Consider the following 144179-nt stretch of genomic DNA (forward strand, 5'->3'; position numbering starts at 1 on the left):
TAAAGACGCCACATGATTGAACAGGCTGGCATGAAGATAGAACGGCAAGCTTGCGTGTGATTGGTATCATGGAGTCATGTGATTATTGTTGCGATGTCTCATTGGTGAAATCGGAAGAGCTCTACTCTACTCTACGCCTCTACTCTTGGCATCACTGACAAAAAAAAAAAAAAATCTAATTTGTAAAATAAAGAGGAATATGTAACATCTCTTGTGTAGCCCAAAGTAGCAGCGAAAGAGTAGCGTTTTTTCTTCACAAATCTACTCAGGTAAAAGTAAAAAGTATAGCTTAATAAAATTACTCTTAGAAGTACATTTTTCTCAAAAAGTTACTCAAGTAAATGTAACGGAGTACATGTAATGCGTTACTACCCACCTCTGCTAATAGGCTAGTTCTATTAACATGCAGTTGTTATTACTAATTGCATTGAGCGAAGTCTTACGAGTGATGCTTTTTCCACCTCTGTGTAGCATTCTAGTGGATAAACTATGTTACGGGTAAGGCGAAAATACTAGTTAGCGATAAATTATATCAAATAAATGCTAGTTCTGCATTCAGATGAAGCTTTTTTGTTATATTACACCCAAGGTAGCCGCACATTGCCAATTGTTTATAGACGAGTGACTGCACCTTTTCTATTTCCTGGGAATATTGCTTTAAAAGAGGGTTTGCTGAGTGTGCATTGGCATGAGGTGCAGCTTGGTACAGTACACTCATTAAGGCAGAATGTCCATCTTTTATCCTTACAGATAGGCACAATTTTGGGAAACCCCCATGTTTAGCATCAATTGCCGCAGAAGTGGATGAAATGAGATGCAATTTTGCAGATAACCACTTTGTAGATAGCCACTTTGCACCACATAAATCATTAATGTCACTGGTGGTGGCTGAGCCAAATGCAACGTCAGCACAAGAGTGCAGCAGTGGGCTGTCTCCTGTCCACCAACAGATGGGAAGACCGTGGACCGTTACAATAATGTGGCATGCATGAAATATGGAAAAACACAGGACCATTTTAAACCATATTTTATTGCGCAATGTCGATTGCGTCAGTGTCAATGCTTCCAAATATACACACTTTGACCATACTGCTTTCTCTTCAAGAGGTTGACAACTTGACTAGTCATACATTTAGAAAAAAGATCAAAAAGGATGAAAAGAAGGGGCATTCTAAACTATATACTAGTATATGTATATATATAAAAAGATTGTCATCAGCCAAATAGGGCATCTGCTGGCATCTGGTGGTGATACTTGTTAACTGCAAGAAAAAGAGGCATAGGCGGGGAGTGGTCAAAAAGATAATGCACTACTTTACAGTGGTTTCAATTATGTGAAACTGTTTAGAGCAGGGGTGAGCAAAAAATGGACCAGTAATTACATGCGGTCCGTTCTATTCTTTAATCCAAAACCTAACCAGAATTTAAGAAATTACCTAAGCAGTCCTGTAATTTTTAGATTCATTCATTCATTTTCTTTACTGCTTATCTTCACGAAAGTTGCGGGGTGGCTGTAGCATGTCCCAGCTAACTATGTGCAGGAGGAGGGTTACACATTCAATTAAATATGAATTCAAACTAGTTTATAAAAACTGTTTATAAACTGTTTATAAAAACTGATTACTTATTGCATTATTAATAGTTAAATCTTTTACGCTTAAAATCAAACACTTCTCTTTAAATAACAAGAAAATGTTTACATTAAGAATGTAACAGATCGATGACATAGCTAATTATGATTGTAATACTTTTGATTTAAAAATGCGTGAGTTATAAATTACCTTAAATTTGGCGAATAATAAGGATACGACATTAACTCCATCCTCCTATTTACAACAACACTTATCCTGTTCAGGGACGCAGTGTGCTGGTGCCAAATGACAGTGGCTGAGGACAGATTACACCCGGAGTGGGAACTGAACCCATGCTGCCTACACCAAAGTTAGAGAAATTTACCATCAGTGACTGGCAACTAAAGATGCACGATAATATCGGTCACCGATAATTATCGGCCGACAATGGCAATTATGACGTCACACAGATAATCCAGATATTTAAAAAAATCAACCGATAATGCAATCCAATAATTATATATTTGTTTTATCCTCCAAATGTGCGCAACCAAAGAAGTTAGCATGCCGCCTCCTCAACCCCTCCCCTCTCTGAAGCCACTGAGGAGGTTGAGGTGGCGGAGTTACACGACAAGGGGCAGTTGTAGGTAATGGCAGCTGTTACTAGCCTGGCTGGATGTATCTTGTGTGAAAAAAAAACCCGACCCTCTCGCCATCTGCGAAACATGCACTGCAGAAGTTCCATGAGGCGGAAAGAAAGCGTCCTCATTCAACACCACTAACCCAGCAGCCATTTAAAACTGCATCACAAAGATTTTTGGAACGAATAAGAGGCTGCTGCTAGCGGGAATGCTAAAGCTATTGTAAACACAAACTAAGCTAAACTACGGGCCTTGTTACGATACAGAGTCAGGTTGTTTGGGAATGAAGCCCAAAGCGGGTGGTAAACTCGCATCTAAGGCTAAACACCGGCATGACTCGAGACCGATAGTCGACAAGTAGCAAGTAGTAGTCTTCCGACGGAGCCCGCTGCTCTGGCCGGTCCGGCAGGCCGCCGCCTCGCCCTAGGTCGAGCCTGGTTCTTCGGCGGCGGGACCGCTGGCGAATACCCCGGTTTCTCGAGCGTTCCCCCATGGCGTGCGGGACGCGAGTCGTGCGCCTCCGTCCGGAGCAGAGCCAGGCCCAGAATTCGCCGCGACAAACCGGTCGGGGCAGGCGCATTATCCGGTACGAACGTAGCTGCAGCCGCCGACACGAGACACTTTTTTTTTTTTTTTTACCAAAATGACCCGAGAGCCAAAGCCCCACATAAAAAAAATAATGCAGTTTATACGACCACTATTGTTCATGAAAAACATGCCAATTTCATCAGTTTCACCACGGACATTTGGACAAGTGATGTCCAGTAAGCAAGCTTATCATGATGGCACAGTGGTTAGATGATAATTTAAACATGCAGAAAACGAAGTCAGCCAGTCGTAATGCATTCAGTATTTAAAATGACGAGCGGTCAGATGACTTTGTAACGCAGCCTTTATTTTCAGCTTAACAAAACTCAGGCACAAAACAACACGCACGGGGATGCGAGCTCCAACTCCGTCCAAATAGTACTGCCGTGTATCAGTTTAGCTGCTATAAAGCAAGTGTGCAGAATGGATACAGTACATGACATCTCGTTCTTTTGAGTTAATCATTTTCACAGAGTGCAACAAAGCATATAACATTAGCGATCACTTTTCAAATTATTTAAGTTATTTGTCGGCTCAATTACAGTCACAGTAGATAATCAAAACTTATTGGCACTTATTAACACTTATCAATTTAAATACAGTATCCACATTCCTGTTGTAATGAAATTATAATATATATATATATATATACAGTGCCTTGCAAAAGTATTCGGCCCCCTTGAATCTTGCAACCTTTCGCCACATTTCAGGCTTCAAACAAAGATATGAAATTTAATTTTTTTGTCAAGAATCAACAACAAGTGGGACACAATCGTGAAGTGGAACAACATTTATTGGATAATTTAAACTTTTTTAACAAATAAAAAACTGAAAAGTGGGGCGTGCAATATTATACGGCCCCTTTACTTTCAGTCCAGCAAACTCACTCCAGAAGTTCAGTGAGGATCTCTGAATGATCCAATGTTGTCCTAAATGACCGATGATGATAAATAGAATCCAAATGTGTGTAATCAAGTCTCCGTATAAATGCACCTGCTCTGTGATAGTCTCAGGGTTCTGTTTAAAGTGCAGAGAGCATTATGAAAACCAAGGAACACACCAGGCAGGTCCGAGATACTGTTGTGGAGAAGTTTAAAGCCGGATTTGGATACAAAAAGATTTCCCAAGCTTTAAACATCTCAAGGAGCACTGTGCAAGCCATCATATTGAAATGGAAGGAGCATCAGACCACTGCAAATCTACCAAGACCCGGCCGTCCTTCCAAACTTTCTTCTCAAACAAGGAGAAAACTGATCAGAGATGCAGCCAAGAGGCCCATGATCACTCTGGATGAACTGCAGAGATCTACAGCTGAGGTGGGAGAGTCTGTCCATAAGACAACAATCAGTCGTACACTGCACAAATCTGGCCTTTATGGAAGAATGGCAAGAAGAAAGCCATTTCTCAAAGATATCCATAAAAAGTCTCGTTTAAAGTTTGCCACAAGCCACCTGGGAGACACACCAAACATGTGGAAGAAGGTGCTCTGGTCAGATGAAACCAAAATTGAACTTTTTGGCCACAATGCAAAACGATATGTTTGGCGTAAAAGCAACACAGCTCATCACCCTGAACACACCATCCCCACTGTCAAACATGGTGGTGGCAGCATCATGGTTTGGGCCTGCTTTTCTTCAGCAGGGACAGGGAAGATGGTTAAAATTGACGGGAAGATGGATGCAGCCAAATACAGGAACATTCTGGAAGAAAACCTGTTGGTATCTGCACAAGACCTGTGACTGGGACAGAGATTTATCTTCCAACAGGACAATGATCCAAAACATAAAGCCAAATCTACAATGGAATGGTTAAAAAATAAACGTATCCAGGTGTTAGAATGGCCAAGTCAAAGTCCAGACCTGAATCCAGTCGAGAATGTGTGGAAAGAGCTGAAGACTGCTGTTCACAAACACTCTCCATCCAACCTCACTGAGCTCGAGCTGTTTTGCAAGGAAGAATGGTCAAGAATGTCAGTCTCTCGATGTGCAAAACTGATAGAAACATACCCCAAGCGACTTGCAGCTGTAATTGGAGCAAAAGGTGGCGCTACAAAATACTATTGCACGCCCCACTTTTCAGTTTTTTATTTGTTAAAAAAGTTTAAATTATCCAATAAATTTTGTTCCACTTCACGATTGTGTCCCACTTGTTGTTGATTCTTGACAAAAAATTAAAATTTTATATCTTTATGTTTGAAGCCTGAAATGTGGCGAAAGGTTGATAGGTTCAAGGGGGCCGAATACTTTTGCAAGGCACTGTATATATATATATATATATATATACATATATATATATATATATATATATATACTACATAATGAAACAATAATGTAATATAGCCATAAATATTATTTTAATATTATATAATATTTTTTTTTTTTTTTAGGATTAAGTATAATAATTTATTGCTTAAAATAAGGCTGTTAAGCTTATTTTCAGCTAGCTATTTGTCCTCCAAGAAATCTGAGAGAAATACATCTAAAGCGCTGGCAGATAATTTCACTTATTTCCAATAGATTTACACTTAAAACTTTTAAGGAGGTGTGTTTTTGCAGTCTAGTAACGTTATATATGTTAGGAATGGCTTACTTTTAAAGGCATTTTTGTGCAACTTAGGTATTTATTATTTTCTCTTGTGTATACTTTAAAATTAAAATAGAATTAATGGCTTGATATTATCGGTTATCGGTTGGAATGAGGAGGAAATTATCGGTTATCGGTATCGGTTGAAAAATCTATTATCGTGCATCAATACTTGCAACATTAGCTATTTAACATATTTTCCATGATTTTATTGTCCTAATTCTGTATTTCTTTATTAAATATAACATAATGAAATAAGGAGCTAAAATAATAAAATGCAAATGTACGTTAGTATAATACATATTTATACACAATCTAATTAATGATTTGGGAGTTACTTAAACAATGAGTTAGTTGATGTAAATATTATATAAATTAAAAAAAAAAAAAAAAAAAGTTTTATTCTATAATCCACATTTTACCCAGACAATTGTCTAATACATTAAAAAAATACAATTGACCAATCTATCAGTTTAAAAAATTAGAGGTTACCTCGGACTGTACACAAGGGCGTAGGTTTACATAGGGACGGTAGGGACAAAACACTACCAACATTTCAGGATGCTCAAATTGTCCCCATCAACTTTTAAGCAACCTTTTTTGCGTTATACAGTAAAATGACTTCAGTTATATCATTCAGTCATTCAGATTGTCTTTCCATATGTTGTAAGGATAGAATTGCGCCTACCATTATTAGGTCAATTATTTTTATCATTATCTTCAGACTTACATGAACCTATTTCTAATTGCTGAATGTGCCGGTCCATTTTTTTCCCCTCTTAAACGCATATTTGATTGGCTGATGACTTGACACCCCACCCCCCTGATATACTCACACACATTAGCAGCAGCCACTGTAAGAAATGTAAAAAGACGTCAATGTTGTGGAAGTGGGGAACACACCACTAATTTTGCCACTGAAAGTGCGACCTGCATCAGAGTCAGCATAACATTAAACTGTGTGAACTTGACCTGCAAAACTCGAGTAGGAAGCTGCTTAGAGAGAAGTGTCCTCCTGTATGTGTTTTCTACTGTTAACGTTAAATTAACTGTGAGAAATGCAGTAAACCAAGGTTTACCCCCTTCCCACAATTTTACTTTTTTATCTATGTCGTCTTAAAGCAGCTTACGAAGCTTTCATTTTTTTGTTGTAGTGCTTTTACCTAAAGGACAGCTCCATTTGTATTTATTTTTGTTATTCCCTGACAAAGAAGTTTTTTTCAGTTATATTTAATTTCTTTATTTAGACAATGTTGAGTGGTCTTAAGACACGTGTTTATTTTCTTGAATTACTGAATAGTTAAGAGATGATTAACAAGCTTGTATTTATTGTGCATGTTAATATACTTTATGTACAAATAACGCAATTTAAATTTGTTTATAAAATCCAGATATTTTTCTGGAATTTTTTTTTAGTAGTTTTTAAAAACAAAGGTTTGAATTGAACGGTGTAGGCGGAACCAGTACACATAAAAGTTAGTATAAGTCAATACAGATTTATTTTGCATTGATCATTATGAATGTCCCGTTGCCAGCAAAAAGTGTACATGCAGGTTATGCAAGTCCGTCTCTACCAATGTTCAGACCAAATCTACGCCCTTGACTGTACATATTATTTTTGCTCACCAAAGTCTTTGGGTTACTTACCAGATGATCTTTGTCTTTGGGATTACACTGTTAAAAAAACAAAAAGGTTTGATTAAACTGTTGACGAGGACAAGGCACTTCAGACTTGTTGTTATGTCACTATCAGCGGTGGGTAGTAACGCTTTACATGTACTCCGTTATATCTACTTGAGTAACTTTTTGAGAAAAATCTACTTCTAAGAGCAGTTTTACTAAACCATACTTTTTACTTGAGTAAATTTGTGAAGAAATAATGCTACTCTTACTCCGCTACTTTGGGCTACACAAAAGTTGTTATATTTTTCCTCTTTATTCTTCATATTAGATTTATTTTTTTTTTTTTGCCAGCGATGCCATTGCCAAAAGTAGTGCTACTAATTCCAAAGAGGCGTTGCAACAATAATCACATGACTCCATTACACAAATCAGACGCAAGCTTGCTGTTCGATGAACACGCCAGCCTGTTCTATCACGTGGCGTCTTTAAAGCACTGTAAGAAACGAAGTATTTGACATAGCGCGCTGCCCTCAACATGACTCAACAGCGCGGATTTAAACCTCTCTCCCAGTCTTTATTTGGCACTGATTTACCACGGAAAACTGGAGATATGATCCTTTTAATTTCATAATAGTAACTATGAAGGAATTACAGTATTTGCTATTCAAACTAGGAACTATTTTCTCCACTAGAGGGCTCTCATGCTCTTTGGGCAAATAATGCTTCATTTCAGTGTTTTATTTTCTCTCTTGCTGAAATTCAAAATTTTTTTTTTTTTGGCTTACTGTGGTTATGTAATGGGCTATTGTATAGTATCATTATAACAGCAGTTCATATAGATAAGTTTGTCCTGAGAGAAAAAAAAAGCAGTTAATTACAATGTTACTCATTACTTTGGTATTCCTCTCACTGGATAGTTTTTTAGTTGTACTTGAGTACATTTTTTGGATGACTACTTTTACTTTTGCAAAATTATTTTGAAGTAACACCACTTTTACTTGAGTAAAACTTTTGGCTACTCTACCCGCCTCTGGTTACTATACAGCAACAATAACAAAATAACCTAAGCATAAATATATTTACCCCTTGGAACTTCTGAATTCCCAGCAGAACCACGGGACCTAAGCATAATAGTTAAACGGTTAAAATAGTAAATTGGGGTCACAACTACCAACATAAATACAATAAAGTATACAGCTAGACAACAGTCTTAGACTCACCTTGACTTGTCACTCTTTTTACACACACATTTTCTGCCTGTTTGGAAAAAAAAAATAAAAGATGTTATAGTAAAACTTCTAAAACATAGTCAAGGCATAATCACATTTAACTGTCATTTGCCTGTTTAAAAAAAAATAAAATAAATAAATGTGTAATGACATTATGCATTATGGGAATTGAAATGTAAATATGAATTTTAAATAAGTTCACAGGTCTTTCCCAAAATTGTTGAAAAAAATTACTACGAGACAAGGGTCTTATGAACAAATTTTAAAAGGTAAGGAGGTCATGTTATATGATAACAACAATATATAATAATTACTCTTATTTATTACCCTCTATAATATCTGCCTTTCTGTTCAATGTACAACATGTGAGAATGAAACTTTATTCTTAGTCATATGAATGGGAAAGGTTGTTGAGGGAAATCCCAAAGCAGGCTTGTGACCTACAAGTTGTCAGGTTAAAGCATCTTGAAAGACAGCCCTCATTCTTCATTCATCTTTATTCATCCACTGGGAGGCGCCGGCGTTGTCTTCTCTTGCTACAAGTCTCTCAGGGCTCTCATTTTATAAGAGTCAAACAGTAAACTAGCACATCTCTTCTCTCTTTTATGTTCTCTTTTTATGCACTGTCTTTATGATTTGTCAGTTTTTCTGGCTGTCTTTTATGATGCTTCCCCATTGCCGACCTCATTGGGAATAACTGAGAAGCCCTCTCGCCTTCTTCAACTTGACTGCATAAAACTAAATAATAAAAACAACAACATGCGCGACTAAAAACTATTTACTGCATGCTAATTGGTTTCCAGCCGCAACAAAAGGTCCCATTTCATGTCACAGTTTTGCAGTGTAAATCCTATTTGGCAATTAACTCATTTGACAAAACAAGAAACAATAAATATGAACAAATATGACTGATTAGGCATAGACATCATCACTAGGTTATGAAGTCTATGGATTAGGCTTCAACCATTTTGGAATTATCATATTATGTATATTATATTTGACAAAGAAAAGCAATGAGAACACTGTCCACAGGTTGTATTCGCACATGTGTGGGTATTATTGGGTTGTTTTGGTCAACATACAAACACTGCTGGCCAAAAGTATTGGCACCCCTGCAATTCTGTCAGATAATTCTCAAATTCTCCCAGGAAATGAGTGTAATTACAAATTCTTGGTAGTAATATCTTTATTTGTTTTGCTTGCAATAAAAAACACAAAAGAGAATTGATTTTTTTTTAATCATTATCATTTAACACAAAAATCCACAAATGGGCCAGTCAAAAGTATAGGCACCCTTTGAAAAATCATGTGATGCTTCTATAATTTGAGTAATTAACAGCACCTGTTACTTACCTGTGGCAAGAGGTGGTGGCAATAACTAAATCATACTTGCAACCAGTTAAAATGGATTAAAGTTGACTCAACATCTGTCCTGTGTCCTTGTGTGTAACACATTGAGCTTGGAGAAAAGAAAGAAGACCAAAGAACTCACTGAAGACTTGAGAAGCAAAACTGTGAGTACTAAATTGAGCATGGAGAAAAGAAAGAAGACCAAAGAATTGTCCGTGGACTTGAGAAGCAAAATTGTGAGTACCACATTGAGCATGGAGAAAAGAAAGAAGACCAAAGAACTGTCTGAGGACTTGAGAACCAAAATTGTGAGGAAGCATGGGCAATCTCAAAGCTACAAGTCCATCTCCAAAGACTTGCATGTTCCTGTGTGTACCGTGTGCAGTGTCATCAATAAGTGTAAGCCCATGTCACTGTGGCTAACCTCCCTAGATGTGGACAGAAATGAAAAATTGACAAGATATTTCAAAGAAAGATTGGGCAGATGGTGAATAAAGAACCTCGACTAACATCCAAACAAGTTCAAGCTGTCCTGCAGTCCGAGGGTACAACAGTGTCAACCTGTCCTATCCGTGGATATAATTCCACACAGTCAAACATGGCGACGGTTCCCTGACGTTTTGGGGGGTTGCTTTCCTGCCACTGGCACTGGACTGCTTAACCGTGTGCAAGGCATTATGAAGTCTGAAAACTACCAACAAATTTTGCAGCATAATGTAGGGCCCAGTGTGCGACAGCTGGGTCTCCCTCAGAGAGACAAGATAATGACCCAGCCCTGAAGTGGCCAGCAATGAGTCCAGACCTGAACCCCAAAGAACACCTGTGGAGAGATCTGAAAATGGCAGTTTGGAGAAGGCACCCTTCAAATCTCAGAGACCTGGAGCAGTTGGCCAAAGAAGAATGGTTTAAAATTTCAGCAGAGCATTTTAAGAAAGTCATTGATGGGTACCGCAAGGGGTTGTTCGCAGTTATTTCGTCTAAAGGTTGTGCTACCAAGTATTAGCCCATTTTTGGAGTTTTGTGTAAAATGAGAATGATTAAAAAAAAAATCATTCTATTTTGTGTTTTTACATTACAAGCAAAATATATGAAGATATTACAACCAAAGCATTTGTAATTGCAATAATTTTCTGGAAGACACTGACCATTATCTTTCAGAATTACAGGGGTGCTCATACTTCTGGCCAGCAGTGTAATATGCTTCCAAGTAAGAAGCAAATGTGAGTATAGAGGGGCGTGGTGATAAGGACCAACTAGTATGAGACACGGCATGTGAGCACTGATGACATGACATGAGTAAAACCTTGTGTTGGAAAATACTCACTGACGATGAGGGCGATACCCAAGAGGAACAGCACGACAGCAAAAACCAGGCCACCAATCCTCAGGGATTCGTAGTCTCCAAAGAAAAAAAAAAAATCCAAGATTACATAAAATATCCGCGATGCATGCCAGGTTATGGACACACACTAAATTAAATATGTCAGTCAAAGCTGTCAATTCCAAAACTTTCTAACTTCAACTCCTTCGCCCCAAGCCGGGAGACTACCAAATCCTGCTGTCAACTACACTGAATAGTTTTATCCGAATAGAACTAGAATTTAAGTTATAATATGTTTTTATACCATATTTAGGGGAGGCCTAGAAAAAACACATTTTTAAAAAACAAAACAGAAAAAAATATGGCGAATTGCTTAGAAATGGCAAGAACGTACACCACACCGACAGGGTTCAATCTGAAGGCATATATAACACCAAACCATGCATTACACAAACAATTTTTTGACCATTGTGATTAGACTCCACCATTATAATGTGGTGAGGCAAAACCAGAGGTGAATTTAAAAGTCAGCCAAATTCAGACAACTTTATACATGACGTCATTATATTTTGGGAGGAATCCCAAAGCATTTTGGAAGCAGTATTTTAACGTATTCAAACCAATTTAGTGAAAACAATGTGCACATTTCCTGGTTCTCCAACAGAGCCGCAACCAAGCAACAATACACTAAATGCACAAATTGTTGTAGTGGACTACAGTATTTTGTTACTTAAAATAATTTTGTAACCTGACGTGTTACTGTCTTTATGCCCATCACTGCTGATGCCTGAGAGGGACCTCGTAGTTTGTGGTGCAATACATTGTTCTTCAGGGGCTGGTTATGGGTCTTTTTTTGGTTTTTCATATCTCTCTTTTCTCTGGACGTCTACCCCACGACATTCCCTCCATCCAGAGTTCTAATGAGCGCGAAACCCCGGCCAGGAGGAGCCTTTTTCCCCCCAGTGTCATTCCTCTCTCACACCTTCAGCCCTGAAGCCCCGTGCAAGTTAAGTCTGCAATGGATAGAGATGCAACATTAACTTTGATACTTGCTTACTTACCATATTCAAAAGCACTGTCATAATCTGCTTGAAGAAAACAGAGAAAGATTTGAGACAGAATTATGCATCAACTGCCACGCAACACTGGACTTTTGTCTGGAGAATTGTGTGTACACAAACTAAACCCACCTTTTTCGCTGTCTACTGATGAAACTGTGAAGACAAAAAGCAGGAAATGTCATCAAAAAGTGGAAAGTATTTAAAAATATACATACATGTATCGAATTAGCTCAATGTGATAAGGAATATATTTGCATGGCGTACAGGCACTGATTTGCGTGCATTGAGTGATTATGTTTGAACAATCAATCACCTCTATTTACCTCGTATAATACATACCCCTCCCACAATGTGAAAAATGACTTTTGTGGCAATTTAGCATGTTCGGCAGATGCAATCTTGGTTGTAGTAAATCAGATTCCACATCTGTTTGTGTGTTGGATTAGTTTAGTTCAAGTCAGTTCAAATCTGTGGTAGATGAGACAGTATGCAAAGTACTGGTACTCAGATGTGTGGAGCCAGAACACAAGATGACCAATACAGGGTACAAGATAACCCTAATTTCGGACTACAAGGCACACCTGACTATAAACCGCCACCTACCAAATTTGACAAGAAAACGACATTGGTTCATAGATCAGTCACACTGGACTATAAGCCGCAGCTGTCCTCACTGTATTATGGGATATTTTCACCAAAAGATATTAACCGGTAACAATTTATTTGACAGCAGCAAAATAAGACTGTCATAAGGCCATATGAACCACCATGAAGCTTTGAACCAATAGGCTGCAAAGCTTCATTTCTTCAAGAAGCTTCTTTTGGCCATCACTGCTCCCTTGGGGTAGACAGTCAACCTCTGCTACCACCTGCTGTCAACACTGTTGTCATCCAACATGCCTCCTAGCATGCACTGCAGCGCTACAAATGTAAATAACAATCAAAATCCATGTTCTATGCTAAATATTTATTCAGTTACTGTTCCAGTTGTTTCATTAATTGCTAGTAATGGTATTTGCTAACACTTTATTTGGCAGTGGTGCCATAAGACTGTCATGAGACAATCATAATTATGACCTGACACTGTCATGAGCATTAATGAATGCTTATAACAGATGTCATTTAGTGTCATTCGGCAAATTATGTCACTTTTGAATGAATGTATAAGATCCGAGCTGGACATAAAGGCGGTTATTGATATTATTTGCCGGATGACACTTAATGACATCTGTCATAAACATTCCGTAATGCTCATGATAGTGTCATGTCATCAGTCTTGTGACTCCACTGTCAAATAAAGCGTTACCTATTAACCCAAATAAATCAACAAATAAGCCGCACTGGACTATAAGCTGCAGGGTTCAAAAAGAGGGGAAAAAATAGCGGCTTATAGTCTGAAAATTACGGTACTGGCTCACAGTTTGAAGCAGTTTTTTTTTTTTTTTTTTTTTAATGTATTTATTTATTTTTTAAGTAGAGTGACTTTTTCCCCCCTCAATATGATCTTTTTTTTTTTAAATTGTTTTTCCTTACTGCAGGCAGTCCTGGGTTTGACAGTCCTGATATAGAGTACCACATGCTTGGATCACAAATGGTGCACTCTGCACTATGTCACTAACACTTGTATGACAGTTATCTAAATGAATGGCATTGACGCCGATAGACGTCCAGTCCTTTTAAAGTGGGAGGTCCGGGGAATGAATGATGACTGCCAGCCCCAACAGTTCAAATGTTTTGGATGTTTATCATCATCAGTGACAGCCAACAAGTTAAGAAGGTTAATTTGAATATAATACCCTGCACCTTTGATGTAGGTTTGACGGAAAATTTTATTGTATTTTTTTTTAGGCTCAAACTTTATTTCTATTTTAAGATTGGAAATTAAAGGTCAACCAGCATCCCGTAATTAATTGTGTTTGAATGAACATCTCTGCAGCTTATGTACAGCTTTGACATTAGGTATGCTGAGAAATTGTTTAAGATTAATTTTTTCTCAAATAAGTAAAGGTTTCAGAGGAGCAATATTCCAATCCTCAACAGAAAACCTATGTATATAAATGTTTGCAATGACAGCATGAGCCTTTCTAAATGATCCTGAATGTCTGGAAATCTGCAGAACATCAAGCACAGTTGACAGCATGCAGGAAGCACAGACGATATACACAGGAGGGGGGAAAAAATAACCCAGCGGCAGACAAGCAAGATGCCATAGTTTAAATAATAGAAGTATAGTAATAAGACTTTTAAAAGTTCTTTCCTCATTGCGAAAAAATTATTAACATAGAAACTGACGTGCAAATCACTAGAATGTTTTTGTGTTTCAAACAAGCAGCGCATGACAGGCAAGTCTGCCAAATAAATGAGCATTATAAGGTCAAAAGCGCCATGTGATCACCAGTGCGGAAACTCTGTAAAGACATCAGCGGTAGAAACGGCACAGAGGTGGCACCGAAAAGCATGCTCACCAAGAGGAAGAGTCAACGAGGAGATGAAGACCACAAACAGCAAGAGATCCATTGTAGCTGGTGATGAAAAAAATAATTGTTACAAATGTTGAATTTTCTAGTTACATGAAAGAACCAAATATACAGTATTTAATATTCAGCTCAGAATGAATTTTCTGGATGGCCACAACGTTACCCTATAATATTTCCAAGTGAACTTAATTTAAATGCACAAGTGCAATGGCTTAGCATGTTAGTGCGCTTTCACAACTTCTCCTCGAATAAGGAGAATGACCAAATAAATGGTCAGCATGCAATAAAAAGGGGAGATATAGTCATGCTGGCTGTCTTGGGTTTGGCTGAGGACTGAGCAAAAGTCAGTTAGTCAATTTTCAAGGACAAAGACTTCGAAGGAGAGCAAATGTGTTGTATAATTGTAGTTATTCATTTCAGTATTTGGTAGTAGAACGAGCATTAAAGATAAAGAACCGGCAAAGGTTCAGGTGAACCCTACTGTAACTGTTTATCTAAAATAGGTATTTAAGCAGTCCTCTATCATATCGTGCTGTTCATAATTTAACAGCATTCCTGACAAGTGATTGTCAGAGGGTCAACAGTAGGTTCCAACAGAGAGACTGAAGGCATCCCAGAAAGGTCCAAAAAAGATTATTTTGGTTGATTCATGAATGAAACATCTGTTGTGAACTTTGTATCACTTTTTTATCTAGTACGGTATATTGAATTCAATTTTAAAACACATTCATCGACAGCTATAGAGATGAAGTATTCACATTAATTGATAAAGCTGGTAGCAAATGATAAGATAATGATGATCCTGAAAACTTACTCAAGAACCTACTGTCCCAAACTTTTTTGTGAGTACGTACATGCATTTTAAATTTGGAAAAAGAACATAGAAAAACAAACTTATAAAAAAATTTTTTTTAAAAAACCCCGGGCTGATCCTACCAATGTGCCAGGAGGGGATTTGAAATTCACAGCATGCCTTATTAACCTGAAGGCAAATACCAAAGCGTGTTTATGCGGCACCAAGGGGGTCACTGCAGGTATCTAATAAACTTGCATTGCACATGCCTTTTACTTTGCTATCAAACAAGCATAAAGCTTCGGACAGAGGACGCGCAGCAATGAAAGCAAATATGATGAGCACGCTAATCGAGATGAAAAGACGAATTTAGTTGTGATCTTGTTTTGATGAACAAATCAGGATGGAAATCCGTGAACTACTTCCTTAATGAGGCCATAAAGTACATGCGATTTCATGGTTCATTTTTTTGGGGGGGGGGGGGGGGACTAATTCCCAATGCTCTTCAGTAAAGTCAAGGAAAATTGTGATTGCAAAAATACAGTGGTACGAAAAGTATCTGAAGCTTTTGGAATTTGTCACATTTCTGCATAAAATCACCATCGAATGTGATCTGATCTTTGTCAAAATCACACTGATGAAAAAAAGTGTATGCTTTAACTAAAGCCACCAAAAACATTTATAGTTTTTTTTTTTAATGAGGATAGTATGCAAACAGTGACAGAAGGTGGAAAATAAGTAGGTGAACCATCACATTTAATTTTTTGTGGCCCCCCTTTTGGCAGCAATAACTTTAACCAGACGCTTCCTGTAACTGCAGATCAGTCTGGCACATCGATCAAGACTAATCTCGGCCCATTCTTCTCTACAAAACTGCTGTAGTTCACAGTCAGATTCCTGGGATGTCTGGCATGAATCGCTGTGCTTAGGTCATGCCACAGCATCTCAATGGGGTTCAAGTATGGACTTTGACTTGGCCACTCCAGAAGGTTTATTTTGTTCTTCTGAAACCATTCTGAAGTTGATTTACTTCTGTGTTTTGGATCATTGTCTTGTTGCAGCATCCATGCTCTTTTTAGCTTCAACTGTCTGACAGATGACCTCAGGTTTTCCTGCAGATCATTCTGATAACCTTTAAAATTCATTCTTCCATTAATGACTGCAAGTTGTCCAGGACCTGAGGCAGTAAAAACAGCGGCAAATCATGATGCTCCCTCCACCATGCTTAAGAGTAGGGATGAGGTGTTGATGTCGGTCAGCTGTTCCATTTATCCTCCACACATGACATTGTGTTTTACTCCCCAAAAAATTCAACTTTGGTTTCATTAGTCCACAAAATACTTTGCCAAAACCTCTGTGGAGTGTCCAAGTGCCTTGTTGCGAACATTAAACAAGCAACAATGTTTTTTTGGACAGCAGTGGCTTCCTCCATGGAGTCCTCCCGTGAACACCATTCTTGGCCATGGTTTTACATAGAGCTGATGTGTGCACAGAGATATTGGACTGTACCAGTGATTTCTGTAAGTCTTTCGCAGACATTCTAGGGCTCTTTTTTTTACCTGTCTGAGTATTCTGCGCTGAGCTCTTGGTGTCATCTTTGGTGGATGGCCACTTTTTGGGAGAGAAGCAACAGTGCCAAACGCTCTCCATTTTTAGACAACTTCTCTGACCGTCGATTGATGAACATCCAGACTTTTTGAGATGGTTTTGTATCCTTTCCCAGCTTTATACAAATCAACAATCCTTGATCGAAGGTCTTCAGACAGCTCTTTTGACCGAGCCATGATGCATATCAGACAATGCTTCTCATCTAGACAATTCTTACCAGGTGTGTGTTTTATAGTGGGCAGGGCAGCTTTAAACCACTCATCAGTGATTGGGCACACACCTGACTTTAAATGTTTTGTAAAAATTGGTTTTAATTGCTCTTTAAGTCTCCTTAGGCAGAGGGTTCACTTATTTATTGTTCACTCCACTGTCATTGTTTGCATGCTATCTTCATTAAAATATTAAATCCTATAAAAGTTTGGGACATTTTAGTGAAAGCGGACACTTTCTTTTCATATGTGTGATTGTGACCAAGATCAGATCACATTTGATGGTGATTTTATGCAAAAATGAGAGAAATTCCAAAACGTTCAGATACGTTTTCACACCACTCTATAACTTGAGTCTTTGGTACAAATCAGTTAGTCCGAAACAACAACACGAAGGTTCCAAACAGATATTTGCTTATGTCTTGAGGTGAGGGAGGTAAAAAAAAACAAAAAAACATCAGGATCCAAGTAAGATGGTAAATTAAAGAAACATTTAAATATCTTATTTTTATTTAACTCCTAGTTTGACATCTGGTTATCACATAGTAGGTAAAATGTATTTTCTGACATAAAAAAAAAAGTATTAACTTGATTAATGTTGTAATATATTGCCTTATGGACTTATTGACCTTATTGTACTTGGGAGATCTGCAGTCACCACCTCCTGACTCAGACTGTGTGGGGTTCTATTTAAAGCGCCCCAAATTGTTTGCAGTCCAAAATCACTGGTGTTGAGTTGCACTTGCTGGAGGGTTTCAACTGTTCTATTGGTTGGCAGGAAGCCACGGGCACCGTTTCATCTACATAATTATCTAGCCTTGCAGGGTATTGTTTTTTTTGTTTTGTTTTTAATCTGACAGAAATACTTCCGTTTACCAACTCTCAGCTGGTAGGCTTACACTCAGTATACAGTAAAAGTATATCTTCTACTGTGTTCAATTTAAAAGACACTAGGCCTAAGAAAGCCCTTGGTGGGAAGCATGCACCACTATGAGAATCCCAAAATATTATGTAAAAACAAAAATCGAAACACCTAAACCCTGGAATATTGTCCACTGTAAGATTCAACTTTATTTAAAGAGGCTTTCCTGCCTCACACTGGTGAGATTTCACACATGACTGCAGTGGGGGGATTGTGACCGAGTACAGAGCTGGAGTGGAGTGGAATGAACACTTTCTTCGGGGAAAGTGAGATTACAAAAAAAAGCCTGCCAATCAAGTCTAATCAAACAAACACAGGCCGACTTATTCAAATATGCACAGGTCCAATAAGTGAATGGAGAGAGATATAATGGAAGGCAAAGAGCAGCCAGCACTTAAAAATAAATTACCTGTGGTTTAAAAGCAAGAAGGTGAACAACCAGGGTTTTAATTTGAAAATACAGTGATCCCCCACTACTTTCCACTTCAAACTATGCACCCTCAGTCCATCGCGGATTTAAAAAATGAAATAAATAAATAAATAAATACAGATGAGCTATCCTGAACCGATCGCGTAGTCTCACTCTCCCTCCCTGTCTCCCTCCCTCCCTCTCCCTGCTCTTTGTTGGTCAGGCAGTGCACTGGAGTTGCTTATTAAAGTTAACGATGATTGACGGACAGTTAAGGTTTTATCTTGCCAGAGACGCTGGTAAGCCGAGACTTCAAAGTGCCGCATGCGTCAACATCGTTTAATTTGTTAAACAGTTGCTTGGGCAACTCATTGTGTGTAAGTGAGCAGCTTGAGCAGATTTGAGCGGACTAAAATCAATGAAACATTTAGTAAAGAAAAACATTTTTCAACTTTTTTTAAAAAATGGATTGGATTTTTTCCTTGTTTAAAAATAATTTGGTGGGACATTAACATAGCATAGCCCCTCCTGTTGGCCGATAATATCATTGAATGTAATTGACTTTCCTATGTATGAATTTAAAACTAAGACTTTGCCGGTAAAATGTTGTCTATAAAAGCTGTTAAGCAAGTTAAAAAAAAAACGAATGAAATGAAATGAACCCCAAAAAAATTATAATAGGTCAAAATTAGTTTACCATAGATCATGTGACTAGCACCTTAGAGACGATCATTTGCTTTGGTTAGCCAAAACCACCTGAGGACAGAAGAGGCAAGATGGATATACATAATTTTTTCAAACCTAAGCTTTCAAAAGCGACAACTACTGAGCGAGAAGCAAGGATTGAAGATGTGAACCATGAAACACCGGAGAGCACTGCACAAACGGCGAGCGCAGTTTCAGTTTGCCCCACTAAAGGCGTTCATTGTACAACAGAGCCACCATCGGGCATACCATATTCAATGGACGACGATCTTGGCCAAAAGCATAGCTTTCCTAAGCAGCCTGATTTAGAAATCTCAACCGCACCATTCTCTGTGTGGTACGTTCAGGTACAGCACGCAAAACACATCCGCCACATTAGAACCCGATTTGTTACATTGTTACAGGAATTATTATTATTTTGTTATTCCGTTTTTTTATTAATAATTTATTTGTTTTGCTTTGTGTAATTGCCATTTGTAATAGCACCAGCAGTATTTATTAAGAATTTAGTGTAGGTTTTCGGGCTGTGGAATGAATTAATGGAATCATAATGTATTCTACGTAGAGTAGATATGTGCCAATTACCTTTTTCAAGGTATACCGTGGTATGAAAACGTCATGGTTTCAAGACCACAAAAATTTTCCGTCCTACAGTCCCTGCGGTATTGGCTATTTTTTATGTCCCAAAAATGCAGGGAGAAAACCCTTGTTCGCAGCTACAATGTTCAACTCTCCCCCACCAGTTGTTGCTCAGTGTCAGTGAGTCAGCTGTGCTACACAATGGCTGGAGGAGGTGAAACTCCTGAACCTTTTCCCATCTAAGAAAACGAAATCACTGGTATGGGAATACTTCGGCTACAGGAAAGTTACAGACAGCCGCGGCTTAGAGGACGAGGGCCAACCGACATGTAAAACATGTTTGCAGAAGGTGGCTGTCGAGGAGGCAATACCTCCAATATGATTTCGCATTTATACAAAATTAAAGGTTAGTAAAACCTGTCTTGAACATTTTCCACCAGCAATGGGAGTTAACTCCAGCATGTTTAGTGTGTCTAGCGGTGTTAGAAATTGGTGTTTTTTTCTCTCCGGCAACTGTCTGTGTTGCGAAAGAAAGTGTAATGTAAACATGATGCAAGTCTTACACACTTGCTTTTTATGGAAAATAATTCACTTATTTTTATTCTGATGGTAATAATGTTGAGCTGTGGGTTTAGGCTCACCTAAAGGACTGCATTTATATTGATTTTATTTAGAATATTTTGTTAATTAAGTTTACATTATACATATGTCCACATTTGCTAATATGTTTTTTAAAATAAAAATCCTGTTCAATGGGAGGGGGGGGATTAAACCCAGATTTCTCAAAGTATCACATTTTAGAGCTGTAATTGGAAAACTGTTATACCTTGAAACCGTGATATTTTGGCTTAAGGTTATCATACCATCACAATCTCATACCGGCACATGCCAAATAGGGGTGTGACAAAATATCGAAACGGTGATATATCGTGATACTTTGTATTCCAAAAGGTTATCGATATGTTCCTGTCAAGAATCGAGATATCGTTTTAAAAAGGTGTCAATTAATAAAAAAATAAAAATAAAAATAAAAATAAAAAATAAAAAAAAATGGCTGCCATTGACTGTGCTCGACGCCCAATCTATTTAGACTGGGAACGTTTGTTTATTCAAAACCAGAGCATTCACAGTCATTCGGTCCGATTTTCGGGGGATTTACAGGTCACTTGCTTTTCATTTTAGGGCATTTACAGGTCATTTCCTGTTGAGTTTCAGTCACTGCCTATTCATTTGGGTGATTCCCAGGTCACTTCCTGTTCTGTAACGCAAAATAAACAGCAAGTGACTAGAGCAGGGCGGTAAACCGAAAATTTACCGTCACCGAAATTCTTAACGATGACCGACGTAATTTTGACCATGTCGGTAAATTCGGTAAATTAATAAAACAAGAAAATATAGTCTTTTCATCCCGCTTTGATTCTGTTGTTTGTCTATGTTCATTCCCCTTTAAGAAAGCAGTGAATGTGCTTACGTAGGGAGTCACGTGATCATCAGGAAGCCAATCAAACAAAAGCCCGGTAAGCTAACGCTAGCAGCTAACGCTACAAGCAAAACGTGATGGAGTGTGGCTTAAGGGAGGTTCACCAAACTTTAAACCGACATTTAGTAGACTCTTAGTGGCATCCAGACGGGCGTTCTCACGATTTCCGGAGATGGTGCTTTACTGATAGCCAGGCTAACGCTAGCTAGCGGCTAACGCTACAAATGAACGTTATGGAGTCGGATAAGAGGCTCTAACCTTGTCAAAACGGCTGAACTTAATGAGTGGATTGGGCACGGACTGCATCTAGCAATTACTATGTGGTGTTATTTTGTATCTGTCTGTGTGTGATTCCTCTGATAGCTTTTGTGATGGTAAAGAATTCCGCATAAAGTACAATCCAACGGCGAAACTTATAATGACCGAGAAATGGCCCCAGCTATTTTTATTGTGCTTGCATTTATTAAAAAATGCACTGGGGGGGGGGCTTAAACCATAAAGTAAACACTTGTATTTAATAATTATATCACAGCAGCCATTAACAATAAGTTGTCTTTTTGAAGTGTACTGTTCAAGCTGCAAGTCATTTGTGTTACAATTACATGTTTGCACAGTCATATTGATTTTGACAATGTACATTGTTTAAGGTCATACAGGCTGTTATAAATGTTCATACTTGAATTCTTATTGCTTACAATACATTTTTATAAACTTAATGTTTAGACTGCATGTACAATTATTAAATACAGTATATGAAATTGAATGCTGTTAAATAAATCAACAAGATATAGTTAATCTGTATTTCATGCGTTGATTCAGATTTTCAAATTACCGTATTTTTCGGACTACAAGTCGCTCCTGAGTATAAGTCGATCCAGCCATAAAATGCCCAACGAAGAGAAAAAAAACATGTACAAGTTGCACCGGAGTATAAGTCGAATTTTGGGGGGAAATTTACTTGATAAAATCCAACACATAGAACAGACATGTCATCTTGAAAGGCAATTTAATATAAAAATACAATAGAGAACAACATGCTAAATAAATATACAGTGTACAGTGCATGAACAACGAAATGTGAATATACTGTCCTACGCTACAGCTCGGTCCTGGCTGTACAGCGAACTCCCAAAAGACAATACTGGACGTCCGTATAATTTGCTGAATCAATTTGGTCCTCGATAGAAAACAGGTTCGGATCAACGTAAATAAATGATAATTAGGTACTATTAGTAATAAGTAACAGGTTAGCATGCGTTCGCTATCATTAGCACATCGTTCAAACAACCACACAACTGGCTCTAAGTGTCCGATCGCGGGTGGAAAACACACAACAACAACAGAAAAGATGATACACGCAGGCGTTGCCTCTGTAGAGATGATTTTAAAGCATAAACAATGAAAGTAGGCTCGCAGCCGTCTATTCTCTCTCGCTGTAACTCGCCCACTCACTCAGAGCTACGTAGCTGTCCGTCTTCTTCTGGCGTGTGAGCACTCTTCTCCACGTAAACAAGTGCGAGTGCTCCCTCACGTGGGCATGAAAGCGCCACAAACTAAATGCATCCATTTCAAGATAAAAAAGTCAATAATACAATTGAACATACACTGCCAAAGGCAGAACGCGAAAGTGGCCATAGCTATAAAGAGTTATTCAGATAACTATAGCATAAGAACATGCTAACAACTTTACAACACCATCAGTGTCACTGCAAAACACCAAAATAACATGTGAAATTATATCATAATGTGTTAATAATTCCACACATAAGTCGCTCCTGAGTATAAGTCGCACCCCCAGCCAAAATATGAAAAAAAAAACGCGACTTGTAGTCCGAAAAATACGGTATATAACAGTCCGCTTGGGCGAATTTATCGTAATTTATCGTTATCGAGATAAATCTGCTCAATTTATCGTGATACATGTTTAAGGCCATATCGCCCAGCCCTACAAGTGACCCATAAAATAACCCAAAATCAACAGGAAGTAACTGAAAATCAACAGGTAAATGACCTTAAATGACCCAAAATAACTTTGCTGCCATCCCTCCCAATTCAAATGGATTGAACATCTACTAGTGATAAACTCATTCCGATTCACAGCAGAAGCTTGTTTTTCTGTTTATTAGTTTTTTGTAGAATATCTTAGAATGATTTCCTGACCAATGTATCGAAAATCGTTGTGTCGCCATATCGTCAGATCATCGTTGTCGTGAGCTTTGTATCGAAAATCGTATCGTATCGTGAGGTACCAAGAGGTTCCCACTCCTAATGCCTAATATAGAGGTACCACTGTATAAAAATTAGTTTTTTTAAATTATACTTTGGGGGAAAAGGGAAGAAACGTGTCTTATATGTATCCATTTCCAATGATAAATCAGAAAAAATACAGCGAACACACACACACACACACACAAAATATATACTGCATATATATGTAGGTGGATGGCGAGATAGTGTAAAGCGCTTTGAGCGCCTTGAAAGGTGGAAAAGCGCTATATAAGTATAACACCATTTACCATATATAGTATATCTTTTTTTGGGGGGGGGGGGGGGGGGGGCTACTTCGCGGGTTTTCCACTTATCACAGCGGGTTCTGGTCCCCGTTAACTGCGAAAAACGAGGTATCACTGTTCTGTAATTATACGAACGTGCCAGGGCTGAAAAGTTACAATAATGCTTTAAATTCACGTTCGTGCATTAAAAACGCGATAACCACCGATGAGTCATTTTCATTGAACTGAGTGATGATGACATTGGACGAATATAGTTATAGACTGAAGAGCTAAAAACTAGATACATCGTAACAAACAAATGGGGGGAAACGAAATGGTAGCCAAGCCAGTATCGTTAGATTTGCGAGGGCAAAGCGACTCGAGGTCATTCCATAGTCACATGCTGCCACGGGCATTTGGATGCAAGTTGGGGGTTGAAACTTCAGGCAAAGGTCTCTTTGAAAAAAGAAACAAGTTTGCAGACACACATTTTCAAACTGTAGATAGCCAACTTCAGGGTGTTCCAGGCAACAGGCACATTAACTCAATGTGCGCTACTCAAATATGAAAACTTACCACGTTTTAAACTGCAGATGTTCCCTGCCCAAATTTAAGTGGACTCCTTTCCTTTACTTTCGAACCTTTTCGGTGAGCGTTGACTCCCTGTCAGAAGAGCGCGGGATTCCGCTGTGATGTTTAGTAACAGCAAAGAAAAAAAAAACAGATTACATATGAGTATTAATTGAGGGCTTGAAAAAAAGTGGAGTACCCTTCAGGGTTTGACTGCGTGTCTTGTTCGGAATGAGGGAGGAGGGGCCGCCGACTGGTGTGAAGTTACTCCCATTCTGGAATGGAAATATTACCACAGGAGGCACAAAGAGTCATCCATGCATGGCCAGTTCTGATTGACTCGGTCAGAGTAGTATTATTTTATTACGCTTACCTATTTGCTTTGAAGTAGTATTAAGCCAACACAGTCGATTTGTTTTCCCCTCACACTGATGAAAGCCCAGTGGCGTCGTTAGGCCTATTTTACGGGGGCTGAAGCCCCCCCCCCCCCCCCCCCCCCCCCCCCCAAAATACACTCAAGCCCCCCCCTAAATAATTTGTTGTTTTACTTTAAAAAAAAAAAAAAATTACAAAAAACGCTGACATATTCACTATGAAGTTACCAGAATATTAGTTTAAATCAATAATCATATAACCTATCACTATTAACTTAAATATGATCATTAATTTGTCAGTTTTCCCTCACTTCATACAGTTAGGTAGAAAGCCCCATCAGTCGGCGTCCAATCAATTCCACTTCATATAGAGCTGTGTTTTTCAACCGGTAAACTATTGTGCCGTGAGAGATCGCCAGGTGTGCCGTGAGAAATTATCTAATGTCGCATTTATATATATATATATATATATATATATATATATATATATATATATATATATATATAAATATATATACACATATGTATGGCGGAAAACACTTAGGTGACTTAAGTTCCACTCTGAGACCCCCAATTTGGCCAACTTTCAAAACTGTCTGATATTCATGTGTGATAGATCATTGGAAAGCTTAAAATCTCAATTTTCTGGGGGAAGAAAAATTTAACTGGAGGGCATTTAAAAAAAAAAAAAAAAAAGTTTTTTAAACAGCAAAACCCTATATGGTGGTGAGAGCACGCGAGAGCATAATTACAGACGCCATGATTTTAACAAGATATTATCGCATACTGACCTTGTTTTGATCCAAAAACTCCATGTAGCATGTATCACTGAGTGTCAAGACACAGCTGTGAATGGCCACAGCTGGATTTTTTGGGGATTTGATGGGTGAAACACTGTAATATAACAAGGGTCGCAATGCAGAAATCGCAGACAACAAGGAGTGGTCGAGATATTCTTTTTCATGTATTTACGCATTTAAACGTTTTTTTTTTTTTTTTTTTTCAATTTTTCTTTGGATCGATTATCACCTAACATATCGGAGAAAATGCGACAGTAACATAAAAAATACAATTAAGCGATGGGTATGGGGTAGATATCTGTGATTTTTTACAGACGCCATTTTTTCCATTGTGACATAATTTGTTTAAAAGTTTAAAATATGTGAGTGAATCATTTTTTAAAGTCGTTTTTTTTTTTTTAATGAAATATGAGACTTTAATTAATGATTCTAAGCTAAAAACGACAGACATTTTGAATAATATATATAATTATTTACCTTCATTTTATGGCTGGGTTGACACAAAAGCGGTTGCGCGACGTCTGTAAATGGGGGTTTTCAGGGTAAAACGGACAAATTAAAAATAGTTCGGGGGCTTAATGCGCAATTAATCTGCTATGGCAGCATATAGACATATGGTTCTATCAAACACAACAGTTGTTTTGGCTTAAAATACAGCAGTTTCTTTTAAAGAGGAGTGCAAGAGCAGAAACTGCTTTTTCTGCCTTGTTTGTGTTTTGCGCCATATATACCCCTCTGAGGCTCAAATTAAGTTTTTGTTACAGGAAAAATCTGATATTTGGGGAAAATTGTCATATGGGGTAGTAGTATACAATTCAGATTTTTTTTTAGCAAAAGCTTCATATTTAATGTTTTCTGAGATGTTGCAGATTTACAACGTTGTCCCGGTGTGGGAAATTAACGCCGAAAACTTAATATGGTAGGAAAACTAACTTTATTTGCATAGATAGAACATTTCAAAACAATGTTTCAAAGCATTGTACAGTGGAAGAATAACAACAAAAACAACTTGGTATAGATTAGGAACAATAACAATAACTTTTCATCCCCTACATCAAACAATATTGAGATATAAAACCAATAATACTATATCGACGTCTCAAATCCTAATTGAGAAGCCCAGGTCTGAAGGTTACTTCTTCGTGTGGTAGTCCAAGAAACAATTTTGGTCCTTTGTAAAGCACAAAAGTACTCTGCACTTCAGACAGGTCATTTGTGTGTTGCCATTTTTGCGCGCTCTGCATCGTCCACGTTTATCAGCATGGATGGGAAAATGATCGAATCGGTCTAGTCTGACCTCAACTGATGGTGCAATGATCCTCTGACCTGGCGGTGAAGATGTGGCAGCTTGACTGCGTTCTGGAGCCTCTTCCGATGACGGTCGTCCTCTTTTCCGACTGTTCAAGTTAGCCCGTTTGCCAACCTTGATGAGGGCATCTGCAACTTGAGCGCGGAAGTCAAGAAGCGGCATATACTTCTTCTGTTTCTGGGTGAGATAACGGCGGTAGAGGAGCCAGCCACTGACCAGTGATTGGTTAATCAAATAGTACAGGATGCACATATACCAACGACGTGGGCGGAGTTCAATGCGGTAGCGTGCAGCAAACGTGTCTGCCAAGTCAACTCCTCCCACGTTGTTATTGTACACCTTGACAATGTGTGGTCTGTCCTCTTCCACATATTCCATCTTCTCTTTTGACCACCTTCTGCATCTATCAACAGGATCAGGGCCAATGAAGGATGATGCCAGTAACACTGCCTTGTTATCATACCACTTCACGATTGCCATCCCACTTGTCATTTCATCTTTCACTTCATATTCACCACGCCCAGCCTTTGAAAGTTCCTTGTCACTTTTGAGGGTACATCCACGTAGACGGTTTCAACTGATGGCAGCAACTGATAGAATTCCCATTTTCTTCAGTTCCATAATGAGTTTAGGTGAAGTGAACCAGTTGTCGAAGAAGCACTTGTAGTTTAGTCCTTTCGGAACATCTGATAAAAGACGAAGCACAACTTCAAAAACCCACACAAGCACAGGGAGAACAAACTCCCTACAAACATACTTAACCATTAATTGCACTACCTTAGTTAAATAAACAGGACGACCAAGATAAACACTTCCTTGACCTGAAGTCACTCTGAGAGAAAGTTGGGTCACAAAACACAAGCCTTGAATTGAATATCATGGCCTGTTGTGTTTTACCAGGATTAAATCAGATAATACCAGGTTGTTGTTGTGCACTGTATCACTGTGTTGCTGCCCGGTTGTGTTTCAAGGTTTCCTCCACACCAAACTGACACATTCCTTCCTGTGGGATGAGCAAATATAGAGCTGGCTGGACAAACTGTACATCATGACTCATGTAGCGAAGTCAGGCTTATTGATTGAAGCCTAAATGATGTACCACGGAGGCTAATGAAATAACCTTTCTATGAATGGTTTGATGGGTGTGAAAAGGAAGGGAATGATTTCCCATGGCCTTCACAGTCAGCGGCACTTAAGGCAATGAAACATCTACAGAAGATTTTGGACTGACATGATTGACAAGACATTCACTCCACAGGGGTTTTCTTTATTGAGGTGGTGTTCAGTTGATCTAGTGTCTATAGGAAAGTTTACATGAAAAAGTCAAGCTTTTCATCCTGGAAATCTTTGACATGTTATTTGACAGCTACCATTCACACACCAACATCAACTTCAGATGCAGAAAAATCCAATACAGGAAATGACTTTACAAAGATAATGCAGTTACTTTAACTACCTGCGGCAAGCAGAATCCATTTGACATGAAGCTGTGCAATAAAACACCAAAACATATACATACACAATAAACATTGTACAGCATGGTTCACATAATGACACATATCCTGTCATGGATCCAAAGTGTACAAAACGTTGCTCTACAGTGCACAACTATAATAAGGTAATGTTTAATGAAGCAAAGATTTGGGCACCAAACAACTATTTTATATTTAATTATTTCTAAAAGAAAGTGGGAGAAGCAGATGCATTGACTAAAACAATAAGGGCTTAGGTTGTGATGTTCCACATATCCGTTCTGGCTTTGCGCCAAAGACAAGATAATATGCTTCTCCACTAGATGGAGATGTTAGTTAAGAAAGGGCTTCTTAATTAAGGCTCCAGATACCATCACATCACCAATGACTATCAATTAGCCACATGAATCTTTAGAGAGTTTTAGGAAAAGAAAAAAAAACCTCCCTACATTTTGTCATTCACTTCACTGATTTAACAAGATATACAAGTGAGATTTGCATGTGTTCAGCTCACATAGGAGACTGGGTAAAAAACAAATTTCTGTACATCATTTCCTTTTTGTGTATAATTTTTTGGGGAAAGACACATTACAATGCTAAATCTCAAAGGTATTAACAAGCCACAAAAACAGAATTTTGGGTGAAGGCTTGAATGAATATTGTACCCAGATGAGTCTTAAATGTCCTTGGATGACAAGCAGTGATTGGATTGCAAGCTTGGTAGCTTTTGATGGCCATGTCTTGTCAGCCTCACCTGCTTTTTAATCAGTAATTACCATAGGGGATTCTCTGGTATTTCTTAATTAAATTGGACCAAATGCAATTAAAACCGCACACCCCATTCCTTTAAAAGGGCTCTGTGGAGTCCTTGTTTAGTTCACACCGTTAAGAGCTTAAGCGGCTGAATGGTCATAGCACAGTTGCAGTGCTGTCTGATCTGCACTTGATTATGTGAGTGGTCAAATTAAGTTTCCCTTTGCATAATAAAACTAAATTAATGGAGTTAAAGAAGGTTAGAGTTGAACTGTTGTCCAGGTGGTAGTCTTAATACACTAGATCAGAGCTCACCAAATCTCTGAAATAGCAACTTCTTGGACTTATGTAAAGAGCTATCAGTTTGATGTACACTTTTAAATTGAATTTAAAGGTGTATGAATGAATGTTATAAATTACCTGCCACCGGCTGTTGACTTGTTCAGAGGGTACCCTGCCTACTGCCCAGTCCTCTGGGATACTCTTGTTCGCTGCGAGTCTCGGAAGTTACTACTAAATTTCATGTAGTGTGACACCAGCATCCAATAGCATACCGTACATAACACGTCACTTTTGCTCATTAATATTCATGACGTTAGCAACTGTTGCTAGGGGGGGTCAAACTTGCGTTTGCCCTCATGCTAGATGCATGTAAATAGTGTACGAACGAGATGTTTACTAAGCTAAACCTACCAATTCTGTCCGAAAAGGATGTCCCTGGTGCCAAATTCATTGGTAAAGATGTGAAAGAACATCCAAATGTTCAGTGAAAGTGATGACTTGAGTGTCGAGGACTGAAAAAGACAGGATAAAGAACAGACCTGATCCAGAGGGAGCTTTTTTAATCGACACCTTTTTCTTGTGTGCATTGCCTTACGCCACTGACAAATGACATTCTCCTGTTTCAACAAGCCATTCTTTACCACCATATGCCCTGTCTTTCTTATATATTATATCCTCTGGTTGTCTTAGGTCTCTGACCGTTCTTGGGGGTAATTTATACTGCTATTTTTGCCTAGCGATCGCAAATGTTACTCAGTGACAGCCAACAAACTTAATTTTTTGCATTAATAAATCCTAATTTATTTACACTTCCTCTTTAAGCTGTGTCTTTACAACAGAAAAGGTAGCATTGGCAGTCAGATACCATTTAAATTTTTTCAGGTCATTCATTGTCAGACAGAAGCAGCATGGCAAAACGCCACACTAAAAAAATAAAAATATCAAAATGGCTTACCTCTTGGAGGCAGCCTGTGGCAGGCAATGGATCAGCATTATCATCTGTAAGACCACTGGCCCCAACAAAATGTTTACTGCATACGAAGGTGAATGGCTTCACCTTGCTGTCGTTAAAGTGGTCTTTTGGACGTCCGCACAAGTTGATCCATTGTTCACATTTTTTTCCCCTCACAGTTGTTGGCTTCAGGAAACGTATGAAGAAAACATCCTTCATATGTCGTAATGTCTAGAGGCATTTCTAGAAATTCCAAAGCAGCGTTTACTCGGCATGTTCTTTTTGAAAGATTACCGGCAGAAAACAAGCAGTACTAACATGGGTTGTATGCGAGGGCGCTTATATGCTGACCCCGTTCTAGTTTACGATGGTGACGTCACGCAGCCTTGTCTAAAAATAACATTCGTGCGGTACGCTATTGCCGAGAAAGCCCAAATCTTAAGGGTCGAAAAATACACAATGTCGCAGGGGAAGAATATTTTGATTTGTGTTTTTGCAGTTTGCAAATCCTTTCCAATGATTACCTTAATCTTTATTCAAATGTCACTGGATGGGAAAATTAGGTCTTCAATGAAATTAGGATAAAGGCGCTGAGGTATTTTCTTACACAGGCTCATCGTATGTAATTTTTAAACACTGAAATGTACTGCCCAATCTATCCTTAAAAAAAAAAAATTTGTTTCCAATTAAGATTCTATCAAACGACTTCCAAGATTTATTTTCTCAATTTTTCTTGAAAGTGCTTTGTGAAGGTTTTAAGCTGTTGAGGTTGATACCTACAGTGGGGCAAATAAGTATTTAGTCAGCCACCAATTGTGCAGGTTCTCTACTTGAAAAGATTAGAGAGCAGGCCCGGATCTAGGTTGACCCACCAGAGTGGGCACTAAGAAAACTTGAGGGGGCACCCACAATGCAGGCTTTTTTTTTTTTTTTACCCTCTGCATTTCTCTGGGTTTGGGACCGGCGCAAGTAGGACACTGGCTTGTGTCCCGTTGAGGCTGCATTTTTTTTTTTTTCCCCTTCATCCAGGGGCGGACTGGGACTAAAAAGCAGCCCTGGACTTTGACTCAGCCCAGCCCATAAGAATCGCTATACGAAGGGAAACACAGACCCATAGGGGGGTCTGGGAACATGCCCCTCCCGGGAGAATTTTTTTTTTTTTTTTACATTTTATTGTAAAATGCACCAATTTCGGGCACTTTGAGAGAAAAATGAAGAAAATGTGTCTAGACTGTGACTGTCTGACTACGGGCACTCAAAGTACTGCAAGGCTGAACTGGAGTTGGATTCATTTTCTGTACTAGCTCTATGATCAACCTGAATAAACAAATGAAAGAATTTATTTTTCAAAGCAAGTTTTACGTATCCAATTGATTATAATATATCTCTATAGATCTCTGTCTATAAAATGACTTCATTGTTTATGCCATAATTCAGTGGTCTCCAAACTATTCCACATAGGGCTGCGGCGGGCGCAGGATTTCATTCCAACAAAACAAGACAAAACCTCTGCACCAATCTGGTGTCCTACAAGTGCAATCAGTTGATTGCAGTCAGGTGCTGCTTGTTTTAGCAGAAACTTCATTGGTTAAACTGTCGGTACTCGATCGGTTAAAACAAAAAACAGGCCCCACAGCGGCCCTTGAGGACCGGTTTGGAGACCCCTGCCATAATTAATCTTGCCATACAAATAATAAATTTCAATGAAAATACAATACACATTTCAAGACAAATCCTGTATACATAAACTTCATTGGAAAGTATTAACCAGAAAACAAAACAATATATAAATGATTAATAATGTATATAACATCAATTTAACTACCTAAACTTTAAAGTAAAACCATTCATTTTATTAATATTTTGTTATATTTCTTCTGAATTAATATTGCTATGCTGCGTGTGCATACATTGTTTTACGGCTAAAATATTTTTTCTTAGGAGAGGGATAGTAGGACTAGCATACTGTAACTTGACACGATTGCAAACGGGTACATCGACTAGCTGGCACTAACCCTTAAATTGTCATTTATTTGATTTAAAATGTAGCTACCTGATGGATAACAATTGCCAGTTTACAGAGCAAGTAACCCTCTTCATCCCAATTTACTTGCCCTGCGCTTGTCTGGGGAACTTCCAACAGTTTATCGTTGCCCCCTCCCTCTTCTTTTCTCTCTCCCAGCACCGTCTGCACGTCAGAGCGGCTGCAGCTCCCTCTCACCATCGCCGGGAGCTGAGCTGTTGTTACCCGACGTGGCCGTTGCAGCCAGACTGCTGCTTGCGAAAATATTTGTCGATTTATGACATTTTAATGCTTCACTCTCCAGTTTCTTTAATTTTTTCTCTCTAACCTTCTCCGCGCCACCCTGCTCTTTTCAGTTTTTTTGCCACCACCATCCATATTGTGCATTAACACTCGTCGCTATTTTGCTTCCACAAGGAAGGAACCAATGAAGGCTACTCTGTACTTTCGTCGTTCCTAGTCTATCAGATTGGCGGTGAAAAACCAGGCGCATTGCTGCCACCTGTCGGATTGGATGCGAACTGTAGATAATCAGAGGATAGGGGGGATAAAAACAGTGATGCATAATGAATGGCGGCCGCCGGCCGTCCAGGGCACCGGCCGTTCTGTGATCCTCCAGAACCCACAGATTACCAGTCCGCCCCTGCCTTCATCTATCAACTTATTTTCGCAGTCGGCATGATGCTATGATGACGTCATCTCGCATGGCAACGTGTCGCCATTTTGAGATGGGGGCACGCACAGGTAAACAGCCGTAGACAAACGCTGTCTAAAATTCATTTTCAGCTGTGTTTTGCGTCTTTTTTCATAAAAACATCTTAAACATGACTTATTATTACCACGAGTCACTGCGGACAGACGCGAGGAGGCAATACTACTTAAAATTAGCGTGTATTGGCCTGCAAATCTGCCCATACAAAGTCGCAGCTGATAGCTGGATAAACATTCCAAAGGAATTGTCTGCAGTGGAGTTCGGAAACATCTACCTCATAAAGAATTGTGGGATTGCCTGTGAAGACAGCTATGAGAGAGGATGTATCCGCATGTCAGTGGAAATTAAACACGCCCAAGTTTTGGCTAAAAGACAACTTATTCTCTGTCAATTCTTCCTACGAATGCAACGTTGAGCTGCAACCACCTCAACACAAAATATGCACAATATATAAAATCGCATATGTACTGCACTATCTTTAGCAAATTTTGCCGACCCTCTAACTCGTGGGTAATTAGCATATCACAAGTTTCATGCTAAGTGAATCTGTCTCACTTTTTTTGCACTGAAGTACACACAGTTCACATATTTACGTTTTTAAACACATTTAAACAATAAATACCGGCGATGCAACTTCAAATTCAAGGCAAAGTGGTCACACAGACGGTGCGAACTGACTGCGGCCGTCGTCATCTGATTCTCTACTGAACAACGTCCCTTCCGTGTTGCAGTTTCATTCAAATAAAGTGCGCATGAGATGCAGTAAATTAAGGCGTCCACTAGATGATGCTAATAAGATGTAAAAGAAACTCAGGTATTCAATCACAAAACCATCAATCTTTTATACATAACAGAACACCGTCAATATGATTGGGTGGGCACGACTCACGTCTGGGTGGGCCGTGCCCACCCTGGCCCCCCCATACATCCGGCCCCGTTAGAGAGGCCTGTAATTGTCAACATGGGTAAACCTCAACCATGAGAGACATAATGTGGGAGAAAAAAAAACAGAAAATCACATTGTTTGATTTTTAAAGAATTTATTTCCAAATTAGAGTGGAAAATAAGTATTTGGTCACCTACAAACAAGCAAGATTTCTGGCTGTCAAAGAGGTCTAACTTCTTCTAACGAGGTCTAACGAGGCTCCACTCGTTACCTGTATTAATGGCACCTGTTTTAACTCATTATTGGTATATAAGACACCTGTCCACAATCTCATTCAGTCACACACACTCCAAACTCCACTATGGCCAAGACCAGAGAGCTGTCGAAGGACACCAGCGATAAAATTGTAGACCTGCACCAGGCTGGGAAGACTGAATCTGCAATAGGTAAAACGCTTGGTGTAAAGAAATCAACTGTGGGAGCAATTATTAGAAAATGGAAGACATACAAGACCACTGATAATCTCCCTCGATCTGGGGCTCCATGCAAGATCTCACCGCGTGGCGTCAAAATGATATCAAGAACGGTGAGCAAAAACCCCAGAACCACACGGAGGGACCTAGTGAATGACTTACAGAGAGCTGGGACCACAGTAACAAAGGCGCATCAGTAACACAATGCGCCGCCAGGGACTCAAATCCTGCACTGCCAGACGTGTCCCCCTGCTGAAGAAAGTACACGTCCAGGCACGTCTGCGGTTCGCTAGAGAGCATTTGGTTGATCCAGAAGAGGACTGGGTGTTATGGTCGGATGAAACCAAAATAGAACTTTTTGGTAGAAACACAGGTTCTCGTGTTTGGAGGAGAAAGAATACTGAATTGCATCCGAAGAACACCATACCCACTGTGATGCATGGGGGTGGAAACATCATGCTTTGGAGCTGTTTTTCTGCAAAGGGACCAGGACGACTGATCCGTGGAAAGGAAAGAATGAATGGGGCCATGTATCGAGAGATTTTGAGTGAAAATCTCCTTCCATCAGCAAGGGCATTGAAGATGAGACGTGGCTGGGTCTTTCAGCATGACAATGATCCCAAATACACAGCAAGGGCAACAAAGGAGTGGCTTCATAAGAAGCATTTCAAGGTCCTGGAGTGGCCTAGCCAGTCTCCAGATCTCAACCCCATAGAAAATCTGTAGAGGGGGTTAAAAGTCCGTGTTGCCCAACGACAGCCCCAAAACATCACTGCTCTAGAGAAGATCTGCATGTAGGAATGGGCCAAAATACCAGCAACAGTGTGTGAAAAGCTTGTGAAGAGTTACAGAAAACGTTTGGCCTTCGTTATTGCCAACAAAGGGTACATAACAAAGTATTGAGATGAACTTTTGGTATTGACCAAATACTTATTTTTCACCATGATTTGTAAATACTTAAATTCTAAAAAAAGCAATGATTTTCTGTTTTTTCCACATTCTGTCTCTCATGGTTGAGGTTTACCCATGTTGACAGTTACAGGCCTCTCTAATATTTTCAAGTGGGAGAACTTGCACAATTAGTGGTTGACTAAATACTTATTTGCCCCACTGTATATGGATGGCATTAACATGACCACATGCTTACAGTTTCACTCCCCATGTGGTTCTATTCACCTTAAGCTCCAGGGAGCAGAGGATAGTGAAGCCCCCACCCCCCATTCAGTCAGTTTAAGAGGGTGTATAGACACGTTTCCGAGGTACTCGAGCTTTACTTTCGCATTCCTCCTCGCGACTTCCGTTTTACATTTTCTCCAAAACATCAGTGGAGCTGGAGTAACATTACTCATTAAAATCCCTTAAAAAAAAAAAAAAAAAAAGGAATTTGGAAATACCGGATCCATCTGCCATCATCACGACCTGGGAGGACATGTTCATGATGGCAGATGTGGAACCAAGCTCATGCCACCACAAAGACCGGGTGTTTTTGTAGCCATGTTTCCACTGTGTTATGGAAGGTATGTTCTTCCTATGCCTGCATTTTCATGTGTCCAGTGCTAAGAAAAATAAAGCTAAAATCTTGCACATGAAACGACTTGTTGCCTTTGATTTTACGATGATTGTAATTATGATCTTTATTATTTACAACTACTGTGGCTGCAACACATGCTATCGGCTGCTTGCCTGTTGCTAATCAGTACGTGTAGGATGGCACATGGCCCATGTTTCGCTCAGGAAACTTGTCTATACATCGAGACACGACAGCAGTGCAAAGATTCTGTTGCAGATTGGCCTCATGTTTAGATGGCAACTGAGAGCAAAGCCACAAGAGCTTTTGATTGAGAGAAGGGTCTGCAGGCTGCAGTTTGCAAGACATGGGTGAGCAACTTCATCACTGTGAACCACCTAAATGTTAATACATTTTAATTGAAGGTGCCTTTCTGGCACTCAAGGTCGTCATACAATCATTTAAAGAAACATTTAAAACAAATTAAAGATTGAGAACACTAAATCCGTATTGACTAATCAGATTTGTGACTCACCTTCTGGTGGTTGGCCGCCCTTACCATGGTGTTTGCACACCTATAGCAGCGCAGCGTCAGACAGTGTAAACAGTAACACGAGCTGCTGTTTGCGACGGGTGGAACACCTCAGGAACGGCGGACAGTGTACTTCCAGATTAGTCTATAGACTAAACCTTCCACACTGGCACATCGTCTATAGCAGGGTTCTCCAAACATTTCCACATAGGGCTGCAGGATTTCATTCCAACAAAACAGGACATCTTTCAACAATCTGGTGTCTTACAAGTGTAATCAGTTGATTGCAGTCAGGTGTTGCTCGTTTTAGTAGAAAACTGGTTAAATCATGTACTCAATCGGTAACAAAAAAAAAAAAAAAAAAAAAAAAAACAGGACTGGTTCAGAGTCCCCCGGTCTTCAGCCAACTCGAACCTCAACACCTCAGTCAATAAGTCATCCAGTAAAAGCTAGCTAGTTGGCCTATAATTATGAACATAGCAGATATGAGGTTTTTAAGAATGCTTTTATGTAACGACCCATGTACGTGTCGTATGCATTTCAGGAGTTTGATCGTTAGCGCTTTGTCCTGACAGTTTCCAGCCTCGCCCCGGTCTTGCAAGATGCAGACTGATGTAATTGCACTTTTGCTGTAATGACATAACCGCATCATGTTGGGCATGCAGTCGCCCCCATCTTGTGTATCCTGCAACATTGGCTCGTTTTGTTTACTCAAAAGCATGGGTTTTTGCCATTGTTTGAAGGAAACTCATGACATCCCAGATCAACTGTAAATTAAGTGCACAGTAATTTGATGCAAGGCCAAATGATGAAGTTGGCATATTTACTAGTCTAATTTTAGTAATGTTATAAATCTGCATTCCTGGTCCTTTAAACTAAACATTTTTAAACCAACAACTTTGTGCCCAATTAAACAACACAATGACTTTTTCATTTTTAATGCAATTCATTCAACAATTACAAATGGAGCTCAGCACTGCCATTTCCTAGAGTTGGGCTGTGGGAGGGGAAAAAAAAAAAAAAGTTAAAAAAAAAAAAAAAAAAGTAAAAAAACAGCATCTACAAAATAGCGTTTTACCAACCAGCCTTGAAAATGTGAGACAGCCCAGGATTTGACCAGTGTATGTGAATGAGGGTCACTAAGGTTTCCACAGATTCCACACAATTTTCCAGAGTACCAAGAAGTTGCGTTGAGTGTGACCATAGTGATGCCGATCTCCATTTCCATTTCTGATTCTAGTCCAGGATCTTTCTTTAGGACCACTACCACTTCAGACTCATCCTGGGCCACGCTTGATGACAGTGTCAGACCTGATGGCAACACGTGAGGCAGAGGTACAAGGTGTCCATTCACCTGTAGCGTAGACAGAGGACCGATTAAGACCAACAAAAGGAAAAGAATGTGCAAAATATAATTTCACCTTAACAATGCCATTCTGGATGACAATTGAGAATCCCACCAGGAAGATTTGGAACACTGTAACAGGCCTGGTGCTGCTCCTGTCACAGGGTCCATTGTAAGAAATTAGGCTAAACCACTCTGGAGTAGTCTTGTTGCAAAGGCCTATCAGCTGATAAGGTGTTTTGGGTGCCAAACTCAGCTGCTGCCCATTGAAAGTTGAGAGCTGAAGGCTGTCTTTGAGTTGACAGACCTCCTGTCCAACACATCTCCAGGAGCCATTCTTCAGGGAGCAAAATTGCCCAGTGCTGCAGGCAGTTTTCTCACACAATGCACCGGCCTGAGGGTGGCACCAGCATCTCTCTGTGCAGTCCTTACTGTACAAGTGCTCATCCATCTTTTTTTAGGAAGTTGTTAAAAAAAAACTGCAGTTACTGCAACATTATTTAACTACTAGAAAGTGTGTAGCTAATGCAATTACCTTGATATATCTACCACGAACAACACACCCACATTGGCTGACTGGTACACACTCGCTCCCATCAAATAAGTTTCCATTTTGGCACTGGCACCCTCCAGAACAGCCAGCTGCTGAGGAGCTAGGCTGCAGGAGGGCAGGACACGAGTTGGAATTGTAGTCAACACATTGACTTGGGCTGCTGCCATTCAGACACTTGAAAGCTAGTGTTACAAATGAAGAAATTCAGAGTGGGTCATATACTGTACTTCTAACTGGATTTTTTTTTTTTTTTTGTCAAAAGGTTCACTCACAGCAGGTGCCATTTTCTCTCCAGGAACGTATTGTTATTCCTGCAGCCTGGCAGGCAGCAGAGTAGGCTTCCAGCGCTAGACAAACAGCTTCAAAATATGCTACTCCACCACAAATGGCCCTGAGGCACACGTCTCTGTAAACTTCAGGTTTAACACCCCAACTCGAGCAGTGATTAAATTCAATGCTTGTGGTCAAGATGTCACACATTGTTTTGGCCTTTAAAGATAGTTTGCACTGACCACAGTACACTCCACAAGTGTCACTGCAATTCTGCCCTGGGGCAACAATAGACCAGCTATGGAAAAAATCTGCAATACTTTGGGCATGGTAACCACTTCTTAGTTCCAGGTCATCAGATTTGTCCCTATTGAAATTACCACAAAGGCCTGAAGCCGAGCGATTGTAATCTTGTGGTATGCTCAGCCTTATATACTTTGTGAAGGAGAGGTCAAGTCTTACTCCAGTCACAGAAGTAATGGTCAGCCTTCCACCATCTTCAAAAGCTTTAAGAATATCATTAGTGTAGGGCACCATGAAGTCTTCGCCATTCACCTGAAATTAAAAATGTTAATTTTTAGAAGTTTATTCAAATCAGCAGCAGAAGCGCCGTCACTTACTTGAATTTTCCATGGAGTTTGTAGATTTATTCTTATTTCTACCAGAGCAATAACAAATATAATCTTGCTGACAAAAGTCGATTCATTGTTCTTCTCAAAGCTGAGCAGTAGACTGTGGCCATGTATATCTTTGGGCGACCGTTCAGACACCAAATAGGTGCAAGCACCGTAGTGAGGCAAAACCAAACCATCAAAAGTCACAAAACCAAACCCTCCAAAAATTTCACAAGTTGCATACTGCCAGGGTCTTGAGTCAAAAAGGTGATCACTTGATGAAAGGCCCTCTTCAGGCCTACATGGTGATGGTCTGCAAGACACTTTTGCTTTATAACAGTAACAAAATTGACAGGTTTTTAAGTCAGAAAAATAACCAGCAGGATAGTGCTTTCCGTCATATAGGCAACCACAGTCTGCCTCTTGAACACAATGACCATTACTGAGGACATAACCACGGTCACACTGGCAACCCTCCTCACAGCCACCTCCGCAGTTAGTTGCAGAGGAAAGTCCAGGACAAACAGCAGGACATCGAGGTCCACACAGTTCATAGTGGCTATTCTTGGGGCATGTCATACCTTAAAGAAGCAAAAATACCAGGTAGACTAGGACAGCTCAATCAGTTGTCAACATGTTACATTAAAATTTAAAGTGATTCTTTTACCCATTTGTTTGTTTGTCTATGATGGGTAATTTGGTTTGCTACCGATTAGACTTTACATTGTGGATAAAAGTTGTCAGATTCCCCAAACCACTAAAGTTAGGAGTAAATTGTTCAACTTATCAAATCACTACACCCACTATCTCTTCCAAAGATTTTTCATTCAGTAAAATAAAAATTTGAAAAAAGGGAAAAGTCATTTTACTCACCACAGAAGGTGTCGCTTCTCCAGTTTCTCACAACCAACTGAGCTGCTTGACAGGCAGCGACATATGCAGCAATGGAACTACAAGTTGCAAAATAATGTCCTCCATAAAAACAGGTGTCTGTTAAACAATTGTGGAAGTATGACTTTGGACTCAAACCCAAAGCACACTCGGCAAAAGGACCAAGTTCATCCTTCAGTATGCCACAAAAATGACTTCCTCCATAAAGCTTCCATGAATCCCTAGGGCAATTCTTAGGTCTGGCAGTGCACCGGGAACTACAAGCCCTTGCTCCTCCAAACATCCAGCTGTGAGCAAACTCTAGTGTACTTTGAGCTTCTTCTCCATCAGGCATGATTTGGTCATCATACGGGTCAAAGTTGGCATTTCCACAGAGACCGTGAACAGATGATGCATAACTGCTAGGGAGGACTACCATCACAGTGCCAGATTTATAGACAATCACCTGCAATCCCATGTCAACATGAATAACGAGAGATGATGGTGTGTGATAGGCATTGAAATGGCCTGTATGGTGTGCGTATGGCAAAGGCTTATGCAATCCATTGACCTGAGGACAGAAAAAAAAAAAAAATCAATTACAAGAATTTGAGAGTTTTGTGGGTGTGGAGATACTCACAAGCAATTTGTCAGGGTCTTCTTTGCTAAGTACTACTTCCGAACTATAAATCGAGAGTTTTAAAGTTAGGCTATGAAACAATCTTTTGTGGCAACTTGCATCAGCGATAGTGATGTAGAATGGTTCAAGTCCATTTAGATTCTTGTTCGTTTCAACCAACACGTATTCACAATTGTCCCTGAAATCAAAGTGATTCCCATCAAAGGATGTAAAGTGAAGTCCATTAACAATGGTACAGTTCTGAGGATCTACAGCTTGACACATCCTTTTGTTAGGAAGCTGCTTGCAGGACATTCCTTTAGGGCACCCAGATGGGTTGCATTTAGTTTCTCCTGGTTTACAGGTGCAAAGTTGTCCACAGTCATCAGGGATCCAGAAGACAGAGTTAAGGCGGTGGTATTTTCCTCTGGAGTCAGCGCAACCACACTGGTTGGGTGGCACACAGCCCTCTGGACTCTGTACGAAACCGGGGTTGCAGAAGCAGCCTTGGACACAAACCAGAATACATAAAATTGGGTTTTCAAAACAGGTTTGGGGACAGGCTGAGCCACAAGTGGTGTAGTGACTGTTTGGCGGACAGCCACCAACTGGAGAGGGTGAGAGAAAAAAAAAATATTCACTTCAAAAGTCAGTAAATTTCAACATATGGACTGTGACAGGAATACTTACCAATGGTCAGGTCGGGAGGGAAGTCACTGCTCATCTCTTTACAAACAGCAGTATAGGATGTTGCCGCTTGCTCAAAAGCAACCTCTAACATTCCTTGAATAAGATCAGCTCTACAACTTTGATAAAATGAGTGTGGGTCAACGTGAATGTGACAATGTGCAAACGGTCCAGTTGGATCAATGAGATCATTACAGTGACCTATTTGAGTGGTAATGATTCCAGCTGGCCCATCTTCGAGCAAAGTAGCGTTCTCTAAATTGCTCTTCTTACAACCAGTGCAACAGCTAAGATCACCATCAAAAATGTGAAAAGACTGAGCCAACTCTACACTTGTTTTAACGGGAGGCATACCATGCAAATTTATGGCAAAGTCATCTTGAGGATCATCATTAAAATTGCCACAAAGCCCATAGACAACATCCTTATAGTTGGGGTGCAGAGTTATAAGAGTTGTATTCCAGTCAAACAGCACATGCAGCCCAAAGTCAGTCTCCAGTAAAGTTTTGTCTTCCTTGTTTGAAACTTCAATCTTACCCCGAAGCAGAGTAACAGGTATATAATTTACTTGGCCATTTACCTGAAAAGGAGGATATTAGTAAAATTAAAAAAAAATTGATAAACACTGGTTTAACAGCTACTTACATGTACACTGTCCTTGTCGGCAAACGTTAAGACAAAGCCATATGCATGTACAGTCACCAGCTGCCTGGAGGACATTTCGCAATCACTCTTCTTAGACACCATGAAAGGTGTCGCTCCACCTGGTGCTCCTTTGCTGCCAGAAAGCAGATAGGTGCAGGTGCCTTTGACATTGTAGTTGAAGCCATCAAAAGTACGATAGTACTGGTTTCCCCAGGTCCAGCAGAGACCTGAACGGTTCTCACAAACTGCTACACCATTTCTGAGGTGGCAATACTGTGATTTCTCACATTTCCCATCACATGAGTTTTGGTCTTGCGCTGGTCAAACAGTTTTAAACATTCAACATTCATCAAGCAAAAAAGGAGTGATAATAGTTTCTGGTCTAGAACTCATCTTACAGTCATTGTGACAGTTAGTCACTCCATTTAAAATCATACAACTGTGCAGTGGCGGACACTTGTGTTCCTCACAGGTAAGCGGCGGCCCACAGGTGCAGTTCAAGGTACAGTTTTGTAGAAGTTTTCTTTCGGAGACCTGCAATTACAATGACAAATATAACCATGTTTTCCAAAGCAAAGTATTAATTATAATACTGTACATTTAAATAAATCTCAACCTTAACCCTCGTTCCTTCATAAATGCAGCCACACTGCTCAGCTGGGACACATGCATGACCATCATAAAAGTATTGATCATCACACTGGCATCCTTCTTCACAGTGTGTAGGACACTGTGCCGCAAAACTAATTTCAGAACAGTAGGAGGTGCAGATGTTGGCACATGGACTGAAATGGCTAAACTGAGGACATTTCTGTGCTGGAAAAGATACACAATGAAAATTAGAAATCATGTTTGAGGGTAGGCATGTGCCGGTATGAGATTTTCACGGTACGATAACCGTGAGCAAAAATACCGTGGTTTCACGGTATTGCAATTATAGCTCCAAAATTTTGAGATGTATGGGTTTAAAAAAAAAAAAATCCATTGAACAGGATTTTTTCAAAACAAATTGGAACATGAATATAATGTGAAAATAAACAAACAAAAAATAACAAATATTATATAAAATTAAAATAAATAGAACCTAGACTATACCCACAGCCACAACTCAAGTTGCTCAATATTAGAGTAAGAACAAAATAATTACTATAAAAAGTAAAAACACTTCTAAATAAAATAAAAAATATATACTGTATGACTTTTTTTTGAGGGGGGAAGCTCAAGTAAAGTTTCGCCATTTTCAGCCACTGTGTCAACTCTAGTCTACATGATGCCATGCCTTTGTGTTAAAAAGAACAAAGAATTGATAAGTTAATAAGTTAGTTAAAAATGTATAAGTTAGTTTTATAAATTAGTTAAAATGTAAATATTGTTGAGGAAAGGTTTCATCTAAAAAAAAAAAAAAAAAAAAAAAAAAAAAAAAATCCATTGAACAGGATTTTTTCAAAACAAATTGGAACATGAATATAATGTGAAAATAAACAAACAAAAAATAACAAATATTATATAAAATTAAAATAAATAGAACCTAGACTATACCCACAGCCACAACTCAAGTTGCTCAATATTAGAGTAAGAACAAAATAATTACTATAAAAAGTAAAAACACTTCTAAATAAAATAAAAAATATATACTGTATGACTTTTTTTTGAGGGGGGAAGCTCAAGTAAAGTTTCGCCATTTTCAGCCACTGTGTCAACTCTAGTCTACATGATGCCATGCCTTTGTGTTAAAAAGAACAAAGAATTGATAAGTTAATAAGTTAGTTAAAAATGTATAAGTTAGTTTTATAAATTAGTTAAAATGTAAATATTGTTGAGGAAAGGTTTCATCTAAAAAAAATAAAAATAAAAAAAATAAAAAAAAAAATCCATTGAACAGGATTTTTTCAAAACAAATTGGAACATGAATATAATGTGAAAATAAACAAACAAAAAATAACAAATATTATATAAAATTAAAATAAATAGAACCTAGACTATACCCACAGCCACAACTCAAGTTGCTCAATATTAGAGTAAGAACAAAATAATTACTATAAAAAGTAAAAACACTAAATAAAATAAAAAATAAATACTGTATGACTTTTTTTTGAGGGGGGAAGCTCAAGTAAAGTTTCGCCATTTTCAGCCACTGTGTCAACTCTAGTCTACATGATGCCATGCCTTTGTGTTAAAAAGAACAAAGAATTGATAAGTTAATAAGTTAGTTAAAAATGTATAAGTTAGTTTTATAAATTAGTTAAAATGTAAATATTGTTGAGGAAGGTTTCATCTAAAAAAAAAAAAAAAAAAAAAAGTGAGGAGTGAGACCTCCTCTCAATTAGCGATCTTTGACGCGATTCTTTTTCTTTCCCCCTTCATTCAAGCTTTTCTCTCACTCAGCGGCTGTGAGACATAAAAGAAGCTGCTCTCCCAGTTTAGCCTAGGCTAACATTCGTCTTTGTAAGTTTTAGTTAGTTTGTATATTGAATTTGAAAGGAAAATGTGTGTTGTTTTTGGCGAACTTTTTAGTGGTGCTACTGCTATGCTGTTGAACCTAATCACACGTGGAAAAATACAATTGTACAACGTTTTAAATGTATTTATTTGTATATTTCACCACGATTTGAGAGCTCAATAAATTGAAAAGTACGCCTTGTGTTTGGAGGATTTGTTTTTGGGTTTGCTGGCTGTTTAGTTACACTCACGGCAACAAACGGGAAGGGGTGAGCGGTGCCGCACCAAGCCACTTCGGCTGCATTTTGGCACATGAAAAATAGTGAATACCGTACTAAGGTATGACGGAAAATTTTAGTGGTTTTGAAACCGCGACGTTTTCACACCACGGTAAACCGTGAAACCGGTAACCGGCACATGTCTATTTGAGGGTCCCCCCCAAATAAATTTAACATCTGTTAGACTTACCACAGCCAGTGATGTTCCTCCAAGGGTCAACAGCCACACCAGCTACTTTACATGCTGCCTCGTACAACTCTAATGGACCACATAAAGCTTGCTTGTGTCCCTTTGCACCACAAAGGTTATTCAGGCACATGGTGTAATATTTCTCAGGGCATGTTACAGTGTGACAAGAGGAGAATGGCCCATTTGGCTGTGTGACAACGCCACAGTAAAGATCAGAACTATACTCTGGCAAAGGGGATTGACAAGGTTGGCAGGTGCTATTTGCTGTTTCCCTGCAGGATTCAGAGCCCGACAACATCCATGACTGCCTAAAGACATCTGGATCAGAGACCACCGTGCCGTTGGGTAGCTGCATATCATCTGTTGACTCGTCATTGTTGTTCCCACAAAGGCCACATGTTGTCCGGTGATAAGTAATTGGTAGCTTGACCTCTATGTAGTTGTAAAGATCAGAAATAATCACTACCAAATTTGCAGTCTTGAGAGTCATCCGTCCATTTTCCTGATGCACGGTTACATTAACCCCCAAGAATGGGAGGTGCTCGTAAACTTCATTTACCTAAAGGGGCATTATGCAAATCCCTTAGATTTACTATAAAATACATGCCTTATGTGAATCATTCCTCACCTGAATTTTTTGGGGATAAGCAGATGACATCTTTAAAGTCATATTGTATACCTGCAGATCGATCTGCTTGCCTTCACTGTGGTCACTACCAATGACAGTGATTAAAAGTGGCTCAACATGCTGGTCCACAAGTGCACATGTGTCAATCAGAGTGTAGTTGTATGAACCATGAAATTCAAAGGCTTGTCCATCAAATGTGTTAAACTGGGATCCATTAACAGAGCAGCGGTCCATTTCAGTTTTGGGGTGGCAACCTTGAATGCCTCCAATAATGGTACACTCTTCATTCAGACTACATGACACATCAACACAACTCAAATTTCCACCAGGATGGCATGAACACTTTTGCTCACATGTAGACAGCTCCTGTCCTGGCAAGACGTATCTTCCATCTCCATGCAAACAGCCGCAGTTTGCTGGAAGAACACAGTTGCTTCCACTGAGGACTAAACCTGCTCCACACAGACAGTTCTCACCAACAGCAGGAATCTTAACTGTCAGATTACGGAAACCCAAGCAAATTTCGACTGGTGATTTACTCATGCTGTAGATGGTACTGGAGTGACATGAATCATCTGCAGAGATACAACAGTGACAGAACCCGAGAAAGTCATGGTTTAAGCGAATAATGATACTTTAGTACCATCTTCTGTGAGGGGTTTAGCCTTATCAAAATGCACTGCAGTTTAAACATTAGCTTATTTGTTTGTGCGTGTTGGGGTAGACATATAGTGGCTAATGGTCATGAAGTTGACAATTATCACACCCTAATTCTCATGCAGGGACAATTGATTATTAACAAAGAAATTAAATCAGGTGGCAACACTAGTGCTGAGCAGTTCAATACTTACCGCAAAATTCAGGGCTCCTCCAGGCATCAACTAAAGCCTTGTGATGAAGGCAGACATCAGCATACTCTGCCAGGGAGTGACACACTGCAAGCCGCACATCTCCATAAAGACACAGGCCACCGATGCAGCTCTTGTAAAAGCTGGAGGGGTCCACTTTGCTATGACAGTGTTTGAATGGTCCATTAACTTCCAGAATCTTTCCACATCCAGCTGGGTCAGAGAGGGGGGCCAAAGTGTCAGACGAACAATTTGGACAGCTTCCACCTAGACAGCCTTCATAACAGGAGTGATTCTGTCCACTTCTCCAAGCTTTTCCAAATTGTTCTGGAGTGAGATGCTCATGTGTGCCATTCACTGAGAGGTCGTCACTAGGGTCTGAATTGAAATTACCACACAGTCCACAAGTAGCATTGGCATATTTACTAAAGAGACTAATTACTATGATGCCTTCTTTACTAATACTTAAAAATCCAAAATCTGAGTAGAGGTAAGTGTGCAGCCCCAATGAAAGCACAACTGTTTCGTTGATGTAGAATGGCAAGCTCCTCTTGGTGCCGTTAACCTGCATGGGGGGGTCAATTATATTCAAGTCAACATCACTAATCCACAACAAGAAATCTACTTAAATATGTCAGGAACAGCATTAAAACTTACCTCTATGCTTTCTAGATTTTTTAGGTCTAGTTTCACAAATTGGTCATTTATGCTGACCAAGACATTTTGTGCCAACTGATTGTATGCATCTGTCAGTACATCTATTTTGATGACATCAAGGCCTTGCCACTGTTGACAAATGCCCAGTAACTGATACTGGCAGGCCCCAAGGAAATTGTACTCACGGTGATCGAAAGTAAGTAGACGATTACCACTATATCGGCACATCTTGTAATTATGCTGCACACAGGTTCTGATTCCATTCTGAAGATCACAATACTCATCAGAATCACAATAAGCCTCATGGCACTGTACTTGGCGGGTGTAGGGATCACATCTACACTGTCGAGTACACGACTCATCAGCCCAAAATGTCTTGTTGCTATGGTAGCGGTCTCCATTGTATGTACAGCCACACTGAGATTTGTTGACACAGGTGTCACCATCCAGAAGAAACCCAGGGTCACACTGGCATCCCTCCACACAACTTAGGTTGCAGGATGAATTGAAGTTTGCCACACAGGTAGGAGGGCAGGCTGTCCCACAGGGTTCATAATGGCTATTTACTGGGCAGACCATAGCTGAGAAAAGGGGTTGGACAATTCAAACAGCTCAATATGCCTCAAGGCAGTCAATGTATTGCATACAGTTGGCTAGTTCAACCTGAAGATAACATCCTCATTAAATAATGTAGGGTACTGTACATACATCACAACGTGTGTAGTAGAAAATAATTTAAAGTGTACTGCATAGATGTAACAATACTTGTGCTAAAATTTTCAAGCCAGGAAGGATGACTTACTTTTCTCTCCACAGTGCCAAGTTCCATTAAATTCACAGTTTTGCCACTTGAGGCAAGAAGCTGCTCTACAACACAGGGTGGCAGTGGAGCAGCAGTTACATTGCTTAGAGCAGTTTACATTCCAAAGATCTTCCCCAACCTAGAGTAATGGACAAAGAATACATTTCTGGAAAGTTCAATGAACAAGAAATTTAAGGTCAACATTTGTGTTGACCATTTTAAAAGGCAGACTGAGGGGGAAAAAAACCCTCATCTGTCATGCATATTAAAAATGCTATTTAAAAAAATGTAAAAATAAAAAAAGTTCACCTTAATCAAGAAATAAAATGCAATTGCTTGCCTCATAGTATTGCCCAAGGTAGAAACATCCACATTGCTCAGGTCTTACACAGCCATTCCCACTTTGCACATATCCAGAGTCACATTGACATCCCTCATAGCAGTGCGATGGACAAGGTACATCAGATAAAGTAGTACAGGACTCAGAACATGCACGGACACATACATTGTAGTGGGAGTGCCCAGAGCATGGAAGTTCTGTGGAAAGAATTGGAGTGGGGGAGTTGTGTGTAGCTTTACAAAAATCTCATTGTTCACAGCCTTGGCTGTGAACAATGTTATTTCAGTCGTTTCACAAAAGCAAAAGAAAGCCTACCACACTTCTGCCCCCTCCATGGTTTGACCTCAGCTCCTGCATCCTGGCATGCAAATGTATACTGTCTCAAACTGTCACAAAAAACGTCAGTGTTATTTGACCTACACAAGCCCTTCATACAGTTCTGAAAATATGGCATTGGGTCCACAATGGAATGGCAACTCCCAAATGAACCTCCAGGTGCAAGCAACATGCCACAGAAGTCATCCGATTTAAATTCTTTAGTGCCATTGCATAAAACACAGTCATGACAGCCAATGGAGCAGTTTGTTCCAGTGGGAGAAAAGCACAGTGAAGAATTATGCATGGAATTATCAGACATCAGACCTCCTTGGTCACCTGTAGCAGCATTCTGACATAAGCCACATAGCCTTTTGTATGTAGCTGGGATAGTCATTTGTATTAGCTTAGGACCGCCAAAGGTGACAATTGTTCCATTATCTGCAGCAATATGCATCAGCGAGCCAAAAAACAGTACTGCAACACCATTCATATAAAGAGGGAGGGTCTTCAAAACACCATCAACCTGCAAAAGCAACAGTATATTAAAGGGAAGTAAGCTGTTGTAAATTTGAAGCCATTTACCTCAATTCTTCCAGTATACTCTATGGGCAGTATCATGTTCATGTCATTAATTCTAAGGTGAAGCTGGCCTCTATGAATAGCAGCAGAAAGTCCAGGTTCATCACACAGCTGGAGTAAGAGATGGTGCAAATTTCCCAAGTTTACATTAAAACGGTGTCCTTGAAAGGTCTGCAAGTGTCTGCCACCCATGATGGTACATTTCATATGTGAGGCATGGCATGCACGGCGGCCTTGTTTGACAACACACTTTGTTCCAGCTGGACATGTGTGCATTTGGCACTGTACTTTATTGTGGCCCACACAGACACACATACGAAAGCAGTTTTCATCAGGATGGAAGTTTTCTTCAAGTTTGTAGTAAATGCCATTAAAACTGCAGCCACATTCAGAAATTTGTACACATTCCCCGCCACTGTGGAAAAATCCAGGCTTACAAAAACAACCTTCCTTGCATCTCACTGAAGGAGGACTTGGGTTTTGGGCACAGGCTAGCATGTGACTGGAACAGAGGTGGTATTCACTGTTAGATGGGCACGTAACAGCTGAGGAAGACAAGGGCAAAACCTATTTAATCCAATTTATAATTATAGTCTTACAAAAGGTGGTTGCTTCTCATTTACTCACAACAGAAACTGGAATTTCGCCAGTCATCCAATAGAGCACCCATTTCTTGACATACTGCAACATAGCTGGACAGCACCTGGCATTGGGTCGTCCAATCCCAATTGCAGAAGTCATGAACACAGTCGTCATAGAATTCTTGTGGATCAACCGTTTCATGACAGTTCTGGAATGGCCCTTTTTGATCAATTAATATTCCACAGAAATTCTTTCGCTGATAAACATCTTTGTCATGTAAATGGCAGCCTGAGGTGGTCATGGGAACATCCCAACATTCATGTTTCTTGCTGGTTCTCCAGTGTCTGATTGCTTGAGTGATATCAAAGTCATCTGTAACCAGGTCATCCTGTGGTTTATCATTAAAGTTTCCACACAGCCCACACAGACTACCAGCGTAGACTTTGGGCATTGTGACTGTCAAGATGTGTGGGCTGTATGTCACAATAACACCAAACTCTGTTTCTATACAATTTGACTGTCCTTTCAAGTAAAGCATTATTTTCCCTTGACCCAAAACAGAAGGAAGGTTCAGCAGCAGACCATTCACCTGGGGGGGAGGAAGAAATATACATGTATATATTAGGGCTGTCAAAATTATCGCATTAACGGGCGGTAATTTTTAAAAAATTAATCACGTTAAAATATTTGACGCATTTAATGCACATGCCCCGCTGAAACAGATTAAAATGACAGCAGTGTCATGTCCACTTGTTACTTGTGTTTTTTCGCCCTCTGCTGGCGCTTGGGTGCAACTGATTTTATGGGTTTCAGCACCATGAGCATTGTGTAATTATTAACAATGGCGAGCTCCTAGTTTATTTTTTGATTGAAAATTTTACAAATTTAGTTAAAATTAAAACATTAAGAGGGGTTTTAATATAACATTTATCTTTTAAGAACTGCAAGTCTTTCTATCCATGGATCGCTTTAACAGAATGTTAATGCCATCTTGTTGATTTATTGTCTTAACAAATACAGTACAGTATTTATGTACAGTATGTTGAATGTATATATCCGTTTTGTGTCTTATCTTTCCATTCCAACAATAATTTACAGAAAAATATGGCATATTTTATTGGTATGAATTGCAAATAATTACAATTTTTAAGCTGTGATTAACTATTAAAAATTTTAATCGTTTGACAGCCCGAGTATATATATTACATACCAATTTGTTGAGATGTGTATAACAACTTACCTTGACCTTGCTATACCACTCATATGACATCTCAATGAAATAACCAGCAACTGACATTTTGACATGCCAGAAAGAAACATTGGCTGCCTTCTTGCCAGGGTTCTGAACTTCAATACTGAAATCTTGCCGGTATCCCCATGTTGGACAGTGTGACGCGAGTAGATAACTACAGTTTCCGTGAACTTCAAACTTCTGACCATCAAATGTGGTGTAGTGAGACTCCCCTTTGGCCACACAAAGGCCAGGCTGATCAGTGTGACATCCATGGACTCCATTTAACACCTTGCAGATTTCTCCAGCGTGGCAGTGAGACTGAATGCACATAACAGTCTTAATGTAAGGCTGGCAGACACATTTCTGTTGACACTGCCCATCCATCCAAAAAGTCTTTGAGGGGAGATAATAGGAACCATTTTGAATACAACCACACTCACTGGGCAAGACGCACTTGCCGTTACTTAGAAGATATCCCCTGTTGCACTGGCATGATTCCAAACAAGGGAGGGAGCAGTTAAGGTGGGCCTCAGGGTTACCACATGTCGGCTGGCAGGCAGACCCACACACCTCATAATGGCTATTTATTGGACAAGCCAGATCTGTTAAAAAAAAACAAAACAACTTAGTACTCCTCACTGAATGAAGTAAACATGAAGTACATCAGAACTTACAGCACTTTGTGACTGCTCTCCAGTGACGGATCCTGCCCCCAAGTCTCTGGCAAATGCTGGCATAAGCTGCAAAGACCTTACACACCGAACTCATTGCTCCACTAAGACACAGGTTGTCATCACAACTACGAACAAAGGGTTCAGGATCAATATATAAGTGACAGTCACTAAAAGCTCCATATTTGTGCTTCAGTAAAGTGCATTTGTTCTCAGTGGAGTTGCCCTCTGGGCCAGGATAAGACTGCGTGGAATTGCACACTTGACATTGGCCAGTGCTACAGTCTTCCATGCATGAATCCGTATTGCTGTCTAACACCCATGGTAAAGTGAAATCTGTGGTTTCGGGCATATTTGTACCATTCCAGGCAATGGTGTCACCTGAGGTGGTTTTATTTGCATTTCCACAAAGACCACACAGAAGTCCCTGGAGCTCAGGGCCTGCTTCAACCAGGATATTATGAGACCAGTCATACTGCAATTTCAAGCCGACAGAGGTGTCCAGAACAACACCAAGACCACTTGGATATATTCTTAGGGTCCCATTACGCAGGATGATAGGCAGGTACTTTTTATGTCCGTTAACCTGTGAATTTTAAAAGGCAAAACACTTACTCCAGAAAAATGAATGCAAATAGTTATTTGTGGTGAGTTTTCTTACCCTAATTTGATTTAGCTCCCCTTTGACCATAGATATATTAAAACCGTCGATTTTTATCTCCACATTGTTAATGCTGGAGATAGTGGCACCATTCAAATAAGCCCTGGCTATATTAACCTGTAGTGGAGTTGAAGCGCTTATGTCTGGACATGCAGTCTGCACCAAGGTATAATTACAATTTCCCAGGAGGACAAAGTCTTTTCCTCCAAAGGTGCGATAATAGGAATCATCCCATGCAGAGCATATTTGAGTTTTTACGGTACATAATGGAGTTCCATTTCTGAGGGTGCACTGCTTTTTGTGACCACAGTGCAAGTCATCACAGGAGGAAATGTCTAATGGGAGAGTAGGTGGGGGACAAAGTTAAAACGCATACCATCAATGAAATAAAAATGATAAAACAGGACTCACTTTTTTCACACAATGATGGATGTGACTCTCTGTTCATGGTGCTTAGATAGTGTCCCACATCTGCATTAATAGACCGGGAAACCATATCGTTGGTCTCATGGAGGAAATTAACAGTATATTTGGTCAGATTTCTTGAGTGAAAAGTGACATCTAAAGGTGTAATATTTTTGGAATCAGACATTGGTCCAGACAGACAGATATCATCTACAGAGAGCAGAGCTGTAAGAGTTGATGCACGTTGCTCAAGGTCATGTCTGTAATAAATGAGCTGAAGTGGAACATCGCTGATGACGTGAACTTCATCAATAGCCAACACTGTGATGGTCTTCATAACTCCACCACTGACAGAAACACTCTTCTTGTCCATGCTTGTGGTGACACGCATGTTAGCGTTTATGTTACTCATAGCCAACAGGAGACTAGGACTCATTCCAGCATTTATTAGGGGAGGAACAAAATATTCATAGCTCCAGAGAGTAACTGGTTTGAGTTCAGCAAATCCATATAGGCAATCCCCTAATAGATGGTTTACACAGGTAAAACCCACCATGACACCTACAGCTTCTTGAGCATAAATCTCTGAACCAGACAGGCTGAAATTACTTTGGAGGTAGACGCTCTCAAATGATCCTAAATGCAATTTAAGAGCTTGCCCCTCAGAGTATAAAGATCCATTAAAGACAACTTCCACTGAAGGGAAGATCTCCACTGATGTCTCTCGATTGGAGTTGGTGACTACAATCTCACTGACAGATGTCAGAGTTGGGATGTTTGGGGTAACTGGATAGTAGTGCGTTCCCCAGGAAGATACATCATGAAGGAGACTATGCACACATCCAGTCCGGGTGCATAATGCCGCTAGGACTGTAACAGGCTGTACAGACGATATACTGAGGAGGGATGAGGAACGAGCACTGGCCATTCCCACAGACGAAGGCAGGAGAATAGTCTGAGATTCAGTGGCATTAAGAGAGACATTCTCTGTGAAGTCACTTTGCAGAACTTTTATAGTGACTGAAGTCCAAACACTTGCAGCTCTTATTGTTACTTGGTGGCCAGCTGTGGGGTCATTATGAGGTGGAAACATCATGAGAAAATTCCGACCAATACTTGCCCCAGAGAGCCCTGAAAAAGAACAATTTTATTGTGATTAGAAAAACTAAAAAGGATAGCCTGCATAAAGACCATATATTATTTAATTTACAACCAACACACATGCAGAAAGCTGATAACATCTTGTGTGCAAAGATATACAGGTTTCCCAGTATTTGAGCAGGGATAAGGTGTGGTGTCAGATTTCAATCAGATGAGCAGCCAATGAAATGCATGTCAAGTTCCTGACTGGGCACACCTGAATAAAATGTGCAGACCGGCTTCTGTAGTTCCCATGATAAAAAGGATTTCTGGGAGAGCAACATACCAGCAGTGCAAACAGAAACGTAAGTTAAAATGTATACATTTATGTGCATGTTCTGGCAGAACAGGGGGCTTTACCAGCATTGGAATGTCTAACATTGTTGACCAACTCAACATATGGGACTTTTTTTCTTCTTTAGGGATAAATATTTTGCATGTCAATTTAACTGTATTGGTAGTGCATGTTAAGAGCTGTAAAAGGTCAACGGTGCTACAATATTCTTAATATGTAAGTGTTTTTACATTGACTCACAAAAACATGCATTCATTTCAGTTGCTTTTTTGTCCAACATTGGCATGGCCCCAAAAACTTCAGAAAATTGCATTTTTTAGATTTGAAAGGTGCTTAAAATGTGGAGTTAAAGAATATTTTCATGTATTTTGTGTGTGTGCGGTGGGAGTACATGTAGCCCAACTAGGCAGGGAAAATGGGGCAAATTAAGCCAAAAAAAAAAAAAAAACAACAACAACTGCTGTGTCTATAATTAGTACACACCAAGGATGATTACCCAAATATTCTAAGACAATCGTGCCAAAGATTTTCAAAGTCTTTATACACGATATTACAATTTTAAAAAACGCAGCTTTTTAATGACTGTCAACCCAAATGTAGTAGCTTTTATGTAGTATAGTTACTTTTGACATTTTATACTGGATTCATTTGCGAAATTTCTCTGTAGTGACGCTTCATTCAATGCAAATGTCTTGTAACTGAACTCATCACATACGTTTTCCAAGCACTTACCTAGGCGCACCAGACACACGTAAAACAGCAGTACAAGCTGCATTTTTCCAGCACTGGAGGGAGGGGAAAAAAAGACGAATAACTATAATGAGCGTGTTCTCAAGGGATACAGCGCTCCATGGGTCACGTCGGGAACGTTCGTCAATCAGCGCACCTGCAGCTGATACGGTTTTATTAGTTTTCGCGAGAAATCCCCAGCTGGACGTCATTTTGATAAGTGCGTGTTGCCTTTTGTCTGTGAGTTAACGGTACAAAATATTACATTAAGCACAAGAACGATGCAAAATGTTCTTCACAAATCACTTTGCTTTTTTTATATGGATAAATTCCAAATGGATCAAAAAAAAAAAAAAAAAAAAAAACCCACAGACTCGATGGTTTCGCTGCCCGCAGTTTAGTGGCGTCTTTCGCCGTAAAAGCAGGAAATGGTCGCGGTTTCCACGTCGGCGACACTACCAGTGCCCAATAAAGAGGCCGTGTTTATTCCCCTTCCACGCTCCTTCCTTAGTAGGTAAGAGTAAATTTTGGCCAAGTTTGATTCACGTAGCAGTGGATTCCGGTAAGGAAGTGGGCAGTAACTTAAGGGAATGTGTCATTCTTAACAGGACCCAGGGCTATAACAAGGATGCACTTCATTCAGATAACTTTGGCGTCTCTTTTGGTATGTATAATGCAGGTATTGCTATCTCAATCTTGGCCTATTCATTGGAATTCATTTTCTTATTCATTAGTTTTTTTTCTTCGTAGTGCAGCAAGAAAAGCATGTAATTTGTAGCTAAATGTCCACTCCGTTTATAAATGTGACATTTTCAGGTTTAAAATAAATTTATAACTGCATAATATTTGTGTGCTGGGCTATAACATTTGTGAAACGTCAACATCTTTACTGTTTGAGACAGAGGCGAGAAAGGGTAACTTTTTCATCTATATGACTATAATCATTATTGTTTGAATGTCTGAAAGCAGGATTATTGACATTATTGAGAATTTTTCATTCATCTTCTGACCTTATCCTCACAAGGGTATTGAGAATGTATTTTTATGAAATCTTTAAGCATTTGGATATGGCCTCATGATCATTCTGTATCAACCCTCATTCTGGTTGATAGACTTTTAAAGCATTCAATTTTATTAAGTTCCTGGCATTTCCCCTCCCTCGAGACTCAAAAGTGTTGTAGCCATATTATTGTTTCCTATCAAATATACTAGTAGCATGCTAAACGTTATTGGTTCATGAAAGATACAGGAGAACTTGTTAGGTCAACCTGCTTCACGTCCTTACTCATCTCTGGTTTATTCACATCTACAAAAAATGGAAATGATGGAAGTGATTTTTTTTCCAACTGTTGTCATCACAAAACCTTTTCTTGTATATTCTATCGTCATGTTATTGGAATTTAACTGCACAAGTAATGTTTTAAGATGCACTTAAAAATCTTTATTTTTCCCAAAAAGTCCTAAAAAAAAGTGACAAATAATCCAATGTGCCTTATGTTTCAATTCTGGTTGTGCTTAATGACCTCAAGCCTATTTTGTTGGAGCATAACTGTACTGTACTGCTCCACTTAAGTGCTGAAGTCATACTTTAACTATTAAAACAAAACAAAAAAAAATGGAGAAAACAATAATTGCAGTGATAAAAGATAAAGAACAAGTGACAGATAAACTTTATTGACGACCTAATGCGCCTTATAATCAAGTGCGTTTCATGTGTGAAAATGAACTTGTTCATTGATGGTACGCCTTATGATTTAGGTTCCTTATAGTCTGAAATATAAAGAATATTAGAAAATATTACTGTAATGGCTATGCAAAGCAAAAACACATAACCATGCAAGTGCAAAGATAAACTAAATATTTCCCACTGGGAAATAAATCGAACACTCCACTTCATATTATGTTATGATTACAATAAAACTGCAAGCTAGTAAACTACTAACAGTTTAACTCAACACTTGTGCAGTACCACCACCCATGTCAGGTTCTGGTGTCTGATTTTGCTGTGTGTAAATGCTCTAATCGTGATGGTATCATTTATGTGCTTTAGGTAAGCACATAAGTTTAGGTAAGATGTAAGTTTTGCATCACAGCATAAAGGATTATTGCACCATGTCAAGGTTTTTAGAAATTTTTGGGCATATTCCAAACTGTAAGGTCATTGGAAAATTCAAATTTTAAATTGGTGTACAATACAAGTGCTTTTCTGCAAATTGTCTCCTTAATATGTCAAATGCTTTATACTGAAGTAAAACTTTATACTAGAATTTGTGCAACGTGGTTGGTTGAATGCTTTAGCATTTTCCAGGTAAATTATGAAAAGCTGAATCCTTGAAGTTGCTCTCGTTAGCATAGGTGTATTGGAACTTTGAGTTTTTGTTTTAGTGGAGTGAATCCAAGGTCTGCATCTCCCGATTGCTTCTATTTTGGGCAGTAAGTTAAAAAAACAGCTTGGATTTATGTGCAGCTATTGTCATGCATTTTCATTCATCCTGGTGTATGTGCAGATGTCTTACATCTGCAAGCACATGCAGGGAGGGTGGGAAGGGGGCAATACAGGATGTATGTGTATCCTCTTAGTGGCTCAACAAACTCTTATGAGTGTCCTTATCAGGCTACTTTATGAAGGTCAGTTCACGGATATGCATTGCATCAATTGACACAATGTGATTCCGCGTTTTCTTCTTCTTTGAAGTCATTGTCTTCTCTTGCCAAAAGGCAACAGCGATAGGCGCCACGCCACACGCAACCAAAATAAGAACAAGTAGTATAGAAAATACATGTACACTCAGGATACTGTATACAATATTTTAATTGTCACAATTGTTATTTCACAATACACTATAATGGGACATTTTAATAGGAATGAAAAACGAATGCTATATTGTGTGACTAAATTTAGCTTTTTCAAAGAAAATAGTATTCAGTGAAATTGTTTAAAATTATTTGTCTTAGAAAAAAATACAACTAGGTTTTTCTAAAATTTCTGGACTGATAGTATTTATAAATTAATCATGACAAAAATGAGCCTGCTTGAATGTAAATGACATTTTATTCTGACAATCGTTCCTCATTGCAATAGACCTTGGGTCTAAAAGTTAACAAAACACAACCACTGGTGCAATTTCAAATCTTTCCACTTTTGCTTGCTTGTCCATTTTTTTAGTTATTTATTTATTTTTGTAGATTTAGCTTGTATGATCTTTAAATCTATGTCCTGAAGGGAGTTGATATTTGTTCTTCGGTAACCAAGACATTGGTTCTTGTACTGTGTGTTGTAAATTAGGTCTTATATTAAAATGGAAATTTCATTTGCCATTCAATTGTACAAGAATATACTACCCAATTTGAAAATGCCGCAGGCATCAGGAACCATTATGCTTCGGAGGCAGTGGACTGGTTGATAAATGCTCCTTAAATTGGACCCGCTTATTATTTCAGGCAAAGCAACTGAGAAAATTCGGAGACAGTTTTATTCATAGATTCTTATGTTGTTTCCGTTAGGATAGCTCCTGCAACTATTCCAGAAGCTCGAACAGCCTCCACTACCCAGCCTCACAAAACAAGACCTTTTGTATGATTAACATCTTTATTTTCCAATGTGGCCAACCTAATCGTTTGTGATACTGTCCTAATTTAGCACATCATCTCAAGTTGGTATCTCCTCTGCACTCGTTATAGTTCAGCCTCTTAAGAGGGACGAATAGAATTCTGCTGATGACAACAACCATGGCAGTCAAATATTTTCAAAAACAATACTCAATTACGTCTATATCTTGTTTGATGCTCATTTTCACATTCATTCACCAGCTTTTCAGTTTGGATTAAATTTCTGCAAAAGAGTATTATCCATCAGAGTTCATCTGTAACTGCAGTCTGTATAATGGGTATAATGAGTTCTACATTGGTTCTTTACACATGGTCATTAAGTGCAAAGGAAACCAAACACAATGTGTACAGCAAACAATGGCGAGTGGGCACAAAGGTCAGTAAGAGAGCTCCTTCTGAATTACTTGCCTGAGTGGGTAATGGTTCCTGAGCCCATGCAAATGTCAATGACTAGGTCTCACCAGAGAGGCTTCATCAGGGACTTCCACTGGAAGAAAGGTTGTTCCCATGTTTTCCTTTTTTAAAAATATCAGTTGGTATTGTATTGTGCTGGAGACAGCTGGGCTTTGTTTTGCAATATGCAGAACAGCTGTGTTTTACATCGTTGTGGTGCTGAGTTACAGTTATTTTTGGGCCCTTGACATCAGGAGTTTGCTTCCAAGATATGTAATTGATATACTAGTGTATATACTGTATATATACAGTGGGGAGAACAAGTATTTGATACACAGTGAATGGGAAAACCCATTGGCAGTGTATCAAATACTTGTTCTCCCCACTGTATGTGTGTGTGTGTGTGTGTATATATATATATATATATATATACTGTATTTTTCGGACTACAAGTCGCACAAGCCATAAAATGCCCAACAAAGAGGGAAAAAAAACATATATAAGTTGCACCGGAGTATAAGTCGCATTTTGGGGGGAAATTTACTTGATAAAATCCAACACATAGAACAGATATGTCATCTTGAAAGGCAATTTAATATAAAAATACAATAGAGAACAACATGCTGAATAAATGTACAGTGTACAGTGCATGAACAACGAAATGCGAATATACTGTCCTCACCATGACGCTACCGCTCGGTCCTGGCTATATACAGCGAACTCCAAAAAGACAATGCTGGACATCCGCATAATTTGCTGAATCAATTTGGTCCTCGATAGCAAACAGGTTCGCATCAACGTAAATAAATGATAATTAGGTACTATTACAGCAATAACGTAACAGGTTAACATGCGTTCGCTAGCATTAGCACACTGTTCAAACAACCACACAACTGGCTCTAAGTGTCCGATCACGGGTGGAAAACACACAACAACAACAGAAAAGCTGATACACGCAGGCGTTGCCTCTGTAGAGATATTTTAAAAGCATAAACAATGAACGTAGGTTCGCAGCCGTCTTTCTCTCTCGCTAACTCGCCCACTCACTCACTCAGAGCTACGTAGGTGTCCGTCTTCTTCTGGCGTGCGAGCGCTCTTCTTCACGTAAACAAGTGCGAGTGCGCTCCCAAGTGGGCGTGAAAGCGCCACAAACTAAATGCATCCATTTAAATATAAAAAAGTCAATAATACAATTGAACATACATTGCCAAAGGCAAAACGCGAACGTGGCCATAGCTATTAAGAGTTATTCAGATAACTATAGCATGCTAACAAATTTACAAAACCATCAGTCCAAAACACCAAAAAAACATGTGAAATTATATAATAATGTGTTAATAATTTCACACATAAGTCGCTCCTGAGTATAAGTCGCACCCCCAACCAAAATATGAAAAAAAACGCGACTTATAGTCCGAAGAATACGGTATATATATATATATATATATATATATATATATATATATATATATATACACATAGTATTTTAACTTCTCCAAAATATGTTAAAAAAAAAAAAAACTAAAACTAAAACGCCCAATCCATTTGGTTGGAATATGATTTAAATGTTACCTAAACAACACGAAGGACGGGACAATGTCAAATAACCTCTTGTTGGCAGCTGACTGTGACGGAATTCTTTTTTTTTTTTTTTGCTGAGCAGTGTGGGAAATAAGGCTCTCCTTCTTTGTCCCTTGCACGCACTTCAAGTTGCAATGTAGCATTGCGTGCATACCCTTAGACCTGGATAAACAGCACAAGTAGGCCTTTTTAATTTTCCACTGTCTGCTTACGTGATGCAGACTCTCAGGGTGCCAAACAAGACCAATAATAGGCATCGTTGAAGCTTTCCATCGCACTCCATGTCTGAACCAAAAACACCTTAAAAAAAAAAAAAAGTTTTTTTTTTTTTTTTAACACGTCAATGGCTTGATAGCAGATATTTTTAACTTGGTTCCTTTCGCTCTCTCCAGCAGCATTGGAAGATGATGCGATTGTTGCTCGTGTGTCTGCTGCTACCAACCGCTACTGGTGAGTTCTGATCTCTGTACTGCTTGTATCCAATAAACATCTAATCAGCTGGCATGTTTTTCCTAACTTAACCAATGTACAGTACTTGATGTGTTCCTTACACAATACTGACACAACGTAAGATTAACATTAAACTCTTCTACACCCAGATTAATTGCCCATGTAATGCCAACATAAAAGATATGCACAGCACACCCCTGCTGAAATTATACTATACAGTGGGGCAAATAAGTGTTTAGTCAACCACCAATTGTGCAGGTTCTCCTACTTGTAAAGATTAGAGAGGCCTGTGATTGTCAACATTGGTAAACCTCAACCATGAGAGACAGAATGTGGAAAAAAAAAACAGAAAATCACATCGTTTGATTTTTAAAGAATTTATTTCAAATTTAGATTGGAAAATAAGTATTTGATCACCTATAAACAAGTAAGATTTCTGGCTGTCAAAGAGGTCTAATTTCTTCTAATGAGGTCTAACGAGGCTCCACTCGTTACCTCTATTAATGGCACCTGTTTTAACTCATTATCCGTATAAAAGACACCTGTCCACAAACTCAGTCACACTCCAAACTCCACTATGGCCAAGACCAAAGAGCTGTCGAAGGACACCAGAGACAAAATTGTAGACCTGAACCAGGCTGGCAAGACTGAATCTGCAATAGGTAAAACGCTTGGTGTAAAGACATCAACTGTGGGAGCAATTGTTAGAAAATGGAAGACATACAAGTCCACTAATAATCTCCCTCGATCTTGGGCTCCATGCAAGATCTCACCCCGTGGCGTCAAAATGATAACAAGAACGGTGAGCAAAAATCCCAGAACCACACAGGGGGACCTAGTGAATGACCTACAGAGAGCTTGGACCACAGTACAAAGGCTACTATCAGTAACACAAAGCGCCGCCAGGGATTCAAATCCTGCACTGCCAGACGTGTCCCCCTGCTGAAGAAAGTTCACGTCCAGGCCCGGCTGCGGTTCGCTACAGAGCATTTGGATGATCCAGAAGAGGACTGGGAGAAGGTGTTGTGGTCAGATGAAGCCAAAACAGAACTTTTTGGTAGAAACACAGGTTCTCGTGTTTGGAGGAGAAAGAATGCTGAATTGCATCCGAAGAAAAACCATACCCACTTTGAAGCTTGGGAGTGGAAAAATCATGCTTTGGGGCTGTTTTTCTGCAAGGGGACCAGGACGACAGATCTGTGTAATGGAAAGAATGAATGGGGCCATGTATCGAGAGATTTTGAGTGAAAATCTCCTTCCGTCAGCAAGGGCATTAAAGATGAGACGTGGCTGGGTCTTTCAGCATGACAATTATCCAAAACACACAGCCAGGCCAACAAAGAAGTGGCTTCATAAGAAGCATTTCAACGGCCTGGAGTTGCCTTGCCAGTCTCCAGATCTCAACCCCATAGAAAATCTGTGGAGGGAGTTAAGTCTGTGTTGCCCAATGACAACCCCAAAACATCACTGCTCTAGAGGAGATCTGCATGTAGGAATGGGCCAAAATACCAGCAACAGTGTGTGAAAAGCTTGTGAAGAGTTACAGAAAACGTTTGGCCTCCGTTATTGCCAACAAAGGGTAGATAATGAAGTATTGAGATGAACTTTTGGTATTGACCAAATACTTATTTTCCACCATGATATTTGCAAATAAATTCTTTAAAAATCAAACAATGTGATTTTCTGTTATTTTTTTTATTTTCCACATTCTGTCTCTCATGGTTGAGGTTTACCCATGTTGAAAGTTACAGGCCTCTCTAATATTTTCAAGTGGGAGAACTTGCACAATTAGTGGTTGACTAAGTACTTATTTGCCCCAATGTATTTTTCCACCAATAATGCAACATTTAAGTTGTATAAGTCAATTAAATTATAACTTGGATCTTCACTGTAGGTATTTAGTGGTATTTTTTTTAGGTTTGATGCTCTTTATGGTGATTAGCAATATTGTGTTTGCATACCCATGGCCAAAAAGTTCAAATTCGATTTCATCAGACAGTACAAAATCTTTTAAATGTATAGAAGACAGCAATACTACATGTCTTAGGTAGCATATATACTATTTAATGATGTATTATTTTTTGTTGTTGTTCATTTAGAGGGGCAACAACCTTTTTTGCACCACGAACCGGTGTGATGTGAGCCTTTTTTCACGGACCGCAAAGTGTGGCAGAAAAATACAGTTATTATATCATTACACGACGGGCTAAGAACTAACATACATTGGAGGAATAATGTAGCTCACCATACACGGAATCAACCTTTTCATAAAAGCATCCTCTCCTAAAACTTGATGGCAAATACAGTATATTTGGTCACAGACGAAATTAGTTATTCTCTAATTGTGAAAGGTTTCTTGGCTTTAGCAAATACGGTTCACCACGAAGTATTATGCTCTCAGTCCATTCGCTTTTGTTGATGTGGTGGCCCTTAGTTATTGTTTCTGTCCTTCGTGCTCGTGCTTTTTTTTTTCCAAAAAATTCCAAAGTATTCCATGGTGCTTTGTCTCTTATCTGTATCGAAGCAGCTTTGAAAGCTTCATTGCCCCGTTTGCGAGCTTTTGGCCTTTTTCGTATTTTTTGACGGTTGCGAGTTTTTCGCCACATATTATGCATCAAATTTTTCGTTTTTTTCACGGTTGTAGGCTCCTCTTCTGGCTCGTCAGGTGGCCTTTTCCCCGTATAAAAGCTGTCGAAGACGTCTGGTTTTCAGTCATCTTCGCTAGCGTGTGGGCTTATTATTTCCGGGACCAATCTGATGCACCTACGATGCACCTAGGATAAGCGCACATAGATATATAAAAAAAAAAAAAAAATCAATGACGACATCTTATCCAATTTTATTACAAAATCTATAGAGTAGATAGGCAGATTGGTGTGTCAAGAAGTACAGGCCAGAATGCGGTCATTAATAAATTATTTCTGTGTAGCCCGGTAGAAAATGCGCCATGGACCAGTACCGGTCCCTGGCCCGTTGGTTGGGGACCACTGGATTAATCGACTAGCAAATAAATTTGACAACTATTTTGATAACGGATTCATCGTTTAGGAACTTCTTCACCATAAACTTGTCTAAATGCTTGAAAGTATAACATATATACATATAACATCTCAGTTGAAACATTATCAGATTTCTTCATTATTTTTTTGTTAAGTCAAAGTAGGACATGAACAAAAATCAGCTTTTATTTTGGCAAACAACAATTCACATGTTTTTGCCAATTTCCAGACATCTTACCGTCTAAACTAGCTTATTAATAAAGCTGCAACAACTAATCGATTTAAATCGATTAATAAATTGGTTGCCAACAAATTTGATAATCTATACAGTTGAAGGAAAAAGTCATCCATTTTGTCTTCATTGCTACTTACAACATGCTGAAAATGACGTAATTGTGATGGTAATGGAAAGAAGTGACATTTATTCAACTAATCGTTAATGAAAATAATAGTTAGTTGCAACCCTAGTTCTTTTCTCTGTTCTTCTTCTGTCCCCCAAAACATTTTCCTGTCCAGCTGCTTTCTCTGAATAACTAATACAATATAAACAAACACAATGGAAGTCCAGCAAACTCCCATGTGGCACATTAAAACTGTTCAGAGAACAGAAGAAAGACTCAGATTCACATTTTCTATGTGCAAGCAGCTGAACAGGACAGGTTAAAAAAAACTCTTAAAAGTGGGAAAACGAGGTATGGTAATTCCAGAGATAGGTTTGACCACCAAAAATCTACTTATCAACAAAATAACACAAACTGTTCATACTATCCATCATGTTTTATGTGCTTTCTTCAGCCGGCACGGTCACCTTTAGTTTACATTCAACACGCAGGTCAGGATGCTAAAATAAACCAGTAAACTAATTTAAATAATCGTGACTCCAACTGAAAATGCAATAGGTACGTGAAGTGATACGCATGCGTGCCAAACAAAGTTGAATGACACTCGCCCGCACTATAAATTAAGTCATGAGAGATATTCCTCAACCCAACCACGAAAAGAAAAAATATTGTGTGATGAATTAATACTTTCTTTTATTTCAGTTTTTTCAGAAGAGTTTGAAGGATCAACTTTTGAAGGTATGTGATCCTACACGTGACATTACATAATGGAGTTATTTTCTATCTGCCTTTAAACTTGGAAGGATTGTGAAATCTATAATAAAAACTACATTTACTTAGCTAATTATTTAAACAACCCTAATAAAATATTAACGACTATCTGTTGGATATCTAATTTGTACGTGTTGTTTATTAATCTTATTTTATAGTCAGTTGATGTTCGTTTTTACTACAGTATGTGCAGTTTTTGGCAGACAGTTAAAATTCTGACAACGCGTGGTTAAAGTTGTACATTGTGTTCGTGAATATACAGTTCATTCATTTTTCTCTAATTGCTTTTTTTCTTATTACATGGATTTAAATAAATAAATAAATAAAAATAAATAAAATAAATAAATAAAATGTATTCTTTTGTTTGTAGATCATTTAATTTTAAATTTTCTCTATGAAATCCATCCCTTATTCAGGAAATCACATGGTGTACTGCACACATTCCACCCTCTTCATTAGATACCCTGGCTAAATGTAAGATGTCAAAATTACACTCTTAGAGAGGTATTAATTTTTACATAATAATAAGTAAATCAAATTCGAGTTTCAGTCTGCATTTGTAGGGAAATGAAACAGGAATACGAGTATGATACAATACAATGCAAACGATATATCAGACATACGATACTCAACACAAATACAATTCGTGATCATCATCAGCATCGTTCGGGTTTTATCCGATACCGGTTACTACTACAGTATGTACTTTTTAAAATAGTAATAGTAATATTACCCTTTAATTTTCAGTTCCAAAGACGACAGAGTCTGAGAATAAATCATTCAAAACTACAAATACAAGCAACATGATATTAATAAATAAATCACGATAACATAAAATTTACATGATTAAATTTGATATTGACATATGTATGGTATGCATAATATACAGTATATGTGAGTTGTCTGTTTATTACTTTCAAACGAGAACCAATATGCAAAATTTCTCATCGTCCTCTATTTCCTTTTTTTACGTTCTCTATTTCTTTATGCATTACCATGCATGAGCACACCTGCTGACGGATTTCCGTCACTACTTCGGAACTTCGAAAAACTCTATTGACATGCTAATACAATGATGATACCCAAGATGCATTTTGCTGTTTTTTTTTTTTTTTTTTTTTTAAATTATGTGTTTTCTTACTTTTCTTAGTAGTTATTTCTGGAGATGGAGTAAATATATGTCATGAGTTAATAATTCATTTTTTAAATATTATTTTAATTTATTATTTACTTAATTTATTTATTGTTAATATTATTTGAGCACCATGATCCCTTTCCCCATTATAATAAGTACACCACTGCAAAAGCATTGCGTCTGTTTTAATATTAAAATGAAAAAAGTTGTATATTAGTAGATCAACTCACAATAATGTAAAACTTTATTAACATTGTTTTGTTTGGAACAGAAGAAGACTTAAAGCGCATCAATTTGCCTGAATTAAAAAAAAAAAAAAAGTGTAAAAATACACTCAAGGTACATTTTTTGACCATTTGATGTTGAAAAATTTCCTTGCGCTCTTTACTGTGTGCTCGTTTGGTTAAAAAAAATACTGCGCACACTCTGAAAATGGAAGCGCCACTGCCAACCACTGAGTAGATGTGCAATTACACGTTATTCTAGTACGGTAAAAAAGTATGTTCTGCGAGGTCACATGCGCCCCAACCGGTATCACTTTGCGGCAGCCTGGGGTGGCACGCCCCACTATTCGAGATGTACTGGTTTAGAGACATATATTCCTTGTGGAGACTGGCAGCCAAAATCTAAGTTTTAGCCCAACCAGATTAAAACCGGATGACTCTTCTGAAGTCACAAAGCACAGAAAACTGATTTTTTTTTTTTGGGACTGATTGAAACCACATATGGGAGGCAGTTTCATCTCAGAAATGGATAAAATTCTTCTCAGTCTGAACAGCTCCGATGGAATTTAACGGTCTGTGACGTCACTCTATGCTGGATGATGCCTTTGCAGCAGCAAATAGCAATATAATTTGTGGCATTAAGCATCATTAGTAAATTATTAGTAATTGTATTCAGCCGTGTGTACCACTACACTCTGTGAACTATTGTAGTGTTTTGCCTCCATTGTGATTGTTTGTAACATCTGCATAACTGTTTTACCCCTATCAACAGGCTTCGATGATGAGGATGCGTTAGAGGAAAATGGTGAGTTGATTTTCAGTTCCCAAGAGTAAATACAGGAAGCAGAACTTTTTGTGGTTTGCGTCACTAATGTAAACAGTATAATGGTAGACATCCAAGGGATAGTACAGGAAGGTTGCGGACCCGGCAGTTATTGTCATTAAGCTTTGTGTGCAGGTCATTGTAGACCAATGGGACGTGTGAACAGCTTTGGCCCCTGTCATCCCAGTTCCCACATCCAATCACCCATTCAGTCCGAAATAGAATCAATTAGCTCCCTATAGGGGCCCAGAGCATTGTGCCAAAAGGCCAATGAACATTTCGACATCCCAGCCATCCTGCCCACAGGTCATCTAATCAACATTGGCATTCTCATTCCCTCGGTGCACCTCTCTTTGCCACTCTTCATTTTGGCTGTGGAAGACATGACGGAATTACAGATCTGTTCACTCAAAACTACCTTCTTGTAAATAGACACTTTTTCCTTGATTACCCTTGCCAAGCCCACTTCTATCATGGTGCCAAATTCTTATTGCGCTCTTCTTTGGAATTATTGCCAACACACATCTGTCTTGTTGACATTCTAGCCCTATTAGGTTTATTACAAATATCATGGATTGGTACTAGACAGGTGCATCTTCCTGTGCTCTCAAAACTTCTGTCTCAAATAATCTTTTCGTAAGGATACAGTCTTTTCTTGAGGTCTAAGTTGAATTCGTTCCGTGAATTATATATTATATTCAAAACATACATTTCAGATGGTCTTTTGCAATTAAAATAGATAGAAAAGCCCTGATGTGTTCCCACTTGAGCCTAAAACTATGCAATCCATGCTTCCTTGCAGCTGCAAATAATCTTGCAGAGAAGTGGTTCCATCATAAAACTAGTGGAATTCTTTCTAGTCATTCTAGTCATGCAATGCACAGGACAGGATTTTGAGTATGTCTGCCTTCGTGTTGCTGGAGAACCATTTGTGTTTTACTTTGCTTTAAAGGGGTACTAAAGTTATATTTATTATTATTATTTATCAGTTTATTTATTTTTAGGGCTGTCAAAATTATCGCGTTAACGGGCGGTAATTATTTTTTTAAATTAATCACGTTAAAATATTTGACGCAATTAACGCATATGCCCCGCTCAAACAAATTAAAATGACACCACAGTGCAATGTCCAAGTGTCCATGTGCAATGTTTTTGGAGTTTTGTCGCCCTCTGCTGGCGCTTGGGTGCGACTGCTTTTATGGGCTTAAGCACCCATTGTGTAATTATTGACATCAACAATTGCGGGCTACTAGTTTATTTTTTGATTGAAAATTTTACTAATGTTATTAAAACGAAAAAATTAAGAGGGGTTTTGATATAAAATTTCTATAACTTGTACTAACATTTATCTTTTAAGAACTACAAGTCTTTCTATCCATGGATCGCTTTAACAGAATGTTAATAATGTTAAAGCCATCTTGTTGATTTATTGTTATAATAAACAAATACTGTACAGTACTTATGTACCGTAGGTTGACTGTATATATCCATCTTGTGTCTTTCCATTCCAACAGTAATTTACAGAAAAATATGGCATATTTTATAGATGGTTTGAATTGCGATTAATTACGATTAATCAATTTGAAGCTGTAATTAACTCGATTAAAAATTGTAATCGTTTGACAGCCCTATTTATTTTACATTATTTGTCATAACATTGGATGCTATGTTACTGTGACGTCACTTTGTGACTAATTTCAAAACCCAACGTTTGCAGAACTTTTAACTTGCAAACATGATTGCCAAATTTATATACATATACTATAACTCTAACTACACAGATAGACTTGAACCAGGGCACACTCCCATTTCAACCTATCTTAAGCATAAAACAGTTTAAAATATTGCAAAATGACTTAACCTGTTTTTGAATACAGTACACAAAGTGTAACTGTTTTATGTTTAGTTTGGCTGTAGTGTAAACATAAGTGGGAATGACAGTAAAAATCTTAAAGCCTCTTTTTTTATTTGTTAACTATTAAATAATATCTGTCCGAAACATGGCCAAAATTGTTTTTTCAATTTCTTATTTTTTTCTTATTTTTTTTTTAATCAATTAATTAATTTCTAAACAACATGGCCTAAAAAGAAGAAGAAGAAAAAACTGTCGTGCTACTTCTCTCCTTTTTTTTCTTGAATTTGGGAGACTATTGGGAACATACAGTTCAGTGGCAAGGTTTTGGCACCCTCTGTTTGCTCTAACTTTGTTATACCAGTTTTATACCAGTGTAGGCTCTGACTGTCGTTTGCGAGAGCCCTAAAGCTTTAGAAATGACCATTGTAACCATTTCCCAACATGTTTTGTCTTGACTTTGTTATCTTTTGCCCGTTCTTTTTATCAGACAGGTTTTATGTGAGTGATTTTTTTGATTTAGCAGGTTTCGAAATACTAATCTTGCTAGGGTGTTTAGTAAATATGAAATCAGCTTTCTGAAAGATGTGAAAAGTCGTAGCGAATTCATGATTTAACAAGGTATTAATTACTATTTCAACATAGGGTCTGGTATATTAGTAGACTGTCTATCAGTAACATATCTCTTAATAAAAACTAAATACTGTAAATAAAAGAATGACCATTAAACAAACATTTTCTGTGTGCATGTTTTTTCCGCCTGATGATTACATTTGTTAGCTGGTGTAAAACATTAAAGTTGGGGAATTTTTTCGGAAAGCAAATGGTTTTTTCACAACACTGTATTTCAGCTTTTGCTTAATGTCTTGGATTTTAAAGCCTTAACAATTATTTCTTCTTCATTCTGTGATGGTTTTGTAATGATTTATATACTGTTTCTCCTAAATAGCAGCAAAAATATTTTACACAAGGTTGATTTCTTATGTTTGTTGAATGAATAAGATGATTCTTGTAGCCTGTAGAGCCATGACCATCCTTATTTGATAACATTTTGAGTTCTATCTTCTCTTTCAGTGATTGAAGGGGTTCTGGACACCGATGACTCAGAAATGATTATTGATAAAAGCAAAGGTCCAAATGACAAAACCGGTAAGCAAACAAGAAGCAGAGAAATAATAGTGTCAATATATTCATCAGTATTTGATAGTCTCTTAGCTCTCATTACTGGCTAATAGACAAATATCAATTTATATTCTTTTAGATCAGTTCACTCTGATTGTCATCATTGGAACCGTGAGTGTGTTGACCGTCTCAGTTACAGCCATAGTTGGTAAGTTTGTGATCTATTGAAATCTCATTGAGAGAAATGAAAAGTGTAGGTGTTTGACAAATGTACTGCTAAAACACTCTTACAATCCTTGGCTGCAATCTTGTGTGCCATATATAACTGTGAACCCTTAAGCACGTCCTGCAGCCCTGACATTTTCCGTTTCTTTCTTGCAGCTGTAATGTTGGTAAGACGCCAAATGCACAAACAACAGCAAGGGTAAGGTATTAAGTTTCATTTTATTGCTGTATTTGCAGTATATTTTCCTTTTTTAGCAGTTAAAGAGTTCCGTTATGGAAAGGCAGTTCAAATAGTGTTGGGGTGGAGAACTATGCCCCATTTTTACTTTTATGTCAACCTGTAGGTGCAGAACCAGTTTGGTGGGTAACAGTCTCCCTGCTGCCTCTGCCAAATTGACACACGTTATCTGACCTTCCAGCATTAAAGCCACTGTGATAAACACTTAGCTTATAAAATGGAACTAGCTACCACCCAACTGAGCTTGCTTGGACTTGCTGAGCAATTATCAGCACAGCCTGAGGTTGTTATGTGTCACCATTTGAACACTTACTAAGTTTTAGTTTTTTCCATCTAGCCATCAAACAATCGTTTCAAGATGGTAAACACTACTGGTCTTGTGTGACCCAATTGAACAAGACTTAACCTGTTCTACCGCTAACCTCATGTTGGATGACCTTCAAAAATTAAGTGTTTACAACAGCATCCCTGCTTTATGACCAAATGGCATTCAAGCAGCACATCAGCCCAACACAGTAGCCTACTTGCTAAGGAAAACAAGTACAAACGGTATGGAAATTTGGAACAAAACAAGTTCAAAAGAAACTACGACTGCCCAGCTTGTCCGCTAAACGTCTCATCAGCACAGAGACATTAAAGGCACATTACTTTCAGTGTTGTTAATAACGGCGTTAGAGTATAACGGCGTTACTAATGGCTTTATTTTTGTCAGAAGTGAGTAATCTATATGATTATTTTTCCATCTTTGCAACGCCGTTACCGTTAGTAAGGAAGTGTAGGCGCACATTACTACAATTTGGGTGAATGACGCGGGAGACAGGAGAGACCAGAGCGGGAGGAGGGACGGGGGTTGTGAAGCCATGGCAAATGTGATGCTAGGTGGCTCGGAGCGTTAGCATAGCGTTGGCGTTCTCGCTAGCATTAGCAATTAGCGTGGCAAGCGTCATCGAAAACTCTCGGGCAACTTTTTTTTTTTTTAACAGTTCATGGCGTTAAGGTGGGTACAATAATTGAAACTAATGGACTGTTTTCCCGTTGAATATGCATTATCATCACCAAGCTGGTGTTGTCTTTGTAGTTGCTACAATATAGTAATAATTTGGTTTTGTTTTGTATTACCAAAATTTGTCACTTGCTATTACTTTTATGTATGACATATCCTTAAACTCTTGTAATTATAAAAAACAAAAAAACAACAACAACAAAAAAACATAATAGAGCAAAGGTCGGAGAGGAAAGCGATTCAGAGCCTCACCTGCATATTGAAAAATATATCTATATAAATTAGGGGTGTCACGGTACACACAAGTCACGGTTCAGTACGTACCTCAGTATGAGGATCACAGCTCGGTGCGGGTTCAGTACAACAGGAAAAAACAAACTTTTTCTCACAGCATTTGAGTGTTTAGGTTTACAATTACACTGTTATAAGGTAAAAAGTCTGACCTCACTTTTAAGTTAATTTAGTTAGTTGAATTCAATCAGTTAATATAAACATATTTGATTTGAAAGACGTTATAGAATCATATAACGACATGTAGAAAAGTAAAAGTAACTTTGCCGAGTAACAAATTACTCTTACACTCAGATTACTGAGTTACTATTTCAATTACTTTTTGGGAGAAGTAATTTGTAACTGTAACTAATTACATTAAGTAAGATTAACAACACTGATTACTTTTTCTTTGAAAGTAACAAAGTTACAATACTGTTTACGTCGAACACTTCCCTTGACCACTTAATGACTACTGGTCTTATTAACTCCATTTTTATTGGCGCAACAACAGAAAGTATGAAAAGTTTAACTTAAACACATTTGTTTTTGATATTTTAAATTTATTTAAAAGAAAAAGTCAGCTTCACATCCTCTTAACTGTATTATTGTGGATTGTTGTTGCTTTTTGTTTGATATATCTACACTTAAATGTTTTCTATGATACTCAATAATAATGATCATGAAAAGCATCATGAAATGAACATTAACTAGGTTAAGGAGACAACATTCTGCAAGGGCTGCAGTCATCCTGGAAACAGTCTTTCACAGCCAGGGTATTCTGCATCAAAACTTCAAGTGTTGGTAATAAAGTCCCATAAGGACAGTACCATTGCAAGAGATGATCTGCTTGATTTGGTCCAAAGAACTGTGCACTTTGCTGCCTATACACAACCTTGGCTTCTGGATTAAATACCAAAAGTCTCTCTACATCAGAATTGGTGATGATGTTTCTTCTTTGGTATGAGAGGGGAGACGGCTGTCTCATTCTCATCTGTGAAGAGCTTTAACATATCGAAAAAGTGACATCGTCGTCATCAGTGGGATTGAACTTGATCTCCTTTGTTTCATTGTCGTCATCAGATGCTGTGACAGGCTGATAAATTTTAAAGCTATGAAAAAAGTTGGATCCATAATCAGTCACTGTTGCAACTACTTTATTGAGCAGTCCATATGCAGAGTGAATGTTTTCAATTTTACGACCAATAACATATTAAGTATAGCAGGAATTCTCCTGCATACCAATGATCCAGTGGAGCATCACTTTCGTATAACTCTTTATTATTTGCTGTCCAGATATCAACATTACAGTAGTTGACACAAGGTCGACCTCATTCATTGCAATCTTGATATTACATTCTGTTTAAGAATACTCCTGCTCCAATTGAATAAAAAGGATATTTTTTGAGGAAGCTTGGCATTGACAGTCATGGGATCTTTTATTTAATGGATAATGCACAACAAACCATAATATTACCGTTTGTCGGACATGAACTCAAGTGACTACATTTCCGCCGAGTGAAAGCTGAGCTCCATCCTGCTGCCATTGTTGTTGACATTCGGCGCCGTCACTGGCAGTTTGGTATGTGAGTAGTCCTCATGTGCCAAATGTGATTACCGTATTTTATGGACTATAAGTCGCACCTGAGTAAAAGTCGCACAAGCCCAAAAATGTGATATGAAAAGGGGAAAAAACATATACAAGTCGCACCAGAGTATAAGTCGCATTTTTTGGGGGAAATTTATTTGATAGAATCCAGCACCAAGAACAGACATGTCATCTTGAAAGGCACTTTAAAGTACAATAGAGAACAGGCTGAATAGGTGTACGGTATGCTAACATTACATGACGCTAGAAGTTAGATCGGGCCTAAAATTTCCAGCCTGACCCGACCGGCCCGCGGGTATTAAAGCCCGACCAGAACCACCAATCAATTAACTTGGTTTGCAGGCCCAAGCCCGAAAACCCCCCGAAATTGTGTTTTATTTGTAGGCATGAGCTCGAAAACCCCCTCGAAATTCTATGTTTTATTTGTGAGGACTCAGGAGAAGAAGGAAATGCAGGGATGCGATGTGTGGTTGCGTTTTGTGTGATCACATTTGTGACGATGCCTCTGCATATATGCATAATGATAACAAATCAAAGCCTGTCTTTTGTAACGATTTCTCCCAGTTAAACAAGACTAAGATGGATATTCAATGAACCTTTATCTTTTATGTTTGTGTGTCTGTTCTAACAGGCGGATAGTGGATTTGACATTTATTTTAATCTCTTCGAGTTGGCAGAAAAAAAAACGCAAGTTTTCTCAATGTTAAATAGTCTACATTTTTTTATGATCATTATAAATTAATTTACACAACATAATAACGCTGAAAAAGTTTAATATATTCCTCATATGAGACCAAAGCGCCACATTCGTTTACATTCAGCGAAGCAGACACAGGTTTCTGTATAGCATCTTCAACAATTTGAATCCTTTCCATACCCCACTCCTACCGCAGTAGTTTGCTTTTCAATTCCCCTGTCTTTAGTTTGTTTTTCACTTCTAGCTGCTGCATATCGAAAAGGAAATACCAGGATGTGGACTCGTGGAGGGCGCCAGGGCGGGAGGGGAAGATTAAAAAGGGAGCAGGGCCACAGCGTTCACGTGCGCAGGCATGCACAGCACCTTCTCTGTTATATCCAAATTATTTATTTGAATTAACATTCATAAATCTTTTTGGTTTAAATATATGAATATATACAGTATATTTATCTAAAAACAAGTTAGGGAGAGAGAAGTCCGGCCTGACCCGACCGTAAATAATCACACATAGGTCGCTTCAGAGTATAAGACGCACCCTGTGCCAAACTATGGGGGGGAAAAAAACAAACTGTGACTTATAGTCCGGAAAATACAGTAGTTCAGTGCGTCACTACCCGAGACAAAATTATAGCTTTCTATTAGTTCAAAAATAGAAACAGAGAGTGTCTGTGGATAAGTGACTTGAATCAGTTCACTGGCTTTGAAATAGTAATGCCCAAGATTACTCGTTCCGGGGGGGGGTGTCATAGGAGAGTACCGCGTAACGTCGTAACGCGTTATTGACAATACTGCACTCTGCATGGTCTAATAATCTTCAGGAGTTACATTCAATTGAATGCTAACACAGAATAAAGGTGTAGGGGATAGACTGTTGGAAATAAATTAATAGAAGTAAAAATGTAGGTCAGTTTCTGTCAGTTTCAGCCAAGAGAGAAGACCCTGCAGGTCCTGACTGAATGCCCCTGGAAAATATTGACAGCAATGAATCAAGACCTTTTGGTAGAAGCAGAATTTTTTTTTTTTATTCATCGGTCGCAGCGGTGCTGGAGCATATCCTAGATAACTATGGGCAGCAGACAAGGTACACCCTGTATTTGTTGCCAGCCAATCCTACGGTACAAGGAGACATGCAGCCAATCACACACACTTATAGGGACAATTTTAAATTGCCTTCAATGCATGTTTGCAGGCACTTTTTTTTGGAGGGGGGGGGTTGGTAGTAAACTGGAGCACCTTGAGGAAACCCTCGGAGACACTGTGAGAACATGTAAACAAAGGAATGGTGGAGCCCAGGATTGAACCCTTGATATCTGAGGCGAACGTGATAACCCCAATTCAGCATGCCACTCACGATTGTTATGTCATTGAAAATCTGATATAATTTTGGGCAAATACAGTATACCAGAACCTTAGTTCTACAGAATGGGTCATTGAGATATTATTTGCTGTGCCGAGTCACAAACATCACCCAAATATGACGACTTCTGAAAGTTTTTACACAATTTACAATGTACCATCATTTGTAAACTATTCTGAGAACACGTCTGCAGGCACCATGTTAGGCACTCTTTGGTTTCTTTTGTTATGGAGTGGTGTAATACTTGATCTACAACTTTTGTAAACTCGATCTTGGAGCATTTGTTGAGGGGTTAAATTACTCTTCAGGATTACTGGCTGCGTACTTGTGCTGTAATCGGTATATGTGTGTGTGTTTGCTTCCAACTGATCGCACTGCTGAGAAGACTCTTAATCTCACAGCAACCTCTGGCTTGTTGGATCAACAATCCCACCCGAGGTGATCTGTGTTTTGACTCGATGCAGCCTCTGTGCACCTGTCAGAACGGTGTTGACGGAGATAGACATGCATTTCCTAAGTTCCGACACTCGGATGTTCCATCTGCTGCTAAACGTAGAAGTAGCCTAAAAATATCTAGAAGATGGCATGTTTGCTTTTGCTCAGTCTCACCAAATCTATCTCATCGTTTGCCCCCCACCTCACACTATATTCCCTTTTATTTGTTGTTTCTAGGATATACTCTGTACCTACAGAGCAGGACCAGAAAGGGGCAGTCTAGTTCCTGAAAAAGAATTCAGTCCGGAACACACATGTATGCAAGAGCGACTCACCAGGCAATATCATCTCATCATGTGGATTAAGCTTTTTTAATAGCTATGCTTTAATTGCTCCACCAAAACATATCAATCTATAAGTAATGCTGTTATACAGTTTTTTTTCGTTGTCCCTGCTGTTTGTTCCCAACAAGAACCCAATTTATGGACATTTGGAACATATTCAAACCTTCTAATTGGATTCTATTTTAGGAATGTGATTCAAAAGGCTATAAATATGGCGAAATGCTTTTATAAAAGCGTATTTATTTGCACTGCCAGCAGTCCCCTGGTGTTTCATTAGCAGAAATAAGCTGAGCAGTGACTGAATGATGAACTTGGCACACGTGGAGTAGACCTATCCATGTGAAATGGTTGCTGACTGAGACTAAACATGCTAATCCAAACTAAGTTAGGAAAGATGTCCGCACTTGCTTCTCTGGGTCACCTGTCTGGCATTTTTTCCCCTTGCCCATTAAGACTGACAGCAGGCTGTGGAAGAGAAGACAAAAAGTACCAAAGAAAAAAAAAGGTACCATCCCCATCTTCTCATCAGCCAGCCCAAAAAAGAGAAAACTGAAGAAAACTGTCTGGTTAAACGCTCACTCTTAAAGCCGCAAATTAATTGAAGGCCGTGAATGGGGTTGTTTCATAGTTTGTTTGTTTTTTTGTTTTGGAAAATTCTCTTCAAAATCCACTGTTGTGCAGCTTGTAAATAGCCATGTGACTGCCAAGGAGGCAGGTTAATGGCTCACAGTCGTTGGAGGAGAAGCTCGGTGTGAAAATCTCATGAATCAAATAAAGCCTAATGGACAATTGGGGAACATAGCAACAATACCTCTATTCCATCTATACAGAGCATGATGTTTCCCTGTTGTCATTTTAGTGGGAATCAATCGTTCCCTGTGAAGCAAAGCTTTCATTTCAACAACAGAAGTCGTTCGTTATTTAGGGAGGGGAGACTTTGTAGCTGAGGTTGAAATGGAAGGGGCATTCCTTTTCAGTTTCCACTTGGGTAATGAGAAAGGTAACATGGAATATTTTCGAAACAAGTTTTCATCTCACATTCCCATTACTCCTTACAACAGTTTGTAGCCGTGTAAACATTTCAAGAGGAACAAAAAGTAATTGCTATACAAAAAAATTTCAGTTTATTTAGTATCTTTAAAACCTTTTCCTCTGATTGCTTGTACAGAAATCCCCGTATTAACACATCATTTGGCCAGACTCCTGCCATTCTTTCCTTTTATTTGGCAAAATCTTAACTTTGTCAAACATTGTTGCTTTGAATGTCTCATATGTGCAAATTTAGTCTATTAATCGCATTGTTTTTTGTTTTTATTCAGCACCCTTGGTTGAAAGCATTTCATTGATGTTAGTTGTAGACTAATATGATTGTAAAATATTTATCAAAAAGATAAAATCAGGACATAAGGGTGAATGTCTGTTTATATGTTTTGTTTTATTTGTGTATGAGTTATTTTGTATCAGCATTTGTTTTTTGTTTTTTTCCAACAGGTAATAAAGTACACGATCCTATAAACAAGATGTATTAAAGGATTAAGAAAAGTTATATTGTTTGTGCATCTGGAATGTGTTTTGTTCAGATATCATTTGGAACATGTCCTTAAATAGTGTTTTAAAATGTGTTCGTGCTCTTTTTGTTTTGTCCTCACCCATTTGCATCGTGTTTGACGTCACGTCACCAAGGTAATGAAGGCAATGTGCCTATCATTCATTTTTGAGCTATCATTCATGTCACACCATTAAAACAATTATGTCTGTATAAAAAAGGCGCCAGGTTTACATCCACGTGTGCTCTGGACGAAATTGCCAACTTGTCATTTGACACGGGTAAATTTGTATCATCCTGTATTTTATTGAAATGAATAAGGAAACAGAGAAAAATATAGTACCACTTTTTGGTTTGTGAACACAATTCAACACAATGTATTGTGTGTTAAACACACATCACAATGTCAATTGGGCATTTGGGACCCAGTTCCATTTTATTGGTTATACTGTACCAGTAGTCTTTTATGACAATAGTATCTCTTGGTTTCTTTGCTTCAGTCTATAAGACCTGGAAAACACAAAACACTATGACTATCTTAACAAACACAATTACTGTACCTCTGAAGAGAAAACCACGCATTTTTTTGTTGTTGTTGCAGTTAAGACTCTTATTATTAGGACCATTTAATCATCACGAACATCATTGTCAGCATTCTGTTGGCTCAAGTGATTGATTGTACGTCGTATCTCATCCAGTGGTGTGATATGAATTACTCAGCCCAGTTAACATTTTGATAAGCAGCTAGCCTTCATACATATTGGAGCTGTATTTTAAACACACACAAACACTATTGGCCAGCACTTTCTTAAACCACTCAGCAAACAGTCTATCATCACATTTTTTCCCTATCATTATAAAAAGTGAAAATGATTAAAGTTCTTACTTCGATGACCTCTTGTGACACTTGGGAAGCCGACATACCTTACCACCTACACAAGAGAGTGAGAACAAAAGTTGAACTATTAATCATTGTAATTTCAAGAAAACGTCAATATTATCTTACAGCCAAAGACCATGAGGCCGATTAGGAAGAGAGCTCCAGCGATGGACAGTCCTACTACTTGCAAAGACCAATAATCTTAAAAAAAAAAAAAAAGGGGGGGGGGTTTAGACATGAATACAGCGGTATGAAAAAGTATCTGAACCTTTTGGAATTTCTCACATTTCTGCATAAAATCATCAAATGTGATCTGATCTTTGTCAACATCCCACAGATGTAAAATAGTACCTGCTTTAACTAAAACAACCCAAACGTTTATTGGTTTTCATATTTTAATGAGAATAGTGTCTGCTAAAGACGTACAGATGTACAGAAATCACTGGCATAGTCCAATATCTCTGCACAATTCAACTATATGTAAAACGAGAATAGAACAATAGAACACAAAAAATTAAATTTGATGATTCACTTACTTATTTTTCCCCCTTCTGTCATTGTTTGCATACTATCCTCGTTAAAATATGAAAACCTATAAATGTTTGGGTGGTTTTAGTTAAAGCACTGTTTTTTCATCTGTGTGATTTTGACAAAGATCAGCGCTCATTTGATGGTGATGTTATGCAGAAATGTGAGAAATTCCAAAAGGTTCAGATACTTTTTCATACCACTTGCATGCAAGACAACATATAAAAATGGTTATGACATTTTAATCCTGTATGCAACAATGCTTAATGCAATTTTGAACACTTGTCCTCATTAGTACCACAAGCTACAAACCGTTAAACATTCATTCTTACCATATGTAAAATCTCTATCCCAAGCTGGATCTACAACAAAAGTAAATAAATATGTCAGAATGCAGGGGAGAATAAACAAGCTGAAGAGCCAGTTGGAGTTAACATCTCATAGCCTAGCTGACACATCGATGACAGTGTATCACAAACGTCTTATCTCCACTCGCAAAATGTCTAATCGAACATTAATCTGCCAGCAAGACAGGAAGTGAGGTGCTCCGTGTCTTCAGTCTGCTGTGAGTTTTGTTTGGAAGGCTAGGAATAGTAAGACTGTCAGTCTGCCATGAGATAACAATAAAAATGTACAGGCCTGGGGCATTTAATGTGTTGATGGAGTAGCAAAATGTTTGGTTACCCCAGGCAAGAGGTTGATAGGTCCCGTTTTTTGTGTTTTTCTTTGTGGTGGTAGGAGAGGATGTCACTGTGACTGTTGGGAGAAAAACGCAGTACATTTTATAAATACATAATATAAGAATGCATCATGTCATTTGAAAAATCCCTTTTACAAGAAGTCCATGTTATTATTCAAAATTCAAAATCTTAATACTGAATTCATTATAATAATGTACTTGTACTGAAATATGTCTGTGTATATACTAGTATATATGACGGAAAACAGACAAGTTTGAAAAAGTGGTTTCTGCTCTTGCATCCCTCTTTTAAACTGCTGTATTTTAAGCAAAAACAACTGTTGTGTTTGATAGAACAATGTGCCTGTATGCTGCCATAGCAGATTCATGGCGCATTATGTCATTTTTAGCTTAGAATCATTAATTGATCTTGAATATTTACCTTAAAAAAAAAAAAAAAAAAAAGTTAAAAAAATTATTCACCTGCATATTTTAAACTTTTAAACAAATTACATCACAATGAAAAAATTGGCGTCTGTAGGAAAGTCACAGATATCACCTAATAACTATCGCTTAATTGTATTTTTTTCGTTACTGTCACATTTCCCCCAATATTTTAGATGATAAATAATCGATCCAAACAAAGATAAGTTGAAAAAAAATGTTTAAAAGGTTAAGTATATGAAAATGAAAATCTCGAACACTCTTGATGTCTGCGATTTCTGCATCGCGACCCTAGTTATATTACATGAATCACCCATAAAATCCCCGAAAAATCTAACTGCGGCCATTCACATCTGTGTCATGACGCTCGATGATAAATGCTACATGGAGTTTTTGGATCGAAACAAGGTAACTACGCGATAATATCTAGTTAAAATCATGAATCATGGCGTCTTTAATTATGCTCTCGTGTGCTTTCAAATCCAGTTAGGGTTTTGCTGTTTAAAAAAAAAAAATTTTTTTTTTTTTTTTTTTAAAAATGCCCTCCTGTTGTAAATTTTTTTCCCCAGAGAATTGACATTTTAAGGTTTCCAATGTTGTATCGCACATGCATATACTAGTAGGATAGTTTCGAAATTTTGCCAAATTGGGGGTCTCAGAGCAGAACTACAAGTCACCTGAGTGTTTTCCGCCATATACTGTACATTTATATAAATACATATTCTATTCAAAATAAATTTCTGGATATTAATGACACCTGCCTAACACTTGCTTACTTTAGTTCCATAGTAATTCTCTAATACATCCGTATCCTTTTCCCACTACTACTCAATGGCTCCACTAGCTGGGTGCACTGAACACATCAGCAACTTCCTGGGTGAAAATTATTACCTGGTGCAAATGTCAGCTCCCTCTCTGTTGTCCCCTCACTGGAAACTACAAAAACACATTTATTTATAATAAGTCTCATCAGGTAAAATAAGATTGATTGATAAATATGTGTGCATTGGCAAATCCAACCTTGCATCAATACTGTAAAGCTACTTCCTTCTGGTCTGGTGGTACTGACATTCTGGGAATTGATGGTGATGATGCTTTGGTTTAAAATAGTCACAAATGGGTCAGCTATACTGGTGAACTCTGGCTCGCCACCTGTTGCACAAGTTTGTTACAACAATTCAAAATGCTGCTGACATGTTAAATCATAGTAAGTCAACATACCAGGCGTTGGAGTGTGAGGTTCTATAGCCTTTGACACTGCAGAGAGAAGACATTTATTACTAGAAATGGTGGTAGACATTTGATAACAAGTCACAATTGTAGTGGACTTCACGGCAAAAACAAAGCACAGACTGTGGCTGCCTCATACAATGTTGTGATGTGTTGTCTTAGTGACCACTTGACAATGAGTCTAGGCACGTAGGGTAGAGAGGCCTCACAGTAAGTCGAAGTAATAGTGTGAGTGGGGTGTAGTTACAGTACACAGACATGGCTCACATGAAAGCGCTAGTGACCACAGAGCTGGAATGTAGTGGGCCACTCAAAGCACAGGAAGGCCCTTGTTTACCCACTCAGGCTCTCAGCACCTTCCAATCACCACCAACGTGCGTCCCAAAACTTGGGAAGCATGGGTGAAAATGGCAATTTCAACCACTTGGCATTATCTGCAATCATCTTAATTAAATGTTGAGCTGAAACCGCTGCTGTCCAATTACTACAGCAAAGACCAAAAAACTTCCAAATACCTTCCCGGTTGGAGTCTTCATGGAAGCTGAACTGTATATTACATCCTAGTAACGTGTTTTTCGGCTAATAAGGCACATTTAAAATACTTTAATCCCCCCCCAAATTGACAGTGCACCTTATATTCCTGTGCATTTTATGTATTAATTCTGGTGGTGCTTGATGACCTCAATGTATACCGTTCCAGTAAAGTGCCCAAGACACAGATTAATCATACATCAAACCGATAAATAAAACAAATAATTTACTAAGTAAAAAAAATCACAATGTTAAAAAAAAACAAATGACAAAGGCAGTACATTGATGCACTAAAGTGCCTTATAATCACGTGTGCCTTAATTGAATAAATAAATAATAATAATAAAAAAAAAACAAATATAAAAATAAATAATAAATAATTTTGATAAAAAAAACTAGTTCGTTGGTGGTGCGCCCTATAATAAAACAAATATGGTATTATTTTCAATTTATCAAGAAAATGGTGCCACTTACCATTTAACAATGCTGACAGCAGAAAAGCAATGGAAGTCAGGTTGATCTGAAATAAAAGGAATCAAATAATTCATAGTTAATGGTTGCTATGGTTAAAATATGATTATGATAACCAACAATATAATCGTATTGAATGATGGCCAACACACAAAACAGGATTTGTGTACATAGTGCTCCCATTTTAATTGTCCAAGCCCTATCTCTATAGAGCTTCCTTTGACGAGGGAGGCAGGAAGTTTGCGTTGCGGTCGACACCATATTTGGCACCTTCCTTCCTCTTTAATGCAACATCCCCCACACTTCTGGCGCGACGTGCGACACAATTGTTCTTTACTTTAAATGTCATTTAAAAAAAAAAGTGCACATCAATGTAAACACATTTTCCCCTCTGAAAGATAAAAAAAATAAAGAATGCAGTTGTGAATCATGTTCACGATCCTCCCACACCAGTCTGAGACAAACTTTGTATCGATCAAACTTGTGTATGTGTTTCAAGTGTGGACCTGTCACCAATTAAAATGTGGAATCATAGAATGTCAACTTTTTTCTTGCAAGTTATTTGAAATCATTTACTTGCTGACCGGATGGATTTCAAAACCACCACAGATTGGTCTTGGTCTTTTTTCTAATGTATAGAAGTTTATTCCTTGGTGTTGTTTTAAATCTGCATTTTCCCCTGAAAGAAAATGAATCTCTGACCTATCCTGGTGGCAGCTCGTCCTCCAGGCTTGGAAGAGTGTGACAGGTGAGCATCAAGGCTGCCATGAGCAGTGACAGCTCACATTAGCAGGTCATGCCAATCTTCATCTTACTGCATAGCATATGTCAAAGCTAAGGCCTGTTCCCCTCAGGGCCCTATAAAGGATTCTACCCCCACATGACCCGCCTGTTTGTCACATCTCCGTCTGTCTACTCATGTTTTTTTGGTCTGTCATCCGCCATCAATCGCCCTTCACCAAAACAGGTCGTTCCAATCAGCCTTCGGAGGCTTTTGTGCCTACCTTCATGTCCATTGTGTAAGCTTGCCTGTGCCAAATCTTCATCCTCTTCACCCTCATCATCCACGAGGCTTTTTCTTCCTCATTGAGAGAGGCTGATGAGGTAACGGCCAAGCGTCCACTCCCATGTGATCCCCGTCACTACTTCCTCATTCAGACATGTCAACCCTGTCTCATTTGTTTACTCCTCCCCACTACAGATCCTTTGTCTCTGACTCTCACTCACGCTTTGTCTTTTGCCTCAGCAACACAAATCATTGTTCCCTTAAGCTTCTTCAGGGACATATTAAGCGTTTTAATCTTTGGTTCATCTTTAGTCATGCTCCTTTGATAATATCACTGTGATACAATTAAAAATAATACTCTTAGGAACACGACTAATAGCGATTTTTACACACTAACTTGCTGAAATTAGCCTAGTTTAGAGGAGAGCCTTGATTCATGCAAGTGCTTGTACTTACATGTTTTACAATAACATGACTACAGCGAGTATAGCTAGAGCAGGTGTATTTCATCTCATTTTTGTTTCCGAGCCACATTCACGGCAATTGGATGTCAAGTGAGCAGGACCAGTATACTTTTGGCCCAGTAAGTTGTAAATAACAATTCATTTTTCCCATCCATTTGTCAAATACTTCTTGAATAAATACACATAATACATACAATATTTACATAAACATTACAATTGACTAATTACGTGGTTGCAATGTTTTAAAACCAATATAACAAAATTGCCTAACAATTAGGGATGGGAATCGAAATCCGATTCCAATTCCGAACCGGTTCCGAGTGCTTTGAGGCCTCGACATCACAATGAAAAAGCCTTAACAATCCCTAAAGACGCATATTGCGTCGTGACGTGTCTTGTTGTCCAGACTCATCAAACTAGCATGGCGCCAAGAACCACTCGCTCTAAAGTTTGGCTACACGTCACCAGGAAAAAGGGTGAAAATGAAATGTTACGATAGTTTAGCACAAGCATTGCCGCCGTAAACATAACAATGACAGCACGTAGGTTCGAAAGCTCGAAAGTGTGTCTTCACTTCAGGAGGAAAAATTACAACAAAGCGACTTGCAGTCATTGCAAGGTGGAGATAACTGCATCGGGAGGGAATAGACTGCACTGTCCACTCCTCACTGAGACGCTAAGGCTCAGTCCTCGCTATACAGCTAGCTAAACTCCCAAATGACGATGCAGAAGACGTTGGTATAATTTGCTGACTTTATTCAACCATCACTTGAAACTAAAAATAGAAATGAAACAAATCAATTTCGTCCCCAATAACAACCAGGTTTGCATCAATGTAAATCAGCTATGATTAGCTGCTAACACAGTAATAACAAACAGTTAGCATGCGTTCGCTAGCATTAGCACATCGTTTAAACCACTACACAACTGGATTTAAGTGTCCGATCGCGAGTGGAAACACACATCAACAACACAGAAGATGATACATACAAGCGTTGCCTCTGTAGATATTTTACAAACATTAAAAAAAGAACGTAGGCTTGTGGCAGTGTTTCCCTTTCTCACTAACTCGCTCACTCGCTTGGATGCGGCATTTCTTCTTCTTCGCCTGTAAGCTCGCTCTTCTTCACGTGAGCGCGTTCTTCTTCGCGCGAGGAAGCGCAAGGGCGCCACCACTTGAGCGTGAAAGCACCATGAAAACTAAAAGGCATGTATTTCAATATACTGGTAAATAAAAACAGGGGTCCCCAAACTACGGCCCGCGGCTCCATATTTGGTCCGGCTCCCTGAACAATTCCAGAGAGCATTTTGAATTGTTTTTGTTTTTTGCTCCCTCAGTAATGTTATTTATTTCCTGGCCTTTTTCAGTGAATAACTCAGAGAGGGTTTTTTTTGGTTATTATCTATTTAATTAATAGTGCTATTCTTACTTATTATTATCATATTATATTATTATTTTTATTTTATTTACTTTTGTTCTGTGAAGAATCCACAGAGGGTTATTTGATTGTGGCTTTCTGAAAAACAATACTTTTTTTTACATTTACTCACTCCTGCAATCGTCACACTTTTTCTGTTACAAACAGACCCCGGCCTCTCATCAGAGAAGGGAAAAGTTATGTGGCCCTCACAGGAAAAAGTTTGGGGACCCCTGCTTTAACACATATTGCCAAAGGCAGAACAACGACCTACATGCCAATATATACCAATATTTCTTATTTCTATTAGAAAAATGTTTCAGTAAAATGTTACACATTCTTGTGCATTTGCCATTTATTGCCACAGTTAACATTGAGGCTCTGGGCCTCTTTTGACCTCGTTGTGAGTTTGTAAGGTTGTGACTTCTGATTAAACAACTCGATGCCAATCAAAATGTTTGTTCTTCTTTTTCCCAAAACTAGAATCGATAATAGAATTGAAAAAGAATCGAATCGTTAAGCAATATCGATAATGGAATTGGAATCGTAAAAATCGTATCAATTCCCATCGCTACTAACAATATGATAATGCTTTATTGGTAACACTTTACAATAAGGGTCCCTTAATTAACATCAGTTAATGCATTTTAGACAATAGTTAATGTTTAAGTGACATGACAATAATTAATATAATTGCTTACCTAACATTTATTTATATATTAATTGCCATGAGTTAATGCATTAGTTAATGCATAACCAGACAGTAACTAATGGTTTGGTAAAATTAAAAAAATATATAGGCCTATATAGTGTTAGGGTTTAGGGTTAGGATTTGTTAACTTAGCATTTATAATTTCTTAGTTAAGGGACACATGTGCTACACTTTACAATAAGGGTCGAAAAAGCATTCAGTTATGGTTAATAAAGGTTGGGGGGGGGGGGGGGGGGGGCATAAGCATTTATAAATTCTTAGTTAAGGGACACATGTGCTACACTTTACAATAAGGGTCCAAAAAACATTCAGTGATGGTTAACTAAGGTTAAGTAATACTTATGAGGTACGTTCACGTGAAGTAATACCATACTTAAGGATATGTTAGCAGCACCCAAGGACTCACAGAGCAATGTTTCTCATTTTAAAATAACATAATCACCTACTAGTACCAGTATACATTAATAACTTTTTATTAATGCACTAATGTATATGTGAATTAATTTTAAGTATATATTAGTATATGCTATTATATATTATAGTGTATATATTATATATTATAACCTAACCTTAAGTATGGTATTACGCATTAAGTAATGCATTACCTAATGCATTAAATAATGCAGTAATCCATGTTGATTAATATATTAATAAATGTTAGATAAGCAATTATATTAATCAATGTAATGTTACTTAAACATTAGTTATTGTCTTAAAATGCATTAACTAATGCATCAACTCATGTTAATTAATATATTGATAAATGTTAGATAACATAACAATAATTCATTTAATCCCTTACTTGAACATGAGTTATTGTCTAAAAATGCATTAACTAATGTTAATTAAGGGACCCTTATTGTAAAGTGTTACCGCTTTATTATATTTAAAGGTACTGCTTCTTCAGGAGCACTTAGGGCCAGTTTACATGGGGAAGCTTCAGACGAATCGATGGAAAGCACACTATTACAGCTTTAAAATCATGCTCTGTTTATGTGAATGCAATCTCTATTCGAATGACGTCGCGAGTCTGTGCAGTAAGGGGCAGTGCATTTTTACATCGCCAGTACACACACTTCCTTCACAACATCCTCCTCAAATCAGATTGTGGATGAAGACAACTGATGTTGTTTTTCAATTCAAGCAGTAAAATGCTAATGGTGGTCTGGTGTATTTTTCTGTTACACTGGAAAACAACACGTTGAAATATCAACATAACATCAATTGGGAATTGTTCCACTCTCAGTCAGATACACAGTAAGGCAGCGGTATCACTGGCTACATTGTTGTTATGGTTTCTGTCAGACCATTATGAATGTAAAAATCATATAGCGTAATTTTCGGACTATAAGGCGCACCTGACTATAATTTTGGACACAAATGGAGTTAGTGACAAAATTTGCCGGATGACACTTTATGACATCTGTCATAAACATTCATTAATGCCCATGACAGTGTCAAGTCATAATTATGACGGTCTTATGACAGTCTTATGACGCCGCTGTCAAATAAAGTGTTACCTATTGACTTAAATAAATCAAGAAATAAGCCGCACCAGACTATATACCGCAGGGATGAGGGTAAAAAGTAGCAGGCGCTAGTCCGAAAACGGTACATGTATATAGTTCGCGTTCCCTTATGACATATGCACAATTTGTCCTGATATACAGTAATGCTCAAAATCCAAATTTTCCAAGAGGTCAGTATCGTAGGTAAGATAGGCAGATTTTCTGACATAATTAAAAAAACAAACCCATTTGACAAGAAACATGAAACGGACATGTTATTTGCTTTATTGAACCAGAAAAAGTGATGTCACAGGCTAGGTATGGCCCCCAAGGGTTTCACCCTTGCTCTGCATTAAATAGAAAAATTTCGAAAAAGACATCGGAGCAGTAATTGAGCTACCTCTAATAGAGAATTGTAGATGATTTTTTTTTTTTTTTTTTTGTGATTATCCGAAGTTACATTATATTGAAAAGTCATCAGACTGTATTTACATGGCAGGATTGACATTCATGCACTGTTCTTTTGAATCACACAGTACCTTACCTTAATAATGTACAAAATTTACAGCTGTTATACAGTGTGTGTGGAGTGGAGTGCGCGTGTATTACTCGAGACAAGACAAAGCCTGCGATTCATCACATGTGCAGAGGAGTTTCAACCTTCTGTTTTTAACGGGCTTTTTTATTTTCCAGCAACAATGAACAATTCATGCAAGCATATGTCAGGTCACGGATTTGGACTCATTATGTCTATTATTACCAGAACTTTGTGTTAGAATTCATTTTATTGTATTTTTGACCTCCTCCCTCTGCTGCTGTGAGTGACTATATTTTGTTATCAGAGAAGATGACTGTTTTACTTATTCTATCAACGCCCACCTCCAAAAGTCACAATGACAAAAGTTTAAGGCATTATTTTTTTTTCTCTGACAATATGATAATCTAGAATAGATTAAACATTTAACTTTTAAAATGTTGTCTTTTATAACATCATAAAATGATTTTTAAATTGGTCATATCTGTACACAAATGTAAAATTTGTGTATATATTGTATGTACTGTACAAGTGAATTTAAACTTTGTTTTGCCCCCCCCCCACCCCCCCACCCCCCCCTTTGTATTGTCTAGAAAACCTCATGATTTACGACAACTAAAATGTATAAATGCTGGAATGGGAAAATGTTAAGGTGGGGGGGTTCCGAAAGATTCACATTAGGTCTTACTAAAGTATTTTGTGTCCACTTAATGTTGGATGGATGCTGTAACTACTAAAGAAACACTGAATTTTTTAGGCTTCACAAAACACAAAAATGTTCATATCATTGTCATGAGGATGTGGGAGGGTACTGGTTAATGTTTAAAGAAAGTTTGTTGGAGCTTTTTGTGTGACTTTGTGATTTGTTTACCTTCCTTTGGAAAATACAGTGCCACTGAATCATACACCTTGAGTCATAATTACAAGAATAAAAGAATATTGCTAGATAAAAAATCTGTTTCCAATAAATCACAGATATTTTAGGGAAATACAGTTTTAATATTTTTAACATAAATGTATGCCTGTTTTATTATAAGCACGGCTATTGATGTTGTAAAATTACACTTAGAATTAATTTTATGAACAATAAAATGCTTTTTTTGCCACATCATTAACATAAATGTGAATACCAGCTTTTATTTTTTCTGATGTTTTTGTCAGTCCCTGAGAATTAACTATACAAATTAAAATCACCTCTTTTTCTGACTATGTTCCATCATTAATTATTTTTTAATATATACAGTAGAGGCCTGAACGATATTGGAAAAAACTATTGCTGCGATTTTTTTGGGGTTGGTGATATTATATTGCGATATTAAAAAAAAAAAGTATATATTTTTTTAAAATGTCCGCTTCTTTGGCAAGATCAAAGACAACCAGCATCGTTAACTTTAATAAGCAAGTGCTGCAGCGACTGTGAGGTTCAAAGAGCTGGGAGAGGGAGGGTGTGAGGCTGTGCAGAGCAGAAAGCAAGGCGTATGTGGATTAGAAAAAATAAAAACTATCGTACGTCCTTGCGATGGGACTATTGCACACGCGCACATCGTGATCGTTCAGGCTTACAGTATGTACAATAATGATGTCACGCAATCACTATAGACAGGTGCAGCTGCTGGCCTATGACTGATTTCATGACATTTCAGTACGAGAATTTTCAGTCACTCAACTTTATTCTTGTAAGATTCATCTCTTTTCCCTTAACTTTGCAAGTTGTTTGCACCTTTAAAACTAGTTGCTAGATTTATGATTCTTTTTCTTTCCTCCTTTTTTTTTTTGGCAATACTTCACTACAAATGCAATGGCATAAATTCGATATAAAATTATATGACAGACCCTTACATTTTCACACATTGTACTATATTTTGTCCAAATAGATTGACACTGCGTCTGCCTTGCAGTTTTAAGGTTTGTATTCAAGCATTACCAACGACCTTGTGTGAATGGCACCTACTCTCCCTCATATAAAAACCTACCTAAAAATATTTCATGCTTCTCTCGCAAAAAAGAAACACCCAATAATGTGCATTTGTGAAGAATTAATCTGCTTGTCCTTCAAAACATATTAACAATTTAGTCTTCCAATGTCCAAAGAAATTTTGTTTTTTAAAATGTAAGCGGAATCTATATCTACAGTCAAATCTATTGAGACACTTTCTCCTCCTACTTAATGGGGAATTATCTCAAAACCTTTGACTGTGGCTGTAGAATACCTGGAGAAAACCCACACAAACATGAGAGGAGGATCTATAAAACTCAGCCTGAAAACCCTGGAATAGAATGGCCAATCTCAGAACTGTGATGCGGATGTGTTAACCACATCCTCCCTGTGTTATCACGGAAGTGATCCTCTTTCATAGTTGTGGGTAAAAAAAATAAATAAATAAAATCTACAACGTTTGCTTTTTTTCCCCCCACATATTCATATGAGCAACATTTTGTGATAGGCAGAACAATTAAATGTCCTATTTCCTATGAAAGGTAGTAAAATTGACCTTTGGATCCACCTGTTGCCAATCATACAACCTAATAATAGATTTGTGTTTATACATTATAAATAGGCACAAAATTCATACTGACAAACCTACATTTGTCAGTAAATTGAGACAAGATTGTAATTACCTCAGTGTGTTGTATATTTTTGAACACGTTTTCTTTTTGATAGAGTGCTGTAAAGGTTTTGGATATGTGACAGAAATTTGTGGCACAGTCTGTTAAAGCCATTGTGAGTTTTTACTCTTGGCTTAGATCAGAATCAGAAGGAGTCAGGAAAGCATAATTAAGGTGGGAATTCATGTTAAGTATTTATTCCTCTTTTTTTCTTGACTGTGTGCTTTTGGGGCATTTGTGTTCAAGTTCTCTTGGTGATTCTTTGCACAGGATCATATCAAAAAGTGCACATGACAGATTAAAACAGACACATAGTATTGAAATGTCAAGCTTTCTGACTTTTGCTGATGATGCGTCTGGTTATTGACTTTGCCACACATGTAGAACAGCTTTTGTTTTCATTGCACAACGAAAGTACAGAGGAACAAATGTCATAATGTATAATGCTTAGCAGCAAGTTGCCTTAAACTTTAAAAATTATCTGCTAAAAGCTAAAAGATTAAAAAGGCATTTTAGGACATTTTTTCAGAACAGCCTAACATTTACATGGTCGCAGAAGACGGAAAAACAAACAAACAAACAAACAAACAAACAAACAAACAAACAAACAAACAAACAATTTGCACCTTTCTTCTTCGGGTAGAATAGCTAGAAAAATAAATGGTTCATTGAGAGGTCAAAAACATCAAGTAACCTTCATAAAATTATTTGAAGGAATCATGTAGACGAGCACATTATACTCATTATGTAAATATATACTGAATAAATTTACAAAAACCTAAATCTTTTATCAACGTATCCTTTTTAGATGAAAAGTGCTTATTCAATCAGATCCCTCGCTCTCAGTAATCCGTGCAACAATTTAGTTGATATACCAGAAAACTGTGCAAAAAGAATGTTTCTTTTTTTAGAACATAACTTACGATTAAAATGCTTTTTTTTTTAATTTTTTTTTTTTAAACTTGTTAAATCTTTTGAGTTTAATTATTGTAATTTATGCTTTACACCCCTAAAATGACTTGCTTAACCATACAAAGGAAATACTGAGCTTTTCAGAAGAATGAAAAAAATAAGACAACTAACACATTTTTCCCAATGTGTTGTACAGTCTCGGTTGTCTGCATATGTTTGCTCAGACAGTATGACTGATGTGACGAATCATGCTGGAGGGAAAAGCAGAAGCTAGCAGGTAAAATATAATGGCCTTGTGTGGACAAATGTGAGCCAGAGTCTCTGTACTGTGCAAAGCCAAAGGGAGACGAAAAAACCTAGAGGAACTCAAAAAGCGACACAAATTCTAAGTGACATATGATGACTGCTTGCTCATTTGAGTGTGTTCTATCAGTATTTTAAATACGGGTCTAGTTTTACCATTTAATCGGTAAGGGACCATATGCGGTTGCTTAACATGAGTGGTGAATAGTCAGAGTCAACAAGCAAATCTAAATTTGAAAATTCCACGACGTTGCATTACTTGTTTATTTTGTAGCATATCCCTTGGCTAAATTGTTTCCAGTGGTTGATGATGATTTTTTATTTTATTTTTATTTTTTTAATACAATCAGATTTGAACCTTGATGTAATGAATTAAACGTATGGGAACCAAAGGCGGGTCCTGGCACAGTCGGGTTAGGCGGTCGCCTAGGGTGGCAAAATCGTGCATGCATGCAAGGTGCATTTTTTTTTTTTTTACTTGAATATTTGACTTAGTTGTATAATGTATATGTATTCTTTCTGTTAAGAATTCTTCAAGCCGATTAATAGTTTAGCCGTTTTAATTCATTTACTTTGTATTTAGAGCGCCACTTTTATTTTGTAAACTGCTCGTGCTTTTATTTCCAGTTCTGCGTTTTCCCTGATTATGTGTCTGCTCCTTCAATAATGATGTGAGTATGCCGTGTAAAGGGAATCGAGATGCTGCTGCACATAGATTTCGAGCATTCCTCATAATGCTAGGTGGAGGAATAGTTGTGTTAAATGTGTTTTTGTGTCCGTTTTTTTTTAATCGTTCACTCATAATTTCATAGTTGTCTGCTTGTTTTTTATAGGCTACGGCAGTTAGTATCATATAAAAAATAATCAATGTTAGCAGGGAATGTAGTGGTTTGAAGGGAGATAGCGTGCAAATGTTCACTATAGTTGGTTTATAGTTAAAATGATGTGGTTTAATAATTAATAAACCAAACACATTGACAGGTCTGTGAACGTTGACTACATACTGTAGGTATCTGCATGCCATTCACCAAAGATTAAATGTGTGTACATGTATGCTCACCTGCACATGAGCCCAAAAAAGTATTTGATTTGGATCTCCTGCGCTCTCTAACATGAGCCCCTTTAGTGGTCAACACATCAGAGATAACTAGTCACAAGTAGAATCTCTTACACTTCCTTTATTATTTTCACAATATATTATAATGTTTGTGATGTTAGATCAATATTCTCTAACACTTATTTATTGTTTTTCAACTTCAACTGGTTTGATAGTGTCAATAAATGTAATATTCTTAGCAAATATTGTGTTTTGATTGTTTGTGCTAAGTATACTTCATGCGGTGTGTTTTGTGGGTCAACTGTAGTTGGTTTTTTGGGAGATTTTGTTTTCTTTTTTTTTAGGGCTGTCAAAATTATCGCGTTAACGCGCGGTAATTAATTTTTTAAATTAATCACGTTAAAATATTTGACGCAATTAACACACATGTCCCGCTCAGACAGTATTCTGCCTTTTGGTAAGTTTTACAGCAAGGCTTTTTGTGCTGTCTAACAGCGAACTCTTGTGGTCGCTTTGCGACATGGTTTATTGTTGTCTTGCCAGTTCAATATGGCTGCAGGATGTCTCGGGCTGACGCCTACGTTGTAATGTTGTGCTTATATGATCCTTGGACAAGATTTGTCCGTAAGTATGGTTGTTGTAAATAATGCACATATTATGTTAGTAAGGGAAATGTTATATTTTTTGTATGAGACGCTTTTTGTTTATGTTTTGTGAACCTGTATAGCGTGCTAAGCTAACGTTGTTGCTAATGCAATGCTTGTTTCCTTTTTTTTTTTTTTTGTAGTTTTACGACGGTCTAAAGAGGACAATGGTTTGAGGCCATTTTATTAATAATACAGATGAAAAAGAAAGAAGTCTGATTATTATGGCGTCGTTCACTAGCTGTCTAGCTTTGGAAAAAGTAGACGCTTCGGAGTGAGGACAGCGTAGACAGATTTAAATGACAGTAGAGTGAAATGCCCACTACAGTCCTTGTGTACCGTATGTTGAATGTATATATCCATCTTGTGTCTTATCTTTCCATTCCAACAATTTATTTTACAGAATATATATACAATTTACAGAAAAATATGGCATATTTTATAAATGGTTAGAATTGCGATTAATTACGATTAATTAATTTTTAAGCTGTAATTAACTCAATTAAAAATTTTAATCGTTTGACAGCCCTACTTTTTTTTTCCTTTAAAAAAAAAAAAAATATATATATATATATATATATATATTGGGATCGTTAGCAAAGCGTCTCGTAGCCTAGGGCACCATGTAGGCTAGGAACGTCACTGATCGGGACTGTTTCTCTATCCAATCGTATTTCAAATTTGTCCTCACAGGACAAATCAGGATTATGACCTCAGCATTTTTCTTGCCCTGTGATTGATAGGTCGGATAAACTCATTATAACCCATTTTTAAAAGAAAAATATGTCATCTGCATAATGCACATCTTAATACATTGTCAGGAAAAATCTCGCCTCTATTAATGTCAGGAATCTCGCCTCCCACCCACTGGGGATTAAATCATCAGGTCAGACATCCACTCGAGTATCTACCTTTTACATGCGCATGGAAAGAAGGAGAGTAAGGCACTTAGGTGATGCATTACAAACCAAGCTCGTTTATTTTCTGGGCACATCCTCCTTTATAGCAACATGGATACATATTCATGAAACAGACTAAACATTCAAACTTGGCAATGGTCTATTGGTTGTATTCAAATCAGGTAAAAGTGAGTTGCCCTCCTCTCCAGCCGTCCTGAGTCACATGTCTCCCTCCTCCATGTGGTATGTGGTGTCAGATAACAATGTTATCTTCCCCTAAGCAGTTTAAGCAATTTAAGAAATACCTTTTGTTCAGCGAACGTCTGTTTCTCGTAAAGTTTTCCCAGGGGAGGTAATGGAATGTGACCTGTGACTCTTTCCCCTGGACACAGTTGTAGAAGAGGGCAATTTAAAAGCAAAAGTCATATACCAACTCAGACTCATAGTGAATACATGGGTTACAATTTAATAAAACCACTAAATAGGGTAAATGCAATTCCCTTTTTCTTCCTAACATACATATAATAGTTTGAATTTCTATTCAGGATGATGCATTTCATTTATATTTCTCTTTGCCTCATTATTCAGTAATTATTGATTCTGAACTTCTCTAGAAAATTGCATACAATAATATTGTATTTATGCCGAGTATAGCAGTGACAGAGATAGAGTGCAATAAAAGGCAGATTGAGACAGGTAAACCCCCACTTAAAGCTCAGGTACCAAACGCCCACCACGCCATTGCTTTACTACGCTCTTAAAATGGACCTTGAAAGCCTTAATCACATATGAAGCAGCACCACCCTATGAAATCTTCCAGGCTGGCAAAGTAATAATTTGAGGGTGTAAATTGAAGTATCCTAGATGTAAAAGCAGCAGTGTAGTGGTGTAATACTGCGAAAAGTTTGCATCGAGGGATGCTCCAGTCAGTGTTTTATGCTGCTGATTTCAATGTCAGCTTTTTGTAAGGGTGTTATATTCCCTAAAGAGAGACAGGCTTGACATAAAGATGCTATTTATTGATGTATTTGGATTGGCGCTAAAAAACATGGTTCTGTGATCACCGATCCCAAGGAAATCGGCCCATGATGATTAGTGGCTGATCGATCAGAGCATGACATGTAGAATATGTTGTTTGAGTGCTAATAATATTACCTGGTTTGACATTGATAACAGTAGGATTTTATGAAATGTGGGTCCCTGGGAGTGACCATTTGAGTCCCTTTAAACTGCTGACTGTTCAAAATAATGTAATAATCATTAATCTGATGCTGAAATGTCAATAACAAGAACAACTGGGAAAAGGGACCAAAACTCAATAATGTAGGACATTCCAAAGCTAAAGGAGCAAAATACTGTATGTCCAAATTGCTGCTTTTAGGAGTAGGTGTTAAAAGGTTAAACTGCAGCTCGGTCTGTAGATGTAACACAGGACATCTTGAGTCCATAGCGTATGCAACAATTGCTAATAGACGAACTAATTTCAACACTTACTGTACAGCTGCGGTTCCTACCATTGCTCCTCGCTATTTGTGGCTTGGACCAGCATCGCCTGTGATTTATATTCTCCCTTTGTTTCATGTAACATGAGCATTATGTAGAACATTTGTAGTATGAATATTTGATTTGTTTACATTATCAGATGCAGTTGCAGAAACGTAACTACATTTATACATTGCTTGCAAGTTGTACTTTGCTCTTCAAATTAACACTTTGTGTTTGACATTATTTCCTAGCGTAGAGAATACAAACGAAACAGTAAAGCCCATTCTTAAAAAAAAAAAAAAAAAAAAAAAGGAAAATAAAAACTATAGGTGCATTTGTGCGTTTTTTTGTCCCCCTAAATGGAAGGGGCAGGATATTTAAGGGCTGTTTACATAGTGACTCTCCGAGAAGACGAAAAATTTCATGTTTGCATCTATATGGTTCAGTCTCCATTTGACCAATGTCGCAATTTCGCATCAAAACGATGTACAGTTGGGCAAATAAGTATTTAGTCAACCACTAATTGTGCAAGTTCTCCCACTTCAAAATATTAGAGAGGCCTGTAAATGTCAACATGGGTAAACCTCAACCATGAGAGACAGAATGTGGAAAAAAAAAAACAGAAAATCACATTGTTTGATTTTTAAAGAATTTGTTTGCAAATCATGATGGAAAATAAGTATTTGCTCAATACCAAAAGTTCATCTCAATACTTTGTTATGTACCCTTTGTTGGCAATAACGGAGGCCAAACGTTTTCTGTAACTCTTCACAAGCTTTTCACACACTGTTGCTGATATTTTGGCCCATTCCTCCATGCAGATCTCCTCTCGAGCAGTGATGTTTTGGGGCTGTCGTTGGGTAACATGGACTTAACTCCCTCCACAGATTTTCTATGGAGTTGAGATCTAGAAACTGGATAGGCCACTCCAGGACCTTGAAATGCTTCTTACGAAGCCACTCCTTTGTTGCCCTGGCTGTGTGTTTGGGATCATTGTCATGCTGAAAGACCCAGCCAACTCTTATCTTCAATGCCCTTGCTGATGGAAGGAGATTTTCACTCAAAATCTCATGATACATGGCCCCATTCATTCTTTTCTTTACACCACTGGTGTCAAACTGATTCCATAAAGGGCCAAGTGGGTGCAGGTTTTCTTTCCAACCAATGAAGAGGACACCTTTTCACCAATCAGATCTCTGACATGGGTAATCAGTTAAACTTTGTCAGGTGCTGCTTGTTTCAACAGAAAATTCATTGGTTAAACTGTTTGCGTGGAATCGGTTGGAACAAAATCCAGCACCCACTTGGCCCTTTGTGGAATTGGTTTGACACCTATGCTTTACACAGTTCAGTTGTCCTGGTCCCTTTGGAGAAAAACAGCCCCAAAGCATGATGTTTCCACCCCCATGCTTCACAGTGGGTATGGTGTTCTTTGGATGCAATTCAGTATTCTTTCTCCCCCAAACACAAGAACTTATGTTTCTACCAAAAAGTTCTATTTTCGGTTTCATCTGAGCATAACATTCTCCCAGTCCTCTTCTGGATCATCCAAATGCTCTCTAGCGAACCGCAGACGGGCCTGGACGTGTACTTTCTTCAGCAGGGGGACACATCTGGCAGTGCAGGATTTGCGGCGCATTGTGTTACTGATAGTAACCTTTGTTACTGTGGTCCCAGCTCTCTGTAGTAGAGGTTAGATTTTGTGCCCGAATTTTTGGGCCCACAATTTGAGTATTGACGTTCGGGTCAGGTCGGGTCGGGCCGCCATGCCGGACTAATAAATTATTTTAAAAAAAAAAAAAAAAAAAAAAATGGAGAGCATGCTCTCTGTATTGCGCTTTTGCTTGTGCGTGTGCACCAACGCCGTGGCGCCGGCCGCTTTTTCTTCTTGTCCTCCCGCTGCACGGCCGAGGCGCCGCCCTCTCCTGTTCCCTCTCCTTGTCAGAGAGACCCGTCCATGTGAGAACAATATCCCACACACTCAGAAATATGTTTAACAAACTTTCCCAGCGTTATTTCGTTGTGTGAATGCTTTGATAATTCCAAAAAAAATATGTAGATTATTTAAACATTAAGAAAACTTGCGTTTTTTTCTGCCAACTCGAAGAAATGAAAATAAATTGCTGCTGCAGCGTTTTTTCCGCGTCATTCAAAAAAAAAAAAAAAAAAAAAAAAAAAAAATCAGGTTTTTCGGGCTCGGGCCTGCAAATCTAGTTAAGTGATCGAGCTCGGGCCGGGTCGGGCCTCAATACCAGCGGGCCGTGTCGGGTCGGGCTGGATTTTTTAGGCCCGAACTAGGCTCTACTCTGTAGGTCATTCACTAGGTCCCCCGTGTGGTTCGGGGATTTTTGCTCACCGTTCTTGTTATCATTTTAAATCCATGGGGTGAGATCTTGCATGGAGCCCCAGATCGAGGGAGATTATCAGTGGTCTTGTATGTCTTCCATTTTCTAATAATTGCTCCCACAGTTGATTTCTTTACACCAAGCGTTTTACCTATTGCAGATTCAGTCTTCCCAGCCTGGTGCTGGTCAACAATTTTGTCTCTGGTGTCCTTCGACAGCCCTTTGGTCTTGGCCATAGTGGAGTTTGGAGTGTGACTGACTGAGATGTGGACAGGTGTCTTTTATACCGATAATGAGTTAAAACAGGTGCCATTAATACAGGTAACGAGTGAAGCCTTTTTAGACCTCGTTAGAAGAAGTTAGACCTCTTTGACAGCCAGAAATCTTGCTTGTTTGTAGGTGACCGAATACTTATTTTCCACTATAATTTGGAAATAAATTCTTTAAAAATCAAGCAATGTGATTTTCTGTTTTTTTTTCCACATTCTGTCTGTCATGGTTGAAGTTTACCCATGTTGACAATTACAGGCCTCTCTAATCTTTTCAAGTAGGAGAACTTGCACAATTGGTGGTTGACTAAATACTTATTTGCCCCACTGTAGTATTCATGCCAAGCCCTAGGCGGCAGTGCAGATTTACAAGGCGACAGCGAATGATGCACTTTGACCCCAACAACCTCCTCAGCCTGGAAGACAACATGCTCGCCCGCTCCAAGCAATGGCATTTTTCTTTTGCTCCGAAAGGCAGAAAAATGGAAACATTTACATATTTCAATTTAAAAATATTATTAAAACAGTAAATTAAAGCCGACGTTCCTTCATTTGCTGTTTATTGTTTAGTAGCTCCGCTGCGTACGGCCATTGTGACATGTGCAAGTGCTGACGTTATCGGCGCGGGAGTTTTCCATTGATATGGATGCAGCGCAAGCCCCCTCAAGCCCTCGCAATCAAATCCTTCCACTTTGGAGGCAGGATTCCAAGGTTTGCGTCTTTGCCTTCCGTCTTCGCCGACACCATATGAAGCGAGGCCACCCCGCAACACAGTCATTGCGTCTTGGTGTCACAGAGTCGCCATGTAAACTGCCCCTTTGTTTAACAAAACGTTGCCATGTGCGGATGAGACTTATATTTGTAAAGCATAAAAGCTAGAGGGCTAGATCAAGCAATCACTCTGCATGCAGTTACCAAGGACACCAAGTGAAGCAGAGAGAAACAAAAGCAAACTAAAATGACTTCGACTTTCGAAATGGGAAGGTAGCCTTCACACAAGACAGACTTTCAGCCTAAGAACCATTCATCTGAAAAGAAATGGGAAAAGAGAGAAGTCCAAATTCACAAAAGAAGTGACATGTTAAAATATTTGAAATAAACAAAAGTTCTCAAGTTCACCTCTTATAACTGGCTGTGTTTTAACAATCTTAAGACAAAAATGTTTCATTGGTGCCAGTAGCCACATTTGGACTGTATCTCGGTTTGATTAAAAACACTTTGAATGATGCTAAAACTTGGATTGGGATGGATTTTCTATTCCTTGACCTTCTCCTACTTTTATATTCAGTGTGGATGAATCTGTGTGGGATGTGTATGTGTTTCTGATGATTACTGTGGTTGGAAGGTTTCATCTTAACCTTGAAGAAAACCACAAGTTCTATGTAGTGATCCGACATGACACTTTTGTTATCCCAACAAAAATTGGCTTTTTCCTGTGCCTTTTCCTTGTTCCACTGTCAATGAATAAAAGATGATGATTTTAACATGAAATATTGGACAGCGTAAGGTGAAACAAGGTCCATATGTATATGTATTGTGTCAAAGCTTGAAAGATGAAAGTTTTTCGATTGAATGCATTCAGTTCATAGAACATTGTTTCTTGGGTTAGATAAGCAAAATTTGCATTATGTTGAGGATATCAATCATTGTAGCTTTGTAAAGTGCAAGTCAACAGATTTTAAATAGAATGACTATCCAATCATATACTAGTACAGTATGTTAGCTACTAGCATAACCTTGCGGACTTCAGGCGAAATCAAGACTACACTCTAATCTGGTCGTCAATCAATCACAGGGTACTTATATTCACACACTCACTGAATGGCTTTTACCAGTCGATCAATGAAAAAGGCAACAGCTAAAGTTGAACTAAATAGGATGAAACATAAAAAAATATTTAATTGGCTTAAAAAGATTGTCTGGCAACCAGCGGAGTCTGTATCCTGGCACTGGCTCACCCGTGTTTTTAATCAGAAAAAGTGAAAAAGAAAAGAAGATGAATGGATCTCTGAATAGGTCAGTCAATTCAAAAATTGTAAGACACTTTTAATATAATTTAGATTTTGAAAAATGGTGAATTTCAGTCTTTGCCCAATAAGCTTTAACACATGTTAACCATATTGCCCTTTGTATTTTGTATTCAATCCGTCATAAACATCAAACCATTAAGGAAAACATTCATCCAGTGTTGCCGATAAGCAGTTGGTAATGAAATGTTATGACCCTGCTAGACAACATTTGAATTTATGTTACTGAATTATTAGAGAAAATATTGAAATAAACAATTTTTGTAAGCAACTAATAGAGATATGGTCCCATATTTGTTTGGTCTAACCTTTTCATTTTCAACAAACTCCCCTCGCAGCTCAAAGGAAAATCTTGCTACATGTGCCTAAGGTCTGTGAAGTCCAGTGGACCAAATTTGGTCCACAGTATAGTTATATTTGGCCAACTAAATGATATCAAATGTGTATGTAGATGATTCATCGGTATTTACATAGTATAAGTATAAAGTATAACTACCTGAAAGCTACTTTGCTGTACAAGTCTGAAAAGTGCCTTAGTCTGTCAATAGCTATTTTTCAATATGCATTGTCCCTATTTTTGTTCTTGTGGACATGTAAAACATCAGCAGTATAAGATCAAGTACTGTATTATTCAAATTTAAAAGTTCATATCTGGTCAAATACACTGGATGTGTGTTGCCCCTCATTTTACCGAACCGCCAACGCTTTATTTACTAGGATACAAGTCACCAACAGTCGATGGTCACCACACTTTCGCTACTTCAGAGTTCATACTTGTTAGAGAATCTAAAGCTGTGCTGGCCAAAAGTATCAGCACCCCTGCAATTCTGTCACAGAATGCTCAATATCTCCCAGAAAATGATTGCAATTACAAATGCTTGGGTAGTAATATTTTCATTTATTTTGCTTGCAATGGAAAAACACATAACAGAATAAAAATAAATAAATAAATAAATCATCATCATCTTACACAAAACTCCAAAAATGGGCTGGACAAAAGAATTGGCACCCTCAGCCTAATACTTGGTAGCACAACCTTTCTTCTTTGGCCAACTGCTCCAGGTCTCTGAGATTTGAAGGGTGCCTTCTCCAAACTGCCATTTTCAGATCTCTCCACTGGTGTTCTATGGGATTCAGGTCTGGACTCATTGCTGACCACTTTAGAAGTCTCCAGTGCCTTCTCTCAAACCATTTTATAGTGCTTTTTGAAGTGTGTTCTGGGTCATTGTCCTGCTGGAAGACCCATGACATCTGAGGGAGACCCAGCTTTCTCACACTGGGCCCTACATTATGCTTCAAAATTTGTTGATAGTCTTCAGACTTCATAATGCCATGCACACGGTCAAGCAGTCCAGTGCCAGAGGCAGCAAAGGAACCCTTAAAACATCAGGGAACCTTTGCTACGTTTGACTGTGGGGACCGTTTTCTTTTCTTTGAAGGCCTCGTTTTTTTCCTGTAAACTTTATGTCGATGCTTTTTCCCAAAAAACTCTACTTTTGTCTCATCTGACCAGAGAACATTCTTCCGAAACATTTTTGGCTTTCTCAGGTAAGTTTTGGCAAACTCCAGAATGCCTTTTTTATGTCTCTGAGTCAGAAGTGGGGTCTTCCTGGGTATCCTACCACAGAGTCCCTTTTCATTCAGATGCCAACGGATAGTACGGGTTGACACTGTTGTACCCTCGGACTGCAGGACAGCTTGAACTTGTTTTGATGTTAGTCGAGGTTCTTTATCCACCATCCACACAATCTTTTGTTGAAATCTCTCGTCAATTTTCTTTTCCGTCCACAGGTTAGCCACAGTGCGATGGGCTTTGCACCTATTGATGACACTGCGCACGGTAGACACAGGAACATTCAGGTCTTTGGAGATGGACTTGTAGCCTTGAGATTGCCCATGCTTCCTCACAGTTTTGCTTCTCAAGTCCTCAGACAGTTCTTTGGTCTTCTTTCTTTTCTCCATGCTCAATGTGGTACAAACAAGGACACAGGACGGAGGTTGAGTCAACTTTAATCAATTTTACTGGCTGCAAGTGTGATTTAGTTATTGCCACTACCTGTTATGTGCCACAGGTAGGGAACAGGTGCTGTTAATTACACAATTTAGAGAAGCATCACATGATTTTTGAAAGGGTGCCAATACTTTTGTCGGGCCCATTTTTGGAGTTTTGTGTAAAATAATAATGATTTAATTTTTTTCCCCATTCTCTTTTGTGTTTTTTCATTGCAAGCAAAATAAATGAAGATATTACTACCAAAACATATGTAATGTCAATCATTTTCTGGGAGAAATTGAGCATTATCTGACAGAATTGCAGGGGTGCCAATACTTTTGGCCAGTAGTGTATGGCCTGGCAAGGCAAAAATTGTGTTAATAGGGTGCTGAACGTGAACTCGTAACTCATTCAAGTTCAGATCTGACACTTGAATAGAATTGCAGTACACAGATTATCAGTAATGAAATGTACAAGTATGCAATAAATATATTGGGAAAATAATATTTTTCCCACTGTGACAATAATAAAAAAAACTGATTATTTCCTTAGGCCAAATGTCTGAAACAACTCATATTAGATCTTATTTTACACTGGTGACTGGTTTCCGTTTTATTGTCTGGCTAATTTGGTGCTTACTGGTTTTCTCAGGATGTAGACTCAGTGGGACCGTGTAGTCTCCTGTGGTGTAATAATGAAGGTGACTTCTTGAAATCAGAGAAACAAAAGCAAGAGATAGCATCACAATGTCTCTGACCGAAGACCCCCTGCTCATTCCAGGTGTCTCATAGATTTCTCCCAAAGAAGACACAGACACAGGCATGCTGTGTTTTTTCTTTTCATTTATGTCTTAGGGGTGTGTTTTTATTGATTCACCTTTCAAAAATCTTTAGTAAATTGCTTATACTCTAAACAAGTGTACAAAAAGACAAAACAAGCACAATGGCTATGCCACTGTTAGACAGATAGCTAATATCCAAGTTGTTTTATAGTCATTCTAGAATACAGAGATTTTTCAGTGTCGACATTGGTGGGAGAATTTTTGGGATTCCAAATGTCACACATCCGTTACGTGTCATAGGAGTAAATAAAAGTTGTCAAGGATATTTCACTGACTATTGCATATTTCATAAAGATTTGTAAGGGCCTACAACTACAACTCTGACCTTTACAGTTCAAACACTGGCCAAAATTAGATTTTAATTTGTAAAACCCTGTCTTTCCTTGGTTTTTACTTTTTTTTTGTATTTCACAATTGTACGAGTACAAATATGTATCGTAATTTTCGGACTATAAAGCGCTACTCTTTTCCCCCATTTTGAGTCTTGCGGCTTATCGTCCAGTGCGTTTTTTGTTGTTGTTGATTTATTTGAGTTAATAGGTAATACTCATTCGACAGCAGTGTCATAAGACTGTCATAAGAATGGCATAATTATGACATGACACTGTCATGGGCATTTATGAATGCCTATGACAGATTTCATTAAGTGTCATCCAGCAATTTTTTTCTACATTTATGTCTATCTCAGATCTTTTACATCCGTTCAAAAGTGAGATAATTTGCCGGGTGACACTAAATGACATACTGAATGTCATAAGCATTCATTAATGCTCATGACAGTGTCCTGCCAGTCTCATGACAGTCTTATGACGCCACTGTCAAATAAATGGTTACCGGTCAATATCTTTTGGTGTAAATACTACTAGTCCCCGGGTTATGACGTAATCGACTTACGCGATTTCGACATTACGATACTGGACTCTCGTCTTCCATTTTGTTTTTGTTTTTTTAGTCACATAAACAGTACCTTATTGTATTCACAATAATTTATTTTTTACTTTACTTTATTAATATGACGTGATCTCTCCTCACTAAATGTGAAGTTGTTCAGCTTTACAGACAGCAAACAAGGCAATTGTGGTTTTTGAAGGATTTGCTTCCTTCACTTTTGACAATTTGTAAAGCTGTAGTGCACATATGTACACTTGTGTTCAAAACGACACATATTTTAACAATAAAACACTTGACACAAAATAATTGGTGTTCAAGCTTCCATCTAGTCTGATTAATATGTAAATTGAGTGGATTAATTAGCCTAATTTGCCTAACAAAAGCTCACTAGCTTAAATGCTACGAATGCTAACGTATTTACAATTCTTATAGCAAATCGCTCATGCATAACTCCACAAACCGTAGCTCTAAACTTAACTACAAATGCATGCACAAACATATATTAGCTGAAACAACTTACAGCCTTATGTGGTCCAAACCAGAGCACAGTTTATGTCCATGTCAGACGTCTGAGTCTGTTCCTCAGTCATGCAAGGCGACAATTCAGCCAGACCCAGCGCTGCTACCAGAGGGCAGTGTATCCTCCATCATTAAACAAAATAAAATATTTTTGGCCTTTTTGGGTTGTTATTTTGAGATTTAGGGGTACTTAAAAGGTTAATTCTGATTTACGCAGAAATTCGGGTTACTCGCCAGCATAGGGACGGTACTCATTCATAACCCGGGGACTACCTGTATCCCATAATACAATGAAGACAGCTGCAGTTTATAGTCTGGTGCGGCTTATCTATGGAGAAATGCTGTTTTCATGTCAAATTTGGTTGGTTGCGGCTTATATTCAGGTGCGTCTTATAGTCCGAAAAGTTGGGTAAATTAACGAGCATTTTAATTTAAAACAAAAGTATTTGCTAGTGACTGTTACCAATGTGTTGCCGCATTTTCAAACTTATTTTCATGTTTGGTCTCTTAATGTATGTCTTTATCATCATTGTTTATGTAATTTTTACCTGGAAAAATGTATAATATACAGTATAAACGACACAAACAATTTTGGGGGGAAAAAATGGTATTGACTATCCTTAAGGTAGGAAAAACACATGGGCGTATAGTTAGTAGAAAATTATAAATCCTCAGAAATCAATGTGTTTTGAATGCTAACTGGACTGGAAGTTATTGATCCGTGCTCCATCAGTGTGAAGAGCTAAGGGTTTCATTAGTTTATCTATCCATTCCCCCCAGTATAGATGGATTCTCCACTGCAGGATAGCATCACACCGTCACTCCTCCACCAAACCTTTTTATCCTCTACTTATCTGTTTACTCAGCCCTTTCTGCACCTCTGCATATTTTCGAAATTGCCTCCTACTCCCATCAGTCTCCCGTTCTCTTCTCCTGCTCTTACTAGAGTAAAGTCCCATTGATGTTTCTGCCTCTTCGATACAGAGTCCAGGAGGAGGCTGCAATGGCCTGTGACGTTGAGGTTCGATGGTTTCATACTTAGTAAGCTGTCACACAGTTCAACGACTGGACCTGTGAGGAGATCCTCAGACATATCTTGATCCTAAACATTTTAGTTAAAGAGATGAAGAAGGGTAATTGGTTTCCTGAAAACATAAATGATAAGCATCATTAAGTTTGGAACTTTGTGTTGTCATGCTGTTTATTTTAGGATGAGTTCGCCTAGTACAGTGGAAGCATGTTAAGAGTAACCCAGATTTGTTCTAAGGGCATTGCATTGGAGCTTTCTTGTTATTGACTTGCGACTAGTCATGACCAGGGTGTACTATGCCATCTTTCTCCCAAAGCGAACTGTGATAGGTTTAAACTCACCATAAGAATAATAAGGATGGAAATTTCTTCTGGTGTGTTTTCCATCTCGTGTCTGAGGCCAGGCATCATTTTATGCAAGGTTTTCACATTTTATTTCATTCTTTCTTTCTTTTTTTTTTTTTTTTTAAAAACTCATATTTAATGTCATGTATCGCATCTTCATACTCAAATTACATTAACTGCACATTTTATAAAGGTTTTATGACCACAACAGTTTTAACCCAAATGAAATAAGGAAGGAAAGAAAGAAACAAAAATATAATTTAGGAAAGTGTTGAGTTTCGTTTTATTTAGTGTTTAGGTTCCTTGAACTTTGTGCCCTAGTGTGTCTTGTCCTTACCCATTGATTTCACCTGTAGTACCTGCTCCTTGAGTGTCGACCAATCCGTTGCCTCTTGTGACACTCACCTGTTCCTCAATGTCTCGTCGCCCCCTGTCTATACAAGCCCTCAGATTTTGTCTGCTCCTTGTCTGATCGTCATCCTTATTTCATCTGGTTTCCACGTCCAGTATGTCCCTGTAACAATAAGTTTCTTTTGATTATAAATTTAATTTGTTAGTTTGTCTTTTGTTTGCAGATGTTTGTCAAAGAGTGAACAAGTTTTGCCTAACAAATTCTTTGAGTTTACACCTGTTCCTTTTGCTTAGCCTGACTTGCTTCTCTGGACAATGGGACCTCCTCCGTTAGCCAGTCGGCCCAGACTTAACAGAAGATAGATGATAGGAGGGAGGGAGGTTGAGAGGGTAAGACTCCATCCATCCGTGCGTCCGTCCGTGCGTCCGTGCGTCCGTCCGTCCGTCCGTCCATCCATCCATCCATCCATCCATCCATCCATCCATCCATCGTGAGCGTGGCACCAAATAAGCCACGTCCACAAAACTACCCTACCAAATCTAATTACCAGGCAACTTGGCACCCGGCACCAATTTACCTATTATAAATGAATAAACTAAGCGATGCCTACGGCACCAAATAAGGTACAAATTTCACACCAATATTCAGACCAGAAATCCATGTTTTTGAAGGACCCCCCAACCCCTTAGAGCAGGGGTCGGGAACCTATGGCTCTCGAGCCAGATCTGGCTCTTTTGGTGACTGCATCTGGCTCGCAGACATATCTTTAATTATTTAAAAAAAATAAAAATAAAGTTTTGTTCTACTCCTTTGCACATTGCGCGAAACGGCGACGGTCACCAGTTTGCAGTAATTTTAGTGGGAAAGTGGCAAACTTACATGTCATTGTGTCTGTCTCGCCATCCATCAATCGCATAGGCAACGCAGATGATTCAGAGACACTGTTCAAGTGGGGTTGCCTTATTTTGCTTTCGAAAATAGAGGCCAATGTGCGCATGTGTGTGAGATCAGGAAGTAAACTTCCCTCGTTTTCACATTTGTTTTCTGCGTTGTCAGCTAATTTTAGAAACCCTTTGGAGAAGATGGCAAAAAGAAAAAAAGACAAGGAGTATCGTACATTTCAGTAGGACTAGACAGGATAAAGACAATAAAGATAATTAAACGGATAAAAGACATGCCTCTGTTGGCAAGAACTGGTCACGATCATACCTTCATGATGTCAAATCAAATTGAGGCAACGCAAGTGAAGGACTTAAATGCAGCACTGTTTTTTTCTCTCACTTTGGATGAGTCAACAGACGTAAGCAATTTATCCCAGTTCAGTGTGATTGCAAGGTTTTGACTATAAAAGGGACAACAAGAGGGGAGGATTTATTCAAGTCCTTCACTGAGTTCGCTAAAGAAATAAAAAAACTACCGAAGGATAAACTTGTTTCGGTGTACACTGATGGTGCTTTGTGCATGGTGGGGAAAAACAGAGGATTTGTGGCGCTCTTTCGTGAACATTAAAAGAGATACATCCTAAGTTTCTCAATGCCTGCATGAAGCTTAACCTCACCAAGTATCAACTAGACTATAAAGCCATCAGCAAAACCATGCAGCACCAGAAGTCGCATTAATGGTGAGAAATAATCATCATTGATTAGCAACAGCACAAAAATGTTATTAAAAAGAATTTAGAGACTTATTTTACTTTAAAATTGTTGAAATAACATAAAATGCACACATTACTTTTAGTTTTAAACATATTGTGTGGCTCTCACAGAATTACATTTAAAAATATGTGGAGTTCATGGCTCTCTCAGCCAAAAAGGTTACAGACCCCTGCCTTCGGGCGACAGGGTAGGGCGGCTTAGAATAGTAGTATCAAGGCTAAGCCAATGTGTCAGAGTAGTATTACCAATTTAATGGACCAAATCAAGCTTATGGCATCATCATAATAAGCATGCTCATAACAACAAAGTCCAAACCAACACTCAGACTAGAAATTGGTGCCTCTGAAGGACAATCCCCCCTGGGGGGACTGACGGAGGGTTACAATTTAAGTGTCAAGACCGAGTCAAGTTGCCAGTGTAGTAGTGTGTAGTGTGTTATACCAGTCACTTCGACATCTGGCACCACTTTCCCCATTGCAAATGAATGGAATCAGCCACACCCACAGCACTAAACAAACAACATTTAAACAAACACTCAGAACAAAAATTCATGCTTCTGAAGGACCAACCCCCCTTGGGAGGGTATTGAGGGGAGGCATACAACCTGAGTGTCATGACTGAGACAAGGTGCCAGAACAGTATTACAAGGCACCTTGGCACTCAGCACCACTACATCCATTGTGAATGAATGGACTAAGCTACGCCTATGGTACCAGAACAGCTCCAAATAAGCTGAGGCCACAAGTACAAACTCAAACTAAGACTAAATCTATGCTTTTTAAGGTCCATCCACCTTGGGGGAACAGAGGAGGGGCAAACAATCCAAGTATCAAGACTGAGCCAAGGTACCGTTAGTATTAATCCATCCATCCATTCAGTTTCCAAAACACCAATCAAAGGCAAGGATTTTAAGTAACTCACTTTAAATCAATTTTTACTTTGAAGTACTTTGGAAGTTCAAAATCAATCAATGGATTGTGTTTTTGACGACTGTTTTTCTTCTTATCTCACATCCTTTCGTTCTTAACACCTTTTTGTGGCTACTCCTTCTTTTGGAGAAATTGTAGCAAATATTCAAAGAAAAATCAAACATAGACATTAAATCTTTAGCCGAGCTGACTGAAGGCAAAGGCAAATTTATTTATGTAGCACAATTCAACACAAGGCAATTTAAGGTGCTTTACATCACCTGAATCTCATAAAAATCACATTAAATCAATAGAACGTTAAAACAAATACAATCGAAACAGGAAATAAAATTATACATAAAAACCAAATTTAATCATGAATAGAATAAAAACATAACTAAATAAAAAATAACTGATAATAAAAAAAAAAAAAATACTAATACATACAGTACTACTACTACTGATAATAATTGAAATCAGCAATGGAGATAGAGCGGAATAGAAAGCAAATAAATTGAAATATATAGACAGTTGTGGATACACAGTGCTAAACAAAAGCGTTTTTAGCCCTGATTTAAAGGAGCTAACAGATTGAGCATATTTCAGACCTTCAGGTGACTTGTTCCAGAGGTGAGGAGCATAATAACTGAATGCTGCCTCACCCTGCTTGGTTCTTGTTCTTGGAACATACAGGAGACCGGTTCCAGATGACCTTAGGGGTCTAGATGTTTCATAGGAATCTAACAAATCAAGCATGTATTTTGGTCCAAGGTCATTAAGTGTTTTGTATACGAGCAGTAGTATTTTATAGTCTATTCTTTGACTCAATGGAAGCCAGTGTAAGAATTTTAAAACCGGTGTAATGTGGTCAAGTTTCCTTGTATTTGTGAGGACTCTGGCTTCAGCATTCTGTACTAGATGCAGCTTCCTGACTGATTTTTTTATCAAGAACTGTACATATACCATTGCAATAGTCCAATCTGCTGAAAATGAATGCATACATACGTTTTTCCATGTCTTGTTGAGTCAGAAGCCCCTTAATTCTGGCTATATTTTTTAGGTGCTAATAAGCATAATTCATGATTCTACTTGACGTTGGAGTCAGTCGTCTCCCCTATATTGTGTTTTTCAAAATGTATGACCTGAGGGACATTTGATTTTAAAGGTTCCACCTTAAATTGGATGCTTGCCTTAGTGCAGCTTCTCTCTCTACACTGCACATTTCTCTCAGTCAGCACGCTGGTGGGTATCGGCTTAGTGTTTGCGAGATTAAAGTTTGAGAAGACAAGCATCCTGAACTTGATCAGTGTTACAGCAAGGTCAGAGTGAGGTAAGAACAAAGAAAAATAAACACCAAGTGATGGGAGGTATGACGATCCTGGCAGTTTGTTATTTTTTTGAGACTCTTTCAGTCAGCTGATCGTCGCCTCTGCCAGCTGGCTGCTTCCCCTCCCACTGTGACGTAAGCTGATCGACGCCTGACGGGCTGCCGCCGCCGCCGCCGCTGATTAGCCACGGCGAAAGGGTGCTAAGCTTCAAAAACCTGACGCTGTCAACACTCTGGGAGGTCGCATTTGACAGCAATTGTGCCGCAGTCCTCCTCGGCAGCTGTTTGCTTGCCATTCACTCTCGTGTGCTTTGATCACTAGTTTGATACACTCCCGCTTTTTCGTCGAGGTCTTTTGTGTTTAGTCATTATTGGATCGTTTTTGTTTACCACTGTAAATGAAAGCACTGAAGCAGTAGGGGTAAGCTGCCATTTCTATCCAACCCGTTTTCTCCTGTTTTGTTTAGTGTAAGAAGCTAAGGTAGTGGCTGTCTTTTTGTTCTTTCCTTTTTACGATCAGGGTTTAGTTAGCGGGTGGGGTTAAAGTGTAGATTCCTTTTGTTTGTTGTTTTGGCCTGGCTTACCCTGAAGCCGCGCTTCATCCAGATTTTGTATATATTGTTCATTGCGAGTTTGACTGTGTAAATAAATTTGTGCCACTTGTAAACTTGTGTGGCTCGTTTTATGTTACGTCCTTAGCGAGCCATCCGTGGGACGTAGCAGAGAAAGAGAAAAGACATGTAGCTAGAATATGAGTCAAAAGCTGTGTCAGCAAAAAAGAAATTGAGGGATGAATGTTTCCCAAGGAAGAGGTGTAGGGTGGCGAGACAGTTGGAAGAGAGGCGACAGATGAGAGGGCCATGAGGTTGTGTACTGACAATTGCATCATATTTCTGAGTCACAGCTTTATGTCTCTGCGTTGGGACTGAGTCATGAAGGAAGGTAATTGGATAAAAAGCTCTTCAGGTCCATGGCAACAAATATCATCATCTTTTTCCTCTGCTAACTTATTTTTTTAACCTAACAATGAGAAAACGGTGTATGGTAAACTACCGTGCTACTCTAGTAACACCTTTAGGTCCAACCATTAGGCATCGGTCACGTACTAGTTGGCTAGTAGCACTAAATGTGGAATACAGTTATATACAGAAGAACTGAGCGAATATGAACACTCACAAATGTTCCAAAAGAGATTGAAACATCATCTTCAAACTGTGTGTCAGAGGCTTTAACTAGTACCCACTACGTCCACACATAAGCCATACAGGATCTAGACATGGTGGACCTGTGATAAACTATGCCCACTTACTGTATCACATATGGGGGGGTGGCTCAGATTTAATCCATGTCCATTTAGTTGGTACCCAGGAAGCTCTTCTCCACATGGGGTACAGTTAGATATGTTGGCTAATATAAAAATATTTATACCCTGTTAATTTATTTTGTTAACCTACTGCACATTATATGACCAAGTATTGGAAAGTAATGGAAATCTACTGTCTCCTTTTTACTGTCATTTTTTCAATCTATCAATCAGTCTAAGCCGTCAAGGCAGTTGGTGACCTTGGACTGAATCTTGGTTCTGTACGGGAAGCAAAGTGCTTACAAAATTCATCTGTGTCATAACATCATGCCCACATACTGTATGTACAGTTGGTATAACAGAATTGCCCTGGAAACAAATCAAGCCACTCTGCAATACCAATTTGACAGCTATTACGCAAAGGGAAAATGCTAAAACTGCTACTTTGATGCTTTTAACCGCCTTTGCCTGAATGTTTATTTTTATTTTAAACCTACTTTTAGTATTCTGCTTATGGTCACCACTCAGTGCACCTTCAACAGCGTCAGTTCTTTACGGGGAGAAATAAAATGTCATTCTTAATGCATAAATGGCTTAGGTTTTAAAGGGTATTATAATACTAAGGGGCTGTGAGATATCAATAGAACCGTTATGTGGCAAGATAACAAATATTAATAAAGTTAACAAAAAAATAAATCACATTCATGAGCAATTATCGAAAATTAGGCTCGAGCGTTTACGTCACAGCAGCACGGGATCGTGCGAGATTTGCAACAACGCAGCCATTGCGGAAGCACGTCTGCATCACGGGACATTTAAACTTAACGGCAAATACAATTCAACTACGAGTGCCAAAGATGGAAAAATGTGGGGAAAAATTGCCAGTTCGATACAGAGACAAACTTGTTACCACGGCGAAGGACAGATATGTGAGCAATTTTAAGGATGTGAACAATGTTGACCCTCACGAGCAAGCCGAACACAAATGGTATAAAGATGTCGACAAGCTTCCACCACTACGCGAAATGGACATCATGCTGTATTTAGTGTTTGGTCTATGTTACTACACTCATCAGCAATTCCGAAACTACAAATCGCTACAAAGCTACGAACAGTTTTGCTGCGGATGGGTGCAGGATATTCACATTATGACCAGAGCAAACGGCAACAATTCTTTCTAGCAAAGGTAGGCAATGTGTGTTTACATTAGTCTGTGACCACAGATGTACACATTTTTTGTTGCCTAAAATGTAGCCTGTGTACAAATTCTTTGCCACTCTCTCACATCAAAATATTACAGCTTTTTCATTTAGCAACAACAGGAATTATGTCTTATGAAGACAATGCACATGTATGCATGCTAGTTGTTTAGCTGTAGCTATAGCTAACAACAGGCCGACTTAGGGCGTAAAGTTACTGAAATTTGCGTAAACAAACGAAATTAACTTACCGGAGTGGAAGTGCATAGAGCAAACTCGGTGTGCAACTGGAGAATCAAACGTTATGCCCTTCCTTCTGATTGAGGCCACCCATGCCATTCTTCGACGTTTGGTAAGTTCAGATATGACCTTTCCCTCGCCTTTTCTCCATGTAGGGATCCGGAAGAAATTCAATGGTGTTCCGTCGAGCTGTACATTCTCCTTTCTATTCGATCGGTTGTTGCAATTATTTACCGCACAATAATTTCCAACCATTTTTAAAGAGCGACCTGTGTTGAAATGCCTCACTGTTTATGTTTCTCGCTTCCACAATGGCGATAGCGGGTGCCACGTCATACGCTCGAGCCTAATAGATTGAAAATTACAAACATTACCGAAAGTATTCCGGAAACAGCCGAATGGGGCGGAGACGTCACAACAAGGAAACAAAAGGTCGAGGCAGGTGCCATCGTTGTTTATCGACGAGAGAGTTGCGTTCGTGTTTTATCAAAAAATTGCTAAAATGGTTCAAATCTGTCATGCTATGTGGTGTACAAATAGCCATTTGTCGCAATGCGAGAAAAAGAGCTGGACTACGCAGACAATGAGTAAAGTTTGTCCGTGCTAAGAGGGCTAATTTTGCAGACCCAGCCTCCGGCACGGTTTTGTGTGGTGCGCATTTTACACCTGAAAGCTATTCGAACTATGGACAAATGAAATCAGGTTTTGCTAAGAAATTGCGATGAAAGCAGTTGCGGTGCCCGCCATACACGCGCAGCCACCTAAATGTCCCGAGATATCAAGAAAGAGGACGATGACTGGCTCTGATGAGACCACCCAAGCGGCCAAGCTCGAAATGGCCAGAGTGAGTGCTCTTTTATAATAAAAAACATATCACACATTGGATATAGGACTGGACACATGTATAAATTATCGCTTGTAAAATATATAGAACAAATCCTGTAATCCCATTCATATTTGTGTCTGTTGGCAGAGCAAAAACCTATGATAGCACAATAAATGATAATTATTCTATACATTACTTTATTTTGCGGTAACGGCTTCACAAAAAGAAATGCAAAACAAACCATTTGGTGTTTCCCACATGATATGTTGCCGGTGTTGCATCAGTGTGATTGCTCCCCTCAATGATCCTGTCATTCGGCTGCATTGGCTTTCGTTTGGTCTCAAATTGATAACCCAAAACACCAAAGAAAGGTTCATACCGCTCCTCATCACCATTAGAAGAATGTTCGTTACATCGGATTCGTTGCTGCAACTAGAAACAAAATTGTCCCCCATCATCGCCGCCATTCAGTATTAAGCACTGAGCCGGTTGTTTCCTTGTAGTGACGTCACGCACACAATATGCTAGATTTCCGGGATCTCGGGGGCGGGTCCTTTTAGCTTCACAATCGATCCAAATTTCTATCTTTTTCTTGGTGTTGTGGTGTGTGTAATTACACGAAGTGGCATGATAGGAATCCAAAAGGCATGCGTTTATGGATAAAAGATAGAATATTAGCATTTCCCCAGGTGTTGTAATACCCTTTAAATTCAATATGGTTTTCATAACATGAGTACAGATGAATTGGCGGTACACAAAACTGACGCATGTGGCAATTGTCAACACTCTTACCAGTACAATGGAGTGCAATGAGTGCATTAACAGAGAAGATGGGGGTTCATTGAGGGCTGATCAGAGTAAATATTAAGGCTTGGGGAGGAAAAGCGTTCCGAACAGGAAACTGCTCGACTGTTCCAAATGGTATTGTCAGCCAAAAACAAGCAATTTTCTGATGATGAGAGGGCAGGGCACCATAATCAAGCTTACATCCTGTTTTGATGGTTTATCTTGTGCTGAATCTTTGGCGCAAACCCCTGTTGAGGGAATCAACGGCTGGGGAATTGAATGTTGGGTAAGAAAGACAGTGGATGTGAGAATAATTTTTTGGATGAACGATTTTCCCCCTCAATAGGACACTAATAACTCTCTGCTAAAAGTGACTTGTGTGACCCAAAATAGTCCGATAATTACATTTTTCATTTCTAGATCAACACGTTTTTAATATAGAAAATTGTAGCTTCTCATTGGCTCTCAATCTCTTAAAAGAGGTGATATTTGGAGAGAGCAGCTGATGCTCCCGAATAGATAGAAGGTGAATTAAGTTATGAGGTATTTTGTGTTTCCTTCTTCTATCAAATACACTACCAGATCCTGTTATTATTTTCAATTTTATATGCCAGGTTGGTAATAAATTGTGGTCATTTTATAACTCCACCAAGAGCAAAGTATGAAGAAGAAGGCTATGTATTATTCACAAGCAATTGCCATTGTATCCTGTAGGGTAACAGAGGTATGACTATGTTGATATGTTCTATGGGAGCATATTTACTGACGCATTTTGAATAAACAGAAAACACCTCATTACAGAGTTGCTTGCACACGACCAAAGCTCGATTTTGATCTCCGTTAGAAGGGCGCCACAAGTCCATGTGAAAACGAGGTAGTAATTATGCCATGCAGTAAGGCCTAATGCAGGTTTACAACGAGACAGCCAATACACACACTTTCTTGACAACATTCTCCTCAGCTTAGATTGTAGGTGCAGACAACCGACATTATTCTTCAATACTTATAGCAGCGGAATGGTAATGTCAGTCTGGTGGTTTTTCGTTCGAATGAAAAATTACAATTACTACTTTGTTACACTGGACTATAAAACATTAAAATATTAATGGAATGTCGAATGGGAGCCATTGTAATCTAACTGAACAAATATCCCTGAAGGAACATTTTCTGTATTCGTTGAGGAGGCACCTGAAAGAGCCACCAGACTGTAGACATTCAAAAATGTTCTCCCCTCGTCTTTTTTTATTCATTCAGTCAATTACCTAACCTAACCTATGACTATTAACCTATGCCACTAACCTGTGACTATTGTTGAAGCTTATAGTATTTTTCAAATATTTTCAATGCTTGGCTACTGACAATATGTAGGTTCCGTTCTAAAATATGGAACAACGCGACCAAATGTTGCAGGGTACACAAGACCAGGGTGCCACCCTTAATTGTGACTGCCCATGTCCGAAATGAAGTGAGACATGTGGTTATGTCAGCGCAGCCAGTGAGTTCGCTGAAGCTTCTGCGTAGCTAGCCCTGTAATCAAATCGTTCCATTTTGGAACCCGCCATTGTCAGCTTTGCTCTCTGGACTCACCGTCGGCGTCAAAGTGCAAACCCAATTCACTACGATTCGCAACGTCTCAGTGTAAACGGCTCCTCAATGCATTCCCGTCATCTCAATTGTTAATTCAGTCTTATTCTCGTTTTGGACAACATCAAATTTGTGTTGAATGATGTGACACCATACACTTCATAATGATATTGATGGGTCAGATTCGACCTTCACTGCGCCACGCCTTCAAGGAAGGGGCCATCCGACAATCCGCTTCAGTTATTCGCAGTCGGTCGCAGCGACACATGCAACGATCCAACGCCCGATTTATGTTGAAAAAGTACGAAAGCTGTACCGCATACAAACAGGAAGGATTGTCTCAGGAGTGATTTGTTCGAAGATTCAAGGTAATTATTATTATTTTTCGTTTTTTTCACAAGAATATTCAACGTAAAACCCTCTTTGTTGTAAGGTGGCCGCCACATTGACTGACAGACTAGCAACATTGACATATTTACATAAAATAAATGATAGCTGTACATTTTATTTTTGCTTTTAACCAATAATCAAGACTGGTTTATGTCCATATCTATAAAGAATTCAGGGATTTAAGCATTTATTCACAAGAATTTTCATCGGAAAAGCTCTGTTTACATATGGCGGCCCCCACATTGACTGACAGACTAGCAACATTGACATATTTACATAAAATAAATGATAGCTGTACATTTTATTTTTGCTTTTAACCAATAATCAAGACTGGTTTATGTCCATATCTATAAAGAATTCAGGGATTTAAGCATTTATTCACAATAATTTTCACTGGAAAAGCTCTGTTTACATATGGTGACTACCACATTGACTGACAGACTAGCATCATACTTAGACATATTTACGTAAAATAAATGCTAACTGCACTTTTTTTTTTTTTTTTTGCTTTTAACCAAGAAACGAGACTGTTTTACGTCCATATCTATAAAGAATTCAGGGATGTAAGCATTTATTCACAAGAATTTTCACCGGAAAAGCTCTGTTTACATATGGCGGCCGCCACATTGACTGACAGACTAGCATCGTACTTTGACATATTTACGTAAAATAAATGCTAACTTTTTTTTGCGTTTAACCTAGGAACAAGACTATAAACATATCTATAAAGAATTCAGGGATTTAAGCATATATTCACAAGAATTTTCATCGGAAAAGCTCTATTTACATATAGCGGTGGCCACATTGACTGACAGACTAGCATCGTACTTCGACATATTTACGTAAAATAAATGCTAACTGCACGTTTTTTTGTGCTTTTAACCAAGAATCAAGAGTTTTACATCTATATCTATAAAGAATTCAGGGATTTAAGCATTTATTCACAAGAATTTTCAACGAAAACAGCTCTTTGTCTGTGATTCCACTGGGTCAGCTTTGATGGCCATGCCAACAATGCAGGACCCCCATTAATCGGCCCCGCGCCCCATGTCCCGTCAATATCATTATGAAGTCTATGGTGGCACAATCAACAACGCATAGATGAGCTCTAACAAACAGGCAGTTTGTGTTGGTTCAGTTCCCACTTAGTGGCGATGTTACCTTGAACAGGAGATGTCCTGTTGAAAATGAATGGATGGATGGATGGATGGATGGATGGATGGATGGATGGATGGATGGATGGATGGATGGATGGATGGATGGATGGATGGACGGACACAATTCAAACAATCACATTTTTAATTATTTTTGGACAGTGGTCTTGGTAGTTTAGATGGTATGCCAGATTTTTTTTTTCTTATTTTAATTTCTTAGTAACATGTTTTATTTGAAAGTGAAGGCAGGTGTTTATTGCATACTCTCAAGTGGTGCTTTATTTTATTGGTAGAAGATGAAAAAAAATAGTGAAATCAGCCAGGAGAGCATCATCATCAAGGTCAAAACTTGTCTACGGGCCTTCAAAGAATCTCATGTGTTTATCTCATGGATTATTGCAATAGCTTTGAATGAACATGTTTTTGACAGCAAATGCTTTACTGCATTACTTATGGGCTTACTTTATTCATTTGTTGCCTTTGGTTGGAGCTTTGTCGTTTAAAATCCTCAGGAAACACGGTCAGCAATGGTTGATCTTCCTCACAACAAAGTGGATCATTTGGCGCTCGTTTCTGAGACTGGAGAGTTACTCATAATCAACATTGTTGCCAAAGATAAGAGGAGTCATGGTGGAGGGGAAAAAGTGGATTACTTTACATTTAGAAAAAAATAAAAAGATTGTTTTGAGGGGCAGAGTGAGAAATAGGGAAGACATTGAGGAGGAGCAACACAAGAGGATGATGCTCAATCAACTGCTCTCTTGCTGCAGGCTGCACCCCAGTTTACTGAATAAATAATTTCCACTACCACCTCTTCTCATAACATTCTGGAGCAAAGAGGTCAGTCTTATTTGGCTCTTTCCTCTTTGGAATAATAGTAATAAAAAAATCCTCTTCCTTTCCCTCCTCTTGCATGATAAGCTAGCATTTATTTATTTATAATATATCATAAATGCATGACATTAATTATGTATATTTACATCCCTAAGAAAATGAATTGTAGTGGGGGCCACCACTTGATCATATTTCATGGGATTTATAGTAAACATTAAATGTGTCCAATGGTGGCTGCGGGCCATGACTTAGAGCAGTAGTGTGATGAGAAAGGTGGTGGTGAGGGAATAGAGTGAAGACTTGCAGCTTTAGGCTATAAAAGCCACTGCACATATGGAGTGCAAAGTATATCTGAGCAGCATTATCTGAGCGAGGTTGAAGTAGCGCTGTGAGCTAAGTGATAAGGTACAGATAGAGCCAAGGAATAAGTTCCTGAAAGTGTTGATACTCAGAAGTAGCAATTCTCTTCACTTCACACTTTTGTAGCCTTCATGGCCCTCCCACACTATTGTAATGCTGCTGCAAAAGGCTGATAAAGCTCGGACAAAGCTGGAGATACATTTTTTTCTCAGATGCTGATAAAATGAAATCAAAGGAAAAATGTAACTTCTACTGTCAGATGCGTGATATGCTTAATCCATTAATGTTTCGTATGCGCTGACCATTGACTTTGATAATTTCATATGCATTTATACCGTAACTATTGAAGTTGATTTAAAACCACTAGGGGGCAGAAAGACTCCAACACCATAGTCCTAGAGACATTCTGGTTCTATTGCTTTGGTTTAATAAGCAATACTTGCTGGCAAGCTCATTTAAGATCCACTTCAGGCTGACTTTATCTTTGGTTTACTAGTTGCTTGACTCCCTTTTAATAGACCATTTTAAACTCACTGCTATAATTAACTTATTCGAGGAGTTTTAATGTTTTCGTCACAGTGCATTTTAATTCAAATTCTGGTATGCAAACAAAGTGGCCCCACTTTAACACGACATTACAACACAATGCATATTTCACAAGGATAAAAATGGTACACTGCACTGTGGTTTTCACAACACAATACGAATATTTTAGACACATAGCAACACTTCGGTGCTCACTGATGCACTACATGTACTTGTACTGAGGAGATCGGTGTCTAGCTTCTCCAGCGATGTTACCAAGCACACATACAAACACACAAACAAGCATTATAATATATTCTGGATAGATTTGTAACACATTTTGTAAAACGATGGCTGTCGGAAGGGGCTGAAATGGCAATACCACACGTAACACGTCACCTTTGCTCATTAATATTCACGACGTTAGCAACTGTTGCTAGGGGTGTTAAACTTGCGTTAGTCCCTCATGCTAGATGCATGTGAATAGTGTTAGAACGAGATGTTCACTGACCTACACCTACCAATTCTGTCCGAAAATGATGTCCCTGGTACCAAATTCACTGGTAAACATATGGAAGAACATACAAATGTTCAGTTAAAGAGATGGCTGGAGTGTCGAGGGCTGAATAGGACGGGAAAACGAGCCGACCTGATCCAGAGGTAGCTTTTCTATCGACACCTTTTTCTTGCGTGCATTGCCTTAAGATACTGACAATGACATTCTCCCATTTCAACAAGCTATTCTTTACCACCATATGCCCCGTCTGTCTTAATATTATATCCTCTGGTTTTCTTACGTCTCTGACCGTTCTTGGGGGTATTTTATATTGCTATTTTTGTGTAGCGATCGCTACTCAGTGGCAGCCAATGAACACTTTAAATTTTTTCATTGATAACAAATCTTAATTCTGTTAATTCATTTACACTTCATTTAACTAAAGTTGTTTCTTTACAACAGAAAAGGTAACAACAGTGGCAGTCAGATACCATTTTAATTTTTTTCAGGTCATTGTCAGACAGAAGCAGCACGGCAAGACGCCATGCTAAGAAATAAGTAAAAATATCAAAATGGCTTACCTCTTCGGGGCAGACTGTGGCAAGCAATGGATCAGCATTGCTATCTGTAGGACCATGGCTACCAACAAAATGTTTACTACATATGGCATTAAAACTGGTCTTTTGGACGTCCGCACAAGTTGATCCATTGCTCACATCTTTTCCCCTGAGTTTTTGGCTTCGGGAAACGTATGAAAAAAACATCCTTCAAATGTGGTAATGTCTACAGTTGTTTCTAAAAGTTCCATTACAGCAGTGTTTACTCGGCATGTTATTTTTGAAAGATTACCGACAGAAAACAAGCAGTACTAGCATGGGTTGTATGCGAGCGCGCTTCTATGGTGACGTCATGCAGCCTTGCGGTCTAAAAATAGCATTCGTGCGGTACGCTATTGCACCTTTTCAAAAATTGTAAACAGGATTAATCCCATTTCTGTGTAGTTTGGAAAAGATAAGAAAGATTGGGGTTATCCCATGTCAACCACAATTGGGATAGCCTACACCAACTCAACAAACAATTTAGCCAAGAATCCATTTGTAGAACCCATAAACTGACCAAGAATATGGCATAGCAATGCTGTGAATGGCAAAGGTGGCTTACAACTTGCTGTCTGTATTTCATGTGAGGTGGATTTTAAACAATGATAGAGCAGTGTGGCAAGATCATAAAATGTTCAGACTTTGTTTTCTACAGCCTTGCACAACGATTCAGTCTCATTGACTGGCAAGCTTTAATTATTTTGCTCCTTTCAGATGGTTTGATTGTAGAGGGTCAGGTAGTATGTTGGATAGAAGGATACATAACAGTGCACATCAATCCATTAATTTGCATCATCTGAGAAATTGTGTTGAAAATATATGGTGAAATGGAGATACCCCTATTCCTATGCACAGCCATCACCTTTAATTCTGTGGCTTTGAAACATTGCCCCTTCTGTGTGTCTGCCTGAGGCTTCCTTCTGGGTTGCACATGCATGGAACATGGAGTGCATTGTCCAAGTGCACACTTTGCCACATAACCAGGGAGGCATCCAGAAAGGATGGCAGCAGGGGGAAGGGGGATAACACCAAATTCGGGGCACTGTACACTCCCAATATCAGTGGACCTTGATCCATGCCAGTGAAAAAAGAAGAGGGGAGTGTATTTATTATACAGAAAAGCATAAATAGGCCACCCTAAAGTATTTTGTGCCTCCAAGAGAGGGCCCCTAGAATGTCCAATATTATGGAGGGCTGTGATTTTAATTCTATCAGTTTGTTATCATTAGGAGCAGGGCTCCCTACTCCTTTCTCCTCTCCGAACATGCCTCTTATAGTCCTCAATCATGTATTTTTCCACACTAATTTAATGATTGAATCTTGCCAAAGAGTATTCAAAAATCAATAATCAAGACTCATACAGATCCATTACTATTGAAATTGTGCTATTAAAAATAATTTTTTAAATGGTTTGCCTGTGCAATGCTGAAACCGATGGCACAGCAAGGGCAAGGATTCCAGCAGATGCATCTGGACTCAATATAAAATAGCAGTCGAGACCAGCAATCGTGCAATGGGTCACAATACAAAATTGAAACTGGGGAGATTTTACCATAAGTTCAAACCGGAGGCAGAAATTCACCATAACACGGCGCGATATGGCGAGCAAGTGGGCAGCAAGGGATGTCGGGAACTCATCCCAAAGCTCTCTAATAGAACAATCTGACCAGCAGCAGAATGTGACAAAATTATGCCAGTCGTCCTACTAGTATCGAGCACAGCTATTCTCCCAGTAGCCCACAACGGTGGCATCGCCCCCATCGTGCATTGTGCACGTAAAACCTTAGGTCAAGCATGTACTAAATAATATAGATTTTTAAACCAGTAGCAAATTTTTATGTGTTTCTTATACCATATTTCAGTTCAAGACAACGATTGTGACTTAGTAGGGCCGACAAGTCTTTATACTCTTGGATCCCTTTAAAACCAAGATTTTTTTTTTACTGGTATCGATACCGCTATATGCGGTCGTGAACTAATTATATTGTGATGCCTACCTGGATGCCTTACTAATGAGAAATGTAACAACTTCAAGGTATACTGCACCACTATATTTTCTTTTTAAATCAAAATAGTGCTAACATCAATTTTTTGGATCAGGTGCAAGTACATGTGCAAAGTGCCAGTAAGGCACTTATTCTGTCCTCAATGTGTGTGTGAGTACTCAAATAGACAGATAGCGAACAAATCGAGCTCTAAAGAGAAGTCTGATTCTGCCGTAAAGTTTAATTGGCTTTACTGTGGTTATCTGTCTCTTGACAAGAGCACTGATACTTTTTGAAAAACTGAAAACAAAAAAACATTGTGTCAATAGTATTAAATAAAGTCACAAAATAAAGCAAAGTATACACCACGTGTCAATTTGAATAGCAACTGATACTACTGTTTGCAAGCAATGAAATAATATAGCCAAATTTTACTACAAAAGCAAACAAAACTAACATCAATAGACATCTCCAATATACTCCGCAACGCTCATGAATAAAAAACAAATGAAGAGTATAACTTACAAGCGATGCTTGTATAAGGCACAAAGACCATGGTGAGATGGCAAGAACTACTATGCTCCATTGGCTGCAGACATTACCTCATCTATTTAGCTCTTTGTATTCGCAATGAGCTCGCGTCAACATATGATTATGGCAGCAGAAACTGCAGGAACTTACTAATTGCACCTAAGCACCAGCAGGGGGCGAGAAAAACACAAGAACCACAGGCAGACGTGGACATGACAGTACTGCCATATTTATTGTAGGAGCCTAAATAACATTTAGTTAATTATTCATGTTCATTTTTGTTTATTTGATTTCGTGGACTACTACGTGACGTCACGTTTGACGACGTTCTATTTAGACGGAAGTCACGGTGTGAGCTGGCAGTTGGCGCTAAGCAGGAAGAAGGAAGCATCGAGCCAGAATAGGTTTTGACGTCTCTTTCTCTCTCTGTCTCTCTCTCTGTCTCTCTCTCTCTCTTCCTATTTGGATTAACGTCTCTCTGTCTCTCTATCTCTCAGTTTCTCCTCTGTTTATATTTTTGGATGAAAAGTGTTTGGATTAATTTTAGTTGGATTAAACAAATGAACTGAGAACAAGCGGGGTGAGACTTTTTCTTGGCCATTGTCCAGCGGTGCGCGAGGGGGACGAAGTGAGGAGATCGTCAGAATTTGGCTGTACCTTGTGGATTCTACATTCAAATTGGCTCAAAACCATTAATGAAAAACAATATCGATGTTATCCGATATTCTTTCAAAATGCTTTCATCAGCCGATATTATCGGTTACTCTAATATTAACCATTTTTACAATTAAAACGATTACATTTCTTGGAAAAACAACTAAAACGCTTGCCGCCACAACAATGAAACTAAATGGATGAGGGCTTTAATTGCATCTCTTCCAGTTACTGACGCCGGCTTCCTGGCCAAAAGCGAAATGGGATTAAAATTACGTTCCGTGTGTTTTTTTCTTTTTTTTTTTAGTTCATTTGACAAACAAAATGACTACAGTTTGTAGCTCAGTGAAGGACCATCTATCAAATTTCTCACTGTTAATACTAGTGTTGCACCGATACCATTTTTTGGGCCCGATACCGATACCTGGCTGTGCAGTATCGGCCGATACCATTCCGATACTACTGTTTGCAAAAAAAACATATATATACTGTGTGTGTGTGTATATATATATATGCATATATACATATATATAAATGTATATGTATAAGGGATGCAACGATACAGTTAAGTCACGGTTCGGTTCGATTTTCGATACAATTCAATATATTTAATGCTCTGAAACAGAAAATACAAGTTTTGTTGTTGGTTTTTTTTTTTGCTAACAAGCAAAAAAAACAGTGCCATCATATAAACAAGCATTTTAGTGCATAATATTTATGTGCCCACTTCTTACTGATCTGAAGAAATTTTGTATATAAGTGCTGAGAACAATCTTAACTGTTTGTAAAGTGGGGCACACTGTTGATTGCTGCAGCTCTCTTAGCAGCTATATTTACCATATAAGCAAAATATCCTATTTGTGGTCCGAGTCCATCTGTAACATGTGCTGAATTAACAGTATTTGCAGCATTATCTATAGACCCTACCCACGTGACGTCACAACTCCGCTCTCCTGACTGGTGCCGCCCACTTGTCCGTCAACACATCGTGTTGACCTGTTACGGCTACGTACATTCCTCCTATTTACGGCGTGTTTTTCTGCTCGTTAACGTTAATAATCAAAATGGTGAAGGCGTGTGTGGCGGTCGGTTGCAATAACAGAGAAGATAGACGGAGAGACTTGAAGTTCTACCGGATTCCGAGAGACACGGAGAGGAGAGAGCGAGATGGGCTGCTGCAATTCGACGAGAAAACTGGGCTCCAAACGATTACCACAGATTATGTAGTAGTCATTTTATATCTGGTAAGATGCATTTAATATATATTTAGAGGGTTTTGGGCTGACAACCACAATTAAGATCATTGCTAGGCTAATCGCCGACAACATACACGTATGTATGTAGTAACGTGCTATCGCTAAACCATATAAACATTAAAAGCCCTAGCTCCATTGACAAATGACATGAAATACATTAGACTTGACAGTGGATGTTAGCAAGAACAAAAGATTTTGAATTGAAAATTTCGTAACTCACCTTCCGAGCACAAGATTCCTGCCGAATTTTCGAGTACGAGGACCTGTTTCACCCAACCAGCAACGTAGCATTTATAAGCCCCCAAGCTCTTAAGTTTTTCAAACTTTCGTGAGAATAGGCTGATTTTGTGTGGACAAGATAGTTGTAAATATCAGAGCCAGGCAGAGACGGCGAAGGCAGCCGGTCAAAAATCATCGACTTAGGCATCAAATATGGATCTGGCGACTGTATAGAACGAAGCTTTTCCACATAACGCCTTTTATGCAACACATCCAGTGAGTTTACGGCATCAGAAAGCACCGGGTCTTCCATGAAATGCATTTTAAATTCCTCGATCAATTGAAACCAATGCTAATACAGAGACAAAATGATGGACAAGTGGGCGGAACCATACAGCGAGCACGTGGTTTTGTGACGTCAGTGGGTAGGGTATATAGTCACTGGTATGGATTGATTTGGCCTGCTTAACTTCCATTCAGTCATGGCGGTTTCTAATTCATCAATGGACAATATGGCGTCGCTCTGGGCTCACGCAGCTAATGGCATGGGATCTAATGTAGCACATCTAGGTTGCTATTTGATGATATCTAGTGTGTGCGCGCGAGAGTTAGCATGGGATCTAACATAGGACATCTAGGTTGCCATCTGATGATATCTAGTGTTCGCGCTGCGCCGCTTGAGTGTTTTCTGGCCACAGAAGTCGATTCTGCTCATTACTGCATAACACCAGCATATGAGAATCGACTTTCATAAACAAGACGAGTTTGAAGTACGGCGCTCTTAATTTGCCACTCGTTGTTCATCATGAAACCATGAGTTTGCTTAGTCTCTCACGGTCTTAACCTTTCTGATCCCATCGGCGCTCCAACAGCTGGCGTTAGCTTACGCATGCTAATCGTTTGTGAATGTCATGTCAGAAAAGCAGCGCAACATCGCGGATATGCGTTGTAGTGAACATCCTGAATATTGAAGACGAAAATATTTTGGTGTGGTAATTTCGAGTCAAAAACATACAGATATCATGCATCGGGATTTGGGAAGTTAGCTCACGTGGGGAGGATAGTTCATTTACGCTCAAGTGACGCCAGTTGATGGTATCGGAGCCCTAAATGTTGGTACTCGTCGATACCGATACCACCAATTTGGGCCAGATCGGCACCCCCTGCCGATACTGGTATCGGTATCGGTGCAACTTTAGTTAATACTGTATGTACACTGTGGGCACCAACATTTTTTAGGGCGTTCAGAGGAGACTGGAATGGCGCTTACGGTTCAACGTTTCTAACCCAAAATGAAAAATACAATGATCAGCCAAAGGACTGATCTAGTGGAAACACAGCTAGAGTTTCAGCATGACATGTTAGAATTTTTTTTTTTTTTAAACTCTCCAAAAGTTTCTCCTAAATTCAACAAACAGATGGAATCTAATCTCCAGAAAGCTGGAATAGACTTTCCACAGGATGCTAAGGGATGATTGCAGATATTGAATTTACTCACTGGTACATGATCTGAACTCACACTGCATTATAAGATGCACATCTACACTGCTAGAGGGAGCAATGACATTACTGGCTGTTCACTGGTAAATTCCAGCGTGAGCTCGAGTCACATTATAGATGGTGAGAAGGCCTGATTCATCTTCCCAGATCTCCTCTCCCATCTTCACCTCCTATTCTCCCTCAAAGGACACGAGAGATCTCTCCTCCTACAGACAGAGGACTTGTGGTGGGCGGCATCAGGATTTAAGGTAGGGATAGGAAAGGCGTCAACAAGCTCAGTGGAAAAAAAGAATAACATCACAGGCTGGAAAGCCTGTGATTTAAAAAATAAATAAATAAAAGGACGGGCTTTACAGGTAGGATACAGGAATCTCAAAACTGCCAAGGGGCGGGTTGGACTGGAGAAGGCAATCAGTAGATACAGAGCCCCTGCCACACTGACAAATGTGGCCTTTAGCCACGCGATGGTAATGAAAGCCATTTTTCTGGATTTGGGCTTAGTATGCGGCTGCGAGAAGTGGCGTAGAGGGATAGTTATAATCAGTGAAATATGTTGCAACTGTGTGTTGATAAAGGTCAGTGATAAATGCTGAGAATAGATCAGATAATAAGAAGACAAATAAGAAAATGAATGTGGTGTCTGACTATGTAGGTGGACCTCACCAGCCTTTTTCATGTGAAGTCGGCTGTAATGGTGCTGGCATCTGCAGCATATCGGGTGAGCCGTTTCCCCTAGAGTCAAAGACAAAAGGCTTTGCTCTAATTCAACAGTGGGAGCATCTGAGGTTATGAAAAGGGGACACAGCATACGCATAATCAAAGGTTAACATGCCAACTTGGGACACATCATTTGCCAACCCATTAAACAGGTACGTTGAATTGCTATAATTACTCTTGCTCTCATTTCAATCTGAATGTGTTTGTAACCCTGCCCTAATTGGCTTCAATGCTTATGTTATCACGCCATTAACCTCTTTATATGTTGCAGCACCGTTGATGCTTTCACAGCTCAACTGAGACTTGGTCCGGTGACGCGTTCAAAATGTGGCCAGTTCCCGTCTTTCATTCTTCCATCTATCTAAATAATTCTCACTGCTTGAATCCTGCACGGTCCTCGTCTGTTCAGATCTAGTCTTTATTGTGCTTCTACCCCAGAAGCACTTTATACTTCCCGTGGGTGCCATGTACTTGAAACAATAAGGCCATTAGCGCCTACTTGTCTCAACCTATGTTCACACTTGAAGAACAGTGCCAAAAAATAGCTTAAGAGACACAAACCTCTGGGATTGTTAGATCTTCTCGCGTTGGCCTTCTAACAAAGACTGACATTGTTAAGTGTGCTACATCACCAGCCATAAAAGCTACTACAATTTCCCATACATAATGAATATCTACATCTGTCAAGCGCATCAGATAAGGATGGCAGATTCCATTAGGCTTATACCATGGGCTTTGGTGAATTAGGCAGACCTACATTTTCAACACTTGCATTATTTAATCATCAATGCCGGGGCAGAGCTAGGGCCTGAAGCCCGAGGCAGGACCTGGGGCAGCAGTGGAGTAGTGTGGCCTTGTACGGAGCTGTAATGAGGGAATGTTTGCTTGGTTGTGGCTGAAAGTCGAAGCTGTTTTGGCTGGATTTGAAATGGTCTCCCACTTACACGTCACTTTACTAACATGACATCGGTTTCCTTAAAAGTGCGATGCAGGAACTGAAGTCTTTATTTGCCGTGATTAAACAACAGGATCAATAATGCATGAGCGAAAAGGTATGCTAATGCTAATTAGCATCTCGTGAATTTCATTCAGTGTGTTATTCATTCAACTTGTGTGTCCTGGGATACACTGACTAATGCGAACTCCACACATAAGTGAGATCAAATGTTATTAAGATTTCATAGTTTATCTAACCAGTATAATCATAAAATCCAGTCGGCAAATTAAGTTGAAGATTCACTATAAGGACAAAAGTTTATTTTCTATACGATTACGTCAGTGGGAGTTTTATTCCATGTGTGCGTTATACACTGGAGCAGAGTCAGAGTCATGCTGGACCGGAAAAGGGTCAGAAAAGGGATAGAAGAAAATATTATATTATTATGATTCAGGAATCATGTTTAAAAAATACTCAAAAATAGTACATAAGGACATCCAGCAGGATGGAGGTCTGGTTGAAACCCTCATCATTTGGACACGGAAACTGTGACCTTCTTTCTCACATCAGTAGAAAAAGTTTGGTCACTGAACACTATTTTAAATTAAGTATTCATTCCACACTCATCAAACACATGCCCTTTGGCCACTGGTTGCTGGCTATGTGACATCTAATCTTGCATTATTGATTGGGTTGACTGGAAACCCACGACCAGCCAACAATGGGCTTTATGAGAGATACTTTAATTACCACTGCCCTCAAAGATAGTATGTAGGTTCCCACATTCAGGAAAGTCTTATTTTATGGTGAGTATGATAGTGCTAACAGAGAAAAAGAAGTGAGTGCAATAGGGTGACACAGGCCTGGAGGAGAAAAACAGGGTTAGAACTGTTGCTCTTGTATTCACGGAGACAGAAATCCTCATTTAGACTGCATACATTAGAGCCATAATGAGAATCACATTTGGCAGGGTCCCATGCTGACTAACCTGCCATGTTTTATTCAGACCCTAAATGGCAGCACTGAGTGCTTACTTGCTAGCTCAGCTCAACTAGGAGCTGGTTTTATAGAGCCATCACCTTTGACCTGCTTCTTCTTGCGTTACAGCCAAACACAGTAGACCTCTTCTGGGTTGGCAGTGATGAGCAGTGGGATGGTTGCCATGTCATCCTCCACCACCTGGACCTGTGTGGGCTGGTCGTGGCTGAACTCTGGTAGGTCTGACACACACGGCGCAGAGTTGGACCTCAACCAACTGCACATGAACAGAGGCATGGATACACAGAGTATGTAGGTCCACATAATGACAAACCCATGTATTCCGTACATGTGTATTAAAGGTGTGGCGAAAGTAAATAACAACAGTCAACCGTTGGAAAGTCAAGGTCCTCCTAATAATTCCAGATTTAACCAAATGCATGCACGTTGACAATGGGAGGAGTAAAAAAAAAAAAAAAAAACGTGGGCGGTTGAGAGACAGGCATTAAAATAACTAGTGACAGTGCTGTTGTCCGACTGCTGTTCCCCACAAACACACAGTGACATTCCTTCATGCTCACGCACATTGCCGAGCTTTGAAGCTGTGGCGAGCTGCTGCCTGTGAAATGGCATCAAACACAAACACGGCCATGCGGCAAAGCAAATGCACAATTAGGACACTCTGCTGCAGCGCATTGCAGACCCACAAATCACAACAAAGGTTTTCAAGCAAAGCCAAAAAAACATACACACAGAAAAAAAGAACACCAGCAAAGCAGTTTACATCATTATGCATCGTTTGAGAAGCGTGCAAAACTCGACTATTGGACACAAGGCAAAACAAACCAAGGAGAGCAAAAGAGTTCTTCCTTTACAGTGCAATTGAAGTGGAAGAACGTATTGGCCCTCACATTTAACTCTAGAAGTGGAGGCCTGGCAAATGACTTGGTTGTTGTGATTCAGCGAGTCGATATTCAGGGATCAAAAATACCCACTGGTACCCCGCCATACTAATCCTTCCTGAGGGGCGCTGCATCCCCTCCAACCTCGGGCCCAAATCCTTTTCAAGAAAATCTGATCAAAAAGGAAGTCACCTGAATAGTCGTACAGATTTAAAAGGCTAATTTTTCACTAAAAGTGGGATGACATTAGCGCAGAAGAGATGTCACATATCTAACACATTTCAAACACTTTTTGCAAGGAAGGGTGGGCAAATATTGATAATGATAACAATCAAGGAGCTACTTTTGAAAACACTATAAATCCTTATTGATTATTCAGACTTCAGAGAAGGTAAAATTTCACCCTTCTCAATTTTGATCAATTTCATTGCTTCGGCTGTCTCAACATTGTTGATTTGAGTGCACACACACGCACAAAAAAAAAACCTCACGGTAGAAAGATCCACTGATGCAACACGGTTATTATATTATATCCCAGGATATTTGAGCATGAAAAAAGGCGGATAAATGTACTCCCCAACTTTCTTTGACTACACAACCAGTCAGAAATATCAAAATGATGATCTGGAGACTGTCGTCACTAACTGGTGAGGACAAATGCAATAACTGCCACTGTGTTTCCCTGCTGTATTTCTCTTTTGTTTGCACATTAGACATAGCTGTGTTTCAGATTTAAAAAAAAAAAAATCTGCACACAGCCAGCTGACCTCCAAAATGAAGCTGTACATGTGCATTCTGATGTTAATTGAGTTTTAATTGGGAAATAATGCCAGTCTAACAGATTGATCTTTACTAATTATGTTAAAAATGTGTTTACTGGTTACAACACACCTATTTTTCACGTTTAAATAAAATGTTATAAATATGCCTGACCAAGGAACAAGGAATTTTAATCTTTGGGTGTCTTATAATGTTTCCATGACTGGCATCACAAACAACTAATAATAAAAAAAAAAAAAAAAAAAAAAGCATTTTCTTCTTCAGTGTGGGTAAGGTGATTAACAAGCACGTCCAAAATTAGATCCTGTTGCGTTTGCTTTGTTTAGTGTGCGAGAAGAAGTGAGGTGGCAGTACAACTCCAAGCTGTTTCACTATGACAAGAATGATATGGGCATCAAACAATGGCTGAGAAGAATAATTCCCCTCCCAATCTTTCGATTTTGGCAGCCTGGTCATGCAGAACCAAATATCTGTATATACCGTATTTTTCGGACTACAAGTTGCACCTGAGTATAAGTCGCAGCAGCCATAAAATGCCCAACTGTTAGGGCCTCCGCTCCTCCTTCCTGAGCCCTGCCTCAGGTGAGGGGATTTTGCCTGATTACAGGTCTGATGTCAGATGGGTGGAGCGGCCACAGCTGTGGGCAATTACCATCAGCCTGCTTTAAAAGCCCAGCGGACGCACCACCACATCGCCCGATCAACTCGTCTGTTTCCCACGTCAGTTGTATCTCGCATTCGTATATGATATCCTTGCTCACTGGCTTACGACTTCCTTGCTCTCGTCCCAGGTCCTGTTTTCTGCGCGCCCCTCGTCGGATTCCACGCCTGCCTTCCCTCCGAGCCTCCTCGTTTTATGCCAGCTCATCTACCACGAGCCAAGTCATCCACTCCAGCCACATTCTCGTGATCGCCAATAAACGATTGCTCCTCTCACCCCTGTGTGTCTGCTCTGGGATCCCCTCTTGCTCACGCAACCTTAACACCAACGAACAGAAAAAAAACATATATAAGTCGCACTGGAGTATAAGTTGCATTTTGGGGGGGATAAAATCCAACACATAGAATAGATATGTCATCTTGAAAGGCAATTTAATATAAAAATACAATAGAGAACAACGTTGAATAAATGTACAGTGTACAATGCATGAACAACGAAATGTGAATATACTGTCCTCACCAGGACGCTACGGCTCGGTCCTGGCTATACAGCGAACTCCCAAATGACGATGCTGGACGTCCGTATAATTTGCTGAATCAATTTGGTCCTCGATACCAAACAGGTTCGCATCAACTTAAATAAATGATAATTAGGTTGTTTTACAGCAATGACATAAACGGTTAGCATGCGTTCGCTAGCATTAGCACATCATTCAAACACCCACCCAACTGGCTCTGAGAGTCCGATCGCGGGTGGAAAACAAACAACAACAACAGAAAAGATGATACACACAGGCGTTGCCTCTGTAGAGATATTTTAAAAGCATAAACAATGAACGTAGGTTCACAGCCGTGTTTCTTTCTCGCTAACTCACCCACTCACTCAGAGCTACGTAGCTGTCCGTCTTCTTCTGGCATGTGAGCGCTCTTCACGTAAAGAAGTGCGAGTGCGCCCCCACGTGGGCGTGAAAGCGCCACAAACTAAAAGCATGCATTTCAATATAAAAAAAAAAAAGTCAATAATACAATTGAACACATTGCCAAAGGCAGAACGCGAACGTGGCCATAGCTATTAAAAGTTATTCAGATAACTATAGCATAAAGAACATGCTAACAAGTTTACCAAACCATCAGTGTCAGTCCAAAACACCAAAATAACATGTGAAATGATATCATAATGTGTTAATAATTTCACACATAAGTCGCTCCTGAGTATAAGTCGCACCCCCAGCCAAAATATGAAAAAAAAAAAAAAAAAAAAAACCGCGACTTATAGTCCGAAAAATACGGTATGTATGTATATAGTGGAAAACACTGAGACCCCAAATTTGGCCAAATTTCAAAATTGTCCTATATTCATGTGTGATACATCAATGGAAAGTTTAAAATCTCAATTTTCGGAGGGAAGAAAAATTTTGAACAGGAGAGCATTTAAAAAATAAATAAATAAACAGCGAAACCCTAAATGGAGGTTAAAGCATGAAAGAGCATAATTAGAGACGACATGATTTTAACAAGATATTATCGCATACTTACCTTGTTTCGATCAAGAAACTCCATGTAGCATGTGTGAAAGCATGAAAGAGCATAATTAAAGACACAATGATTTTAACAGGATATTGGGTAAAGTTTTCAACTATCGCATACTTACCTTGTTTCGATCAAGAAACTCCATGTAGCATGTATCACCGATTGTCAAGACACAGCTGTGAATGGCCCCAGCCGGATTTTTGGGGTATTTTATGGGTAAAACATCGAAATATAGCAAGAGTCGCGATGCGGAAATCGCATACATCAAGGAGTGCTCGACATTTTCTTTTTTATATGTTTACCCTTTTAAAACTTTTTTTTTTCAATTTTTATTTGCTTGGATCGATTATTTATCATCATTATTTATTATTATTATTATCATATTGGGGAAAATGCAACAGTAACAAAAAAAAAAAAAAAATACAATTAAGCAATAGTTATGAGGGAAATATCTGTTACTTATTTACAGACACTATTTTTTTCATTGTGATGTAATTTTTTAAAAAGTTTAAAATATCAAATATGCGAATGAATAATTTTTTAAAGTCGTTTTTTTTTATTAACTAAATGTTAGACATCAATTAATGATTCTAAGCTAAAAATGACAGCGATTTTGAATGATAAATATAATTACTTAGCTTCTTTTTATGGCTTGGTTGAAACAAAAGCGGTTGCACGGTGTCTGTAAACGGGGGTCTTCAGGGTAAAACGGACAAATTAAGAATAGGTCAGGGGCTCAATGCGCCATGAAACTGAAGTGAACATGAAGTTCTTTTGGCTTAAAATACAGCTTTTGGCTTAAAATACAGCAGTTTATTTTAACAAGGGGTGGAAGAGCAAAAACTGCTTTTTCAGCCTTATCTGTGTTTTCCGCCGTATATGTTATATAATATTTCTCTTTGAAGAGATCGAGAAAAGCGACAATCTCACAAACTTTAAGGAGACTACTTCGAAGGGGGAAAATCTGGAGTTTGTATTTGAAATACAGTGGTACCTCTACATACGAAGTTAATTCATTCCAGGACCTATCTGTAAGTCGAAACGGTCATATGACAAGCAGGATTTTTCCATAAGAATACATTCTAATTCCATTAATTCGTTCCACAGCTCAAAAAACCTACACTGAAGCCATAATAGATACCGCTGGTACTAATACAAATGGTAATTACGCATAGCAAAACAAATAAATTATAAATTAAAATCGGAATAATAATATAATTGTTCTTGTAACAATATAATGAATCGGATTCTAATGTGGTGGACATGTTTTGTGTGCTGTACTTGACCGCAACGAGTGGCTGAAATGATAGAGAGAAAAAGGTGCGGTAGAGATTTTACTTTCTCTTTTAATGTTTTGTTGTTGTTGTCAACTGCGGCGGAGAGTAGGCGTGTTGCACAAGTTCTGAAATAAATTATTAAAAACCTGACGAAGATGGCGATTTCTTTGGCGATGTTACCAAAATAATAATAATTGTATAAAACCTAAAAAGACTGGCGAACGGAGGTCGGAGGAGGACCGTCGATCGTAAACATTTCCTGGCCATGTTGTCGGGCCAGTTCAAGGATGTGCACACCACGCTTATAATTTTCTATCATTTATATCTTTGTTTCAGTGCTAAGCATCACCTTTTTTCTTTTTTTTCACCACCTGCACTAACCTTCTTGGAACCCGTATTGATTTCTCTCACAAGAAAATCCGCCGTGCGTCCGTCTTGCGGCAAAACAAAGAAACTGTGGGGCTGTCATGAATCGTTGTATTTCGAGCATGCCGTCAGATGTAGAAACAAACAGCGAGTCAAATTTTACATTGGATGTTGAAAACGTGTGTCGAAGCGATCGTATGTCGAGGTACCACTGTATAATAATTCCTGTAATAATGTAACGAATCGGATTCTAATGTGGCGGACGTGTTTTGTGTGCTGCACCTGAACTCAACGAGTGGCTGACATGGCAGAGAGAGAAAGGTGTGGTAGATATTTTACTTACTCTTTTAATGTTTTGTTGTTGACGTCAACTGCAGCAGACAGTAGGCGTGTTGTGTTGCACAAGTTCTAAAATGAATGATTAAAAAACCTGACGTAGCTGGCGATTTCTTAGGCGGTGTTACCACAATAATAATTGTCACCTTAACCTAAAAAGACTGGAGAACAGAGGTCGGAGGGAGGACAGTCGAGATCGTAGACATTCCACTGCTATATTGTTGAGCCAGTTCACGGATGTGCACACCACGCTCATATTTTTCTATCATTTCCATCTTCGTTTCAGTGGTAAGCGTCTCCTTTTTCTTTTTTTCACCACCTGCACTAACCGTCTTGGAACCTGCATTGATTTCTCTCACAAGAAAATCTGCCATGCGTCCGTCTTGCGGCAAAACAAAGAAACTGTGGCGCTGGCATAAATTGCCGTATTTCGAGCATGTCGTCGGATGTAGAAACAAATGCCAAGTTAAATTTTACGTCGGATATCGAAAAGATCGTGTGTCGAAGCGATCGTATGTCGAGGTACCACTGTGTATCTTTTGTCGCATTAGCTCTGGGATGTTTCTGGCACACATTGTATTTTTAATATAACTGGGAGAGTGAGATAATAATTAACAGCAATACATCATTCACATGAATGCATTATGATAATTTCATGTGCTCCAAGGAATGTCAGGCTTTAAATTAATACTTTAAGACAAGAACAACAGTGTTAACGTCTGATCTCATCATAAAGCAGGTCCCCCTGCATGGCTTTGATCTTTTTTACTCACTGTTGGAATATAGGAAATCCAAATACTTAGATTGAAGTCAGACAGTGTCATTCACAATGAACTTTGAGGTTAGTATAGATGATAAAAGGTCATCTTTGCAACATTTCTGGCATGACAAAGGTAGTCAGTGTGGTTGTCGCTTGCATTCGGGATAAAGAAGAGCTTTCTGATCATACCTGTATCAAAGGATGACTTTGACTTTAGACAACAACAAAAAATACTCACTATCCTATACCAACTAACATGGTAATGAGTGTGTCGTTGTTTGTAGATTAACTGACTTTAGAGGAGTTGAGGGTTCAGAGGGCTTCGGAGAAAACGTAACTGAGCTGTGTATAGGTGATAGAGATGCTATCCACACTTTTATAATATGGGTGTAATAAAGGAGAATGTATATTTGTTGTAATCGCTCGAAGGTCAGGGTCATGCAGCAGCTGGCAGCAATGCTTGACCTCATCTTGGACTTGCACAAAAGGAAACTTGTCAAGGCGTCTTGTGCCTCACTGTGTAGCCACAATTTGCTCTTTAAATCCCATCAGTGTCATTTTCAATCCATTTTAGTCCGTCCTTTTTTCTGCCATTCTGCAAAATCTCAATTCTCCTCAATATGCAGCTGACTGGATCCCATTTGAATCAATATTTAACTTTCGACTCTTTGCTCTGATTAGCTGTCGGTGGGAAGCTCATGGGCATTGGCAATGCATGTGGTGTAGTGACTTGACAAGCAGACTATGTGTTACAAACCAAGATGCTGATGGGTAACAATTGTTCTTCAATGATGCTAAGCTTAGCTATGTCACAATTACACAAAATATTCACTCACCTGACCTGAGCGGGATTCTGGGCGCGTGTACAGAGAGAGAGGCGTATTTCTGTCAGAAGACAAGCTTTCACTTGGATTCCCTGGCTCCAAAATGCTTTGATATTCATTATTTTTACCTAAATAAAACATTCACTTATTGGAAACCCACCCTGTGCGTCAGAGCTGTAAATCATCGTCATGGAGCAGTCATTCAGAGGTGACAGACATGAAGATAAAAAAATTGACATAGAACCAGGCAAGCTGCCGGCAAGCAAGCTGAGCAAGGGCGTAAATTTGGTCTCAACATTGTTAGGGATGATATAACAGCATAACAAGCAAGTACACTTTTTGCTGGGGACGGGACATTAGTAAGACCAAACAGATTGGGTGGACAGGGGGCAGGGCTACATTTCTCACAAATAGGTACTAATTAATTGATCGGCAAAATGATCAATGCAAAATAAATCTTTATTAACATATACTAAATTTCACATGTATTGGTTCAGGTGATAAACCGTTCGATTCAAACTGTCGTTTTCAAAAACTACAATACAAACATTTAGAAACCTTGCAGAATAAAGGTCTGGATTTTGTTAGCAAATTTAAATTACAATATCTGAACATAATTTAAATTACATAATATACAGTGCCTTGCAAAAGTATTCGGCCCCCTTGAACCTTGCAACCTTTCGCCACGTTTCAGGCTTCAAACTTAAAGATATAAACTTTTAATTTTTTGTCAAGAATCAACAACAAGTGGGACACAATCGTGAAGTGGAACAAAATTTATTGGATAATTTAAACTTTTTTTAACAAATAAAAAACTGAAAAGTGGGGCGTGCAATATTATTCGGCCCCCTTGCGTTAATACTTTGTAGCGTCACCTTTTGCTCCAATTACAGCTGCAAGTCGCTTGGGGTATGTTTCTATCAGTTTTGCACATCGAGAGACTGACATTCTTGCCCATTCTTCCATGCAAAACAGCTCGAGTTCAGTGAGGTTGGATGGAGAGTGTTTGTGAACAGCAGTCTTCAGCTCTTTCCACAGATTCTCGATTGGATTCAGGTCTGGACTTTGACTTGCCCATTCTAACACCTGGATACGTTTATTTTTGAACCATTCCATTGTAGATTTGGCTTTATGTTTTGGATCATTGTCCTGTTGGAAGATAAATCTCCGTCCCAGTCTCAGGTCTTGTGCAGATACCAACAGGTTTTCTTCCAGAATGTTCCTGTATTTGGCTGCATCCATCTTCCCGTCAATTTTAACCATCTTCCCTGTCCCTGCTGAAGAAAAGCAGGCCCAAACCATGATGCTGCCACCACCATGTTTGACAGTGGGGATGGTGTGTTCAGGGTGATGAGCTGTGTTGCTTTTACGCCAAACATATCGTTTTGCATTGTGGCCAAAAAGTTCAATTTTGGTTTCATCTGACCAGAGCACCTTCTTCCACATGTTTGGTGTGTCTCCCAGGTGGCTTGTGGCAAACTTTAAACGAGACTTTTTATGGATATCTTTGAGAAATGGCTTTCTTCTTGCCACTCTTCCATAAAGGCCAGATTTGTGCAGTGTACGACTGATTGTTGTCCTATGGACAGACTCTCCCACCTCAGCTGTAGATCTCTGCAGTTCATCCAGAGTGATCATGGGCCTCTTGGCTGCATCTCTGATCAGTTTTCTCCTTGTTTGAGAAGAAAGTTTGGAAGGACGGCCGGGTCTTGGTAGATTTGCAGTGGTCTGATGCTCCTTCCATTTCAATATGATGGCTTGCACAGTGCTCCTTGAGATGTTTAAAGCTTGGGAAATCTTTTTGTATCCAAATCCATCTTTAAACTTCTCCACAACAGTATCTCGGACCTGCCTGGTGTGTTCCTTGGTTTTCATAATGCTCTCTGCACTTTAAACAGAACCCTGAGACTATCACAGAGCAGGTGCATTTATACGGAGACTTGATTACACACAGGTGGATTCTATTTATCATCATCGGTCATTTAGGACAACATTGGATCATTCAGAGATCCTCACTGATCTTCTGGAGTGAGTTTGCTGCACTGAAAGTAAAGGGGCCGAATAATATTGCACACCCCACTTTTCAGTTTTTTATTTGTTAAAAAAGTTTAAATTATCTAATAAATGTTGTTCCACTTCATGATTGTGTCCCACTTGTTGTTGATTCTTGACAAAAAAATAAAATTTCATATCTTTATGTTTGAAGCCTGAAATGTGGCGAAAGGTTGCAAGATTCAAGGGGGCCGAATACTTTTGCAAGGCACTGTATATACAGTAAACTTGTTAATAATCTCTTAACTATCCAGGAATGTAAAAATAAACATTTATCACTATACCATTCAACATGGTCTGCCTAAATTAAGAAATTAAATATAACCGAAAAAACTTCTGAGTCAGGGGATAACAAAAATAAATGAATATGGAGCCTTCCTTCAGGTAAAACTACTGCTTTTGTCCAGAAGCACAGCCAAACTCAACAAAAAAATGAAAGCTCCTTTGGGCTGCTTTGAGACCACATAAATATAATAAAAATGAAAATTGTGGAGAAGGGGGTAAACCTTGGTTTACTACATTTTTCACCGTTTAATTCACTTAAACAGTAGATAACACATAGAGCAGGACACTTCTCTATAGCTTCCCACTCGAGTTTTTTAGGTTAGCAAATTCACACAATTTAATGTTATGCTAACTCTTATGCAGGTTGACTTTTGGTAACAAAATTACCGTAATTTCCCGAATATAAGGCGCACCCGTGTATAATGCGCACCCCAAATTTACTTGTAAAATTTGGGGAAAATTATTGTACCCGTTTATAACGCGCACCCTAATTTTAGCACCAATAAATAGAAGAATACAAGAAAACAGAGCTCGTGTACAGATACAGAGATGTCATTTTACTGACTGGTGAAACACAGCACAAGCATAGCACATTGGTAGTTCAAAACATTACCGTAAACTGACAATATTTACGGTAATAATATGATTTGACAACTTCTCCAACTTACCAGAATCTAGGAGAAAACAAAACGGATGTGACTTTTCTTTTAAAGGCTGCTGTATAACTTGCTCGTTTCCTCATGATGAATAAATGTTTCTTCCATGGATTGATACGGTAAAACTACTGAACTATTGTTATTTGGGTTTGAGTTTCCCGAGGGACCGATATAGTTGACGGACACAGGAAGTGTGTGTCCTTACATTTGTTATGCTCCGAATTGTGGAGCTGCAATAAACGTCGACTCAAATGAGTTCAAGAAACTAAATTCTGTGCTTTATGAAGAGTGAAAAAAGCAGAATTTAACACAGACGAAATCATTCGGCCGATTAGTGTGAAGTATTACCGAAACAAAATGGTGACGTCACGTACCGTAATGGTCGGCAACGGGTCGCCGCATACGTTTCTTCAACACAACGTGGCCGTGTCAATGAAAAAAAAGCGGTTTATGTATATATGTAATACATATATATTTCTGTCTCCATCCATGTACCCGTTTATAATGCGCACCATGAGTTTACAAGTTGATTTTGGGGGGAAAAAGTGCGCGTTATATTCGGGAAATTACGGTAGTGGTGTGTTCCCCACTAGGCGGCATGTTGTTGACATGATGTATGTCTGCCAGGGTTGTGAGTTCGTGGGTGTGTATGTTCAAGTCATCAGCCAATCAAACGTGTGTTTGAGGAAAAAATATGGACTGGCACATTCAGCAAGTGAAAAAGGATAAATGTAAGTCTGAACAAAATGAAAATAATTTACTTAATAATGGTAGTGTCAGTTCTATCCTTACAACATATGAGAAGACAATCTAAATGACCTACAGTGCCTTGCAAAAGTATTCGGCCCCCTTGAATCTTGCAACCTTTCGCCACATTTCAGGCTTCAAACGTAAAGATATGAAATTTAATTTTTTTGTCAAGAATCAACAACAAGTGGGACACAGTCGTGAAGTGGAACAACATTTATTGGATAATTTAAACTTTTTTAACAGATAAAAAACTGAAAAGTGGGGCGTGCAATATTATTCGGCCCCTTTACTTTCAGTGCAGCAAACTCACTCCAGAAGTTCAGTGAGGATCTCTGAATGATCCAATGTTGTCCTAAATGACCGATGATGATAAATAGAATCTACCTGTGTGTAATCAAGTCTCCGTATAAATGCACTTGCTCTGTGATAGTCTCAGGGTTCTGTTTAAAGTGCAGAGAGCATTATGAAAACCAAGGAACACACCAGGCAGGTCCGAGATACTGTTGTGGAGAAGTTTAAAGATGGATATGGATACAAAAAGATTTCCCAAGCTTTAAACATCTCAAGGAGCACTGTGCAAGCCATCATATTGAAATGGAAGGAGCATCAGACCACTGCAAATCTACCAAGACCCGGCCGTCCTTCCAAACTTTCTTCTCAAACAAGGAGAAAACTGATCAGAGATGCAGCCAAGAGGCCCATGATCACTCTGGATGAACTGCAGAGATCTACAGCTGAGGTGGGAGAGTCTGTCCATAGGACAACAATCAGTCGTACACCGCACAAATCTGGCCTTTATGGAAGAGTGGCAAGAAGAAAGCCATTTCTCAAAGATATCCATAAAAAGTCTCGTTTAAAGTTTGCCACAAGCCACCTGGGAGACACACCAAACATGTGGAAGAAGGTGCTCTGGTCAGATGAAACCAAAATTGAACTTTTTGGCCACAATGCAAAACGATATGTTTGGCGTAAAAGCAACACAGCTCATCACCCTGAACACACCATCCCCACTGTCAAACATGGTGGTGGCAGCATCATGGTTTGGGCCTGCTTTTCTTCAGCAGGGACAGGGAAGATGGTTAAAATTGACGGGAAGATGGATGCAGCCAAATACAGGAACATTCTGGAAAAAAACCTGTTGGTATCTGCACAAGACCTGAGACTGGGACGGAGATTTATCTTCCAACAGGACAATGATCCAAAACATAAAGCCAAATCTACAATGGAATGGTTCAAAAATAAACGTATCCAGGTGTTAGAATGGGCAAGTCAAAGTCCAGACCTGAATCCAATCGAGAATCTGTGGAAAGAGCTGAAGACTGCTGTTCACAAACACTCTCCATCCAACCTCACTGAGCTCGAGCTGTTTTGCAAGGAAGAATGGGCAAGAATGTCAGTCTCTCGATGTGCAAAACTGATAGAAACATACCCCAAGCGACTTGCAGCTGTAATTGGAGCAAAAGGTGGCGCTACAAAGTATTAACGCAAGGGGGCCGAATAATATTGCACGCCCCACTTTTCAGTTTTTTATTTGTTAAAAAAGTTTAAATTATCCAATAAATTTTGTTCCACTTCACGATTGTGTCCCACTTGTTGTTGATTGTTGACAAAAAAAATTAAATTTCATATCTTTATGTTTGAAGCCTGAAATGTGGCGAAAGGTTGCAAGGTTCAAGGGGGCCGAATACTTTTGCAAGGCACTGTATATACCTGAACTCTGTAATGCAAATAAGCTTGCTTAAACGTTGGTGGGGAAAATTTGAGCATCCTGAAAAGCTTGTAGTGTTATGTTCCTACTGTCCCTATGCAAACCTACGCCCTTGGAGCTGAGCGAAGTGCCTTTCGCCCGGCTTGACAACGAACAGTGGGCTTAGAGGATGCAAAAAAAAAAGTGATAGGAACTGATAGTGTGACAAAAGTATTGTAATCAAGAACAAAATGCACATGTGTATATTTAAATAATGCTTTCTTTATATACTGTATCCACAATAAGAGTGGGTGTGGAGGAAGAATGAAGAGGGGCTCTGCTTAATGAGGCACGGTGTGATGTCAAACTGTGACCAATTTCAAATTGTCATTTGCAGTGTAATTATACGTACCAAAACTAGGCATGTGCCGGTATGAGATTTTGACAGCATGCAACAAAATTCAAGCAAAAATACTGCGGTTTCACGGTATCACAGTATTGCAATTTTTGCTAAAAAATGTGTTATTTTGAGATGAAAAAAAAAAATATATATATATATTTTTTCCATTGAACAGGATTTTTGACAACATATTTGCAAATTGGCAGATGTTTACAATGGCTAAATACTTCACAAGGAAGGTTAATGGTAGAGAGGAAACTAGTTAGCTGTCTTGCCATGGTAACTATCCACGTTATCTGCCTCGTTAACAAGCTTATGATATAGTATTTGTTTTACCATCGCTAGACACACTAAACCAGCTTGAGTGAACTCTTGTCGCTGGTGGGAAACCTTCACGGCGGCATTTACTTACCTTAAATTTTCTGTAAAGTGACGGATGATGATTACGTAAATGTGAAATCATGTTGGAGGTTTTCACTGCACAGCCGCTGTCCTTCCTCCTCTTAGCTGCGGCCGTCTGTTACTTTTTGGTAGCCGAAGTACTCCCATACTAACGACTTTGTCTATTTTTGAGGCAGGAAAAAGCTCAAGAGAAGTGTCACTGACAGACACAGGACAGAGCAACAACTGGAAGGAGATGGGTGAGCACTGCCGCTGCAAGCCACGGCTTTCTCGCTACATTTTTGGGACCTCAAAAATAGCTAATACCGTAATAACGGTATGACAGATAATTTTAGTGGTTTTGAAACCGTGACGTTTTCATACATCAGTAAACCTTGAAACCGGTAACTGGCACATGCCTAACCAAAACTAGTAGTACGAGAATGTTTCCATTAGATGAGCGGATGTGACGGGAGGGGGTGTGGGGACAGAGAAGGTCCGTGAGGTAAGGAGGAGTTAAGTTATTGAGTGCTTTCAGTAGGGGTGTACCATCTTAGGCACCCCACGATTCGATTCGATTACGATTTAGGGTGCTACGATTCGATTACTGAACGATGATTACGGTTATCGCGATTATCACGATTATCGATGCATTGTACATTACTATTTAATACAGTAGCCAAACAAATTTATGTCCATTATTTATTAAAATATCCTAAAGGGAGTACTAATTTCTCTCAACAAACAATAACATTTACACAGGTGGAATGAATCGCACATTTTCTGGAAACAAAGTGTCTTTAGAAATAGGACTTCTTTTAACCAATATACTTGTTTTCACAGATTTATGTACTATTTAGCATGTTTGTACTGTTACCGCTGTACTTAATCATGGTTTTACACGTTCAGCATATGAAATACACGTTAGCGAATTAGC

The 144179-nt window shown here is 38.8% G+C and overlaps 4 protein-coding genes across 10 annotated transcripts; 1 reads left to right on the plus strand and 3 right to left on the minus strand.

Moving 5' to 3' along the window:
• Positions 1–993: 993 nt before the first annotated feature.
• On the minus strand, positions 994–36469 carry LOC130915460 (FXYD domain-containing ion transport regulator 6-like). Of its 6 annotated transcripts, none has more exons than XM_057835490.1 (11): positions 36290–36437; positions 24411–24486; positions 24218–24328; positions 14433–14489; positions 12097–12120; positions 11968–11991; positions 10910–10984; positions 8227–8263; positions 8090–8127; positions 7031–7057; positions 995–1262 (listed from the first exon to the last, which is right to left on the minus strand). In XM_057835490.1, the coding sequence occupies exons 4-10, from the start codon at positions 14482–14484 to the stop codon at positions 7053–7055; spliced, it is 255 nt and encodes an 84-aa protein (XP_057691473.1). In that variant the 5' UTR covers positions 14485–14489; positions 24218–24328; positions 24411–24486; positions 36290–36437; the 3' UTR covers positions 995–1262; positions 7031–7052. The 6 variants fall into 6 exon arrangements, with proteins under 6 accessions (XP_057691469.1, XP_057691473.1, XP_057691472.1 ...); XM_057835489.1 differs by lacking the exon at positions 36290–36437 and adding an exon at positions 24585–24662; XM_057835486.1 differs by lacking the exons at positions 24218–24328; positions 24411–24486; positions 36290–36437 and adding an exon at positions 19083–19118 and having other exon boundaries at positions 994–1262.
• A 665-nt stretch (positions 36470–37134) lies between these two features.
• On the minus strand, positions 37135–54854 carry LOC130914780 (IgGFc-binding protein). Of its 2 annotated transcripts, none has more exons than XM_057834284.1 (26): positions 54689–54854; positions 52528–53652; positions 52117–52451; positions 51459–52041; positions 50791–51386; positions 49596–50139; positions 48972–49513; positions 48387–48912; positions 48072–48268; positions 47732–47870; positions 46930–47510; positions 46276–46837; positions 45425–45999; positions 44797–45355; positions 42506–42705; positions 42288–42423; positions 41890–42206; positions 41248–41824; positions 40579–41165; positions 39942–40509; positions 39075–39649; positions 38457–39009; positions 38167–38366; positions 37708–38082; positions 37369–37640; positions 37135–37283 (listed from the first exon to the last, which is right to left on the minus strand). In XM_057834284.1, exons 1-26 carry the CDS (start codon positions 54729–54731, stop codon positions 37244–37246), a joined length of 11307 nt encoding a protein of 3768 aa, XP_057690267.1. In that variant the 5' UTR covers positions 54732–54854; the 3' UTR covers positions 37135–37243. The 2 variants fall into 2 exon arrangements, with proteins under 2 accessions (XP_057690267.1, XP_057690269.1); XM_057834286.1 differs by having other exon boundaries at positions 37242–37283; positions 37365–37640.
• Positions 53939–78691, plus strand: si:dkey-262k9.2 (uncharacterized). Its single transcript, XM_057834288.1, has 9 exons — positions 53939–53966; positions 55294–55349; positions 60661–60718; positions 64761–64796; positions 66961–66993; positions 69938–70012; positions 70125–70193; positions 70367–70409; positions 76057–78691. The coding sequence occupies exons 2-9, from the start codon at positions 55314–55316 to the stop codon at positions 76100–76102; spliced, it is 396 nt and encodes a 131-aa protein (XP_057690271.1). The 5' UTR covers positions 53939–53966; positions 55294–55313; the 3' UTR covers positions 76103–78691.
• fxyd5 (FXYD domain containing ion transport regulator 5) lies at positions 77462–83642 on the minus strand. The gene is made up of 10 exons (XM_057834287.1): positions 83477–83642; positions 82476–82521; positions 81462–81497; positions 81261–81392; positions 81132–81176; positions 79802–79873; positions 79450–79479; positions 78716–78790; positions 78596–78641; positions 77462–78219 (listed from the first exon to the last, which is right to left on the minus strand). Exons 1-10 carry the CDS (start codon positions 83534–83536, stop codon positions 78174–78176), a joined length of 588 nt encoding a protein of 195 aa, XP_057690270.1. The 5' UTR covers positions 83537–83642; the 3' UTR covers positions 77462–78173.
• Positions 83643–144179: the final 60537 nt, after the last annotated feature.

This window comes from Corythoichthys intestinalis, chromosome 4, assembly GCF_030265065.1.
Source record: "Corythoichthys intestinalis isolate RoL2023-P3 chromosome 4, ASM3026506v1, whole genome shotgun sequence".
Taxonomy (NCBI): domain Eukaryota; kingdom Metazoa; phylum Chordata; class Actinopteri; order Syngnathiformes; family Syngnathidae; genus Corythoichthys; species Corythoichthys intestinalis.

Excerpts from the sequence above, each read along its gene's own strand:
- LOC130915460 (XM_057835485.1), bottom strand. The coding sequence starts at position 27,186 with ATGACAAGTGGGATGGCAATCGTGAAGTGGTATGATAACAAGGCAGTG.
- LOC130914780 (XM_057834284.1), bottom strand. The coding sequence starts at position 54,731 with ATGCAGCTTGTACTGCTGTTTTACGTGTGTCTGGTGCGCCTAG. Across the intron at positions 45,356-45,424 it reads CTTATCCCCAAAAAATTCAG|GTAAATGAAGTTTACGAGCA; the intron begins GTGAGGAATGAT and ends ATGCCCCTTTAG. Across the intron at positions 42,424-42,505 it reads ATGAAGGAACGAGGGTTAAG|GTCTCCGAAAGAAAACTTCT; the intron begins GTTGAGATTTAT and ends TTGTAATTGCAG.
- si:dkey-262k9.2 (XM_057834288.1), top strand. The coding sequence starts at position 55,314 with ATGCACTTCATTCAGATAACTTTGGCGTCTCTTTTG. Across the intron at positions 60,719-64,760 it reads GCTGCTACCAACCGCTACTG|TTTTTTCAGAAGAGTTTGAA; the intron begins GTGAGTTCTGAT and ends CTTTTATTTCAG. Across the intron at positions 64,797-66,960 it reads TGAAGGATCAACTTTTGAAG|GCTTCGATGATGAGGATGCG; the intron begins GTATGTGATCCT and ends CCCTATCAACAG.
- fxyd5 (XM_057834287.1), bottom strand. The coding sequence starts at position 83,536 with ATGATGAGGGTGAAGAGGATGAAGATTTGGCACAGGCAAGCTTACACA. Across the intron at positions 78,642-78,715 it reads CGGCCTCATGGTCTTTGGCT|GTGGTAAGGTATGTCGGCTT; the intron begins GTAAGATAATAT and ends TCTCTTGTGTAG. Across the intron at positions 78,220-78,595 it reads TGTCACAAGAGGTCATCGAA|GTCTTATAGACTGAAGCAAA; the intron begins GTAAGAACTTTA and ends TGTGTTTTCCAG.